General features: G+C 41.4%; 1 protein-coding gene across 5 annotated transcripts; it reads right to left on the bottom strand.

Moving 5' to 3' along the window:
• Positions 1-3,249: 3,249 nt before the first annotated feature.
• CHN1 (chimerin 1) lies at positions 3,250-97,028 on the bottom strand. 5 transcript variants are annotated; one of them, XM_036386769.1, is made up of 14 exons: positions 96,929-96,945; positions 96,213-96,334; positions 74,575-74,613; positions 71,272-71,327; positions 65,572-65,603; positions 64,580-64,693; positions 50,879-51,167; positions 31,445-31,522; positions 18,605-18,689; positions 8,448-8,621; positions 7,659-7,736; positions 6,382-6,519; positions 5,279-5,384; positions 3,250-4,175 (listed from the first exon to the last, which is right to left on the bottom strand). In XM_036386769.1, coding segments are annotated over exons 1-14 (1,485 nt in total). In that variant the 5' UTR covers positions 96,931-96,945; the 3' UTR covers positions 3,250-4,003. The 5 variants fall into 5 exon arrangements, with proteins under 5 accessions (XP_036242662.1, XP_054371436.1, XP_036242663.1 ...); XM_054515461.1 differs by lacking the exon at positions 96,929-96,945 and adding an exon at positions 96,561-96,658; XM_036386770.1 differs by lacking the exon at positions 96,213-96,334 and having other exon boundaries at positions 96,929-97,028.
• Between the last annotated feature and the right edge of the window lie 8,218 nt (positions 97,029-105,246).

The following is a 105,246-nucleotide window of genomic DNA, read 5'->3' as shown; positions in this document are numbered from 1 at the left end:
AAATTAGGTCAGGAACAAAGTGAATACATCATATATGCCTTTTAGAAACCTTTTTTCCTTCCTTTGCCATTGGAGGGGGAAGGACCAGAAAAGTTTGTTATTGTATCGAATCATAAATAATGGGATTCTCCATCCTGTCAGCTAACCTGACATTAGCAGTAGCTCGTGTTCTTCTTTCAGGAGGCAGCTTGCTTCCCCCTCACAGAGCTCTCCTAAAGCCTTGCCAGAGGTTCCCTGCACACAGTGTTTTCCCTGAGCTCTGCAGTCTGAAATGGGGATGCCCACACATCCCTCCAGTGGGGAGCTGTAGTTTAATCCCTTTTCCCCATCTTCTTCTGTGTCCAGCTGCCCTTGACAAGGTGCTGCCAGAGAGCTGGCTGCAGTGTCTGTGCCCAGCTGTCCACACGTACCTGCAGCACCGAGACAGCTCTTACTCCTCATGGAAATCAATTCCTTCAGAGAACAAATCCACTTGGTGATAGCCTTGCTTCTCATAGACCTAGATTATTTATTCTATTGTCACTTAACTAATACAAATATTAAAAATACCTGCTTTCTGTGTTCAATTAAAAAAATCAAATAAATGGAACTCAAATCATGCAATTTGCTTGTATGCCCATGCAAACCAGCCCACCTGCCTGGTTACCTGGTTAGCAAAAAGAAATTTCAAATTCACTGCAGACAATTTTTTTTCTGCACTACCTCTGTAAAAGATTACCACTCAGGAAAGATCAGTTTCATTACAATAGCAAAAAAACCAAGACTAAAATGGAGGCTTTTGCCTACACACTTAATAAAAAATTGCAATTAAAGAGAATAAAGGAAAGTCACTGCATACAGATTCCTGGGATTCCAAGTCAAGAAAACACTTCATTGACTGTTGGGGTCCTGCATCCCACATTCCTGACCATAACACAACACGTGGCCCACATGCTCAGATCCAAGAGACCTGCACTCTGTAGGGGCAGCTCTGTTCCACGTGGGCTGAGCAGGGTGCCTGGCACACAGTGTCAGCCCTCATCAGTTGAATATTGATATTATCTCGTGTTGAACACACTCTGAAGCTGTTTCATCCCCTGGCATGCAGATTCCTTCACAGCCCATCAGAAAGTGAGGCTTGGAGAGAGCAGAGGGTGTTGGTGCCAGCAGGGCCTGGCTGCCTGACCCCGGGTCCTCTGCTGCAGCTGCTGCCACCACTCAGGGGCAGCAGGGAAAAGCTCCATTGCTTGACATGGGTTTTTGGAGGGTGGTTCTATGGGTGTGGGGGGTTGTAGGGCCTTTGCTTGCTCTGGCTTTGGGTTTTTTGTGTATTGTTTGGGTTTTTTGTTTGTTTTTCTCTTTCAGCAGTGGCTCCCCATTTAGGTTTTCCTCCTTTCCTGCAGAAACTTCCATTATAATAATCACTTGTTCAACTGTGCTTGAGAGGGGGCATCTCCTGCAGGAGGCTCCCTAGTAGCTAACAAACCTTGTTTGCCCCCGCGGTGTGCACTGACCATCCCCAGAGCAATCTAGACTTGCTATTTTCGGCAGTCTTTTCTCTCCCTGATCCAGCTGTCGGGGCACCTCTGCTTCCAAAGGCACCTGAAAGCGCCTGCAGGGCAGCAGCTGTGTCAGCAGCACCGACAGGGAGAGAGAGGCTGGCTATTTCACACCAGAAGAAAAGGCGATTATCCCGATCACTGCCATTTACTGTGTGCTTCCTGCCACACGCTCTAGAAAGGGCAACCACAGCCAGCTTACTAGCTGCGAACAAGAGCTGCCTTTTGCTCGGGTGAGCCGAGGGCTCCTCTGGCTCCCAAGGACACGGAGTGCCAGCACCAGGGCTGGAACCGCTGGGGACAGCCCTGCCCCGGGGACAGAGCCCTGCCCCGGGGCGCTTTGGCAAGGGGATGCTGGTGGCACAGCTGGCTGTGACTGCCCCAGCCGTCAGGGCAAGTACAGCACGGGCACTGCAAACTCTGCAGTGCAATCCCCCCCAGCATTTCCTGGGAGAACATCCCTTCTCCTGGTCACAGGGTGAGGACACCTGAGTGCTGCCACAGCCGGGGCTGAGAGCTGAGTGCAGTGACAGGACAGGGCACAGGGCCAGCCAGAGCCACTGCAAGGGATCCCCAAGGGCATGCAGGAGTGATGGATGGCCTGAGGAGCCACCCAAAACACAGGGCACAGTGAGAAAGTGCATCACAAAGTGTCAGGGCAGCAGCAGGAGATACAGCATGTTTAGGAGTTGGTTTGGAGCAAGGCAGTGGTGAACATGTGCGGCTGCTGGAGTGCAAGGCAGATGTGACTGAGCAGCATGTGGGCCACTCCTTTTGGGCTGGGGGGAGGCAAGGCTACGGTCAGAGACATAAAGTTTTCCATCTGTTGCAGTTCATTGCCATAAATAAAGTGATAATGTGCACTAATTAGTACAGGAATGATAACAGCAAGCCACTTTCAATACAACAGATGATTGAAAAAAACCTCAAACTAAACCATACTTTAGATTCCCTCAAAACTTCCCCCATTCTGCCTCCCTAGCAGCCTCCAGCCCAGAGCAGCATTCCTCACACACTTACCTGTGTACATCCCCAGGTTCACCTTTTCCTCCCTGGGATCCTTCAAGCCCCAGTTCAGGAGAGCTGCAGAAGAGCCACCACCTCACCTCTCCTCACCTCTCCTGGCCAGACAGGCAAGGCAGGGTGGGATGCAATGAGGCACCTTATTGCTGTCAGGTGTGCTGTCAGCACAGCTGGTTCTGATCACTAGGGCATTATTCCTCCTTGTTCTCCTCCTGCTCCAGGAGGTGTTTGTAGGGTTGACCAAAGTGTTTGCACCAGAGCTGAACCTTTGAAGTGCAAAGGAAATGTCCTAGGATGTGTCTGTGTGTGAATTTGGTGGTGTATCCAACTACTGTGGTCAGCTACAGTTGTGTAATTGTAAACTGCCATTCCAGTACACATAGGGGCAATTATAACAATAGATAAATTTTATGAAGTAGTAGATGACTTGACAATACTTTTCTTGGTTTATTTAAGAGTTCTGAAGCCTTCTTGGACAAGGAAGAAAGGAGTTTTCAGAGTAGACAGGAATTTGTGAGAACCTTAGCAATGTGTCAGGATCCAAAATATTTAGAATAGTCTTGTCAAAACTGGTGAAACTCTAACTCATTTAAGTCAGAGGTTGTTCAGCATTAAAGTGCCAATGTAAGAAATGAAACAATCAGTATTTTTGAAACAAGTTCAGAAAGTAAAAATAAATAGCATGATGTTAGAGTTCTAAAAGCAAAATTTAATAAATTAATATATGCATGCCAGATAAAAATACAAAATTACAATTGAAATAGCAATAATAATAAAGGAACACTGTTCAGTATTGCAGATTTCACTGCAACCACCATAAACATCATGGAGAATTACTTAAAGTAACATTTAAAGTACAATTTTGTTTCTGTTCAAAACAAATTACTATATGATGAAAAAATGGAAAGAAACCCAAGAAGAAATCAGTCCCAGAAGTGGAAGAGAAGAATATGAAATGTCAATAAATGGCCAGAGGCTCCATTTCACAGAAGTCTGCCTTCTTTTTAGTATTAGAAACCAATTACATAGAACAAAAAGCAAATTCACAACAGGTTTACACGGAGAAACATGCTGAATTACAATCACAAACTATCCAGAACAAAGATGCTGCATCAGTTCAGTTGTTTTCTTCATGGAATGAGTCTCACCAGAACAGGGAGAACAGGGAGCAAATCATGCAATAGCTTTAGGCATTTTGTTTTTTATTTCAACATGATAAACACCCAGGATTACTAGTACTGGAAAGTATGTGTTAACCTTTTTTAACATCAGCTGAATGGCACTACAGAAATGACAAAGAGTTCCTTCATTTTTATCCTGAATACATCGAAAGCTCTAGCAAATATGGAATTCAGTGACAAGAGCCATTAAATTACTTTAAAATATTCCTTCATCCATAGAACACTGTTGCTTCCTTTTTTATTACAAAACCCCCAAAATATTCAAAATAAAATGTCTTCATTTTTTATAAGCATCTCCACCACAAGTCTCTGATAGCGGATGTCGTTCAGCGCAGCCATCGCGTCCAGCTCCGGCGCTCTCATAAGAGTTGGTCCAAAAACTATGCCCAGGTTTTCTGCACTCATCAGGTTTTCCTTTTCATGGAGCGTTACTCTGCAAAAAAACCCCAGTGATTCTCTGGCACATTTCTTCTGTGCCAGACCATGCCTGCATATGCTTGAAAATCAGGGAAACTGGACAGAAATGTGTGCCTTTCCCCAGGGAGAAGCCACTGTTCCCAGCAGGTCGCACATGGGAGTGTCAGGTGAAACTTGGGAGCCAGTGAACGCAAACACTGTGGGGCTTTGTGGTGAGTCAGTGTCTGTCCCCCTCAGAGCACATAGACCATGCTCACTTGCACTGCATGAACAAGTCCTTTGGTATACAAGAACTACAAACTCAAGATTTTTATTCTGTTTCTCCCTTTCTGCCTTAGTTTTTATTTGAAAACAGGTCAGACTGATGTTACTGAGTTGCTGTGTCTCCAGTCTGTAAGTATTCCAAATAAAGGAGCTGTGCCTGATTACCTGAATTCAGCAGCAAGGCAATGGCCTGTTGAGCAGCACAGGTCCTTTTAGCAAAGCATTAAACAGAAGTTTAAAAATAGTGAATTTTGTCACCTTTCTACCTTATCATTCCCCTCTACCAGAAATATGGTGTGCAAAAGCAACTTGCTAGGTAGAGCAGCAACAACTAATCTTGAACAGGGTGAGGAAAAATTAATTTCACACATCACAAGCTGTAAGGTGGAATTTTTGTTCCTATGTCTCTCATCCCTTTGTCCGTTTTAAAACACCCATTAGAAATGTCATTGAAATAAAGGGACAAGTCAGGCAGAAACTCAGTAGCTGAATTTTGCCTGAGGCACTCAGCAGAGTCAACACAGTCCTACTTTTAGAGGAACTACATAATGAAAAAAGGCAGAAGAGACCTTAAAATAAAGTAGTTTTTCTATGGAAAGGGAATGATTCTTATATATTGACAGTAAGTTCATGTTACTTGAGAAACTAAAATGGACACCCTGACATGCCACCTTGGTTTTGCTTTGCAAGGGATAATCCCCTGTGCCTGAGTTTAGCTGTTGTGCACAGTACCACTCCTGCCACAGGCCCTTTCCAGGATTTGGTGGGCCTTGACCAGACTTTTCTGGAGGTGCTAGCATGGATTTTTGCTAAAAATGAGTGTGGCTTAGAGTTCTTTGCAGCTGTTGCACCCACCTCTTCAGATGTGCCATGAGATACCGTAATGTTTCACAGTGTGCAGGCGGCAGCAGCTTCAGCGCCTCGTGCAGAATTTCCAGCTGTTCATCCGGATCCGTGGTTTCTGAAACACACATGTTCAACTGTCACCACACAAACAGCCAGAATTCACACACAGAAAGGCAACAACCTGGCCTGCACAGGAGACAGGGTGTCACAGCTCTGCTGGTTTACTCATGGAGGATTTGTCTGTCCAAAGAGGTGCTCAGAGCACCATAAGGATGTGACTGGTTTTGGACAAAGAAAACTCCCCAAAGCAAACTGCACTCCACTGAAAGATTCCCTGCAGCCTACTAAAAAAAATTGTTCTGGCAATCTTGCTGACTGGACTGGTTTTGCACAAATAATCTACAGGTGCAACTCTGGGAGAGCAGAAGGCACTGGGAACTTTGCCATCAGTGCCTTTGGCTGTCTCCATACGACTTGGAAAAAGCCTTCTCCAAAGGAGCTGTAAGGGCCAGCATGCAGTCCTTGTTTTGTACCCATGGCTACCTCACACCTTTCCAGGTGTGGCTGGTGTGAACACATCACAGAAATGCTTCAGGCAGCCAGGATGTTGGGGAGAGAGATTCCAGTGGGGCTTACTGCTGTGCTTGTAGACCCACTTTCTGCAAGGCCAGCCCCAAAGGTGGCTTTGGGAGAATAAGTGGTTATCAGCTTATGAAAACACTCAAAATGGACAACTCCAGAAACAAACGCCATCTAATTTCTAAACGTTTCCATAAATCACCTTCTTTCTGGCACTATAAAACCAACAGACTTTAAATAATCACTGTCAAGAACCCAGGACTCATGCAAGACACACCAGTGATGTAATCCATAATGTGTGATGAAAAGGAAACATTCCTGGTGACAAAGGCAAAGGAAAATGTAACCATGCCCACACAGCATCACGCGGTCAGGCTGTAATGTGCACTGCGTGTTTAGTCCTGCAATCCTTACTAAATTGGGCATGCAGGGTAAGAGCTGATGGGACAGCTACAAAACAAATAGGACAGTCCTGATCAAAAAGGAGAAAAGGCTAAGAATGAAAAACAGACAAAAAAATGTGTTACACTTACTTGCAGACTCTATGAACTTTGGGTAGGCATCATATGTGATGAGTGGAATTGGCAAATCCCTGAAGTACAGTTTAAGTGCACCAGTGATAATATTGATATCTTCATACATATTCACAGAAATATCAGCTTTTTCCCCATCTGTGTGGAAAAGGCACTGATATTAAAGCCTTGGAAATGTAAACAGATGTAGAGCAGCATTCAAAAGAAAAACAGTAACTTGCTTAAGCAAACATTATTGAAAAGGAAACAATTACAGATTTTGGCTGTTGTACGTAAAACTGTTAGTGGACTGTGATGTTCATGGTTTCAGGGTGAAAACCTCAAGCATTTTATAAAGTAACACAACTTTTCTTTGTTGCAAATAATTACTAAAAAATACAGTTTGGGGTTTTTTTACAACCTGCCTGACTGATCTTGCAGTGTCTGTCTTGTATTAAGGTATGGACATTTAGCTATTTCTGAACCCACTGCATTGCAAAACAACACATTCATCAGCACTGAATGAGAAATCAGGGAGTCCGCGAAAAAAGTAAAAGGCAGAAAACCAGCTTTGTCCACAGCACCCCTACTTTATAGTAAAAACATGTGTTCACCATTTAACTGGAACATACTACCTACTCCAAAGTGCAGCGGACACACATCCAGAACTTGGCTTCTGCAGCACATCCCCACCCTGCTAACACTGCAGATGTGCTCCGAATCGGTCCAGTCCTCCAGACAAACAGGAAAGAGAGTTTCCAGCACGGATTCTGGACTTGATTTCTACTGGGATAGAGGGACTGCAGCTGGAAACCCTTTAATTTTCCCACTGTCTTTTCTCAGAGAGAAGAGTTTGTTCTCAGTGACCTTCTTTTAGTCTGTAATAATTCAAACTTTGTTTGCACTATTGCATTCATCTTATTATTTTGGAGCTTTCATCCAGAAAGATGGATTTGAGTTGCACAGCTCTCTTAAGGCACTTCACCACTCACCCTCTAACCCTCCCCCACCCCTCCAAGCACAGTTTGACTTGCAAACTAGGGCAGTAGTTCACAAAGCTTTGTCCTTCCTACACACATGGTTACTGGAGCACAGATACTGATGGAAGGAGAAAAGTGGATTTTTGTAATAAAGGCCAGAGTGAAGCTGATATGCTTTTGTGATGGGGCGTCTCCCCTCCTGCCAGCACAGCCGTCCGACTCCTTCGGAGCACCGGAGCGTGAGACACAGGCTCTGCAGAAAAACTGTCTATATTTTATACATCAGCACCAAGTTCCAGCATGCAGGGAAGACTGTACCTCTGTCAAATGCCATTTTGACATCTTCAATAAGATCACTAAATCCTGAGACTCGGTACAGTCCTTCAGAATTAAGACCTGCAATGAACATTTTAACAAGATTAAAATTAGTCCTGATTTTTACAGTGGCCTTCAACCTGGTTCTTCCCTTGGCAAGTTTTTAATTTAAGGTAGAAAAAGCAGACATGTTTTAAAAGCCTTATCAGGTTTTTCTTCCAGAATGAAACCTTATCCTGGGTTTTTAACCCTGGCCATTGCAGTAGATGCCTTGTTCTATCAGCACTAAACTGTATTTACGAAAATGACTTCAGAGCTGAAGGAATGTATTAAACCAATTACAGCTCATTTCAAAATAACTCAGATTAACATACTTGATGATCAGTCATTATTTCAGAGTAAAAACAAGTACCCTAATTCTAGAAAAGGATACTCAGTGTGGGCTGGGGAGACTAGCAAGAATGAACACATTAATATGAACCCTCTTTGTTTTGCCACATTCATTTAATTTTTAAAATGAATATATTATTGGAAAGATAGGCACTAATATGTAACTACAAAGCAGTAACTTCCCATTAAGCAATTTCTAGCAGAATCTATAAAAATTATAAATGGTATGAACCATGAAATAATGCACAGTATAATATTAGCTGTGCAGGGTAATTGGCAGTCATAAAATGTCTTCTGCAAATCTGTTTTGAGCAATCATACATTCAGCAGAAACCCAGATGACCCAGATCAATCTAAATGGATTATCAGTAAAGCAACAAAAGTCCATTAAGGATGCCTTACCTCTAGATTCAATTTCCCTAATGCACATATCCACCACCATTGGTCTCTTGGTGAAGTGTGCTTTTACTAGTGTGGTAAGGTCACAGCTGTACACTTTTTTGACATGCTTCAGGTCTGGCTTGCAGTCATTTGGGACCATCTTGGAACATTGCTTGTGCACATTTAAACCACAATCTGAGGGAAAAAATTAAAACATGATTAGGCCGGTGTTTGCTGAAAATGTATTCTGAGATCAGTGCTGTGGAGTACAAATGGCTTCAGCAGGATCTGACAGCTCACAGCAGTTACTTCTCTTCAGGGCCCTTAACCACCAAATACCTGAAGAAGGGACAGCCCTGAAGTCAGAAGGATTTCCTACTCACCACATTTATTCTGTTTCTAAAAGGTCTAACACAGAGTGACAGGCTTTCCATAGGTTTTATCAAATGAAGAGCTAGAGGTCAATTATGTTCCCCAGCACTATTACATACACTGCTGTCACAATGAAGACTTTTCTCCCAAGTTACTGGGGATTTCCTATCACCTCCATCTTCCATGTAGCCCTGGATCTGGCACTTTAGACATCTCCTAGAGGAGATGAAGGTAGGGACTGGGTCACAAACAGGCTACAGCCCCTCTGCAGTGAGCTGGCAAGGCAGTGCCAGTACCTGAGCCACTTCAGGGACAGGTGTGCAGCCCTGCCCTGCCTGGAGAGGAGCTGACCCCAGCACTGACCCTGTGCCTCTGCCCAGTGCCACCTCTCCTGTTCTGCCATGCAGACTGCCAGGTGCTTGCCAGGAAACAGCCGAGCCCAGAGAGAACAGCAGCACATCCCAGCGAGGGCAGCTGCCATGCCCTGATGGCACTTGGGACACACAGGGACCCCTGCTCTGCAAGTGCTCCTGCACCTTGCTGCCCTGCCAGCCCCAGTGCCCTGCTTGTCACAGCATCAAGGGATGGAGGAGCTTGAAGGATCAATGCCTTCACAAAAATCTGTACTTTCTTCTCTCACTGCAGGACTGGGTATCTATCTACTGAGAATCCCTTCCTGTTTTGTTCCTGCTGATTTTGCCAATACTTGTACTTCCATTAAAGCTCCAAGTTATGTGACTTAGTTCTCTCCAAAACAGTAAACCCCAGAATTCATGGCTAGGTTTAATTTCCACTAAGTCAGCTGCAGCCTGCTGCTAAAAGCACTTTGTTTACTTAAAAGGCCTGTAAAACAACCAGATTTGTCACTTAGGATCCTCTGGTTGCAATTAAAGTTTGGCATGTCACCTTCAATCCATCAAAACTTGCTCAGACCCTGATCCAGATGAAATGGCTGATTAGAATTCTCTGGAGGTCTTTCTGTGCAGGAGTGACCTCGGTTCCTCCTGAGGAGCAGGGAATGCCCGGGCAGGGAGCTGCGCTGCTGGATTTCCCTCCTGGCTGCAGCTCCGTGCTCTGAACCCACCGTGGGCAAAGCCTCCCACCCGCACCCCTGCCCACACACACAGTGCCCCAGCTCTCCTGGGCACAGCCCAGACCCCACTGCTGCCCTGCCCCTGGGGAACAGTGCTTTGGGCACCTGGGCTCCTCAGTGCTGGCAAAGAGGGAACAGGGACAGCCTTGCTTCCACCTGAGCGCTTCTTTAAATCCCACGTTTAGTCAAGCACTCTAAGACCCCAAAGTGACCACATGCCCAGCATCTCCCTACCTGTGGTTTTGGGGCACAGAACAAAGAAACTCTGAGCCTGCCAGGCAGCCACCTGCCTTTCCTTTAAATATCTGTGCCCTGTGCCACATTTTGCCTGAACTTTGAAAAACCAGGTCTCTCTGTGCTTTAAATAGGGAACCCACATTCACTGAAACACGTGACCTGAGCCCTCTAGTGAGTCACTGCCCCAGCCGTAACACAGCAAGGAGAAGCTGTTCTGGCCTCCTCCGGCTCTTGTAGAACCAAATCAATAAATGTTTGTGGAAATGCACAGGTAAAATAAGTCTTCTTTGGTGTAAGGTTTGAATGCTGCGTCATTAGTAACACCAGCACTTTTAAAAACAGGACAGAATACTGAATAGGTGCTATTAAAGCAGTCTGCTTTCAAAATAAAGAGAAAATTGAGGAGTAAAATTAAAAAATAGTCAAAAAATTAGAGGCAACATCTTAACACACACACAAGGGAAGCAAATTGAGACCACATAAGAAATCTTAAATCTTGACTTCCTTTATTTAGGAATAAACCTTAACATTACAATAATAGTATTTACAAATGAAAATATAATTATTGTACATACAATTCCTAAAATTGCCTCAAGAAGCACCTCTTCCAACAAGTATGAAATATCTGTCTATCAAAAATGATGTCTACAACACTGGGATGGCTGCACCTCACTCATGAGAACTCATGAAGGATTCTGTGAGTGCAAATTAGCTGCTTCACACAAACAGCAGTATAGCCCAGTTACATTTCTGGGAACCCAAGGATAATTAAGAATAAATGCACACAAAAAAAGAAAAAACACATACTCCCAAGTACCTTACACTTGAGTTAAACCAATTATTGCCTTGACTGAGATCATCTTAATTATATTTATATACAAGAAAGTTTCAATTCATTAAAATCTCAATTTACAGAGATGTTTTCATTGTGAAAACCTTGCTTCTGACAGTAATTGTGTTACTGCTAATCCCAAAGAGTCAGATAGGCTTTGAATCTGACCTCATTAATCCCAGAATAATAATTACAAATGCAGAAGTCAACTTTTCTCCTCTCTCATTTGTTCTTCCTTTGCATTTGATTAGATTTTATGCACCAACCCACTGCTTAAGGGCTTATCAACGCTCCTGAGAAACATTTAGAACCTGGAAATATTTCAGATACCTAATGTTTAGAAAACATGTGAGTCTTATGTTCAGGATTATTGGGCTGTGTGGTGTCCTTGTAATAACTAAGGCTTCTTGCCTCTTGTGTAAGCATAGAAAACCATCTTACTTTAGCAATTTCATATCAGTAAATATATCAAGGTTATTTCAGTGAATTTACATCAGAAGATGGTATTTTTTTCCAATGAAGAACTTGAAACTCACCAGTGCTGTGCTTCCTGATCCAAGTGGGCCACTAGCCCCAGCTGACAATACTTCATAGAAGGCAAACATCCATGTCTCAGTCACTTCACTCACCTCTGGTTCAGCTGATAACTAAAGATCATGTCTTGCTAACTCCACCAAGCTCAAAAGCCCCATGGCAGGAGGTCAGTCCTCCTCTCCACAGAGCACTGGCCATGTCCTAGTTCTGTACTTAACTATACTCAACTTACTTGTCAGTCCTAAACAACAGGAATTGTACTGCAAACTGAATAGTGTTAAATTAAAAAAAAAAAAGTCCTCTGTTCTCACTGCAGATGCTTTGAAAGCTCCAAAAGCCATTATTTTAGAATCAAGTGGGAAAGAAGAGAAAAGCCAAATCCTAAATCTCCTTGCATGCTGCTGTGGGGTAAAGTCTTAGGACTGCTTTCCTTGTTTGCACATGAGCTTCGTAATTTGGCTGGGTTCATTAAGACCAAGAGGATTAATTTAATTTCAAACTGAGGGTCTATTTACTTTTCATTATGTCAAAATAAATCCAGAATAGCAGCTTTACTCTGGATCTAAAGTAACCAGGAGCCTTACTCATTTCTTACAGAACCTGCTGGCTGGTGAGGAGCTTCAGAGAAATCCCCCTAAAGCATTGTATCTGCTGATAAATCCTAGAATAATACAGGACAGATGTAAAAGATGCAGTCATGAGCTCTTGCAGGTCAATAGTAAAACTTCTGCTGACTTCAGTTAATCAGTTTCACCTTATAGAGATGATTTCTCAGAAGTAGAATTGTAAGTCACTCTTACTGTTCCTTTTACAGTGCTATCAAACTGTGGCCACCTTTCAAATATACCACATGGACCAAAACCAATGCAGTCATAAATTCAAGAGTTTATAGGAAGTTTGGAAATTTAAGGAGGGTGCACAGACAGTAATTTTAGATGACAGGTCTGAAAGTCGGTGATAAGCTGCCCTGGCTTTAACAGCATATTGATCTAGGAGTTCAGATGGGCTGTGACATTACTTCTATGAGAAGTAATAAATTTAAAACCAGCCTGACAATAGTTTCCTATGATACCTAGCAAAGGTCTGGAAATGTTATAGAAACAGCTAATACTGATGTTAGTCCACAGGGCTAAGAGAACAAATAACATGTTCACATTAAATGCATGAGCAGAGCCAACAGATAGATGTACATTGCTAGTGCCCCACGAGCACACAGTATAAATATTTGCAGAGACTCAAATATACTTAGCTGTCATGTTTTGTTATACTGTTGATTTGAATTCAGTCAGTTTTATATTTCCTTTGGTTGACAATTTACTGGCTAACATGACTGCTGATCATGCTCCATTGGAATGATACCATGTGCTATATACATCACTCTAATTATATCTCCAAATTATTCCCCCAAAATTGATGCCTTCTATCACTCTGCAGAGCAGCTTTAAGAGCTAAAGGGTAGATATACATTATCTGCAAGAAGTTTTGAAAGACTCTTCTGAGATTTGTGGTAAGTGTAGGAGGGTGGGGAGCATGGAGCCTGCAGTGCTGGTACCGAGTGCTGCCTTGGGCTGGTCCATTGCAGCACCTACCAGACAGGGCAGACCCTCACACCTGAGCTGACACAGCAAGACAGTGGGCTCTACACAAGCACAAAGTACTGGCATTACTCCTTCTTGCAAGGGTGAATAGGTTAGAAAGCCATTTGCTCTCATACATCACTCATGAGCTCGTAGCTTTTCTTTAAAAACTTAACACTTTTTCTGTAGCAGAGGGAGCAGCGTGTTCCAACAGGCAAGGGAAGGTAGCAGCCCCAGTGGCCCCATGTGCTGCACTCTGTGCTTCCAAGCACAATCCAGCAGGGTGCTGTGAAGCTCTGCCCTCTTTCTCCTCCTCAGCTGCGTGGCTGCAACTTGGGTGGCCACACTGGAGCTGCCACAGTGCCTCGAGCATGTGCTATGTGTTCATCTGCAATGCACATCTGGAAGCAACCCTGGTTCCACCAGAGCCTTAAGCCACTTCACTAGGCAGGCCCATGGCAAAAATTGCTTCCATACATTTGAGTATGCTCCCTAAAATCTCCTTACATCCACATCACTGTATCATGCACTACAGGGTACATTATTTTAAGACAGGAGTTTCAAGAGGGCAGCTAGTTACTTGGCAACATAATTTCCTAATGCTACTGAAAAATCAGGGCTGATGAAACAAAAACAAAAAAAGCCCATCAAACCAGCCAATATTCCCTTATCTCAAATCAAAAGAATACTTACATTTGTGCCTCCAAAATGCTTAGTGACAATGGTTTCATTTTATAGAAGTTTTGCAAGATTAGAGTCAGTTTGTTCAAGAAGTCCCCAGGCTTCCTGCCACGACACCTGCCTACCTCCTCGACAGCTCCCTGCCTGGGCCACTGCCTTGTTCAAGGCTTCCAGGTCTGTGTGGGCTTGGAGATAAAGCTGCTTTTAGGACTTACAGTTTCAAGAATATATAGCTGCAGAATAGCTTCCCCTTGGGAACGGCTCCGAAGCAAGGCTCTGCTGTCTGATTAGCATTTCAAAATTCCAGAGCTCATTCCTCACAGGAACACCACCAGATCCCGAGCTGGTGGAACAGCTTGTCAGGCAGCACACACCTCCAACAGCATCAGCACCTGCTGATGGGCAGGGGCTGCTGTCCAGCCCCCTTCCCACAGCCCTGGCTTTGCTCTTTGGGTCTCTACTGGGCTGACTGTCTGTGCCCAGCATTCCACAACCAGCAGAATCCAGTGCTCATCTCAGAAGGAGCTTGGATGTGTTTGCAAGGAACAAGCGTGGGCACAGGGGAAGCTTTTCATGACTGAGCCATGCAAAATACCTTGAGAGTGGGCAACGTGATGAGAACACCTTGCCTTTCCCTTTGCTGACTTTAGTCACAAGAGCATCAGCTGTTTTTCCAGGCACAGAAAGAGTGAGCACTCTGCCTGCACAATCAGTGCCTGAGGATGGGCAGGCTCCTTTGTGCTCACCTCCATCCTTACACACCAATGGAGCAACACAGGGCTGTCCAACACAAAGGATTCATAGCAAGGCAAAACAAATAGCAAAGGAAATGGGGCAGCTGCACATCTTTCAACTGCTGGAGAAGGAAATGGATGAAATGGGGAAATTAAACACTTAAGCAGTAATTCACAAAACAATTCTGCTTTGAGACTGTATTTTAGCTCTTATAGAAATGAACTCCCAGATCTTACTGTAGTCAGGGCTGGCAGCAGTATTTCCTGGGGTCTGTCAGTGGGAGCTGATTATCTGCACACTGATAGTTCAGCTGCACATTAATTTCTATCAGCTCTTCAGAGAGGTTACCTGCTCCAAGGAAACCATAAGATAGGAAATGCTACATGTGTAACAGACTGAGATAGTCTGGAGCAAAACTATGAAGGCTGCAGCAATGGTGCTTTGTGTACAGCCTCAGAGGGTGGTGCTGCCTGGTGTTACTAGGAGCAACCCAAAATACCACCAAAAGCATCCAGGGAAACAGATATATTAAAAAGTTATCTTTAAGATCAGCTAATTAATGCTTTGTAACCAGCCTGTTCAAAAATCTTCTGCTTAAACTGCTTATTCGTGAGGAACAACAAGCAAAAGCGTGCAGGGAAGGACTTGGAGAGCTCTGATGGGCTGGAGACAGGTGCAGCTTGGCAAATCTACTGATCTGCCATTCCACTTGGGCAGCACAGGAACAGCATCAGCAATGCTCCAGTCTCTGAGATCACACTACTCTGGTAATGCTACTGTGACTTACATGTTTGTATCATTCATAAAAAGAACCCACTGGTGCACATCTGCAAATTTTGTTTGAATAGTATTACAGTTTCTCTTCTGAACACATTCTGGGCACTGGGATGAGCCCTATGAACATAGGAGAGCTTTACATAGGAGGAATATTAACTAAGAATACATTTTTCTAAGTTCATGCATTGGATTTTGTTCTGGGGTAAAATCTTATGTCTTCATTAACTTCTACTGACCTTCAGTGTTTACACAAAGTGATGGCATTATAATTTCATATACTTCTGCAGTCATTTCTACTTACATACTGCACCCACCAATTAATTTCCTACAGGATCCAAATCCCAGATATCACCCCAAGATCTAAGTTTGGAAGACAATGAAATTCCTCTCATGTTGGGTAGTTTGTTTATTAATCCCCAAACCTTTGCAGTCCAGATAACACCCAACATCTCATTTCAACTAACAACCATTCAACAGGTGTCCAATGTGGTGCCTACATTTACCTCTCATCTTTAAGGCAGGAAAAGACACAGTCCTCCTTCTTCATCTACCATAAAAGCTGAACAAGGATAAGTTAGGGAGAATCCACCTTCCAGGAACTGATAATACAGGACTGCACCTGACAGGATCCTGACCACACTCAAGTCTGTGTATGGCAGACACACCTTCAGCCATGCTGGACTGAAACAAAGCATGACTCCAGCTGAATTTGCTAAGGCATCCTAGCTGGTTGCTATGGCATGTGTACGCTTATAAATGTTTAGTTCTGGCTGATAATTTTTTTAAGGATTGCTTACTTTGTGTACATAAACTATCAGCCATTAGAAATAAGCTCTGTTTTTTCCACTAGCTCTTCCTCCTTCTGAAATGGGTGACATTTATCTTTGCTGTCCAGTCTTGGACTGTCCTACACTTCTCCTTTTGCATGTTTTTGGGCTTCTGCACAGAACAGGATTTTAAATGGTTGAGAGTAGCCCATGCAGTAATCCATTTCTATTTGTTAAACTCATCACTTCTGTACAGTAAATAGAGTCCTCTTGAGATGTGCAACTGTTTGCTATAAAAAGAAAATGCTTTAAAAAGTATAAAACTACATATGATCCATGCAGTTTTGCTTGTAGGTATTTTCAATAAAATGATTATACAGACCACCAAACAGATTTCATGGATTTCCCTGAAGTGGCATTGAACCCCACTTGAATTCAAGTGGGCTGCATCGTGCTAAAAGCTGTAATTTTTTTTTTGAGTACAAACCTACTCTGAAAAACAATGGCCTCATGTGCCTCACTGTTTCCATATTAAAATGACTCAGTTCAGAAGCAATTTTTTTTTTAAAGCACTGTAAGGCCACATAAACTTGGCCAAACTCCCACCACTTAAGCCTGAGCTCCCCTACATTGGTACATTAGCACTGTTCTGTGTCTGTGCACCTCCAATATCTCCCTGAAATGCCCAGATGTGGGCAGCTTCTGGCTCTGATGGCTGCACAGCCTCAGCTGTGGGAGCAGTCAGACACTGCTGCAGCCTCACTCCACCCCAAATCCCTGCTGATACTTCAGCAAGCATGGTCGTACAACATGGGATTTTAAAACACAAATAAGATCACAGAAACTACTGGAAGCTACCAACACTGATGTGAAACCTCACACAAGACAGAAAGCCCTAATTATAGTTTCTGAACCTATGAAGTCATCTAATACACATATGCTCCTTATGCTGCAAGGAGGAGAATAGATGCATGCAGCACTTATTACCATCTTCATAAGTAGGAAAGAAAACCAGATTTTGGAAGCTTTTGGAAACCCACAGTTTAAAAGAATCTGCATAAATCCAGAAAATCATCTGTACTTCAGTTAAAAGAAAAAAAAAGGCAGTACAAAATAATAAGCACTTTGGATTTAACTGTAAAAGCAACAATATTAATTCCACAGTGCCATGCAGCATTGCAAGCCTTCATACTGTTTATTTTTATTCTTTTTCTGGATCAAAGTTAACATCAATCTGTAAAATATTTGGTATCTCTCCTAAATGCCCGAATGGAGGAATCTAAGGCAAGGAATAAAGATGGCACACTTACTGATTCAAGTGTAATCAAAAACATACTAATCAGAAAACCAAAATCAAGCCTCCTCTTCCTCTCCTAGCACTGTACACCCTGTATCAAAATCAAGAGCAGTAAAACGTACTAACAATCTTCACTCACAAGTGGAGGACATGGCTGTAATCCTGTATTCTTAGTAGAGGGAAAATACTGAGAAAGGAAATGCCATTTTTGCATAATCATGTCTTAAAACAGAGCTGCACTCTCTAATGCATCCTGGACAGTGCAGACTGTAATGGTAACAACAAAGCATTGCATTCAAACAGTTTTGGGTGAAGAATTTAAAAACATTTCAATCCTATGTGGCTAGAAATGATTTTAAATATTACATCATTTTGCAGTTCTGTGATAAAAAGCCTTCTTATTTGCTTGAGACAAGACTTCAGAAAGCTTTAGACAGAGCAGATTTTCTTAAATTAGCTTGAAAATTCAGTTTCCAGGGCAACGTAAGCAGGTCTTCATACATCAACATCTCTTTGCACCATTTTTATAAATACGCTTTGCTAGAATGTCATAAAATACTTTTTAAATACAGCAAACTATTTGGATCACTTTGATCCTTTTCTCTGCCTTTGAGAGAAAGCCGACTGTCCTTTCCTTTCAGAAGAACCTTATCAATAAAACTGTCCAACTGTTTTCCTTTGGAGAGGCTTTATCCAGCAATGCCTGCAGCGATACCCATATGTGTGATACATTTCTACAGGCACCTGAATGTTTATGTAACATTCCAGTAGGCATCCCTTATTCATCATCCCTTTTCTTTTCAGTCTGCAAGTAGGAGATGTGATTTAGGGTCTGTGGCATGCTGGGACTCAGCTGGTTTATATATAAAATTAACCTGAATGTCTGCAACGTGGAATCTGCTGAGGTCCACCTTGCACATCAAGATCCCCTGTGACTTTCTCACACCTACCAATACATGGAATGGTATCAAAGAAATAAAGCTAGCTGTGCCTCTGTCTATTTTCTCCTCCATTCCAAAAGGGTGGGGGGAAAAAAAAAATCTCTTAATGATAATGATTGTCTCCTCTCTGTGAGTGCTGGAGGGGTGCTGTGCATCACTCCAGTGAGTCACTGAAACAGATACCTGAAACAGCAGCAGCAGAGTGGATACATCTCCTCCTTCCACTGAGCAGGGAGCAGACTGAGCCTGGCCCCGTGTCACGGCAGAGCAGGCTGCACATTACAGAGTTACAAGGTGAGGAATGACTCAGGAAAAGAACACTGAATGACTGTTACCTGCACATTTTACTCCCTGAGCAATGAGGCCCCACATGAAGTTGGCACAGTATTCACACCAGTGCGGGCCCCTGAACGTGTGCACCTGGAAGACAGCAGCAGAAAGAGAATTACAGAAAATGAGCCACCATTTTACAGACATCAGCATCAATGCATGTAAACAGTGCAGAACTCCTCTTCTTTGAAGGTACCACATGCAGTTTCTGGAAGCTCCCCTTTATCATTGCAGGAAAGGAAGAAAGGAACTAAGAAAGATTTAACAAGCAAGGCCCTTGCAGACCTGTGGAAAACTGGAGTCTTCCATCCCAAGCCATCCCAAGCAGCAGAACTGGGTCTGTGGGGTCTGCTCCAAGACCAGGTCAGAGAAGCAGACATAGGCCTTCTCCCACCTCTTGGCATCCCTCTGTTTGGCAGGAGTCTGGCCACAAGGCAAGGCTTTTGCAGCAACTGTGCAAGAGTTCACTTTTCAGTCTCAAATGCCTTCTGCCGTGGCCTCCTCTTCATAAGGCACTGTGTGAATGGGTAGAGGGCTGCAAGATTCCACCTCACATGGAAAGAGTCCTGCCAGGCAAAAATACCAGTGCCACACAGAAATACTGTACATTTGCCTAGAGACTTTCCAGTTTAGAATAACTCCAACAGGAAATTAATTTTCTTCAGACTAATGCTACATATTGAAAACCCAAAATGAAAAAAAAGAATCCACTGAACCAGGAAAAAATTCTAAGCTAAAGAAGAAAAAAAACCCCAATGCTTGCTTTCATTCCTGACTCACATGCTTGTTACAAATCCTGCAGCCACCATTAACTGCTTCTGATTTCATTCTGATAAAGCTCCTGCTGTAGGAAACCACAGGATTCTATATGGAGAAAATCATTACTTCCTTAGCCAGTGTAAAACGCTTTGAGCTGCTATTTAGAATAGACAGGCTGAAAATAAAATTAGTAGCTGATGATCATAAAGAAATGAAATTTGCAGTGAAATACAGCAAAACTGCTTTAGGCTGGAGTCACTCAGTTCCTCAGAGTTATTGAGTGGGTGTGGGAGCAGGCAGTAACCTCACGTGTGTGCAATGCCTGGTTGGATCAGTGTGGAGCAGGAGGGAGAAGGAGCTGGGGGAAATGTTTGTTCCTGACATCTGCACACAGCTCTGGCTATGAGCACTGAAAGAATGGCAAGGTGGCTTGACTGAGGTGGCATGTATCCCTGATGTAAGAGGCAGGTGGATCCAGCTGACACCCCCACGAGTGACAATGCAGAGCAGCACCCTGCAATTCAGGCCACAGCTCAGTTCTGGCCAAGGAAGGTCTGCAGCCTCCTGGGCACCCTCAGAGCAGCAGAGACATTGCTGAGACACTCTGGAAAGCTCCTGCTGAATTCAGCAAGCAATTCACATGCACATCTGTGCCAGGTGATTCCTGACTGCCTGGTCCAAAGCAAGCACAGGCTGCCAGTGCCCTGCCCTGCCTGTCCCCACCCACCCCCCCTGCCTCTGGAAGGTGAGATGTGCTCCACGAGGCCTCTTCTCCCTGCAGCTCTGGCTGACTTCCACAAAGCAAACCATGACAAGACTGTCAGCAGCTGTACTCTCCATTTTCTCTTTTCCTCTCACCACAAAGAGATTTTTCACACCATTCATTTCGTTACCCACCTGCACTACCCACATCATTTTGACTTTCTTCCTCAGACTGGTGGTTTTTATCCAGGTTTTTGGCAGTGTTCTCTTCCCAGAATAAGAACATTCTAATATCCTGAAGCAAAGCATTGTGCTTTAATGCCTGCAGGACTAACACAACTTTTTCAGGGAAAAAAGAAGGCATAATTTGGGTCGCCATCTTTTTTTTTTTTGGGTCAAATTCCCCCTGAAACATATTTCTTTAAAATACTTCTCAAAAATCCCATCGAGGAAAATTGAAGCAAAATTGACATTTCAGAAGTCTGGACAATAAAGAATTTTTTTCACAATATTTTTCAGTTTTGTAAGTTGTTTTGCTTTCAGCATCTCTGATTGCACAAAGGAGGGGAATTTTGTTTTGTTCCTTAAAATGCTGACGGATAAATTATTAGTTCTTTCTGAATAAAAAGAATTATACTATCCTACCTTGTGCCTCTGTGGTTGCTGATTTCAACTCATCAAACATCAAATCACTGAATGTTCTATTTGCTGAAGCATTTCGAATGCTGTCCTTAGGTGCTGGAGTCCCAGCTTGGCTTCTCCAGAGCCACCCCCAGTGTTGATACTCATTAAACCTCAGATGTCCTATCTCTAACTGGCTGTTTTAGCAGTGACCATTCTTCCTTCTTGGCATTTTGCTCCCCACTACTGCCTGCATGTTTCCATCTCCCCCTGATTCTCCTTAGAAACTCTTCTGCAGGGTCTATCACATCCCAAATCTGCCACTCCAACATTTTGCCTCCATTTTTAATATGATGAACCTTTCTAATGAGCTCAGCTTCTCTTACATGAAGTAACTATGATTCACCTAGACTGTACCACAGCCAGCTCCCCTGGTATCACCCCGGCTCTCAGCCTGCTCCTCGCAAGAGTTTACATGACTCATCATCAACTTAAAAATGACAAGGACAAGGTGGACTCTCCTCTTCCCTACCAACAAACACTGCCTGTGCTGGTTGGACTGACTTTGCCCTTCAGAACCACTGTCTCAGTAGCTTTAGCACTTCTGTCTCATCCCATGCAGCCAGGCTTCATCCAGATACTGAAATGCTTTTCCATATCATCAGCTGGATTTACCCAGAGCCTGCTCTGCTCTATGCTGCCCCATCCAAATTACTATTTCTTATCCATTATTCTGATTGCAAACTCAAAGCAGATTAAAAGGTGAGGGTAGGTTTTTCTGTGTCCCATGATGCTCTGCCTTGCTTCATCCTTATGAGATGGGAGGTTCTCTGGCAATATTAAACAGGAGGCCCAAAGGTCACAATGTCCTTCCAGCCCTGGAGTAAACAACCCTACAAGATCAGCTCTGAAGCCTCTGTTTCTGAGCAGTGTTTTCTTTTCCCAGAGCATCAATATTCCCACTTCTGTGCAGTGGAACTGGACACCTAACCCTGCCCTGCTCTGAATACACACCCTCCCTGGGAATTAAATCAGACACAGTCAGTGATGCCAGGAAATACTGAAAAATTGGTCTTCTGAGGTAGGTCAGAACTGCCTCCAATCCTAGTTAGAGGATGCATGGGATCTGGCAACTAAAAAGAAACACCTTAGCTTCCCTTTGCTAGTTCAAGAGCCAGCACCTGCAAACAATACTGCATTTATCACATGACACTGTTTAACACAGCATTCTGATTTTATATTTAATTCCCAATTCTAAAAACTAGCCAAGCAGCTTGTCTGTTTTCAAAACTAAAAGATGATTTCCAGAAAAATTTCTAAAAACACACCCAGCAGAGTCCCAGAGATCCTGACTTAAATTACAAGGGGTTTCTTTCCCCTTGTAAAAAAGAGCATTTGCAACATGCAGATTTTACTGTCTTATAAAATGTGAGAGAGCAGGATTGCCAACTGTGGCTTTACATCTCCCAGTCCTTCCATTCTCACTCCCACCCAAAAATCTCCTTTTCTCGCTTTCCAAATGGGAATAATTTTTTAAAAGAATCTGGAAAATGAGTGAGTGGGAGAGCAAATAAAACTGGTTTTAATCTTGATTTTCTTCTCCTGGAATTTTACAAATTAATTTAAAACAAAAGGCTAGATAATTTTAAAGACAAATATCTGCTTCAGAAACTCTATAAAACGCTATTAGTAAGCTGTCCTGCAAGTCTGAGGTAAGAAGAGAGTCTCTTGTAAGGTTTATACCCTAGGCATTTCTATTTAGAACTCTCCTGCACTACCAACAAGGCATAACAAACATGTAAGTACTGTGAACTATGTAGGAGAAGCTTTTTGCTCAGGCTTCAAAAGTATTTTCTTAACACAAGGAAAAATAGCTTAATTCTTGTGATTAGCAACTCTGACTGTTAGAAAATGTTACTTTGTTTTGTATTTAATTAAATTTTTTTTGGAAGGGACCGAATTTTAGGAGAATCAAATAAAAAATGAGGCAGTGGCTCTGACAGCAGATTCTACCACAAGCTGTGAACTCCTCAAGCAGATCTCCCCCCATTATTTCTCAGGCTCTATAAAGGTCACTGCTGAAGTTAGTTACGCATGCATCTTGTTACTCCACTTATTTTTCATGCTTTTGTTTTTTCCAAGGCAGTTATTCAGCTACCCTTGATTGCTACCTGAAGATCAGGAATAAGCCAGCAGATAATTTTTATTCTTAACTGGGAGACTTACATTTTATCACATGTCAAGGCAGGGAGGAAGAGAATGAGAGAGTATCAGTGAAGTGCTGTGCAAATGTGATATGAGGGAAGATGGTGGATCAACAGAGCTCTAGCAAAGCCACTGACAGGAAGAAAACAGGGCTGGATTTGGAAAACTATGGTTATAGAAAACCAACACTGGGCACATATAACAGAAGTGTTTGGGACAGGATACAAATAAGGCTTCCTTTGTTGAGAGGCTGCTGCGACAGTCCTACTGAACGCTTGTTCCATCAGACCCTGCTCCCTAGAGAGCACCCCTTCCACAGCCCTCCACACCAAACTGCTGCTCAGAGTGACGGGGTCTGGAAAATCCAGCCATTGCCATCTGTTGTGGGATGGGATACATCACCTTGGAAAAGGATGGGAAAAAATACTGCTGATCTATACTCCTGGGCAACCAGAGCCTTACACTTCAGGCAGAAGCCTTGTCAGGGCTCAGAGAGGAGACCAAGTGTACCAGGGACTGAACACGTGCCACACCCCAGCATTTGCACCGCATGGTACTCCAAAGGTTCAGGTCTGCTGGCTATACTGTCCTTCAAACGAATTCCCAAGGATGATCAGACACTGCTGATGGAGACTGTCAGCTCAGTGGTCCTAACTGATTTGCAATTCCATCAGCTGAATTCTGCCTACTGGGGCTTTACCAAGCTTTAAACTGAATGTGGGAGACATTGTAAATCCCAATTAGAACGATGAACTCAGCCTGTATTATTAACATCTGTTTTCCCTGTCACAGCTGATTCTATCAGGCACTGAGCACACCCATGCTGGCATCCAATAGGCATTGTCCTTTTCATCCATCCCTGGTCCAGAGATTGCCTGGACGTGAAGGGTAAAGAAGAGATAGGAGTGAGAAACTCAACCATCAGTCTGGGCAATGCTTCAATTTTTCCTTGTATCTTTTATGATGATAGTGACTCTAAAACAAGGGTCTCAAAGCACTTCAAATATTCCAGCACATGGTAATTCTCCTAGGAGGAAAATACTGCTGCTGACAAGTAATCTGAGAAGCCAGAAGACTGCCATGACAATCCACACGGCAGAGCAGTATCTGCAAGATAATTGCTTTCACCTGAAGGTGTAACAGAAATGAATGTAACTGGGAGCATGGAACAGACCTTCTCCAGACCTAGAGCTGACCCTGCTCAGCCAGCTGGGGTGTCAGCCATGGGGAGGCAGCCTGGGAGCTCCCCAGTGCCTCTGTGCAGCAGTTCTGGAGAGGAGAGCTGCTGTCAGAGCTGCTGTCAGAGCTGCCTCCCTCGCCCAGAGCGTGCGGTATAAATAGCCTGGCTATCGCTGCTGGGGGCACTGGGAATGTGGGCCAGGACAAGCTCCCTCTGCATCCTCACCCACTTGGAGCCAGAAGCGCTGTCAGACCTTGTTTACTCTCTGCTTTGCACTGCCTGTGTCAGCAGAGAGGGAACAACTGGAAATTGAGGTTAGCTTGTGCTCTACAAGAGCCGAAGTGAAAAATGAGAATTGCAGGTTGTTGGCTTTTTTGCTTGTAAATTGAGTGAAAGTGGCCACCTTTCTTTCAGGATGGAAAGCTGATTTTCTTTGAATTGATATCTGGAAATGGGAACATTTTGCATTTTACTTGAGGTCCAACTTAGTCGATACATGCCTCCATACAAAAAATTCTGAAACTAGAGGTGAAAATTGAATATAATCCTTAGAACTACACATGTACTTTATGTATAAATAGAACATAAACCCCTGAGAGATTCCTAAATGAATGCTTTTGTCAGGATCCTAAGGCTAATATGGAGGAAAAGCTGAAAAGCTGTTGATGAGAGAGCATAATATGCACTAGAAGCTTCTAGAGACAAAGTTCCAGTCCTCCCCAGAGGAGCACTTCCCAGCCTTACCAGAGAAATGGGCTGGTCTGGCTTTGGGCTGTGCACAAGCCAAACTCACAGGATCCACACATGCAGACTAAAAAAACTGCTGGTGTGGTGGGAAGAAATTACAGCCCAAATAAATTAAGTATTTAGAAGAAAGGCTTTCTCTCTCTCTCTCTTATTTTTTATCAGTGGCAAAGCCTGAATTCAGGGACTAGCACTAGAAAACCAGAAAGGTTTAAATAACATTGTGCTATTTGGAATCTACTTTGGGAAAAAAAAAGTGCAAGGAACATTAAATAAATACTTTAGGAGACTAAAATCCATAAATGCCTAAAAGCTTTTCTGGATTGAACTGTCTTATGAGTTTCAGAAGGAACAATATAGAGCAGATGAGGTCTTCACAGAAGTTTTGTAGAAGTTTTTTTTCCAGTTATGTTCTCCAGGTATTTTCCCTGCCTTTGAACCATGTTCCCCCCTCAAGTCCTAGGAGTCTAATAGAAACATTAAATTTCCTGAGGTGTTCTTATCTGTGGGAACACACACTGGCTCTCCCCAGGGATTATGCTAGAGGCACCCAGCTATCTCTGAATATTCATTTATTAGTGCAGTGGCTCAATTAAAGATATTTCAAAAATATGTCCAGTGCCAGTTCTGTTCCTAATAAAAAATCCAGCATCTTCTTTTCAGTGGAACTAGATCAATTTACCCCAAATCAGCATCTGCCCCAGTTTTCAGAACATCAGAAATAGAAATGAGTTCATGTCAGAAGTCACAGAAAAATGGCTCTGCTTAATATAGTAAGAGTTTGTTATAGTTTCTGGCCTTTTAGAAGCACTTCTGCATTTTCCATCTCCCTGTTTCCCAGTGTTTAGGCATGGCTCTACTGAGAAGCTCTCTAGAATAAGATGTGGCACGGAAGTGATTTGCTATGACTTACACTAGCAAAGCACCCAGCACAGATGCAATTACCCCAGTAAAACCCGGGCCAGGGCCAGATGAGTTATTTGTTTCCAAGATGTGATACAAGTTTCACTGGCAGAGTAACTCTTGTTACTATCAGCAGTCTCTTCCTTGAAGTGACGCTTGAGTCTGTCCATACCAGCAAAGTCTTTCCAGGGACTGGTCCTTACCTGAGCCTTCACTCCTTGTGCATGCCTGAGGCTATATTCTACTTCCAGTTACTTCTGGAAAACCATGCTCTCTCTAGCCTGGAGCTCCCCATTTGGCCTTTCAAATGGGTCATCCTCACAGAGAAAGCTTCAGTCGAGGAGGGGGTGAGGAATCCCAACTAACAAGGCTCATCAGCACCTTGGCTGACTCACTTTAAGCACCCATGGAAAAACATCTCTCTGGAAGAAGTGTTGGCTTGAAAGGGAATTATGCTGTTAATCTTGACTGATTAAGCAAGCAGTCTTGCAATTGTTATTTTTTACAATTAATTGACTGTGCCCTCATCACTAGTAATACAGTGACTAGGAAACAGCATCAGAGTACCCAGCACTTCTGGAGATAGATGTGGTTTGTGAAAGGCAAGAGAGAAACAAGGCAATATCCTGGGGAAAATGGTGAATGGAAGCACCATTCTGGCAGGCACAGACACCTTCTTGCTCCAGTGAAGCACCATGGCACTAACTGAGGCAGAAGAATGGTTTGTGCCTTGGACTAGGGGCAGCAAGGAAACACCTGCAGGCTGTTCTGCTGGCTCAAGGCATCAGGAGCCAGAGATGTCTGAAGGAATACCTGTAACCAGCCAAGGGAGCTAAAACTTCCCCAGGGCCTATGAGTCACAAAAGCTGAAGGGGAGTGAAGACCTTTAAGGTGTTTTGTCCAGGCTTATTTTAAATTTGCCAAGTGATGAGGAGGTTATTGCACTGAGTAACAAATTTCACAACCCAGGAGATTTCTTGCTGTTAAGCTCAGATTTTTACTTTCCTTTTAGGCTATCATCCCATAATCCCAGCTCCTCTTCCACAACTGCCCTCCTTATCAAGAACATTTTTCAAGTACAGTTTTATCTCTTTCTCCCAACCCCATGCAAACACAAACACCAGGCAAAGGAGTGAGGTCAGTGTCCAAAGCACAGCATCAGGTGGTGAGGAGATGCAGAAGATATTCCATGTCAGAGAGGGTGGACCCAGGGCAGAAGGTACCTCATTAGATAGACCTTTTTATCAGCAAAAAACTATGGGATGTTTTGAAACAAACCAAGAGCAGAAATGGAGAGATGAGGAGAGGAAGTGCAGAGCACTGAGCAAGGGGAATCTTGTGTGTTCATTACCCTAATAAACTGCCTCACCAGAGAGAGAAGATGGAGAAAACCTTAAACCCAACTTGGATTACCTGGCTGTCTAAGTCTTTTGGGCTAGAGCCCACTTCACACCTTCCAACCCAGAGCTTCCTCTGCTCCTCCTCTCATTTTCCATCCACATGCCACCTTGCCCCTTTTCTCTTCAGATTTGCAGTTCCTCTATTGCCTTAACCTCCTTCATCTGCCTGCCCAGAAGTGCCCAGCTGCTTCCTATCCTTAGACCAGCTGAATAGATTAAATATCAGCTGAGTAGGAAATTTTATTTTAATTTACAAGCTGTCACAATTATTGCCTTTTGGGGACAATATAAGCAACTATGAGAATTGTAAGGGACAGTAAAAAGCATTCTTTTTGGTAGGATCCAGGGGTAGAATAAATTTATGGAAATGATTAGGTATGAATCTATTCTGTTTGCTTCTATGAAGTTACAGAATTTTGTAAACTCTTCTGTTACAAAACTTTCCCCTATGATTTACTTCTTTTTGTAAGAAAATAACCCCACTGGCTTCAGCTATGCTCCTTGTCAGCACTTCCAAGAGCACAAAAGAGCACAGGTCTCCCAGAGCTTCCAAATAGAAGATGCTTTTGTTCATCTACACTGGGTGGAAGAATGAGCTTGATATCCATCACACACACCCCCCCCCCCTGTCCATATTGATACATTTGTACCACAGACTGTGGGGAGATTTATTGCCCATAATGGTTAGTGAATTGAAAGAAATAAAAAGCCTTTCTCTGAGAAAAGGTGGGGCTGAAATTTTGAGGATGGTGAAGTGACTGTCCTCATTTGGTCTAAGGATTCATTTTACAAGAGATCTCATTCAGTGTGCTGGATTTCAGAAAAAGTGCAGTGAACAGAAGGAAATCAAAAGTAATCCAAATATGCAAAAAGATATTTTTTTGCAATCAAGTTACACTCATGTCAAATTCCATTAGACATTTATTTAGCTCAATTAGAGCTAAATAAAATGCTCTATCAAACAACGTAAGCCTCTTTAATATATTTGAATTATTAGAAAATGGTTAGAAAACTAAAATTATTAGAAAACTAGAAAATCTGATATATTTGAATTATAAGAAAATGTAATCTTTTACATTAGATTTATAAAGAAGAACACAGAAATATAAACTTATATTTTTCTATAAATTAGAAAAGGCAAAATTATGCTTAAAAGGAGAATACTTTTCACATCTAGCTTTCATCCTGAAGGACATGCATTTAAAACTCAGAACTGACATTTATAAATAATCATCCCTTTCTTTACTTATGGAGATTAATTTAAGAGAATTCAGGCACTCTGTATTTGCATTTGAGATGTGTTCATGAGAGACCAGACTTTCCCAGCCAGGAGAATATTACAGAGCTGGAGATCATTACCAACCTGCTCTGCTTGCAGAGCTCCCTGTCACCCTGGCTACCCAGCCTGTTCCCTTCAGGCAGGAGACAACTCACATTCCAGGAGATTTAAGTAAGATTAAATCCTCTCAAAAACCCTGCCATGTCAGCACTCCTAGTAAAACTGTCTTTACATTCTTCTTTCAAACAACCCTTGGAGCAAAACATAGGTTAATGGATTTATTCAGGGGACCTCTTGATGATTTAAAAGCAGCTTTCATGCTCACCCCTCCCCTAGGCACTGCACTCCTGTAATGAGGATTCACTGCACTGCTCCTTTGCCACCGTGTTCCTCTACCTGAGCTCTGTGCAGGCAACAGAGTCTGAGCGTTCCAATCGCACCTGAGTCCCCAAATACCCACCCCACAGAGGCAGGAGGTGCAGGGAGAACTGAGGTCCCTTAGCCCGTGGTCAGCTCTCTGGGATGATTGCTAACCCCAGGCTGCCTCTGGAGTGGCTGCAGCTGTCACCTTCCCTTCCCCAGGAAAACACCGCTGCTGCTTGTGCATGTGTGGTTCTCCATTTCTCCCCTCTCTGCTAGGCTGCCGCAGCATTTTCAGCATAAAAGGATTTTTGAGACCCCTTCATTTCTGTGAGCAGTGATGTGACTGATCAAAGAAGCTGCTGGGAGAGGGTTAGGGGTCCCTATCTGGTGCCTTGTGCCTGCAGCACAAGAAGCAGATCAGCTGCAGAGGTACAAAGCAGCAGACACACTCCTGTTTGCTGTGGAGCCTCTGGGGACAGCAGTCACTGCTGATTAGCTGAACTAGATAAATTTATTTAATTTCTCAGTTGTTTTTTCTTGGTTTGTTTCAAAAGTCTAGATTGAAGACTATGGGCCTGACATTTCCTTCCTCTCCACACGGGTGGCAGATTTGCTGCTTGGCAGGCAACCTCGGAGACTCATGCAGACATGTTAAATGATGACATCTATACATGCAAGGAAAAAAACCTGACAGATGCAAAGAAATTATAAAGGAGAGAAGCACACAAGCTAAGGATAGCCATTCATTTTAGAGCCATAACACAGCACTTGCTAAGAGCTTATCTTTTTGCTTTTTATTCTGATGGGAGAGTGGATACATTTAGAGTTCATGACTGCCAGCAGCATTCCTTCCATGGGAAAGTTGGTTCCAGCACACCCTGTAAGGGGCTTGTCCCCTTCTAGTCTTTTATAGCAAAATTATTTGTGAAAGGCGATTCCATTCTACTGACTTGAGAATAGACTTACTTCTCAAGGTATATTTTTCTGTCAACAGTATGTATAAACGAACTACAGTACAACTATTATAAAGAAAATAATCCATGTGGAAAGTTTATGCCATGGCTATGACCTTGGAGCAGACATACAGTCTGGTTTTGGAAAAGACTAGAAAACTCACAGCTCTGAAACTTTCCATAAACACTTTATGGAAGAAAAAGAAATAAACAAACCCAAATGAATGAAAATGAGGCTATCAGATTATTTTCAAAACAGATATGTTTCAGGCTGTTAAAGAAAAGCAACTAGGGAACACAGATGTGCAAAATTAAATACTTATTATCCTACATACACTGTAGTACATGGAAAATCATGATCTGCTAGCATCTGCAAGAATGATCTTCAAACTCTAAGGAACAAATGAAAATTACAAGATGTTGCAGATATTTAGGACACCTCAGGAGCCTGTGAAAAAATTCTCTGCATTGAACTGTCAGCCAGCACAAATATGTTAAGCCAAGCATTCATATTAAACGCTTCTTACATACCATTCTGTACACAGTTTTCAAATTTGTGCTTAATGGAAGTACTCAAATGAAACAAAACATCCTGATCACATAAAGTTTCCACTTTTGGTGATTATCTGCACTCAAAAGCCAGAAGGTGGTTTAAATAAAATCAGATGGAGAATAGGTAAATTAATATATGTGCATGCATGTGGACATTCCCACATTCCGACATGTGTGCATGATGGAAATCAAAACTGAAAACAGGAGACATTTAATGGATACTTATATCATCAGATGCCTGTATTACATTAACAATATGCCCTTCTCTTAAAAGAAATAAAAATAAGGGGTTTTTTTTTGTTTTTTGGGGTTTTTTTTACATTAAAGACAACATTTGGCCTTCAAATTATATATATGAAATTTGTACTGTCATCTACAGGAATCCAGTAAAACATCAATTTAAGTAGTCTTAAAATTAAGACTGCCTATCATCAAATGTATTTGACCACCAAAAGGTTACATTACTGAGTCCTTACTGGACACCTATTACAGACAGACCCAAAGCACGAATATGTTGCACTGACACGTATCACTCTTACCAAAGAACATTGGTTATTTAAAGTAATTAGAACAATAACTAGAAGCTACGTAGAAGACTAAGTAAATTTTATTAAAACACAAGGTAGTTGCTGATGCCAGCATGTCCAACAGCCTCATGGCATAAGCCTCGTTAGTTTCAACACTCAATGCATTGACACAGGAGAAAAGCCAGAAACTAAGGGAAATGCAGACCATCTGCTCAATCCAGATGCAGCAGAACACACTTCTTACCTCCAAAGCTATTTACGATCGACAAACTGAGATAAGATCAATTCAATCATCTAACTATAGATCTGAGAGGTTTTTTGCATTGAAAGTAAAACTGGACTACATTCGAGTTGAAAGAAAACTTTGCCGTTTTTCTCACCTTTAGCATCTCCTCAGTACAATCCAGTTCTAAATAAAACAGATAACTAGATATGGCAAATATCATTGAAACAAATGCGTGCACACAAGCAGCCAACAGCAAAATCCCGGTTCCTCTGCTCTATGTTCTAAACGTGCCTCCCTGATGTAACCGGCAATAAGCTTTACTTGCAGCTTTTAAGTTCCTAGAAAGTCACAGCGTCCCTACCAGACCCCTTTCAAAACACGAGCTGAAGTCCCCTTGCCCGAAAAAGAAATTAGACAGGAAAACGTCTTACCTTGAAATTATGAACCTTCTCGTATTTTGGAACGTGTTCATTTTCCTTCAGAGTTGCTCTTCGGACGAGCGACGTCAACTGCGAATAAGCAAAGAGTTTAAGAGGTTGCCAGATTGTCACGGACGCCTTGCGAGCGCCCAGTTTCATGCCCAAGGCTGCGAGCAGCAGATCGCGCTGCTGCCGGCCCTCGTGCCCGGCGCGGTGCCCGGCGCTGCCGCGGGCTCGGTGCGCTGCCCAGGGCTCCCTGGCCGGCATGCTGCCCGGAGGCGGCTCGGTCACACTCGGGCTGCCGGGGCGGCGCGGACCATGCCGCAGCCTAGGCTGCTGGGGCGGGCGGCGCGGCCATGCGGGGCACGGGCTCGGCGGGGCGCGGGGCCGGGCGCTGCGGGCGGGCGGCCTGCGGGCCGGGGGCGGGCGGCAGCCGGCGGCGGGGACGCGCAGCCCGCGGCCGCTGCCTCCATCGGCGGCGGCCGGCTCGGGGGGCGCGGGGACGCGCACGCCTCGCGCCCTGCTCCCGCCCGCTGCCCGGCGCGGCCCCGCGCGGAGCGGAGCGGCCCCGCCCCGGGGCGGCCGCAGCCAATGGAGCCCCGGCCAGGCGGGCGGAGCGGCCCCGCCCGGCACGGCCCGGCCCCTCACGGAGCGGCGGGCCCCGGGAGCGGCACCCGCGGTGTGAGCCGCGCACCGCTGGCAAATGGCACCGGTGCACTGCTGGGGTGCGGCGGGAGGCACGGCAGCTCGCAGCAGCCCCGGGGACACGGCGGGAAGCGGCTCTCCCCCACCCCCCCGTCTGACGTGGCCTGTGCACCAGGGGGTACGGCCAGGAGCGGGTAATGCGACCCCTGATGGACACCAGTCTTCCCTTAAAATTAGGTTTTTCAGTACTTTTCATGTGAAAACATTCTCACTAATCTCACATCGTGTAGGGAGGTGAACACAAATGTCACCCCAAGTTCACTGCAGCGCTCCACCCAGCAAAGACCTGAACCCCGCACTGCTGCTGTCGCCTCTCTATAGAAATTTACCGATCCTAACAGAAGGTGAATGGCCACAGTCTCCCACTGAACTGAAACCTGAACCTCGGACGGATGCAAGTGACGATGAAATGTGCCCAGGGCCGTCTGTTTCTGGCCAGCCCTCACACAAACCATTCCACACAACCATTAAAGCCTTGACCTCAACTGCCACGGAGCCGGAGCCACGGGGCTCCCGAAGGAGCAGGGCAGACTGTGCCATAGCCAGCCGGAGCTGCCCACCGGGGCAGCCCAGCTCCCTGCAGCCGAGCGCTGCCAGCCGGGAGGGCTCGCCGCCTTGCCCCGGCGCTCTCCAAGCGTTTGTGAACAGTCTCTGTCAGAGACAGCAAGAACGGACCCTTGATCTGAGCACAGCCAAGCTTTACAGCGTGGGGCTGGATGAGATGCAGGGTCCAGGGACCTTTCCTTCCCCGCCTGTGCAGAGAGCGGCGCGCAGCCCTCCCTCCCCCTGCACAGCCTGCCGCACTGCTACCGCTCTCCCTGCTGCAGCGGAGGTATTTTTATCTCTCCTGAGTCAGAAACCGACGACAAGCACAGTTTGTCACAAGCTTCTGGGTGGAATTGGTATGTGCTTTGCAGCTGGATCACAGTGTTCCAGTTTAGCTCAGTCCTGCCAATACAGCTGAGATTAGTGCTCACTGGGAGCCCCTCTTCTGTTCCCTTGTGTGGCCACCCATAACCTTCCCGACAGGTTTTAAAAGTCTGCTGGGTTTCAGCAGAGGGTCATGGTGCAGAGATTAAGGATCAAGGCTGGTGCTGCACTAAACACTAATCTGCAATGCAGCTAATAATTGAAACACTGATCTCTTGATCATACAGGAGAATGCTGTCAGACATTACTGGCTCATACAAGGGTCTGACTCAGTTCCTGGTTTCAATACAGGCAGGAGGCTGCTTGATCCATCTTATCAAGAAATACTTTTCCAATGACTAACTCAATCTTCTTGTCTTACTTTTAACCACTCCTTTCTAATGCAGGTGAATGCTCCTCTGACATTTTTCTGTCCATCCTTGCAAGTATATTAACAGTCCATGGCAATAGAAGATCAAGAAAACTGAGATGACGAGTAAGAGATGATAAAAACTGACACTTTATCTACACAAAGTGTGAAAATAGCATGGACTCAGGGAAGAAGCCCTTTTTTCCTTTCCTTTCCTTTTTCCTTCTAGCTAAAGTCACTTCATGGTTTAATTCTCAAGAATTACATCAGATTAAGTCCCCATGGAACAAGGTGGACCTACACCTGCCCCAGAGGAGTCATCCTCTCCAAACAACTTTGAGTGAGAACAGGCTCAGGAAGTAAGTAATGATTTCTAAAAACATTTCATTACACTTTTCTCTGCAACCCAAAGTTCCTCTTATTTTTAAGGGGAAAAAATGCTTCATATTGGAAATAAATTCTTTGAAAATTGAATTTGTTGGAAATAAATAACACAGTGAGTTTCAACAATAAATTTACTATCTGAATCAACTCTTACTATTTTATGCAATTCTACTTAAGAAGCAAGGTAAAGCAGGCTGAATTTCCCTTTCAATCACTAGTAGAGCACATATCTGGTTTTTGGCATACTTACTCCTTAATTGTCAGCTTCTCTTTTCCTAATCCTGAAGAACTGAGTTATTTCCAATGGCACTTTAGAGTCATGCTAGTAGAAACAGATCTCTGGATCCTGGAAAATTAAATCTAAGAATGCCAATAAAAAGTAAGTAAAACTACCCCACAGGAAAGGTCCTATCTCATGGTTGTAATTATGAAAACGTGTTATAATCTGAAAAGTAGTTATACAATTATGAATTTTAATTTTAACATTGCTTTGTGTTACAGAACTCTAACAGAGACTGCTTATTGGTTTGGCATAAATCAGCTTCCCATTGTTCAATGCACAGCATTTTCTGCTGTTTACAAACAAAGGAGCCCTGGCCTCACCACCTACCCTCACAGACATTTGCCTGGGTTATTTGCTTTACAGTAGTGTACACCAGAAACAGAGATTGAAACAAAGTTAAAGCCATAAAGCTAGCAACTGAAAAATTAAAATTTATACAACTGCTTGTAGATGACACAATTTTATAATGTGTATGCTCATTCTTCTGCCGTTGCCTAACTTTGGGTGTTTGGCTTTGCAAACAATGCTTTCCTTTACGCACACCAAATCCCTCATTTTGAAAACCAAACTGAAGACTGAAATTTCTGTTGTACACACCTTCTTGACAACAGTTTGGGTCATCAGGCAGGGCCAGATCTTTAACTTTTTAGTATGTGAGATAACAAAGTAAGAGAGAGCGAGCCACTGTCCTCAGGCAGCCCTAGTCACTGCAGAGATGAGTCACCCTGAGAGCAAACCAGTGAAGGCAAGGACCTGGGGCTTAACTCAAATCCTGCAGGAAGCTATCAAGCTATCCACTCCCAAGGCACTGTCCTGCTCCAGGCTCTCTGTGCTGCCTCTAGTGCCTGTAGCCTGCACGTCCTGCTCCTCTTCTTACACCTTGGGCTGGCTTTTGATTCAGTGTCTGCTCTCCACCTGTGGCTCCTGCACTCCCACCTGCCAGCAAAGTCTCTTCTCCAGAGCCTTTCATTTTCCAACAAATTATCTTTGTAACTAGCTCTGCCTGAAGATACTGCTTGAAGATACTGTCTGCTACATACCGGATGAAAAAGAGGTAAAAATCTGAAGAAGAAAGTAATTTCCTACCTCTTAATTTTTTGGGGGTTTTTTAGCAATTGTGAGTGACAAACATTTACAATCATAATTGCAAGTGCAGGGAGGAATATGCTGTGCAGCCTCCATGAGGAAGGAAACTGCAAGGCTGTCATTCTTAAATTTAATTTCAGGACGTGATTTCACAGGACTAAGGTGAACTGAAAAGGGAATGACTGGAAGCAACAGCTGAGCAACTTTTCAGCAGGGCATGCAACCAGAGCAGCCTCAGTCCTGTACATTTTAGTGATTTAAGCACCAAAAAGTCAAACCCAGCAACACAACAGCCTTTAAACTACAACATCTGTTTAGAGGTTCTACAAGTTACATATAGACTGAAGCAGGGGGGGAAGGAATAAAAGACTGTAATGTGCTATTTCAAATGTTCCCATTTGTTGTAAAACCTCAGCTGTAGGAGTGGTTCAGTCTAGGTCCTACTGGGACTCCACTTTCCTTACTTTCCCCTGGAGTAGTTCTTCAGGGTGCAGGAGAAACAGCTGTTCACTGGAGCACTATCTGCTCTCAGTGTTAGATGGATAATGTATGCGTATTTTCTGCTATCTCCCAATCAGTAAGTCTGATTATGAAGCCTTCACAGAATTGATTTAAAAGTCATCTGTGACTTGCAGTAAATTCCAATTAGTCACTCTCTGAAAGACACATTATGTAAGTTTAATCCAGTCACACAGTTCAGTCAACATTGTACAAATTATCTTTCTAAAAAGGGAAATCAATGCATTCCCATTTGTGGAGTAAGAAAGTGAAATTACTTCAGGAAAAAAAACAAACCCAAAACCAAACCCCAACCAAAACAGAAAAATTCAAGTAAGGTTAAGATCACAGGTCCTAGAATAACCAGATTAGAGTTGATCAGTTGATCCTGAAGCCCACATGCATTTCCAATAGAATGGAATGTTTTGTTTTCTGAGCACCTGGCTCCACTCTCAGACACGTAATCATGTTTTCTTCAGAATGCATGCGTAATACACTACAGGCTTCTCATTCTCAAATGGTATTTTCATGTTGTTATGACTAACTAAATATGCCTTTATTGTTTCAGAATGTGTATAAAATATGGTCCGTTCTCTGCATTTTAATAATAACCAGCAGTTATTTTGCAAGCAATTTTTAAAAACATCAAAGATGATTCCCTATTGTACATGTATAAAGAAACAAGACACTTGGTTTACTATGCAGTGAGCCACTGTACATTTTGCAGTATTCTGTTTCACTGTATAGCTAACTTAGCCAAATGCATATGCTCAGAAAATCCTTGCTTGTATGAACACTTTATGAGCATATTTTATGGCCTCAGTACATGATTTTCAAAAGCTAATCAGTCAGATTGTGAAACTGAGCCCAATTTCCTCAGTGCTGCTCTTAGTGGAAGTTTGTTCCGAGCTAAATATAACTTTCCCAGTCATATCTTTCACAGGATTGTTCTGAAGGGGAAAGAGTAGCCCAAAATTTTACTTTTTAAATAAAAGTGGTGATAATCTGCTTTCAGTGAATTTTCTTCACTTGTAGAATGCCAATGCCAGGCACAGCCTCTGCTCACATGCTGTGAGCAGAGGGTAGGAATGCTATTAAAAGAAAGGTTCAGCCTGAAAGAAGACATCTCAGAAGGTGGGTGGGAAGGACCATCACACAGACTCAGCCACCAGCGACTTGTCTTGCTGCTGTTCCAACACAACCACATTTACTTGGCTCATAGACACCTTCAGGCTCTCACAGTGCTCAGGTAGAAAGGAATCCTCAGGCAACAGCAAGCCCTGCTTTCAGTCACCCACAGGGGAGTTGGGTTTAAGTAGTGGTTAAATGATGAAATCTTAGTCCTGAGAAAAGTTCTGGTTTTTATGACAAAATTTTCTAAATGGACTGACTTCTAATTAAATCAGACCTTTCCCACCCCCTCCAGTGAAATACTTATGGTAAAATCTAAAGAAATGGCTATTTATATTTTTGATAAAATCATACATGATTTCTGTAGCCGCTAATGAACATTTTATATCTAGAATTTTAAAAGAAGGCTTAAAAAAATGTTTAATTGAAAATTTAATTAAACAAATTCAGCCAAAATGTTGGCTTGACTTAAAGTAAGGCTGTTAAATAAATAAATAAATCCAAAGTTTAAATAATGGAAAAAATGCTGCCTGATATTGCTGCTAGAAATTACTGCATCAAAAGTGAGTTCCTTCAGTGCTGTATTGTACAATACAATTAAAGTGTATTGGTATTATTTGGGAAGACTGTATGCTCCCAGCGGTGTGCTTACCATGCAGAGCATACTCATAAAAAAGCAGGGAGATCTTAAGGGAATCCAACAGAAAAGTTTTTCTGTAGCTTTACTCCTAAAACCTACTGGTCACTGCAGCTGATTGGGATCTGGGTTTATTTTGTTTCTAGAGGCTGAGAGGTTGTAGATTTGCTCCTGGCAGTTACTGATATGGGCCTTTGGAATGACAATTCCAAACTGTGCACCAGCAAAGAGCACCCACGTGACTACTCCTCTCTTTCAGTTACTGGCAAGGCAAAAACAATGAACATTTACTTTTCTGGGTGGTGGCACAAAAGCAAGGAACTTTTCAGTGGCAAATACAACCCATCCTTTTCCAAGGGGGGGATATATTTTGGTATATAACTATGGATCTAGACATGGCAAAAATAAAATAAAATTTTCTCAGTGCCTTTAGGGAGAAGTTCTGTTTTTGATCTGGTTCTGGAGGACTTTGCTAATACTAAGTGACTTAGCTTTCAGGGAGGTCAGCAACTGGCCTGCCATGTACAGGTAATTCCAGGGCTAACTCCACATCCCATCAGTACAAATCCCACTACAGGGGTGTATGTGGGCATGTGGCAAGGGTGTGCACAGGCAGGGGTGTGATGTTGCACTCAATAATGGTGCTCACTGGGTTTTATAAGCTATAGCTACAAGTTCCTTTATGCAGCTTAAACAGTGATATACGTCCTCACAGAGTTGCACTGAGGATGAAGAAATGCAGTCCTGCCCTCAGCCCAGGACAAGCAGGAGCCACAGGGCTCTTCCCTGCAGACACCAGTGTCCCCAGGGCCCCAGCTGCCTGTGTTAAAATAACCCACTGCTCCAGCCCTCTCCCTCAAGACAGAGACTACCAGCCTGCTTGCAAGAGGCAGGATGTGAGTGCTTGACAAAAGGAGAGCTGCCACCAAGCTGTGTGACACTGAGGCAGGAGATGCCAATCAAACACCATGATCAAAGCTACCCAAAAAGCTAAGAAATGAGCTCCTAACTCTGACTGTGGTGAGGAGAGTTCTCATGCCTATGAGAACTGACAGGATCAGCCTCTGAAACTGTCTCCTTGCTTTGTAGTAGCTCCTTACCACAGTCCCATTCTTCTGCCTGAGAACAAACTGCATTAAAAGGGGGCCAACCCCAATCAAACCTGGAAAAGTACAGAAGGGGACCAAGAACTGGCAGAGGACAGAAAGTACCAACCTCCCTGCCTCAGGGGCCTGGCAGCATCACTGTTCCCAGACAAACCATTCAAGATGATTTGTGAAGAAGGGAAGCATCATTAAACACTGAATTTGTCTCCAGTAAATCCTCCAGACAAAGACTGTCCTTTACAATTTCATTTTCTGCCCTTCCCATCTACCCTCCATCCTTCATAGTTTTGGTTTTGGTCCATCCTCTCCTCCTCCTCTCCTGCCAGGAGCCTGGGCCATGGAGGTGGTATGCTAAACAGTGAGTTAAAGCACATGACCTTGGTCAGGTACTCCTCTTCCTGGGCAAGGCAGGAACAGAGAGACTGGGAGGACTGTTCACATAGCTGAAGTTAATTGTTACACTCTGACACATGGCTAAACTGGAGCCAGAGAGATCTCTCTTGCAGCTACAAGGCCTTCAGGAAGAGGAGCTGAGGAAACAAGGAGCTCTGCCTAGGAGAGCAACCCTGGTCAGCCACACAGAGACTGTTCCTCAGCAGCTTCTCCATCTTGCTCCATTGAGTCAGCATTTCCTATTTCAGCTGAGAGCACTGCATTTTCTCCCCATCCCTTTGTCTGGGATATGTCTCCCTGCTGGTCTGCAGAGAGCTGTGCTGCTGTGACTGAGCCTCCACTGACATTCATTGCAGTGAAGGGTCACTCCAGCAAAAGCCTCTTGATTCATGACATGTCAAGGCAGACTGTACTCCAAAAAGACCTTAAAAATAATTTATAAATGCCATGTGCTCTATAGGAGTGATAGCAGTTAAAATGTAATGCAAAGTGGCAGCTGCATGAATGCTCCTCTTTTGGCAAATGCTCTTTATTACTGATATACGAAATTAAAGTATTGTAAAAACAAACAGGCTATTAAGACTAATTGTTTGAAACCACAAGGGACTGGTGGTTTTATTCCTCATCTGACCCATACTGTTATAAGGATTTCCTCAAATAAAAGGAAAGATAAAAATAAAAGAGAAGTTTAACCATACCCTTTGATAAGGAAGTAAATGTTACATTTCCTTTATAGTATCCATTTAAGAATCTTACAGATAAAATAAATCTATAATCAACCTCTGTTATATTTTTGTAACTGAAAATGTATACACTTAGGGTTAATGAAAATTGTGTAATCCACAAGGTCTTTCTATTCATATATTTATTAGGTGTTTTTTTAATTTTTGCCTTGTGGAATAGGAGTTTTAGCTACTGGTATAGCATGGGCAAATGGTATGGAAATTTCTTTTTATGTCTCATCAATATTTTCTTACCTAATATATTATACTTATTTCACATTAGTCTTGACTGGCAGTCTAATGCATCTAATACTAGCCTTCTTTTGTTCTACATGGTAATTCAATTTAGAGTAATTCAATGTATGTTATAATTGAAAACTGCAGCTCATTAATTTCTAAATACTCTTTGTATTTCAGACTACACCTGCTCCTTTGGCACAGTGTCTATTTTGAATCCATCCACTTCTTCCTGAATAAGCTATGTTGCTATGGTACATGTGCTGTCACAGTTTCTTTCTTAATCATACTTTAAGTCCATAATCATACTCATTTATTTTAAATAAGAGTAAGAATGTAAAGTCTCCTAATCCTTCCTGAATTACCATTTGGTTTGAACCGATGAGTCAAGATGAAAACAATGTTTAACCTGAAGGAATACTAGAGTTGTCAAATGGCTCTATGCAACGTGCTTGCTAAATTTATGATGGTGAAAACCTGCTCATGGGTCACCTCCCTGCAGAAAAACTAAACAATGGGGTAACCCCCAGTGCTCCCCAGCACTCCTCAGGAACCCTGATTACCACTTGGGTAGGTCCATGTGTGTCCATGGGCATAGCTGCACCAGTGGGTCAGAGTCTGTTCATTTTATACAGTGCAATTAGGCACACTTGAAAAATCAGATGGGCTGATCATCCTTCAAATGAGCCTCATGTGGACTCCCACCCCCTTGCATAAATCTCTATTTAAATCAAGACTGCTTTGAAACCTGCAATGAATGAAACCAGAGTGGAATTGGCAGCAGAATTAGTCTGCTTCCAAAGTCACATTATCAATTATTAACAAATTATCAGTTTATTTCCACCCATAAAGTCTTCTAATTCCTGATCATTCTCAGAAAAGGCTCATTTCACTTCTGTTGACCAGTGTTCCAATTTTCTCCTCTCCCCTTTTACATATATGGTTCATCTTTCCTATTTATTCCCTCTAAGTTTCCTAATTAACATTTTAAAATGCTTCTGTCAGGAAAATTTTTCCTATAACAGCAGTAAACATCCCATTTCCCTACAGAAAGCTATAACTGTTAAAAATTCTTGAGACAGGCACTCAAGAAATCATCATCTCAAATGGTCAAAGACAGCATCTTTGAAACAAATTTAAATAACCACTTGATTTGAAAATTGAATGATTTTGAATGATTCAAAATGGGGCTGGCAACTCCCCATCATAAATCTTGGCTATACAGAATATTTACCTTTCAAGGGAGAAGCACTGGCATGTGGACAGATCATACAACCTCTGTTAGAAAGGAGAGACTCTAGGGGTTTTTATTTTTTCCTCCAGCAAGTCTATGGTTTCTTACAACATAATGTTTAACCAATGTCTATTTTCAGTTGAAATACACTAGTCCCAGGTTCCAGTCTACACCTGGGATTTCAGATGTGTGTGGTCTTTCACCAATAGCTTTTATTTTGAGTACAGGTCACATCAAAGCTAAAATACTAAGTTTGGGGTATATTTGCATTACTTAAATTCATTGGAAATAAACAAAATGTTAAACCAGCACAGCTTCTTTCTTAGCATGCTTTTCATCTTACTTTACAGGGCAATTTTTCATTTGTACTGCCACCATCAACTAGCACTTTAAAAAGGACACTGCTTAGAAGATTTCTACCGCTGAGGTTGTGTGAATTATCAACAATAAAAACAGCCCAAGAGAATTAACCCATCAGGTCCATAAAAAACTTCCAGGAAGCTCTCAGCATGATCAGCTTACTGAGCAGGGAGTCTGCTTGAGAAGGAAGGCACACTGCAGTGTGGCAGAGGTGACGGGAAGCTCCCAGGCACCAGCTGTGACCAGCGCTAGCAGGGATTGGGATGGAGCTGGAGGGAATGAGAGCTGTCACTTAAGAGACTGAGCACTTGGAAATTCTGTGGAACATAACCCAGGATACTTTCTGCAATTTTTGTGCATTTGCATTAAACATACTGCTACTCTAATCATCATCCAATTCACAGAAATGCCTGAATGCAAATGTAATTCACTATCATATTAACTTTGGGAAATGGCTTCAAGACTTCTTTAGCAATGTAAAATCATCAGAAATCTTCTACCAATAAACTATTTTACACATGATATAAAGCATAGAGCTTTTAAAATGTTTCACCATTACATGCAAAATGGAAATTGGGAACAGAGTCTTTTCATATTTTCAACTAATTCCTCCAATCCCCTCTCAAAAAGGGTAAAAGCTGCTTTCCTCTAAGTGCTACTAATCTAATTCACAAATTGGAAAATATGAAAAAAAATATTAAATCACATACACGTATGACTAAGGCTTAATAGAAGATATTATACTCTGTGATACTAGCTCTAAAGTTCCTTAGGCAATTTATTTCTAACTGTTTAAGCTCTAAGAAAATGCAATAATAATCTCCACTACACAGCAATATAATCAAAGTGCATTATAATATGACCTCACTATTAGAAACACATTATTCTTTACTTATTCTGGAAATTATATGCAAGTTGAAATTGAGGCATATCAATACTAACATGATGAAGATTAGAGCAACAACTGAGAACCAGAAATTTCAGAGTGGTGATTCTTAACTTACTGAAACATTAGGACTGTAGGAACACTAGATGCCAGAAGCAACACTGTTTCTAACTGCTGATGCCATGCAGAAGAAAGGTTAAATATGGAAAAGTTTAATGTTCTAAAAGTTAATGATCAAAGAAAGTCTTTGCAAAACTGTCAAGAGTTGCTGTCTTTGCTGATGACAAGTGTGACAGGTTTGAAATAATAGGAGCAAGTAGTTTGTTGAGCTTAGTAATAAAACTGCTCTCCTTACTTTGTTCAGTCAGAAAACATTCAGCTAGAGACTAAAATTAAGCATGAGAAGCTTTAGCTGAAAATATATTTTTGAAAGATTAAAAAGAAAGTAACAAGGACCAGAACAGATCAGCTTCTGTGGCATTTACCACAGGAAAAATGTTCTTCTTTTCTTTCACAGTCTAATTCTTGTTTTAGGCATACCTAACTACTTCTTTTTCTGCTACTACCTCTAAAACAAGCATTTCACTCACCATGGGTCTTAAGCATTTGGTGACCACTTATGACTGGGCAATTATTAGTGGAGCAGGTGTGCCTTCTCTAATGGGTGGGGGTGACACATCAGACCACCACAGCTCCCCATCCTCTCCATGTCTGTACAGAAGCCAAAAGACATGGATTTGTACTTGGAATCATGTAAACAGTGACCCATGTAAAATGCTTTCCCTGCTCCCATCTAGACACACACAGAACAAACAGTAAGGAGAGAAAGGAGTTTATCTGAATAAAGAGAGAGATCACTGGAGAAAACCCCTGTTAGTCAGACTCCTAGCACAGATTTGAACTGGCTACACTGAGCTGCAGAAGGCATAAAACGCAAGATATTTCAGAAATTAGTTCACAACCAGAGGTGCTACCAGCTGCACTGCCCCTACTTCTCCTTGAGCCTCACATTCCAAAAATGACCAGACCTGACCCTGCCCAGTTTATGAGATTGGACACAATCATAGCCCAAGGTGATTATCACCAGCTATACAGTGTCACATTATAAAGTTTAAGTGAGCTAAGAAACCTGTAAATAACAAAATTATCCTTTTATAGGGCTCTTAATTCAACAGTCCAGTCTGTTTCCTGTAGAAGTGATTAGTAATAGAAAATAATTAGGAGATGCCAGATGGGAGGAGGAGTTAAAAAAAAAGACCCCAAACTCACACAGCTAAGGAATGAGAACAACAAACGAGGGAGCTGCCAGCTAGCAACCCACTGCAGTCCCTACCATCCAGAAAGCCCTGTGCACAAGCAATAAATCAGAACCACACTCCTGCTTTAAAGGCTGCTCTGAGAGAGACCCACCTTTCCCTTCTGTGGCCACTGCATGGATTAGTTGTGAGAAGGCATAAAAAGTCATGGGTAGCTACAGGGGTTTTTTTAAAATTAGAGGGAAAGAAGATTGTAATTTACTTATTTGTGTCTATGTGGCTTCCCCACTGTACCTCTAGGAGGCCTTTCTGGAAGCCTTGAGTGTAATGCCCATAGGGAAGGTGAGCAGCAGACTCCTACAGCATGCTAGGACTCAAGTCACAACAGCTCTCCATTGCTCATCTCGAGTTGAGCTGGAGCTCAGTGGCCAACTACTAAGGTCCTCTAGGGTGGGAAAACTGGTTCTCACCCTGAAGAGTGCCCAAAGAAAGCTATCCTCTTTGGCTCTTGAAGAGCAAAGGGAGAGTCCTCCCTCTCTCCCTGCGTGTCGTCTTGTACTAGCCTATGCCAGCTACAAAACAAATTTCTGCCAGTACATGTAAGAGAGGCTAGGGCTATACAATACTTTTTGAAGGGCATTAAAAACGTAGCCAGATCCAAACCACCAAGTATAGAAACCCTGAAAAGAACTGAGGTGAGGGCTTCACACTGACTGACCTCACAACACCCAGAAACATAGGAAAGGAGTAATAGTTTATTCACTGCTAATGGTATCATTTTATCAGTAACAACACAAGCATTATACTTCAGAATTAATTGCACAGCAACTGTACTGCTTTACAGCCTTTTTAACAGCTCTGCACACTATTCATCTTACAAAGGCTCAATCAGGCACAGGGCATATGCTGAGGGTAATTACTCACCACACTTCTGCTGAGGGTCTCTCTCATGTGTGAGTCTGAAAGAGTAGCTGCACTCTATTTCACATGGCAGCTGCCTGTCTCGGTATAATTCGACACCAAACTTTCTGAAGACTGTATCTTTGTGTACACATCTCACATGTCAGATCATAAAAGAGCCACACTTTGCTGAAAAAGCAGAAAGTAACTTGAAAGGTCATCTCAGCAAGCAGTGAATAGACTTGTACCCATGACAAAAGGCTGAAGAAGGATGCTGATCCTCAACTGTATTTACCTTCAGACCACAGGGAACACCTCCACAGGAGTAGCATAGCAACAGGAGGTGCAGTCTCTGCTTGAAATGCAGGCTGACCTGAGGCCCAACTCATTTTCTGCAGGCTGTGGAGCCTTATTTGTTCTGACCCTTGTAATACTGGACCAGCAACAGGCAACTGGGCTACCAACAACACAAGCACACAGCTTCTACTTCAGGTTAATCCCCCCCATTATGGGGTAAGCATTACATTAATGTGCTCTGGAGGTGCAGACACACACACACACACACACAGGCAGGCAGGGAAGTCCTGCAGGCTCACTGGAATCAGCCAGGAGGCATTTGTAACCTGCAGGAATTAACTGAGCATGGCTGGGCACGAACCAGAGCTGGCACCAACAGAAGAAGAAAGAATTTGTCTTGCAAGAAACAGGAGAACTATGGGACAGTGCTCAACACTGGAGGTCCAGACCCTTAAAAAACAAGTTTTGTTTCCTAATTTATCTTTTATAAGCATGAGATACTGATAAGAGTAAACTAGATGTTCTGTGTGTGACCTGGGGTTTAAATTAGCTAAGTGCATGCTTCATTTGGAAGCTCTGAATCTTAAAACAAAATCAGTTTATATGAGCTTTTTTAGTAAATCAATTTTACTGCCATAATGAACACAAATAAGGGCTTGGGTTACTCTTGGTGATTATAAGTAGAAAAAGCACTCTGCAGTTTGGAGAAAAGAATTATCTTTGTACTGATATCTGTACACTGGACAACATGTTCACTTAACTCTCCTTTCCTGGGTATTGATAAACACAGGGTTAAGTTAAAACCATATATGTTTGCAAATATGCACCATAACCATTTGCAGTTTTAGTTTGGCCTGTGTGTGCCATACCTAACACCATAGATGACACTGGTTCCCCACCAACAGAAATGCTAATGCACAGAAAGGAAAGATGAGGAAGACTGAGGCTGGGGCAATCGCTTCTGAGCATGATGTTGCATATGCTGGAGCAGCTACCTAAAAAGTAGGCTTGTCTTTCATCCTGCTAAGAACTTTCTTGGAATTGACAAAATTGTCTGTGCTTTGAAGTCTCTGCTGAAAGATGGGCTAAACCCAGAAGAAATAAATAGAAGTTTCTGCCTTCCACAGAGTTATGTTTTATTTATAAATTACATTAAAGTTAGAGAGTGATTGTCATGGACACCCGCGCAGGGACTGGAAAGGAACATTTGTGAGAAAAGAGTTGACAATCTCCTCCAGTTAACCCATGGGATTCTTCAGTGCTCAGTGTCCTGCATCTTTAAATGTACTTTAAGGTAAACATTCATTAGCTGAACTTCTAAAAACATTATTGCCCTTGTTACAGCTATGGCTTGTTTAGATGCTGTGTACATTATACACCCATCTTTGAAGTTAATTCAAGTAAATGGAAATATTTCAAACAACTTCCAGCATCAAGATTGCTTCAGCTCTCAAAGCACACTTTGCTCCCTGATTATGAAGACCAGGTCTTTTTGAGCCCCATCAGTTCCAGAATTGGCATTACTGGGCACCAAACAGTGCCTCTGTGCCTCTATCACAGACCTGGATAAGGGTGCCTGTACTTCCATGCCAGCTACTGCAACTCCCTCAGCTTCAGCCTCTCATGTGGTGTCCCTGAAGATAAAATAAGCCATGGTGAAGGAAAAGTTTAAGCAGATCTTACTAACAGATTTGACTGAAACCAAAAGTAGAAAAATAGTAGTGACATTAATGAAAATAGAAGTGTTAGTTTAAGGCTGGAAAGTAAGACTGGTCCCTCTGCAAACACCTGAAACTATTGCCCTTGATTTTGTATGTGGAGTCTATTACAAATTTATTAGAAATGTATACAGATCACACTTAACTTTGTCATCTGTATGATCTTTGGAGGCAGGTATAAAAGCATATTTCCTACTAAAATTATGCAGATTGACATTTTCAGATCTCCTTGCACAGAGTTGCAGAAAATCAGCCTTCTTCACTATAGAGGGAAAAATGGTATCACCACCTAAGGTAATGGAAAACAGAAAAAGAAGATAGCTTTTGTTGGGTGACTGCTGCCACAAACCTCTCAGTTCTTTCCATCTATAGAAATTGAATGGAATGTAGTACAGTCTAGAAGGGGTCTTTAATCGATTTGCAGCCACTGAGTTTCTTGAAGAAATAGCACATATCACCGAAGCAAACATGAATAGATGTGATTCAGTTGCTATCCTAACATTTACCCCGGGATTTCATTTTGAAAGACAGGATAACTCATAACTAATGATTTCATTTTTTCATAACAAATATTAAATCTTGAATCAATCACTCATATAACTTCTTACACATAATGCATATTATAAGGAAATCAAAAACATGTCAAAATAAAAAAAATGTTTTGCAAGGCTTTAAAGAAGGACTTTGATATATGTCTCTAGATATTTACTAATTTCTGAGAGCTACCATTTTTATAAGGTGTTTAACTGAACCAAGTGATCTGCTCTAAGGCCATAATTGCCTTTGAGAGTACAGAATGTTCAGATACCCATCAGTATTCAAAGCACAGGAGGAATACTAAATCTTATGATACTGACTATTATTTCCACTTCCACACTAGGTCATGCAGATTGAATCCACATGGGAAACCCTCTTTGAAATCATTCTTAGCCCACTCTTAACACAGACCATGATGGCTCCACGACTGAGTTCTGAACAATTTGCAGACTGTTTTGGGAACCAGCATCACCCTTTTAGCACAACAGCTAAAATGTCTACTTGGGACATTCAAGCAGGACAAGCACTCTCCTGTTTTCAGTCTCTCCTCCTCCAGTTATGTCTTGACTAATCAGTAATTCCTTCATAGGTTAGGAAAAGCATTAAATTATTAAACAGGAATTTAAACTTTTAATGTACATGGTATGCAGTTATATTCTTTCTCTTTATCAGTGAAGCTCGTGCTGTGTAGTGGATTATATTTTCCCACCAAAAACTGCATCTTAAATCATGCCACAATATGGTCTCTTGCACAACTCAGGACTACTGCAATTTCTGTCTTACAATCCTTATCTAATGATTGCATAAGTTTTGACTTTTCATCTCTTTCAGTCTTTAAATCTTTCCCCTTTACTAGGGCTCCTTTATAATACATTGCAATTGAAAAGTGTCACCCAACACATACTGAATTCTTCTACCATACATTAATTACAGAAAGAGCAGGGAACAAATAAAGTATTCCAAGTGCCTGCTGGGAGGCATCTAACACAAAATGCAGCATTTCCTGCTACTGCCCACACCAAACTGCCCCTTTAATATTTCATTCTCAAGCTTGGGGTGTATTCTCTAGCTGCCCAGTTTCCATGGCAGAAAGTGAGACTCCATTCCCATCAGCTGTTCCACAGGCTCTGACTGTTTTTGTGTCTCTTCTTTCCTTCTGAAGGACTTATATTCCATACACCACCCACACATGACTGGGCAACAGGCACAGGCACAAATTTAGATTTGTATCTGAACAGCCTCAGAGCCTGCAAATCTGGGAACATATTTTGGCTCAGGATGATCAGATGATCACATTAAAGACCCAGACTTCTTTCTCTCTTTACAGAGGAAGAAGCATACAGTGCAGAAGCTGTGGGACTACATTACAAAACTGATAAAGATGCATTAATTGCCAGATGCTGTACAAACTGAGGAAATTTTCATCCTCACCATGGGGCTAATGGACACACAGATCTTACTGCTTGGGTCATAAAACAATGGGTTTTTTTTTGAGTTGAACTCTGAACAATTTTCTTTGGTTCATTACAATTCAATGATATTCTCCTCATATTGGACAACAGAAATCAACCTGCCAGCCCTGCCACCAAGAAGAAAGAAAAACTACTTGACCTATTTATAAACAGCTGCTTGTTCCAAATGCTGAGGTTGCTGGTGGGATCAGGTGCTGGTCATGGGGCTGAATGCCTTACTCTGATTTGCTGGGTTAAGTGACATGCAGGAAAATCTGTGCCATCTTCCCACCAAAACCCTGAGAGGTGCAAAGACAGCCAAGATGTCACCTCTGTGCCACTCCACAGTGAGAAAGACCACACTGTACTGTCCCCATGCAGCCACAGATAGCAACCCCAACAGGACAATCACTCAAAAAGTAAAATGAAAACTCCACATTTAACTATCCTGTGATGTCTGTGTGCCTCAGTGTGTTCACATCAATAGAGTTCCAAGACAAAATAAAGAAGAGTATTAAAACCTGGGCTTCAAGACTGAAAACACTACTGCTGTTGAACTGTTTTGTGGCTGAAGCCCCCTTAGTCACTTACAAGTTCCAGATGAAGGGTGTGGGATACTGAGATTACTTATCTAATCTGTTTAAAGGTTTTTCACATAAAATTTCAATCTTTGAGAAATATTCAATAGTCCTTGAGCTATTTCATGAAAAATGTTTCAAAACAGATGGTGAGTGACATAACACAATGTAATCCATGGAAACAACAGCATTCTTCAACACTAATCATTGAAATCTCTTTACTATGAACACTGTTTCATCAATCTAAAAAATGTAACAGAACAGAGTTCTGCTGTCACTTGAAAGTTTATAAATGCAGGAAAAGTTAATTTTACCAAAGAAACCCGAAGTGGTAACTTCCAGAAGACTTAGAGAAGATTTTTACCCAGGCTTTGCATTATAATAAACTGTCTATGATAATATGCAAAAAGAATCCTTTTGAAACAGCAGGCTGGAAGCAGTGGCTGTCAGGAACTGTAAGCGATAACTCACCCCTCTACTACTGCTACCTAACAGGCGAGAAATTGGATATTAAATGTGGTCAGCTAGCTTCAATATCCCAGCAGTATTTCTTTTGTCAAAATGATCTGATAACAGTGAAGATTCATACTTTAAGCTAAGTTGGGTGCTTCATCTCTCAGCAAATTCAGCGCAGAATGACAGATTCTGCTGAAGGAGGATTTGAAGGACCAAAGCTATGAGCCTCTCCCTCTGTGGACTCAGTATGGAGCTTAGTTTCACTGTAATAGCTATGTATGCTGGAAATTGTCAGTCAGACCTTTCCTCCACATCCACAAAAACTAAAATCACACATTTCTGATTGGAGAGACAAAAAATCCCAACTAAAGATAGCATTTTTTCTACATACTATGAGCATATTAGATAGGCCTAATGTATATCATCCTGAAGTTTGTGAAATAGGGAAACATATCAGATTACTATACATGCATTAACACCTACAGGTGTGTAAAAATAACTTTTAAGAATACTTTCATTTGTCAGATTTTCAGTAAACAAAGTATTTCATTTAATACAACGGAATTTACATTATGGTTTCCTTTTATGTTTAGTCTCTGAAACAAAATTTCAGGCAGCTGCTTTGTCTGCCCAGTACATTCCCAACCTCCCTTAATATTTTTATGTTCACTGGTTCTAAGATTTCTTCCTTCTTCGTTTTTCTTTTATAATCCAGGATGCAATTACTTCTCAGCTGATACTGCAACTCTCTGAAGAGAGCAATCCCTCTTTGCAAGTCTGGCTGAGGCCAAAAATAGCTCTGTCAGCTTCTGACAGGCTGAACTTAGCCAAGTGAAATGCTTTAACATTTTATCAACTTAATGAACAGTCTTATTTATAATGTGGACAACTTTACTGTCATTATACGCAGACTGCTGAATAGGTTATGGAATGCATTTGTTTGGGGAAATCTGAATATATTAAGAAATCAAATGCAATTGTCTTATATACTGTAAACAATTTCAAGATTAAATATTCTTTGCCCATTTGAAATAAAGGAGTGGCTTAATGGTAACATCCATAACTATAAAAACACCTGAAGAATCACAGTGACAAATAACTAACCTCCAAATCATGAAAATTTGCAATATGCAAAAATTACCATTACAAAATTCTATAACCAGTTTAAATATTACTGTTAATGTAACAGTGGAAATAACTATGTAGACTAAATAGCTGCAGAGACCTTTTAGTACTTATCGTAGAGGGGAAAGGTTAAAAGTACAAAAGAAAAAGTCTAACAGAAAAAAAGCGTGGGTTAACAATTGCTTACCCTCTTTTCTGCTACCTCATCCTCTCCTGTAGACTCTTTGCCATCATGTTCATCTCTCAGGGTTGGCATATGCTTTTTGTGTGCTGGCTCTCTGTTTAAGGTTGTATATCCTATGTGTTCATAAATTGGATTAATTGTCATCTTGGAAATGTATTCAGCTGCCTTCGTTTCAATATAAAGAGTAATCAATCCATCTGTCACCAGGTCATGGATGGACTCAAAACGTTTCTCCCCAACAAAGTGTTTTCCATCGTAGTAGAGTCTGAAGTTTCTGGTTTGACTTCCAAATCTGCCTCAATGAAATGGGAAAGTTGTTTTTTTTAAAGAACAGTAAGCAGAATAAATAAGAGTAAGCAAGCCTTTGCAAACAATCAAAAACACTTTATCACTTAAAGCTGTGACTATGCACTGTGTCTGGTCCAGCCGAGCTGGGGAGCTACTACTTAGCACAGATAGGAAGGAGAGATCAACAACAACTGCAGAGAGATAGCCAAAACAGTACTGTCCCAGAAGGAGCTGCTTGTTCTGGTATTCTTTTAGCCTTTCCATTATCTATGGAAAAACTGAAAAATTACTTCACACTCCTTATGGCTTTTTTTAGTGCTTTGCTACTTTATCACTGCAGTCAATTGGCTTGGCTCTGCTATGAGGAGCTCTCATAACAGAGCCCTCTATTAGAGCCGATCAATCTGCAGCTCTGATGCTGTCTCAGACCTCTGCTCCCCTGCCTGCTGCAGGAAGAGGCCATTCAAGGTTCAGCTGAGCTCCAGTGCCAACAATTACACTGAAGCAGAACTGCTGCCAGAACCCAAGCAGCACAGGACAAAATGGCACAAGGGCAAGCATTCTTTATTCCTGGCCAAAGGCCCAGGACTAACTCTTCAAGCTTTGTACAGAAGTCCTTCTGTGTTCTGCTTGTTAAGTCCCAAGCTTCAAGCAAATCTTTGTAATACACAGGATACATAACATGAAAACTATCCAACACCAGCATTCTGCATCAGGATGGAACAGCATTTTGATACAGGCTCTTAGCAACTGTAAGAATGCTCAATTTACCTGAACAGCAGCATATTTTTAAAAACTGCACTAAGAATCTGCAACCATTTTCTGCCTCAAAGCAGTCTAAACATGTGAAAACACACTAGTGTTTGCACTTGGCAACATTTCCTGTGGGGAAGATGGAGGCAAGAAGCTGCTTTCACAGCTCACTCCAGTGCTGTTCTGTGGTCAGACAGCAGCGAGGGTATTGGCCCCCTTTTGAGGTCAGATGTGCCAAATTAGTTTTAAGAACTAAATTTGAAAGGATGGATGGGTTTCACTTTACAATCAAATGCTTCATTGGAGATGTTAAGGAACACAGTAAATAATGATACTTTGCTGAAGTGGCTCCTCTGCTCAGTGGGACCTCACCAAACAGGGGAAAGCATAATTTTAGACCTCGCCTCAGGTGAAATATTACATTCTTCTTGAAAATATGGGCAAAAAATACACAGTTCTGGAATCTCTATTTTTTTCTCTGTTCTACATCAAAACGGCAAACCTTCCCATCACCCTATCAATAGTTCTGACATGACTGCAACTTCAGATGCTGCTATTTCTGCAAAACACTCAAATGTAAATGGAATCTGTATCCTGCTCAGGAAGGAAAGGGGACACAATGTGTAGGAACTATGTGGGCATTTTCCTGCAGATTAACTGGTACTTCCATGCGTATTTTTATGCCATAGAAACTAAAAGGTCATTGAATCAAACATGAGAAATTACAAAATGACAGAAAGAAATACATTTTTACCCAAGGCTAATTTCATCACAGGATGCAGTTCTGAGTGAATACAAGTCATACAGAGAGCAGAAAGATAATGTCCTGAGTTACAGCAGAAGGGGCAGATGTATTCAAACTTACTCCTCAGGACACCTTTAGTGTATTGCAGACAAGCTTTGACCACGAGTTGTCCTCTTTATACACCCTTGACTGCCAGAGAAGTCCACATGAGCCAAGAGTGCTCAGCACTTTGCAGTGCCAAAGTGAGCAACCTTCACTGTCATCTGCTCAAGTCAGTGGGAAATAATGCACACTGAGCACATACAAGCACCTTGATGGCTCTCACTTCATCTGGAGAACTGAGTAAGTTTGAAGGTGAAGAATGATGGGCCTTAAACGACATATACATTAGAATTACTTATATTAAGAGATGCAGGTGAACTGCTGCTCTCATCAGTAACATCTGCTCTGACTACTTAAAGCAGAATTTCAAGCAAGCTGGAGGTCACTTATTGCTCTTAGTTTTCCAGAAGTATTACACTAATTTTATCAAGAGATGATAACACACAGAAAAGCATCACAAGGCCTAATACTAAGTACACACAATGTTTTGATTTTAGCAACATCCCTCAAAATCTAAAACCAGTCTTGCCTGGTTTTGAAGTCCTGTTCTGAAGAACAAGGTGACCAAATACAGAAAAGAGACAGAACTTGTTAAAAGGTTAGTTGTCTTTCCCACAGGGTCAGAAGGTGCACCCTTCTACCCCAGGTGTGTTTTACTGAGCAGCCCCTATGCTCTAGACCTGTTCAGACTGCTGCACATGGAGTGTGTCATTGAGAGATGCTATAAGGAATGGAGTTGCCAAGAAATGAATGGTTTGCCTTTATCTAATTTCCCATTTGTTCCAAATCGATTTTTTTTCTTTATTCTTTTCTAATTGGATATGTTGTGGAGAAAGGTACTGGTATTCACATAGAATCCTACAAGTAATAAGGCAATAAACCCCCAAAATCTCCACAAATCAATGAAACACTAGCCTTTAACAAGACTGTACTGTCAATAATGTGTCTCAGAATCCCATTTTATTTCTTTCAAATTAATTTCCTTTTTTCCTGACCACATAATGACACTATTTTTATCAAATTACAATATTAAAAAAACATACATGTTCAATTGAAAATTATTAATAAAGACTTAATCTTCAATCTCACTTAAAACTATGGTTTAAATTTTTCCACTAGCAAGACTATTTCCTTATGTTTACTTTCTGTAACATTCCTGCAGCCTAGTTAATTATACATCACCGTGGCAACTAAGTAGAGCCAAGATTTGATATTTCAACTTCCTGATGCTCTCCTAAAGGCAAGTACTAGTACCAGCTGTTTTTTATTTAATAAGTAGAAAGTGGGACACAGATAAAGTATGCTCTCTTTTGGTTTATACAGGGGAACATCAGATGTTTTTCCGAGAAAAAGAATTAGACCTCTGACATGTCAAACAGTCTCATTGTGTCCACTGTGCATTTGTTTGCAAGCAGCAGGACTAGAGATAAAAGACTTTTTTTATTCCAAGTTGTCTGAAAAGCAATCACTGTCCAGTTCCTTTGGTTGCCAGTGGGGCAGAGTAGATAACGTGGGAAAATGTATTAAACAGTAGAGCCAATGTGGCTGGTAATAAAGGATAATAAAGGACTGAGGAGTTGAATTGGGTATCATGCCATGAGAGACAGGCCTCAGAATCAGCCACCTACCTGTATGCAGCATTCAGTAAAGAAACAAAAGGAAAAAGGGAAGGATTGAGAGCACAGATACACTCTCTTACCATCTGAGAGGATGAATTTTACAGTCCACATACAGAATTGTACCGTAGCTATTCACCACTTTCACAGGCTATTTTATGATGAGAAGAATTTCTAGACACAGGCATTGTTTAGAGTGCATAGCTGCAATCAAATGACAAATTAATACCCCTCAGGACTACTCATGTCCTCCTTCATTTCAAGCAACTTCATACACTGAACTGGGAAAATTTAAGACTGAGACTAAAGGTCACTTGGACCTAATCTTCCCTTGGAGAAAGAGTCTTAATGTGCTTTGCAGCCAGAAAGCAGAAGTCTTTCTTTAAATTAGGTGCCAAATTTCACTTCTATTTTTTGAAAACTCTGAACCAACACTTATGACTAGACTCTTGACACTCCATAAAAAGCCACAGGAATATAAGGAATCTTGCCATCATGAATGTCTCTTAATCATGCTGTGTTCTTGGTAGTGAAAACAAATTATTCCATAGATCCTCTTTTGGCCCAAAGACAAGCCTTGCATGCAGCCAAAACCTCTTCTACACAATTATCCCTGAAGACCTCCAGCTCCTGAAAGAAGCTTTTTTTCTTTTAATATTTATTGGCAACAACATTTCTGATAATGGCCAGGGAACTGCAAAACCTGCCAACTTCCCAGAATACCTGCCTGAAAAATAACATAGTTTTCAAAACCTGAGCAGTATTGTACAAGAACACAATATGTATAAATGCAATCAAATACATTAGGGGTTGATACAAACGGAGACAAAAAATCCTTGCTGCTATGGCTGGGAAGGGTGGCAGAGTACAGTCACTATGGATAGTTTTCCAGAGCCATTTGGAAGGGCAGTACTGGCTAGCTGACTGTTGCTTGATGAACATTAATTTAGTGTAAAGATATCTCTAAAACCTGGTAACACCCATGCTGAATGCATGTCACTTGAGTTCAGCATGGAAAAAGTATGGCATCCTTCCAAAGAGAAAAGAGATCTTAGACCTGCTCCTGCAATGTGCCCATCCCCTGCCAATGCAGACACAACCTTGCACTCCCTCTAACCTGGATCAAACAAAAAGGCTCAGAGCCTGTAGAGTATCACTGATGACAGCTCCCCAGCAGTCTCTCTCAACTGAGGCTGAAGACATCAGTGCCCAAACTTCCTTGTCAAAGCTGGAAAACAATTCTGCATAAATGGCATGCCAACAGCAGGCAGGGAGGACCAGAGCAGTGGCACTTTCCTGTGGATCATAAACACTGTCAGGGACAAAACAACTGCCCTAGGGCATCAGCAGTAGGCAACAATTGCTGAAAGCAATGAAGAGAAAGTGTTATCAGCCCTTGGTACCTGTATAGAGCATTTCACAAATAAATCTAACAAAATTAGAAAATAATTTCTTTGCTTCAGTGTATTATTTTACCATCAACAGCTGATTTTCACCATCTTAAAATTTTGAAAATATGTCAGCTGATCAAGTACTATGGTATGCTAGTAATATGCAGTTAGAACACTTAATACTTAAGGTAAATGTTACTGCTCTTGATCAGTGGTAAGCATTTGAAAACAATCTGTTTGGTTTGAACAGATGCATTACCTCTTCTTAGTTCTGTGCCTGTATGCCTTATTCTATTTAACCTTTATATAAATTACTGGGATCCATTTGATGATTGAATCAGAATCAATACCAATGTTTTGGGCACTGGTTTACTGCTCTTTCTACCTGGTGACAGTTCCATGCTTCCTGGAAACAGACTCACTGTGGTTAGTGGTTAAGACACATTTGCATTCTATATGCACACAGGAATGTATTAAAAGCCTGGTGTCTTCTCTTTACATGAGAGCAATATTTGGAGACCTATGCCAGCTTGCCTGGATAAAGATCATCTGGAAATGTTACTTGCAGGAAAGTTACTAACTTTCACAATTGCCTACACATAAATAAGGCTTACAAAAATTTCAAAGAAATGTTCTTCAAGAGTTAATTTTACCATGTGGCTTCATGTTACAGAGAGCTTTCATATTACTTTAAAATAGAACTGTGTTTCAATCCATCTAAATTAAGGTATCAACCCTACCACTGTCTGCTCAGCAAACTTCAAAATGTGCATGCAAACTTTACTCAATGTAAAACGTTTTCATTTTAGGTCATACATGACATTGTTTTTCTGGTATATTTTGAAGTAGAACAACATCAGCAATGCAGCAGGAATTCCACTGCAATTGGGTACTATGGAAAGAAAACTGCCACAGCATAATGCTCAAACATGTTCATTTTTGTTTCACTTAGAGTAGCTTTTCCTACAAGGGTTTAAGTTCATAGAGACCAAGAATGGTTGGAAATGCACCTTGGAAGGTTGTCTAGTCCAATCTCCCTGCAATAAGCAGTGACATCTTAACTTAGACCAGGATGCTCAGAGCCCCATCCAATGGATTTTCCCAGGTATGGAACATCTGCCACTTCTCTGGGCAACCTGTTCCAGTTTTCACCAACCTCATCATAAAAAAATTTCTTTTGTATATACTCAAAATCAACCCCCCTTTAGTTCAAAAATTACTCATGACTGTCATATTTCTCTTTTGCTTCTCTAGACTTGCTCACACTAAAAGCAACTTGCTCCTAATTTATCCTTCTAAAACAATGTGGATATTTTAATTCAGTATATCAAGGAAACCAGAGTGGAAGACATCAAGTGAAAACCCAATGTTCTTATTGTAAATAGCTTTGCAACTCCAGAAAAGGTTTTTGAAGAGCAGAGTGGAGCAACATTATTTTTGCTGTTGTTCCTCTTTGTTTGGGTTTTTTCCTAAGGTACACAGCAGGTTGTTGTTCAGGGTCTCAAGAAAACCCAAATTCACTTAGATTAAAAAGAAAGAAGCTACAGTAAGATTTCTGTTCCACAGAGATTTTGTCAAATCTGATTTGCCTTAAGCCACTGCTAATTCAAAGCTTACAATGCACGTTTACTTAACTTACTTAAAGCTATTACTGAATTTACTATTCACTTAACTTGTTTTCTCAGTGTATTCTACCTCTAATCTTCTGGTACTCACTCATCCCTTCTTGCAAACAGTGAGATTCACCAATATACTCATCATGCTCTCTAAATGGTTTTTCCTCAAAGCTGCCTTCCTTGACAATAAACAAGCATAATAACATAAAATGAAATAGTTCCTGCATATATAACATGCATTGTTAGAATTCTTGGGGCTACTAACAGTTCATGAATGAAGATTAATAGCTTTTTGACTATTATATTCTGTTTTTCTAGAATACAATTTCTTCTTTCATCCAAGTGCAGCAATAAATGGGGCTGATGTCAATTTATTACTGAAACTGTTAGAGTTCATTTATCTCAAGATACAAAGGAAAAAAAATTAGCTTGATTCTCTTTCTAGCACCTATCAAATCAGGAGGAACCATACTCAGCTGAGCTTCACCAAGTATAAAGGAGGGAGAAGGGAAAGGAGAACTGGGCCAGATAATATGTATTGGTGTCAGTTCTTTTGGTGTTTGAATAATTAATAAATGTTTTGATGAAGACAATTATGACATTAAACAACAATGTAAGATTATTGCGTGCTATCTTCAAAACACGTCTATAAAGCACCCACAGTATCTACAGCTGATGAAGTACAGGAATAAAGGTGTTTCTCCAAATACAAAAATTTCTAAATATGAATTTAAAAATATCCAAAATAAGAGGCCAATCAAAAGGACTAACTTGCAGATAGATTTCTACCTAGCATTTTCTAAAAGAAGTAGAGAAAAAGAGGCATTCCAGTAGAACTTGCTGAAGACAGAAAATATATGTATGCTTTGACAGGAGAGGAGAGCATAATGTACTTGCATACACAATTTGATTAGCAACTGATTGCATTACAATTTGATTTTTTCAACTATTATTTCAACTCCAACAGTGCCTAGAAGCTTTAAACCAGACAGACGTTATGCAGCATAAAACCAGCAAAGTGCAACACAGATTCCTGCTCAGGAGCTGTGACTGGGGGTAGACTGAGAGATGGGCTACAACTTCCAGTCTGTCTATCTTTTAAAAAGATATCCTAGACTTTTGTACTGAACAAGCATGTGAGACAACAGAGAAAACATCTTCTCTAATGGAGAAATGAGGCCTGCAGAACTCCATGGCCTAAAGCCAAATCATATATGAAGCCAAAAAGTGAGCCCAGAGCTCCTGAGCTCCAGCACAGTCCTCAGAACAAGCCCAGTGTCTCTGCTGGCCAGCAGATCACAGCAGGAGCTGCAGCCAGGGTGAAGGACACGGCATAAATGCACATGAGCTGTGCACACCAAGCACAGGCATCTCTTGGACAAGCTCTCCCAAAAAAGCTCACAGCACGCTGAAGCAGAGAGTATTCCTCTGAGAAGTGCTGAACTTAACACCAGCAGGAGAAAGACTGCAGTAAACTGAATTGCTAAAGATAAATTAGACACTCTAGCCAAAAGAAAACAGAGCTGACAACAACAACAGATGGGAAGAGGAGGGAAGGAGAACAGGAATACAGCAAGAAGACATGAACCATAAGGAAAAAAGCATTCTAGTCTGTGGGAGGACCTAGGTAGCCAGTTAATTACTCATTAAGGTTAGTAGCTATTTATTATTATTCTAAATACTTAAGTGAAGCCATTTCAGTACTGGCCAGGTGCACTTACACAAGGCAGATGATAAGCAAACACCTCACATGTTTACTGATAGCTGAACCTTACATATTATTGACAAACTAACAGAGTCAATTATTTAGTGTGAAATTTTATGTAGGAAAAGAAACTTTTTACATGGAACATGATTTAGATAGAGGGCCAATTGTTTTACTTGAAGCAGAAAAGCAAGCTCCAGAATTTATTACCACCTTTTTCCCTGTTGGTTTTTTTTTTTTCAGCTAGCAACCAAGGAATATTTTATGAATATTTTAGAAAGGATTCTAGAAACTGAATTCAACCCTTGCTATTGCCAGTCACTTCATTTGCAAATCAGGTAAAAAATACACAGAAAGATATGCAAAGTTTAGTCTTTAAAATGGTCTTTAGAATTTTTCCCTACCAACTAGCATGATCTCAGAATACTGTTACCATGGTAAAGTGAAGAGATGCAGTTAGCTACTGCTTTGCTGGGCTCCTTCTGACTACTTACAGATCAGCTGTAGATGCAGGATAAACTATGATCAGATTTTGATACATTCATAATTAAAAAAAAACATAATTCAGCTCTTATCGTGTAGAAAGTAGTTTCAAACAATTCTTCTTTCCCCAACTGCTCTCCCCTGACCCAGTATGTACAACAAGGCTTTTCAGCAGAATCAACAGTGCTCATGTCTGAATTCATGAAGCCTTTTGCAGATGTTGAATTCTACATGTGTAAGTAATCCCACAGCAGTCAACACGTGTTCTGGAACAGCACTACACACGTGTCCCAAAAGAGCCCACTGAAAATAAACAGCATCCAGCAACCAAAGCAGTCATCCTCTGAAATTTAAAAGGTGCATGTGCAGCATTATGCCCTAATAGCCTACCAATTAGGTCTCCTTTTAAAATGCCTGTGGCTAGTTTCTTAAAAAAAAGTCATAATCCAGGGATTGAGAATGTATGTATGAATTTGCACAATACACGTTGACTAAAATAAAGATCACTAATTTTTGACATTCGTTTCACCTGAAGAATTCTTTCCTGGTGCTACATAATCTTCAATGTGCCCAAACCTCCAAACATAAAGAAAACATGACTCATAATCATGGCTCACATTATTACCTTTTTTTTTTTTTTAAAAAAATCATGCTGCAGAACCTTATTTCAATTCATTCTCAGTATCACAACAATAGAATTTGCAGGAAGGGAAACCATGGTAACCAATTAAATGTGCTACAGCAGCTATCTGCTCAAAAGAACATGCAGTACCATCACACTTCAACGCCTACCACTAGTACACTCTCTACCCATTCCCTCATTATCCTCATTCTAATTATTAAACAAGCTCTCCACCACAGAAGGCTACATTGCAAACCATGTCTATTGTTACTGCCATTTGCTATAGCTCTTAACATTAAGCAATGTACTAATCTTTTGCCAAATGTAAAAGCAGATCTAATGGCTCCAGAAGCGAATTAGGAATTTTCATTATTTTAAATCTGCTTGGAACACTGAATTAGCATTACAATGCATTTTCGTCTTTTTATTCTAACAGAGACTTGATGATATGTATGGACACAGATATATATCTACAATCATTTTCTCATGTCAGTAATTTTTTTTAAACCTCAAGACTGTAAAACATTTTCATTGGCATTCTCTGATCGGTGAATGCATCCATGATTAAGTACAGGCATTAAATATAGGAGGGTGCTGATTTACTGCTCTCAGTTGTGTTTATGCTTCATTCTCCCTTTATATGGTATCTGAGGTGACACAATTTTACAGGCTTTCTTAGGCTCTGAACATCAATTTTATTTGAAGGACAGCTCTGACTATTTAGTCAAACTTCTATACTTCAAACAACATTTAAATTATCTTTTTCTTTAAGAACGTACTTCTATCTCTCTTACAAATTCTGAGAAAACTATTTTCTGAAAAAACCCCACCATCTTTTGTTTCAAATTTATATTTAAAAGGTAGTCTGCCTTTAAAAAAGTCATGATGCAAATTAATTGCACAATAATGGATGAAAGTAGGCAAAAATAGCTCATCATAAGACGATCAAAATGCAGCTTGTTATATAAGTGGAAAGCAGATTTTACAGTAACTCAACAGCAGCTTTAAAAAATGAAAAGTTTTTTTGGGGTAAGAGTCACTTTCCCTACCTTACAAAGAAAAAATATTAAAAATCTTCACTTTGAACTCAATTAACTATTCACAGTATTACACTAAGAACAGCTGACTGCTTTGCTTTAGCTTGCAAAAAGTATTCTTTTTCCTGTCCTATATTTGGTCATTTAAGTGGTGCTAGGCTATGTCTGCAGCTATAGCAGCTCAGGAACAAGATCTTTAGATCTACTAAAGCTAGTTCCATAAAAGCATCACAGCCTAATGCTCCACAGTGGTCAAAACTCATTTAGAAGGCTTTAGAGAACAAAGAACTAAAACACGTGGTGCAGTTCATCTTGAACAAGATGTTGGACACTGAGTGTTGGACATCAGCTACAATAGCTGGTGGAATCAAATGTAACACTGGAAGTGTCCCATGATGATTTGAGGAATTGTCTGGCTTGGGTCCTCAGGACAAACTACAAAAAGCTTGTTCTTCTCCATTTCAGAAAGGATGGCTGGAAACATTCCATGACAGAGACATCATACCTTGCCACAGGAAGGGACATGATCCTGTTTCACTACACTGCTCTTCACGACTGGATGCACTGGGTTTCTCAGGGTTCCCAGGCACGCTGACACAAGCACAGGAAGAAGACATCTGCCAGAGCTGGACGTGCTGGGCCGTCTGTCTCACTGAATTGCCTGCCTCCCCAGCAGAGCCACCGGCAGCTACAAGCCAGGAAACAAACCTGTCTCAGTCTCAACAGCAGCTGCTCCTACCCACAGCTACCACAAGACTTTTATGCCTCCATGAACTGGGATTTCATGATGCAATCACACTTCATAGGCAGTTTCCAATTTGCCCTAACCAGAATTGAGAGACTGTCAATGACTGACATATCAGACAACAAACAGTGAGAGAGATTGAGTAGACAGACAGAAATACAGAGGGAACCAAGTATTTATGCCAAGAGTTGATAGTACCTTTAAGAATCTGAATTTTACTCAACTTTTTTCAATTTTTTAACCAAAATGTGCCTGAAAACCAATCAGAAAACACAGATATTTCACTTTATGTTTTGTCACTATGCTATTGCAGAATTAGAGCACCTCCAGAGAATTGCTGGGTTAACTTAATAAAGTCCTTGGAATCTGTTCTGTTTTCTATGTAACAGCTGACAGAGTTTTCTTTCCTCCCATACCTTCTAAGGGGTAAAACAAAGGTAAAGAAGGAAAAGCAAAAATCATACTGATCTTAAAGCTAACATGACTGCTTCAGAGACAGAGTGGCACTTAAACCTAGTATGAAAATACCAAATTTGTTCATACAACCAGAAGAGAAAGGGTGAAATTAGAGACCCTGAACTCAATCAAAGCTTTCTGTTGAACTTGGAAAAGTTTTGCTCATACATACCATCCTACTGACAAGCTCTGTTTTTGGCCATGGAAATTACATTCTTAAATTCCTGCTGGGATTATCTAAACTGCAGATGGGGCTATCTTTGCCATCTGGCAGAGTAGTGACCCAAACACAAGTGATGCTCTCAGAAAAGGACAGAACTACATAAACTCAACATGGCAACCACAGGAAACTTCTCACAGTCAGGATGCACAGAGAGACTGCAGAAAGGACATAGTCTTTAAGAGAGGCTACAGTGTCAGAAACACAGTCAGTGGGCATTTTGGCTAATGGTTATACTCTGCACTTATAATTCCAGGGAGAGGAAAAATAAAAACTGAGAAAAACTCTTCCTCCAGTCAATGGAAACGCAGACTCCTGCTACACTGCCTAGTAGTGATAAAAAATAAATCCTAGTGGTAAAATCCCAATGTGTGGAAGACAGAGCAGCACAGTTCACAGAGTTCCACCTAAGATACGAGTTAACAGCCTCATTCATACACTTTGAAGGCCAACAGCAAGAGAACAGAGCATTGCCCACTGTGGGAAGCAAGAGAACAGAGCATTGCCCATTGTGGGAAGCAGCCAACCAGACCCACTGCCATAGATACACAAGTCATTTACCATTTAAACATAATGAAATGGCTGCAAGATGCTGCAGTTTCAGTTTCTGATGTGTTTTCTCAAACACCGAATTTCATCAAAATAAATCAATCATAACAACTTTGCCATCATTTGAAACCTTTTCCCAAACTAATCACTGACTGATCATTAACAACTATCCATTCTTTTCTCTATTTGGCATAAAATTGATTTTATTGTTTTCAAAGAGGTTTTCCAGTGTGAGAGATACGATCAAACCTGGGAAAAAAGCCATCTTTTGACTTGCTGGACTGGAGGTGCATTTGAGAAACAACCTGTAGCAATACATCCTACAAGATGCTCAACACCTTCATCTTAGTCTACAGGCCCTGTGTCTTCTGCATCATTGGAAGCAGGGAGTGGGAGCTCTGCCTTCAAGCCAGGTGTTACAACAACTGATTTCTTTGTAGCTTTAAAAGAATATTGCAAGAGCAGAAGATGATGAAATTGAGTACTATTTTAATAAGAAATACCAAATTTACACTGTTAATGAAAGTCAGTGTAAATGTCAATAATGTTTGTCTTTTATTACTACATAAACAAATATCCTATGAAAATATATTCTTTTTTCCCCTAAAAAACTAATTCATCACAACCTATTATTTAAAGACACTATTATTTTAATCATAAACATATTTTACCCATATAAAACTTGCAGTAACTGCATCTTCTCCTTCAGTGTTTTTCTGTCCCACTTAGATTTACAACATTGCTAGTGATTATCACTATCTCCCATCTGAGTACTCAGGTTTACAGCACAGGCCAAAATAACCCCCAATATTTAAAAGTAATTAAGCTATTTAAACCTTACAACTACTTTTTGAGTTTTTTATTTATAGCTGACCCACTTGCCAGAGTTTTGCAGAATGAAGAAGCAGATCTGCAAGCACTGTGAGCTGACAGGTGTTCAGACAAAAAGGGCCTCCCAGTGTGCTGCCATCCCATGGAGAGACCGGGGGGACTGAGTGCTCTGCAGCAGCAGCTGCCTGGCCAGGACATGGCAGGCTGCTCAGGGAACTCACGAGGTGCCTTTTATTTCTTGATCACCTGCTCTCCCCACATCTGCATGGGGTCACATCTGTATCACAGTGGGAGAAGGGCAAAATGAAGCCCCACCAGCAAAAGCACAATTGCTGTTATCCTGATGGTGCAAACAATAAGCAATATTAGCACTTCAAAAAAGGGCATGGAAGGTTAAAGATACCAAATCTGTATCAAGGGTAAAAAAGTATAATGATGAAAAGGAAATTAAAACAACTACAAAGAATTTTATGATCTGAGGTCAGCAACACAGTAAAACCATTTGAATATTTTATAAATTTAAAAATGGAATATTAATTACTGACCTTAATGCCAAAGTGTAGGTTCCAGGTTGCCTTTGGCTTTCACGAATGAGATAGCTTCCCTCTGCAACACTTAATAATTGGTCAGCTTCCTCCCTTGAGATCATCCCATGGAATCTAAGGAACAAAAATTTCTTTGAAACACATGTCTTTTCTCTTTTAAATCACCTTTTGGTCTTCATTTAAAAAGCACCAATGATAGTAATTAAAAAAGGAACAAACATAAAAATCACTGATTTGGTGGAATCTACAGTTTGAATTAATTTCCCTTCCTGCCTATATTTGAATTTACTTCAAATGGTTTAGAAAGGCTTCTAGGAAAGAATATCTATGAAACAAGTATATTGTTTTTAAATCTACATCTATCAATTTAATATGTAGAAATAAATCTGTTTTCTCCTGCTGGTTTCACATGTTTTGTGCTAGTGGCATACAATCAAACATTTTGAAGCATTCGAGGATATTTTATGTGATCCCTGAGATTTTAGCAAGTTGCTGTAATCTCAGTAATTGCTGATGTAATAACCCAGCAACACTACACATCTTTTACCAAAATAAACATAAGTAAGATCTTCTTTGTTTCTTCACATTAAATCTAACCATCTTTGCATTAGCAACCTGAAACAGAAGACACATAGAGACTGATCATATATTGCATTTGGGATCCAAATATCTTTTATTCCTAAGCAGAAACACATTTTGCAAAGCCAACAGGAGAGGGAGATAGAAAAAGACAATCCCTTGAAAGCACAGAAATGTATGTATGTTTTTCTCACTTAAAGTAGTACTCAGTGACATCCATATCCATCAGAAATTGCAGCTGTAATTTTAGGCAGACAAAAGTAATAATGTAATAATGACCCAATGGTGAGACACACTGCTGTAAAAGACACAGAAGAAACAAAGAGAACAGACTAAACACTTGACACCTTTCCTGTAACTATTATTAACCAATATGTCAGGATAAACCACTTCCAGAGATGTTTGTTACTTACTCTCTTCCATAATATTTGGGTCTGTTCTCTACCTAGAAGAAACAACAGAAATTGTAATGTTTCATAACAAGAGCAGCTATACAGTAAGTGGACTGTTTACAATATAGGATTAAAACCAGAAAGGGATATAATGTGAAAGTGCAGGCACAAATAATCTAGAACAGAATTTCTCCTGTGATTAGCACATAGGGAAACCAAAGGGAGACCTTCAGAAAACATTGCACTTGTGAATGGCTTAAAATGGAGTGAGAAAGGATGAGCCACTTGGATCATGTCATCCTCAGGATACACAAACTGATGGCATTAAATATTGCTTTTACAAAGTGCCAGATAGGGGAAATGAGTTAGCACTTCATGCATGTAAGTGCACCATATTGTTGAATACACTAATACAGTGAAACATCTATAAAACTCTTAAATTTACAAGTTACCTTCCATCACAGAGCTGTTGGTGCCCTTGCTGAAATAAAGCCACTACTATGCAGCCCCTCAGAGTGAGGGCAAATGGCTGAGTAAATCATCAAGTGCCTAAGTCTTGTGCTTCACTAAACTGTGTGATCTGCAGTAACACCTGAAAGACTTCAAAAGCAGGTGTGCATGTGTTATGTAGTGTAACTCCACCTCGTCTGTGCTCCAGAGACCTTATGGTGTAAATGCACAATATGCCAGGGTGGCAGGGTACAAGTTGCCTGATAATTATTTTAGATGAAGTAATGCATCTTCATTTGTCCAGGAGGTTTAGAGCCAAGTGAGGAACAGCACATCCCACAGAAATCAGCTCATAATTTAAGCCACCTGGTTATCCCTTCCGTGTTAAATTTCAAGGGGAAAACTCTTTGGGGAATAAAAGTCAACAGTTAAACAACTTGAACTACAGAAATATAAAACAATCCAGCTATGCTGAAACATAGAATGCCACATTAGTTTCTTTTTTCCATCTTTTCAACAAAAAGCCTATTAATATTAGTACTTCTCTCCAGTGTTTTCAGTGGAGTATAAAGATTTCAGATATCCAAAACAACAAAAACATCCTGATGTACAGTCTAATAACAATTCTTCAACATTCCCAGCAAATAAAAAGCTATTGTAATGATTCATCACTTTGGAAAAACATTCCATCACTGGAAAGATTTATCATGTCCTAAAATATTTCCTTTTCCTTTATAACAGCAAACAAGAGTTGTCTGCTGTGATAGCTGTTTTCAAAGGGCCTGAAGAGACTGGATTATTTCAAATAAGAGGAAAGGTCTTAGATATTTTTTGTTAAATGTAGGTTATTTCTTCAATAAGAAGATAGGAACATAAAGAGAGAAAAAATGAAAGCATTTTTTTGTTGTTGTTATAGAAACTTGCAACAATTCTTAACTAAAACCCTTAAGCCAAGACACTAGTTTAGAGCCGTTGTTAAAAGAAGAATCTGTCATGAATAAGATTTTGTTGTCTGTCTAGTGAGATTTTATCTTTATCTCAGTGAATTTATAAGACAGAACTGGAAAATTTATATAAGCAAAAGCATTCCTTTTCAGAAATGGATTAGTAACTTGACAGGGCATCTTCAGAGTACTTGCAAGTCCTAAGAAAATTTATAATATACTCTGTGCAAACATTTGAAAATGTGAACGGGCAGATGACTGGAGCAAAGCATCTGAAAAAAGCCCCACGGGACTTCCAGGCATTAGTAGCAGGCTTGCAGTTCATTTTAGTGGATGATGAGTTAAAAAGGAAAATAACCACTTCTGTTACCACTGTCTCTACTGATCAGTTTTACCAACTTGCAATAACTTCAGTATCAATGTTGATGTGCAACACTTTTTGCTTGCATACAACTCAGTGCAGCTGGAACCTCAATTCACTGAGTTTTGTTGCCTGTGTATTTGTGTTTTGGGGTTTTTCAATCACTTTTTACATTTATGATTAATATTAGGGGATTTTCACATCTATATTGACATACATTGAGACTTGAAGAAAATTCCATCAGAACTCAGCAGGGGCCTTCTAATTCACTCAGAATGACTGGGCTACACACACAGTGCAGTTTGTGTGCACTGAGAAAACCACACAGACTCTCTGAAAGCCAAATTTACCATGTAAGACAGTAAACACTGTTCTCAGGCTTTCTGTAAAGCTTCTGACAGGTGTTACACCAACTGCACCCTTTGCAACTTAGACACAGTGTTCTTATCCTTAACTGCACTGGAACCAGAAGCAACGTGCAGCTTTCTTGGTCTTTTGTGTTTCCTTGGACTTCAAAGAGCTCCTGGCAGACTGTATTCTACAAAATTAATTCTACAAATGACAACTGCAGGCACCCACGTATCCTCCCTTTGCACCTGAGCACTGAAAGCCAAAATAGTTTAGTTCAGAAGCTTCAATAGTCTAACTTTCACAGTTTGTCTTCCATAAGTTCAGGAGACAAAACCAAAACATCTGGACTGGAACTAAACCCATCCAAGAAAGGAAATACATTTTAAAATAAGATGATAGCAAGAAATTGGTCCTATTAGCTAAAGCTGATAGCTGAAAATACAATGTAATTATCCACTGCAGAATTCGTTTCTAATTTGGCAATATTTTTGGACCAAAGAATTGCTGGGTATGAGTAAGAGCAGCCATAGCTGCCTCTTTTTCTTTGTATCCAGCAAAGATCAGCCAAACACTGCCTTTTGACTTCTCAGGATTTTTACTTATGGGAAAAAATTCCTGCTGTTGTTTGCTTGGCAAGGTTTTAAAAATTGCTTCTAACTTGGAAAAAAAATGGGGGGAAAAAGCATTTGTTTTCCATGTGTTTATTTGTATATCACTAATGCAGAGGCCACAGGAAAAAATTAAGTTCTTATGATACATTCAAGAAACACAAATATCAACAAGATATCCACCATTACTTTGTTTGTCTTTTTTTCAAATTGAGGGGTGAAGGCAATGAAACCAAATTTATGAACAGACAAATCAAGCAGACGTGGCAAGCACCTTATAGCAGACATTCCTTTGGAAAAGAGCTTAGCTAAAATGAAATTTGGAAAGCCATCCTGGTCAAATATCATGCAGATAAAGCCACCTTTACAAACAGCTCTAATAAGGATGTGCATTATATATGCTCATATTCTGTCTTTCTTGACCATTTTTACAATACTACACAGAGATGCTATTTAACAGGTTAATTAACTATTAGCACTGAATTAGGATGAAGCCTCCTAAAAGGACAGAAAAAGCCAGTGATTTTAATTTCTCCATACTACGTATTTTTTTCATATAGTTATTTTCAATTGTTCATTGAATGCTTTTATATATCAGTCAAGGCTGCCCTAAATATGCCTATGCATGCACACGTGTATATAAGATTATATGCAGAAAAAATAGTAATTTCATGGAGGAAATACAGTATTAATTGGACAAACAACATTATAATTTGCATGCAAGCCTCATGCAGAAGTCAAATAACCTTAGAATGTTATGGAATTATCAACTTTAACCTCATGGAGTATTAAAAGGCTCGGCTCTGCTGCACCTTCACAATAAAAAAATCCCAAATGAATGCAATCTCTTTTTACTTCAGCGTCTCTCCACTGATCTGTGTGCTGTCTGATATGAAACTGGTGTAGCAGAGCAGAAACTTGAATTCTTTGTATTTGAGAAGCATTTCAAGTTAAGTAGGTCATTCTGTTGAATATACCTCTCAGTATCAGTACTTGTACAATGTGTGTCTTTGCACATGAAATAAAGGGTTGGGTTTTTTTTATGGTGTGATTTCCAATTATTCTTTAACAAATGCTTTTTCCTCCTAATCATCACTCCTGCTTTTGTCAACAAGTGGATTACAATAAGGCAAGAAGAGCAATTTATGTGTTAATACCTCACCAAATTACATATTGTTCATTCCCACTGACCTCTTTGATGTTCTCAGTACCAAATTCTCTTCCAAATGTTTATGAATTTGTTTATACAGCTGAATAATTCAACCACTTAGGAAAAGATTCTGCTCCCCACTGACTCATGTGTGGCTGCTAATAGAAACCCAGCTGAGAAAGAATAGATCACAAAGCTCAACACAAGCAGGAGAGGCTGAGACCAGAGAGAAAGGTTAACAAGTTACTGCTTGCTGAATATATTTTCACTTCAAATCAGCTCAGCTGCATAAATTGTTCAACACTTAAAATGAAAAACTCTTATCTGCTTTATAAGGAATTAATGCAGAAGTAGGAAAATGCACACTGATAATGTACTTCTTCAGTTTTACCTTTATTAGTTAAAAATAAGCTTCCAATTTTTTTTTAATAAACTAATTCTTCAATGATAAAATGTGTATTTAATATGCTCTGTTCTGCAGCTAAATACCCAATTGATTCTGTCATAGTTTTGTGTTATTTACTTCTATTCACACTAGTTTCTACATCTACAGTTTTTATTTCTCAGTTTCTACAACCATGTTCACGGTGCAGACACAGGTTCACTCTGCAGAGTTCAAGAAGCTATTTTAAAACACACAATGTCTTGGGTTTTTTGTTCACTCTGACACAGGGATAGATTTACACTTAAGTTTGTAATATGTCATAATCTTGTTTTGGAATAAATTCATAGAAATATGACATTACAGACACTAATCTGTTGCATTGCATTCTCCACTGATGACAGGACTTTGCAATGTTTGGATTGTTTGCAATACTTTTGCAATCCCCCATTGACTGTAATAGGCCACCACTCACCCATAGCAAATTTTCCTTCGTAAACCAGTCCAGCTTTTTAATTAACTATCTCTATTAGAGCCAGTAACATTTTCCAATTAATAGAATTTAAATTCAGTGAAAACGTGGATGAGAAAGCTGTAGTAGTCAGTGTGATTCATATTTGAAGATTTACACAGGTGCTTTTGTATTTGGCCAGCAAGTTTCTTGTTCTATTCTAAAAAGAAATCTATATCTGATCAATAGCTGAACAATTTCCATCACACCAGAGGCAGTAAAAATTTTTCATTTTCAGATACTGAATACACATTTATGTCTCTGCTTATTTGACTGATTAGCTAATAGTATTCTAAGAAACACTATGAAAAAGAACTTAATATGAAATTTGCTTGTGAGTTCTTACCACCTAGAAGAGACCTCCAAGCCCTTCTCTGCAGCCAAACTAGCCTGGGATTTAATGCTAACATATCTTACTAAATATTCCCAGACTCCTTCATCAGTTTATAATTTCTCCCTGACTACAAAGTATATGTAGTATACAGAGTATACTACATATACTTAGTGCAGTCAAATAATTAAAAAATAATTATCATGTTAAGCATTGTATGATTTCCTTAACTGTGCTGGTACTTTCAATTATGGGTTGGTTTGGGTTTTTCAATTTCTTTGTTGTTTTTATATTTTAAAGAAATCAAAATATACACAGAAAAATGAAGGTTCTAATTCTGTGGGAATTAAAACATTCACAAATTAGATCCTCATGAGAAAATGAGGAGAAAATGTATGTTTCCATGAGTCTAAGAATCAAAAAGTAATAAGTGAGTCTCAGTAAATGATGATACATATCAAAATGCTTTAAATTCCATTTTTAGAACAAATGGATTTAAGAGTACCAGTGTCTCAAGGCTACTCACTCTAATCACAGCACAAAGTGTCCCAAGGAGCCACTCTTTGGGCTGGACACAATAAGTACAGCCATGGAATTACTGGACTGTATAGAACTGAACACTTTGATACCTACCTCACGAGTGCAGGTTATTCTTCTAGGATGGGGAGCTTCCTGTTGCAACTGATACACTGGGAGGAGGCAGAAGTTAAATTCTAATTAATAGAGCATCATTGTGTAAATTAGGCATTTTAACATTAAGCACTTCAGTTTAAATAAAGGAGACTTTCTGCAAAATTTAACACAAGGATATGAAAGATATAAAAACTTACTAACAAGTGGTCAGAAAAAAAGAATGCTGCAAGCCAAAATGGAATATTGATTTTCTCTGCAATGAATTAATCAAGTAATATGGAATAAGGTGAGATCAGACAAACAAACAGATCAGAAAAAGAATCATAATAAACACAAACTGAAGTTCATTATTTGTCAGATCAGGCTGCTGTCAGACTTTCTTTGGTAAGCAGATGGAGCCCAATCCTACTGCTGGGCACACACTGAATCACCTGCGATTCATCAAGACTTCATAAGAATCATTCAGAACTGTGCACTGCCAACCCCTCTGCCTTTGCCACTGCTCAGTGAGGACCTTTCTGAAGAAAGAGAAAGATGGCCTTTGCAGACCTAAAGACATAACGACTTGAGTAGCAGAGCAAAATAGCTATGGCCCAAATTATGACATACACTTACTTACATTGATATCTTCCCTCCTACTTTTTCTCTATTTTTAAATTAAGCTTCATCAAGCCAGAACAGATCTTTACAACCAGATGTAAACGTAATGCTACTAGTACGTGCAGACTTTATAGTACAATACCAAAGGAATGACTTTCAACTTCTATGCCAACTGAATCTGGTTTGGCAAGTCACCTTCAAAATGAGGCTGTCAACACTACGTTAGTATTGCAATAGTACACTAGAAATGGCAAAACGGACATTTGGAATTGTAATATTTTAAAATTAAATTATGCTGCAATCATTAGTACGAATACCAAGGTCTACATTGTGCCATCACCTTCTTCAGGTAATAAGACCATCCATACATTAATTTAACCAATATAATTTGACTTAATTACAATTCTCATTTGATTCCAAATCTTTTCCACTGGCAAATGCTGTATTTGTGTGTCAAGCTACATGGGAATGGAGAAAATGGCAAGATGCCCAATGACCATTGAATCGTAAGATAAACTGGAAAAAAACATTCCCTTTGTTCCAAATAAAAAAACCTAATGGTTTTTCCTGTTGCTACTAAAATCAGTTATTTCCATGCTGGGTAATACAAAAATGATTTTTGCAAGTGATGAAGAACAGCACACTGGTACATGAAAGTGCAATTATCATTTTAGGCATAGCATGACCACTTATATTGCCAGCACATAGATTCCCTAGCTTTCATTGTAAAAGCTGTATTTGATGGCACTGGATCCTGTCCATATCTAATTCTGAGAACTGCAGAGTCAAGTTCAAAGGAAAAAAAAAACCACAAAATGAAAGAGCAAGTTAAGATTTTTCTGAATTTCACAAAAGAGGAGACCCACAATCATCATGCCCAACATGAAACTGGCTGAAAACTGAGAACTATTTCCCACCTTACTTCAAGCCAGGCTGAAAAGATTTTCTGAAAGGAAATTCTTTTTCACCAATGGCAATGTCTTTCTCCTCTTCCAGTAAGAAGCACAGCAGGCTGACTAGCTAAGTTACAAAACAGGATTCCTATCCCTCCTCCTCTAACCAATGGATGCAATTTGAATTGTTCAAACAGCAGCTTTTCCTTGCTGTAATTATTGCCAGGGAAGTCAAACAAGGTATTCCTCTTTGTCTGTCATGAGACAGATCTAATCAAACCTCAGGATCCAGAGCTTTATTCTGAGCCCCATGGGCGGGTTCACAATGGCAGGCAAGCCCCAGTGTGGCAGGAGAGTGGGTGCACACAAACCATTCATGCAAAGCACGTTGGAGAGTGGTGCAAACACACGTGCATGTGCCCAGGCTTCCAGCTTCTGTCAGGCTGGCAGTGAGGATCTGGTATTAGAGAGGTTCAACCTCCTTCTTCTAGATTATGGTGGGGAATAAACTGGAGCAGTGTTCCCTGAGTCCACAGAAGGTACAGAGCTGGGAAAAAATAATTGAATCTGCCCTCTTACACTTGCTCTCCTTCTAACCATGGTTCTCACCTAGCCTTTAATTCTACATCTCTGATTATACAGTTTCCCACAGCAGGATGGAAACTTTTAAAGTAACTACATTTTCTCAAGTGCTTAATCTCCTCAACCTTTAGAGAGCAAACATTTTCACAATGTGAAATGTTGCTTGAGCAAATCCCTTTATCCAGCCTGAAGACACCAAGCTGAACATATAAAAAGTAATGCAAATGTAAGTCTGACATCCCTAAACTGTTAAGTGTTATACACACAAACATTCTGTTTTCAAAATCTGCTTTTCACAGAAGACTCTTCTTTCTTGCTTCCTCAAGTCTCAAAATGTCTCACATCTTGGCTTTTGTATCTACAAAGAACTAGAATTTATAGGTGAGCCACTGTGGGAAGCTACAATGCTCTTTTACATTTTTCTCATGTTCTCTTCCATGTCCCTAAACCTCCATTTGCACAGTCAAATAAGAGGTCATTCCTTTACATGAAATTCTTTTGCATTTAAAAATGGCTGTTTGCTTTTCTGTGGGTTTAGATTTTTTTGAAACAAAACCAGCAAGTTGTGAAGTTCCCAAGAGGGTGGCACTCTGATCTCAGGGCAAGGCACCTGGCCAGCTGCCCTGCACACCTGACTAAGGCAGCCTGCAAGGCCAGCTGCCCCTGGGCACAGGCACAAACACACCAGGAACTGCAGAGCATGGGCAGGCTGTAGGAAACCAGGCCCTTCTAGTCAGGGCTTCCAAAAACCTGCTTGTGATTTGTCACACCAGGCCAAACAAATGCTCTCATTTTACTTCATCAGCAAATTCCTGAAGAAAACAATTCATTTTGAGTTTTCTTAACTAGCTCAAGCTCAGCTCTAGTGATGCAAGGCACTAGATCACAGGAGCCCTAGAAGTTGGCAAGGATACCAACTTAAAGGCATGAGTGGAGTTTTTGTAAATCCTGGTCTAGGCAGACAAACCACTACAAGCAAGACCAGGCAGGAGTGGGACAAGGCACATGAATAAGGGGCAGAGAATCTACTCCTCTAAATAATCTATGTTCACTTGTCCTTGGGGTAGTGAACCTACCTCCTTGTACCTGTCTCTAAACAGAAGTGAACCCCCTTGATACTTCTTAAATTCACATTCTGATGAAAAGAGAAATGAATCTTTTAAAACATCCAACTGAAACTTTTTCAGCTCTAACTTGAGAAAAAGCCCCAAAATGCTGAGATACTTACAATAAGATTTCCAAACAGGTGGTCTGTATTCATCAGTATCTGAAAAGAAACAAAACAATCTTGATGTTGCATAGGAAACATTTTAACACAAAAAAACTGCAGAAGCACTTGCAGAATTATTAAGTTAATATTGCACCTAGGTTCCAAACCTACTTTTTACTATTATAGAACAACCTGTTATAAAATTCCCCCTTTTTACTTAAACTAAAAATGTGAAAAGGTATTTTCTTTATCCAGCTAGGAAAAAAACTATAGAAACAAATCTGAAAAATGGCAAACATGCAGATCAGAAGCCAGCATACTGTGAGGAGGAAGAATGTATATTATTTTACTATGTATATAAGTTCCATTTTCATCTACATCAGAAAGATTTTTTTAATCTCAATTTATATTCCAATAAATGAGTTTCCATGCAACTTATTCCTGCCATTAGCTTTTTCCTCTTCTGGATGGCAATTAACAACTCTTAAAATAAAATCAGAGTATGCAAGGACAGCAAAATACTTTGGAAAAACTGAGTTTTTTTCATACTGAGTACAAGCTCTTTTTGGAAGTAGTGAGTACATATTAAAAGTAACAACATATTTCTACTCCTAGATTTTAATTCTCAAATAACATTTTTAAAAAATAAGATTGCAATGTCTTAAGTTCTATGACCCTTATGGCTTGTGTTACAACTGATCCAACATTTTGAGCTCAGGGCTATGCTGCCAACTTCAACTCTGATCCACTGTTCCACTGCTCTGACCAGCTTCAGTTCTGATGGCACAAGTCAGAGGCTTTCAGCAAGATGCTGTGCTCATCTGCCTGGAGCTGGCAGAATTATTCCATCCTCCCTACACAGGGTCCCAAGCTGAGCCCCCCCCAGAGCCAGTCTTGCTGTCTGAAGCCACTGCTGACTGCAGCCTTCATGCCTGAGCTCTCTTGGCAATTGCCTGCCCACTGGAACTGCCTGCTGCACACAACACAATAGGAACTTCTAGTTTTTATTATAAGGTTACCTAATGATCGAGCAATCTGGGAACCCGTTGCTTGAATTTTGGCCCAAGTGGCATCTCCACTTCAGTCCTTAAGGCCTGCAAAACTGAGCCTGAAACTGAGATTTTGCTTTGTCTCTCCTTCGAGCAAGCAGTCTGTCTTCTTCAGGTACTTGCTATAGTCCATCTCTCACACATAGTCATGTCACATATCTCTAAACTAGAGCTCAGTGGAAGGAGATATTTTCCAGTTTAACTGGCACAGGCTTTGCCAGACCCTCCCAGAAGACGCCCTGCCCTGACTGCACTGTAATTTTGTTCCATTTTTTACCCCATATTTTAGCTCTGTGCATGAAGAGGGTGCAGACCACCTTGGTGGCAGTGGGTTTTACAAACACAATTCATTATGACTTTATTATTAAGGCAGCACTCAGTTAAACTGCCATCCCCCTGATTATGATGGGGCTTGATCTTTGGAAGGTCCTGCAGATGCTCTACCACGTCCTGCAGGAACACCTTGAATCTGCAGAGAGACCTTAAGCAGCTCGTGCTTCACTGAGGTAGTAAAAGCAAATCAGCAGCAACAGATGCAGCCAGGGTTATTCATTCCTGCTTTGATACCTTTAATTAAGGCAGTGCAAGTCGATTCTTTCCAGAAGCATTGTAACATGATCCCTTAGCAATGCAATGTCACGTGGAAAAGGAGCGAAATTTTAAAGTAAATATAATGGCTTTAGTCCCAGAAGACAACTCTTACCCCACCACCTGAATTTACTTTTGATATACTCTGGGTTTTGGCAATATATGCACTAGTTGAATTCATAAATAAATAATTTAACTAAAGGACAACACACACTGTATTTTTAAAATATGAGCTGACTGTTACGAAAATAAAAACATCTTGGCAGTCTAACCTGTACTTGCTCACACTCAAGCCACGCAATTGTTACAGCTAAGGGCATCGTGGTTATAAAACTAAAAAGTGACAATATTTGTGCCAAACAAAAAACCTCAAACCTTGTTAAAGTCAGGCTAGAACAGCAGTTACTTTCATACAAGAAATAGCTAACATTCAGAAATGGGAAGAAATTATTTATGTTATGCAGCTGTGCAGAAGGATTTTGTTAGAAAAAAAAATCTGTTTGTGAGCTCTATTGCATTTACAGTGTGAGAATACCCTCCAGCCATCCCACACAAGGTAATGAAAAAACAAAAGCTGATTTCTATTGTGATTTTTTTTAAAAAGTGTAGTAGCAAACACAAGCACAGAGAAAGAGTGAAGCAGAGGGTTTGTAATGTTTGCTTCTGAGCAAGAATGCTTCTATGACTAAAACTATCCTACTACACAAAGATGAAATAGAATAAGCATGAACACCAGCCCTGTCTATTAGTTACCTGTTTTTAAAGGTTAACTGATGTGGTCCCATTTATAACATCAAAAGTATTTAGAAATTCATTATTAGGAAAAGGGTTTGATTTTCAGATAGTAGAGACTTCCACATACAGCATCTCAAATTAGGCATCTGAAAAGCACTTATAGGCATGATAAAAAACCCACAGAAAATCTGGAACCCAAAATACATTTTCTCACTAATGCTGCAGCACGTTCTAATTAATGCAATAAAGTACACTGTCAGTTCTCAGATTTTTTTCACAGTAATTCAGCTCTGCTAAATGTTTCCAGGATAGCATAATTTTCTACAAGCTGTGCATCAGATTCTGTCTTAACTGTATTTTCTGCCCTAAGTGAGATGCAATTCAACTTAAAGCTACTGTTCTCCAAAGGCCTAGAGCATTAGAGAAAACATAAACAAATAAGCTGATGCTATCAGCTCTGTCCAGATGTGATCCTACCAGCACTGGTCACATTTTCACCAGTATGAAGGCACTCTCATCAGCAAGGACATTTTAGATCAGGGACACTGTCCATGTACATAAATTGCAATTTCAAACTGAGACCAGTTTCAAGCTGACAGATACTTTCCCTTAGAATTAACTGGGCTACAAACACGATGCAGATGATATGTACTTAAAAACCACACAGATTTCCCATAAGCCAAATTTACTATGTAAGACAGTAAACACTTTTCTTCTGCTCTAGAAAGCTTCTGACAAGTGGTGTTACACCAACTTTACTCCGAGCAACTCAGACATAGGGTTTGTTCTTACTGAGGCAGTTTGTGCAAGCAGTATTTAATAACATCAGTCAATATAGGAAGAATCCTGAGGATGATCCAAGTGGCTCATCCTTTCTCACTTTGTTTCATTCAGAAGTGCAAAGGTTCCTGAAGATCTACCTTTGGTTTCTTTATATTCTAATTGCAAGAGAAATTCTGGATACTCAGCACTTGCTTGCCATCATCCTCTTCACTGACAACACACTCCTCTCTTTTCCAGGACTTTGCTTTCCTCCAGCCTTAGCAATCTCCAACTCCATGCAAGACCTCTTCCCTCATCCTTGAGCAGTGCTTTGGTTTGCTTCCCCATGTTGTCCTGTTGGAACTCACCTATCCATCCCACCCTACCTGCTCAGCATCTCATTCTCAAGCCACCTTGTCTCATCTCATCTCTACTCCAAGGTTCCCTGCAATTTGCTTAAATGCAGAGAAAACAGAGATACAAAGCCCAGAACAGCACAACAGGCAGCTTCTGGTAACAGTCAGAAATGTCACAGTGGGCAGGAGCATTGCTCTCTGGGTCCAGAATGCCCTCCTTTGAGCACACCAATTCAACACAAAAAAAAACCAAAAAAACCAAGGCATCTTGAGCATGAACCACCTGCAAGTAAGAATTGAAAAGTACAGACTGACCATCAGAAATACTCACTTCTACAGAAATGGGCTTCTGCCAATAGACAACCATACAGCCACTTAGAGGTACATATATCAGACACAAACACTAGGAGAACATCTCAGATTTTCCATAAACACAAATGTGACTAATTGTGACATTACAATGTAGCATTTCCCTATGTTATTTTGCTTCTTTCTTATCCACTCCTATTTTATCCACTATATAAATTTGGACAACTACAGTACTTTTAGAGTGTACATTTTAACTGCTGATATGAAAACTGTTACTGTTGCCTCAAACTGCTTAGAGTGCTTGTCTTTGTGTATTCCTTTTAAAGAAATAATAAAAATGTTTACCTCTGCTTGAAATGGCTGTTTCTCAGCCAGTTCAAGGGTAGAGGAGCAGCAGCAGCTTAACTCTGCAGGGTAACCCCATAAAGCAATGGAGGACTTAGAGATTTACTCTAGAGAATTCAGTTTTAGTTTTCTATTACTGGATCTCAGTACCTGCACCTTGGTCATCTCTAACAGCAAAGATTAATGTTGTCTGGGAGGAAACAATCATCTATCTGCTGAGACAGCAGCTCTTACCCCAACCTTTGGTTTTATGTGATAATATCTCTATTGAATACAGGTGAGGCCTCAGGTGGGGAACTTTGTGGAAGAGGCCAGTTCCCAGCCATGTGGACCAAATACCAACATGATCACAAAAAAAAAAAAAGTCTGATTTCATGTTCTGAACTTGCTTAGGACCAAAGAATGGTGTAGGTCACAAATATGAAAAGATGCAAGAAAGTATAAACATTCTTCTGTAAGCTCCAGCTAGGCACTAAGCAGAAAGCATGTCTTGTAAGAGGCCAGTCTTGCTTTGTTTGGCAGCAGTATGCATCAAAAATTAACTCCTGGAGAGATTCACAACCAGCCCAGTGGATGTGGCCATTTGCTGATCCATACAACAGACTCCTTTTTGTGCCTGAAAAGCAACTTCTAGAAAATTTGTCTGCAGTCCCTAGATCTTCCTTATTAGCACCTTCTCCATGCTCAATGGATGCACATTAAAAAAATCACTTGACTTGGAGAAACAAAGCCATAATTTATTTGCTGGTGAGATTCTCAAGTCCCAAAAACCAGCACAATTTAACAAAAAATGTCATTTCATCTCTGTTTTTCAAAGTACAAGTGCCAAGAGCATTTCAGAAACTAAGCTCAAGCCATCACAAAATGTTTTCACCAGCAGCCAAGCAGGCCCTAGCAGTGAGGGCTTTTACACACTCCAACCAAAATAAAACTCAAACAGCACTGAGTTAATTGAAGGCTGAATACAGCCACTGCCCTAGGCAGCAGCACCAGAACAGATGGGCTACAGCTCCATGGTTTCAGGGTAAATATGAGAAGCTGATCCTTGGCTGCAGCAGCACTGGAAGTGTTTTGCAGAAGTCCCTGTGCAGCTGGCAGCAGGAGAGAAAGATGATGCCAGGCAGCTTCTGGAGAGGGGCAGCAGGGTGGAGGGTGCAGAGAACACCAAACCATCCCTGTCCATAGCATGTGTAGGGAAGAAGTAAGGGACACACACCAAACATCCTTCATTGCTCCTAGACCAGACCTTGGGATGCCCTTTTCTTTGCACAAAGCCTCTTTGCACCCCTCTGCTACCAGGAGCAGTAAGTTGGATGACAATCTGCCATGGGTGGTGGGCAGGAGCAGGACCTTGATGCAAAGAGCAAATGTCACATGTGTGGCTGCTGCCCATTACAGCACAGAGTCCTGTGGAAACCAACCCTGGCTTCAGGGTGCCACACACAGCTGCCAAAGGCTGCAGAGAACTGCACTTCACTCAGTGTCAATAAACAAGACAGAAAGCTGTGGTCACAGGCTTTCTTACCTGGCAAGAAATGTTTTCTTAGAAACAAATACTTTTTCAGCATTTAAGTCCTTCACATGAATAGAAAAAGAGAAATGATCCTCTGGCTCAATCTTGTCCTGCCTTCATCTTTCCAAAGCAAAGGGGCAACAAACTATTTCTGACCAAAATATCTTGCACAGGCTTACAACACGTTTTTAAAGATATGACATGCAACGTTTTGGAATATTCCTTTTATCTTAAACAAAACCTCCTATAATGTTATTTTACCAAAAAAAGGGGTTTAGAAGTCACTGAATAAATAATGTTTACCCAAATGTAATGTTGCTCCATTAGTGACTTAAATAAGACATTAATGACAAGAACCTGATGGCATATATGGCCTGGGGCCATGTGGAAACCTCTTAGGGTTTCACAACCTGGGCATCACAGAATTTCCTTTGTTCATGGAACATCCCCACAGGGCTGAGAACACCCCAGGCAATAAGCACCACATTTCTATATGTCACCCAGCAACGATGACTGATACTTCTAGAATGTTACTGAGTCTTTGATGCTTCTTTCATGTTATCTTTGGCACACAATTTCCTTTGAATTAAGGAAAAGAAAAATGCTTTGAAAACTTTTAGATGTATCAAGGCTCTTTCTAAGACACCAATGCTGTAAGGAGCTTCAATGCAAAAGTCTCCAAACAAACCACCATCTATTTTCTCCACCTTCTCCAGGTAGGGAAAAGACATCAGACAGGCACCCAGCTGAACAAGCTGGCAGGTGTTAGAGCTCAGCAGGCACCTCAGTGGTGTGCAGACAGCAACCTTCCCAGCAGAGCATCCCCTGCTCTGAGCCCATTGTGCTGCTGACACGACACAACCCACGCCGGTGGGGAGCTGGAGTGAGGCAGCTGCTAAATGCCAACTAAATCCCAGTCTGACCACATAGACAAAGTGCCTCTAGGTCCAAAAAGGAGCTTTTGCCAGCTCACACGGTTTGTCTCCTGCCAGGGGATGGCAATCTGCAGGCAGCCAAGAGCACCCAGCTGCTCCCAGGGCAGCCCAGGGGAGCTGGCACACAGGAAAGGCACTGCCCCACTGCAGCCATCCACCCACAGGGATGTGCCCAAGCTTGTGGGGAGAGCTGACAGTCACCTGGGACAACTCCTCTTATACTAAGTTTAATTCTTTCCCTTACCCTTTGGCACAGGTAGCTACACTTTCCAATGCCCATAAATTCAAATGCACATGGTCAGCTTTAGACCTTTAAAATTAAATGATGTTTGAGTTATCTAAGCAAGAAAACAACTCCGTGTATTTTCTTCTCTTTTTCAGAGGCACTCCCATCTGGGAGGAGAACAAGAATAAAATACAATCGAAGGGAAAGATGCAAATCACTGAAAACAGGCACCAATAATGAAAGCATCCCTTCAGTTGCAAGATGGCACTACATGACACATCCTGTGCCCCAGGAATTTTTAATATTGAAAACTTATTTTTATTTGCTCTTTCATCCTCTTGTGCTTTTTCTTTTACTGCTCCAAAAAAGTACAATTAGGTTTCTTATTATTACTGGAGAAAAATGATTAAGAGACAGTCAGCGTGAACAATGCCCCAGAAAGCTACAAGGGCAAATGGCATTTCTGTGATGTGACCAAGGGGGACACAAGAAAGCACACTCAGCAAAAGTGAAGGGGCCTAAAGAAGGGCATGCTCTGATAATTACATCAGTCCTGAAGGGGAAAGAGAAAAGGGATCACACTGCCATCCTGGTGATGTCTGATCTGGCAACAATAAATTCTGTGGGAATGCTTCTAACGGGGTTGAACGAGAGACCCACTGAAAACAGCCAGAGTTCAATGACTTTTATGAGCAGGCCTATTATTATTGCCTCTTTATGAATGATGGGAAATTTTAAGAAGTAATATTTTGCTTATCACAAGCACTGCTGCAGTGAAATGAACTCATCCTCTAAGTGATTAGACCAGGTTACAAATCATTCATTTCTAGATTTTCATTTAACAAAAGCAAAGGAAGCAAGTATTCATTTTTCCTCCTCTTTGCCAAATAAAATACTGGCACATGACTGCACAAATAATGAGAAATAAAAAAAAAGTCATATCTTTCACAGCAAAAAAATTAATCTTAAATTTTAAAGTGAAACTTTCACATATGCAATGGTAACAAGAAAAATACAGCTGGTTTTGTCTTTCTCTTGACAGTAGTTTAGTGGAGGGGTGGGGAAATACACCATGAAAGCACAGGTAGCTTACTCTTTAAGTTTCAAAACACCTAGTATTATTTCCTAGTGTTGCTGAAAGTATAAAAATTTGGCTCTCAGAGAGGTAAAAAGATGACAAGTGCCACCTTGTGGGCATTTAATAAAGATGAAATTTAATGTTACTAATGATACTTTCTGTATCTCAGTCTCCAGACAACAGGCTGCTGCTGATTTTCAGTATTCCTGGAACACCCCCTTTGCTCTTTAAGAAAAAACAGACACGGTGGAAATTGCTTCCTGACATGGATCTCAGGTCAGCTCCAGGTAAAACAGCAGAGTCAGGTCAAAGGCTGTCTTGTAACCCTCTCATTTACATCACCACAAGTATTCTGAAATGTCTAATTTACACAGTGAACAACTTCCAACTGAAGATGTTGTCAAAATTAAATTTGCCTCTCTAATGTATCTATTCAAAAGAAAAACAGCCTTTTTTTTTTTAATTCACTGTGACAGAACTGACTATGTCTGGCCGCAGCCCTGAAGAGATGGATCAATGAGTTTGGCAGTTTCCCATCCTCCCTGTGGGCTATTTGAAAGATCTTTTGCAGTCTAATTTTGCAAGGTCAGAATTTTCAGAAATAGGCCTTTATTGGATGAATTACCTCTTTTAGATTTAACAGGAAATTTTTCCAAGTTCCTTTTAGATTCAGTAAAGCAAACTCTTGTTCACTGTAAATTCAGAGTAATATCAGGTTGCACAAGCTTGAACACTGCAATCAGACTTCTTTGTTTTGAAACCCAGACTGGTTTTCTCTGTAGACACTGTTTTGGTCATGGCAAGTTAAATTCACGTGGAAGGCTGGAGAAATATCTGTTGAGGCTATTGCTCTCATAATCTCTCATTCCAGCCATAGCAAGGGATAATACAGGAGAAAACATTTGCCCTTTGACATTTTCTTTCCTATTTTTCCTTCTGCAAATCCTTCTTTGTCTCCTATTTTAAAAGTCTGCCTTCACAAAGACAAAGCTCATTTCTCATTGCTTGCTTCATTTCCTCCAACCATTAATAACACTAACAAGGGCACAGCAGTTTTACCATAACTCCAAGCCAGTGACAACTGTTATAGCCATGGTCTCAAGGCATTCACAGAAATACTTTTTTGTCTTCATTTCTCTAACACATCTAACAAGGAATATTGATTGGAGTTTGATTACACAAATATTCTGAACAGTTACCCTACTAGTGAAAAAAAACCAACATGATATGGTGTAAAAGTGTCTTCTAGCTGTAAATTAATCTTCTCCCCTGAATATGTCTGTCCAGTCAAAATTGAGCAGAAAAGACCCTAAAAAAAGGACAAGCACTTGTGAAATACAACCCCTCCATCCATTGCATAATCCCCTAATTTGCTGAATGGGGAAATATGCTATAACACTGTTTGCTTGGTTCCTTTGATTTGTTTTTCCACACACAACACCAACATAATGAACATAAGTTCACTTTCCTATTCTAAAATACACTTTTAAGTAGAATATTGTGGCTTTACCAAAAGCTAAACCTCAACAAAAGAGTGTAAGACTGACTCTGCCCCCCTATCCCTTGGTAAAAACTCGCTGAGAACTTGTCCATCTTTGCATTTCAGACCAAGATAGCTGCTGTGCATTCATTAACCTCCTGGGGTAAAAAAAACCAAAACAAAACCCTAAACCAAACATCCATTACCAGCCCTGGCAAAAATCAGAGCCTTCCAGAGAAAATTAAGAGCAGATCTGATTTCTGACTGCTGTTACAACTGGCATCAAGACAGACTCACATGTTCCAAAGCACATCAGCTGTGTCAGATGGTCAAACCAATGCAGCTTCTCCTTCCTCAAACTTGACCTATTTAAACTCTTAGACCATCAAGTTATAAAAAACCTCTTATGATTCCTATTACAAACAGATTTTTCATTTTCTAAAACAGCTGTCAATAACACACACCATTGCTCAGCAAAAACATGGTTTGTATTTACATCCTTACTTTCAGAACATACACAACTACCAAGTAACCCAGCCCAAGATCATGATTGCTTTTTAGTGTCATGAAGGAAAGTCCTAAAAAAATTATTGGCAGGGTCTGAGACAGGAAATGGATACAATGTGGTGGGATGCCTTTTTTTTTAATTGGAATTTAAGATTTTATTCCAAAAGGCATTCTCTGATTGCTGTGAGCTTCTCCCCAGTCAGAGATGCACCACTCCTTACCTGGTCTGCTTCTCATATAAAACATTCAAGAGGCCTCCAAAGAAATGAATTAGGATGCTCCAGGTAGAAAGGCTGAAAACTTCACATTTCCTTTTGGCAATGTCACGGCTCACTATTATAACTGCAGCCAATGAACTATGGTGAAAGCTTTACACCAATAGCCCCTCCCTGTTTATAGCATTACATCCATCTTTTTCATAATGATTTTCCTCCTTGGCAGGCTCATCTGCTGCACTAGGCAGGAAGCAGACAAAGGAGAGAGAGCAGGGCCAGTCCATGGAGAAGCTGTGCTCTGGGTGCACTCCTGCAGCACCCAGCACATGGTGTGACTGGGGCCACAGCCAAACAGTCTCAGATAGGCTTCAGCAGCTCTGCAAGCACTGAGAGCTTTTCTGCATGGGCTTCCCCTCTGTCCTCAGCTCCTTCTGGGTTTGGGAGGAGAAAAGCAGATCAGGGGAGCTGGGAACAGGCTGCTGGAAGGAGAGCTGAACAGAGGCTTGATACTGCCCTGAAGGAATGGGAGAAATAGCTGGAAAGCTTGATATGATCAACGCTCAGAGATAACCTCCAAGTCCTTTTTCAGTTAACCCCATGTTTCTTTGCCCCTACAGAAGATGGACTCAATTTCAAAACAGAGATAAGAAAACCATCTGTTTTCTTTCTCCTTTTTCTCCACTAATTAGAAGAAAGGCAAATTTTTCCGCAAGTAATGGAAACTTGGGTTACTAGCTCTCATGTTATCATGGCACCACATTAAACGGGCTTCCAACAATTATGAGCTGCATTTCTAGGATATCAAAGCATCCTTACTGGAACTGAGATCCCATGGAACTGTCCACAAGTGAAAAGCAGACTTAGTCCTACATAATAAGCCATCTAAACAGAAAATAACAGTAGCTGGTGAGAGAAGCAGAGGCCCTTGAAGATGAGTTCATCAAAGAGAGATCAGTATCTCTATTCCCAAGTCTTGCTAACCCAGTATTCCCCCAGCCAGAATTGTCTCTCTGGATAACAGCTTTTTTTTGTGTCTTCAGCCCCACTTAGACTTGATAAAGAGAACCCTATCACAGCAATTGACAGCACAGGAAAACACAGACAGACAGACAGAAGGATAGTGATAGGATGTGACAGATGAAAAATCAATTTTATAATTTAAAAATGGTCCTGGTCTGACACAGCTTGGTGAAAACTGCTGTGAGGCAGAATGTTGCAAGCAATTGTCAGAGACTGTGATACACAGGATATCTCTACAGAGAAAGAAGGGCAAATGCTAAGACAGCTCTGAGACATGGCAAGCCCTGCCTGTGCCTTCCACAGCTGCTCTTGCACAGCAGTGGGAGAAGGAAAATGCCAGTTTTTTACATTTAAAAATCACTATTAACAGCAGCATCAACACCACCCTACCAAAAAAAGCAATAAAAAAAGACCTTTCTGCTTCTCACAGACCTTCCTACTAAGTGAGAAAAAAAGTCAACAAGCTGAGTTAGCCAGAGTGAGCTCTCCCTCTGACAGAGCAGTCTGCAACTCTCTCATCTCAGAGGCTGCTTGGGCTCCTGTCCCAGGAGTGCTGCATGCTCTGTCCCACCTGGGGCTCACCCTGCCCCAGGGACAGCTGGCATACCAGGACTGCAGTTCAGCTCCTGCTAATTCTGAGCCTGCAGAAGAGCAAGTCGAGGAACAATTATCATCTTTGGTCTAATGCAGCTGGAGGTGGATTGGGGTGGGGTTATCTACAGATAGTCAACTGTACTATCTTACATAGTACAGTTTCAGTAAAACCTAAGGAACACAAGATGCTCCATTGAGTTCCTGCTGTGCCTGCTGCTCTGCCACTGAGGAGGGGCACACAAGGGTGCAGGGAGGGGACTGTGGCCACAGCTTGCTTTGACATGATGTGGCATTGGGAAATACACAGGTCAGCCAGGAGCTCCCTGAGCACCACAATAAAGCAACAGCACAGCCACAGGCCATGAGCTCATCACTGGAAATGGATGCTGCGACAAGCTTCCTCTCCTTCTGTTTCTATTAAACCACTGAAGATTTTTCTCAACACTTGTTAAGTCCCATTTATAAATATACTGCTTAAAAAAAAAAGCCAAAAAGGAAATCAGTAGATTTAATTGCTGTGTCAAAATTATGCTTCCTTAATTGGAAGGATAAACCCACATGTGCATGTTCTGCCTGTAAGAGAGAAGTAAGGAAGAAGTACATCCTGTTTGGGGATTTTTGTAGGCTGCTTTTTTTAATAAAAAATGATCCCAGATTGCACTGAAACACTGTGTCCAGATTCACATGGAAACCATACAGCACAGCTAAAAAACACTGGCCCTACCAAATAATTATCAGCAATTTTATAGTCTGTAGCCTGGTCTGGACTGCATATGTATCAGATACTAATTCAGCATTGAGGAGAATGACTTGTGAGCAACATGAGCACAAGGAATGGTCAGGTACTGCACTTAGGCACTGAGTCTGTTTTTCAGATCTGTTCTCCTCTTTTCACAGTCACATATTTACACCACACAATAAATAATTTAGGCCCTCCTTTTCCACTGCTGCAGCAGTACCCTAAAACTTTCCTACATGAAATACTGTGAGGGTGCTGAGGCACTGGAACAGGTTGCCCAGAGAAGTTGTGGCTGCCCCATCGCTGAAAGTGTTCAAGGCCAGGCTGGCCAGGGCTCTGCTCTGGTGGAAGGTGTTCCTGCCCATGGCAAGGGGTGCAGGAACTAAATGACCTTTAAGGTCCCTTCCAACTGAAACCCCTCTGTGAGTCGATGATGCTCTATTGTACTTGCTATGTCATTTAAATGGTTGCAGCTGTGGTTCTGTAGCTGTGGTAACACACCACAATGCAGTGGGCAAAACAATTCTAGTATTTAGGAAGCAGAGTTTTACCTTTATGTTTAGATTGAACTTTCACACAAGCAAGCTGCCTTGGGACATGCAGCTTCTGATCAAGATCAGAAAACATATATTTTAATTTCAGCTTCTTAAATGGCAAGACTGCTCTTGCAACAAAGGAAGCAGGAAGGAGATGGAGATGAGGACTGTAGCAGAGAGGAAAACACCACCCTCCCACCAGCAGTACCCAGACCCAACCACCTCCCACCAGCAGTACCCAGACCCAACCATGTTATGTGCTCAGCAGAGCCAGATTCTGCCAGCTGCACCAAAGCTGGATGTGACAGTGGCTCCCTCACAGAACTGACAGCACCAAAAGGAAGTTACCTGCTCACTGTGAGCAGGAAAGTCCAGCCTGCAACCTCTTCAGAGGGCCACAACCAGAGAATGCAGTTTTCCTAAGGCATTCTCCCAAGGGACTAAGCTTTGGTCACATGAAAAACAGACAACTTTATCACATCCCATCAGCATTAACAAAATCTTAACCAAAAGCAAACCAGCCCCAACATGACCGATGTTCCATGATGCTTATCACATAACAGCTAATAAGGTCATGAAAATAAATTCAGGGATGAATGTATCAAAATATATAATGGAAATTAGACTCACAGATGAATAACTAAAATTCTATGAGCCCAATTTCCAGTAACTTTCAAATCACTTCATATATATAATTTTCATTTCATATGTCTTTTTCATTCAGAGTGCTCAAATATCGACCAATTCTTACACATTCACAGAGGCTGCTACACACATAGCAACACTATTGGCTTCCAGCTGGGTGTGACCAACTCCCTCCCTCCAACCAGGACAATGACCCATCACTCACTCCACACACAGCCAAACCCTCAGAACAGCATGGAGAACTGCAGAAACTCTTCCCAGCATCTTTCTGGGCATGGCCAGCAAGGGTGCCTGAGGCCCAGATGCCATGCAATTCCCAAGTCCTGGCTATACTGTTAAATGCTTTAGAAGACCAAATATTTCAGAGACCTTAAACAGCACTTGTTGTCTTACATAACAAGAGTTCTATTACCATTATAGTGCAAGGATTCCATACCACCAGAGTTTTGCGCCTCCTCGATGTTTCTTGTAGGCAGCTCCTCTAAGCACTGACTCTTCCTGATCCTTGCAGCAGCCATCTGACTCCAGTTCCACCAATCCACTCTCTTATACCACTTGTTCTTACTGGCTACAGGTGTGGCCTGTTAAGATCAGGCCTGCTCCTAATCTTTAGTAATTGGTCCAGCTGCAACTCGCTGGGGGATAAGATTACATTCTATACCACCTTCATTTACCCATACTGTATCCCCCTACAGTACTTTTCCTCGTTTCAACACAGACTCAAAAAAGCAACATCTAGAGGGTTTTTAGCTTTCTGCCATCATTTGTGAAGATGCACAAGCCAGATACAATCCACGGCACTGAAAGAATAACTGAGCCAGGTGATGATTTTATGAGGGAGGAGGAAGCATCTCATCATCTGCTAATAACTACAGAAGAGCCCTTGGGCCAGATCTCAGGGCTGCTTTGTTTCCGTGTGAGGACATTTGTGTGCAGAACTGTACAACCTCTGTCCACAGGGTGGAGCAGCTCAGCAGCCTGAGCTGTACATGCTACACCCCACGTTCAGAAAAAACTGAATTGTCCAACAATGCTCATTCAGCTTAGACTGCACAGAGCACTTACCCATGTCTGCACCCTGGGGGATCCTGATTAATCTGCCTTTATTCAACAAAAATGGCACAGTCTTCCAAAAGGCTTATGCTTTGAGTTTACTGATTAGAGCAGTATTTAAGTTATGACTATAGTACTGCCACTGTGAGTACACACAATCTTTTCTGGACACTGAGATGTGCTTTCTGTCCATGGAAAACTTTTTATACAGCTGAAAAAAACCAGGTAAGACCTCTTGAAGAGAATTAGTGACAGAATAAAGTCCCCAAACCTGACAAGGCAAAAAGCATCAAATGAGTCCACAACAAACAGAAGAAACCCCACATTTACACCTGAAACATCAGTCCTTGGCCAGTGTGAAGTGTTTAGCAGGAAACCTTCCCAGATCCTCACATTCAGAGTGTCTTTCACTTAATGAGATTCTGTGTTACACAGACTGTCTCCATTCTTAGTGGATCTGCTGGTGTCAAGGAGGAAAGGGATGCAATTGTTCAATGATCAGCCTAAGCTGATGACAGCATAAGAGAATCTCCTTGGAGAAAATTGAAAAATCTCACCTTAATTCATTACTTGAGCACACAACTGGACATGCCCTTTCCAGTTTCAGCAACAATCCTCAAACTTCTGATTTCTTTAGATTCTTACTCTAATACAACTGAAAGGATAACACAATTTTATACCAGCCACTGTGTGAAGCAAACTTCTAAGCACTAAGCTGAGAAGCCATGACTCAAATTTTTTCATCCTTGTCTATACTGTTAGTGTCACTTCTCTGGTATTTTGATCAGTTTATACCAATTTACTAGTTAATAGATCCTATACAGGTTTTTTTCTTTTGATTGCATTGCTGGCAAAACCTTTTCAAGCCTGCTCTCCTTATTTGTTTCATTAGGTTCTATAAATCATGAAAGGTTAGCACAGCATCTAGGAGAAAATGTTCTTATGACTCTCAGCACCTGGACACTTCTCCTCCCAGACACATGAATGGGAGTTGAAAGATTTAGTTTCTCTCTAAAATAGTTTCAATTTTTAACAAATCACCTTCATTTTTAAATGTTAAAAACCCCCAAACTTAAACATTGTACTAATATCCCTAAATAGTTTCATCTAATTAGACTATTTGTAGTTCCCATTGTGACTAGATGTTGAATTGCTTAAATGTCCTCTAAAATTAGCTTGGTATCAGTCAGTACTGAATGAACCCAAGTATTTTAAGCAAGGGCTAACCACTTCAAGAGTATCTGTTGCAACCAGGTTAAAAACATCACTTTGAATTCACTGCATTTCTGCTGAAAAAGACCTAGCACAGGCAGTGCCACATGGGATATGTATTCACTTTGTTGCTTACCTTATGCTCTTCAAACAGTTTTCAAAGTTTTTTACTTTCTTTTTGGCCTAGAAGCATCCATGATAGATACCATCCCTATCATTCTACATTTATGTTCCCTGTAGTGACAAAAACCCTACTATAAATGTCCCTATAAATGTACTTTTCTGGTACAATTGGACTCTTGAGTTAAGGGGCTCTGTCAATAAACTTCACAATCACAGGTAGCCACAAGTTGTAAGCATAGCTCAGGGCCAAATATAAAGAAGAACTTGAATTGTAGGTGATCTGTTTATTTTCTGCTCTTAGAAGGCTCTGCACATAAGACAAGAAATGAGCAGATTAATTTTTGAGTATTTCCTATTCTACAGAAAATCTGCAGCATTACCCATTGTGAACCATTTATCAGAGGAGCACTTATGGTCTCTGTACCTGTGCCAACCAAGCACTCTAAAAATTAATGCCCTTTCCCTAGCAAGGAAAACATTTATTTAGAGAAAAATTTCTCTCATTAAGACTGACACATTAGAAAATATGTGCTTGAACCAAGATAAGTATATCCTACCTTTTGAAGCAGCCATGAGCCAGTAAGCACAGTCTGCATGGAGAACAGTAATCACAGATGCATAGAACTTGAAACAGTAATTTGTTAATTATTATTTCAAGTATGGAAGAACTTATTTCAAAAGTTCACTTCATACTCATAGTAGAAAATAGTCATAGAAAATTAATTCTGTATAGGACAACATCAGAGCTCACAGCCGTGGAAGCAATTCTGCTAAATGAGCAAATTACTATTTATGAGCTCTTCCAGAAATGCACGGACAGCTGAAACAGAGGGATCATTGGCTTCTCAGTCCCTGCCCTTTCTGCCTGTAGCAGTGTATTGCTTGTTTCTTTTATCTGATATTTTCCCTAAAGATTTCTCTAAAAACTGCTCTTTTTCATCATCTCCTTATAAAACCATATCTGTCATGCTGACTACAGCTCTGTCTCTAATCCCATTCAGCTGTAGCCACTCATCAGAGTGCAAGCACTTTGAAGATTAAAAGAGAATTGCTTTGTTTCTCATTTCTTAACCACCAATACTCAGGGATGAGTTTTTATCCATTGGCAGGCTCCAAGCAAGAAGGCAAGAGCACGGATAACTAGCGACAAATATGTCCACGAAGATCTCTCCTGGCTGTTTTGAAATGTCTTCCTTTGTTCACACAAGAGAGTTGATGAGCAAATAAATGAACAGGAAGGGAATTCATAAAAGACAAGGACAACTCGCAAGCACTAAACATAACAAAACTATTTTTCTTTCAAAGTACAATGTTGACTTTCTTTAAACACTTTTCAGGATATCCAAAGACACGAGCAAACAGTGGGATAACTTAATACTTCCCCTCCTTTTTCCCCTATGTTGTTTGTTACCTTTCCAATAGTTGAGTCATCCAAGTGGAACGACAGCGTGCACCTCAGGTCTGTCACTGTGCAATCTCACATCTTAGGGTATTAACAGATGGCTTTAGGAAGTCTAGCCATAGGAACGTGACTGATTGCTCTTCCTGTCACTAGGAAGCTGCTACCCTGCAGGCATTCAGCACAGCAGGAGTGGTGGGTATCCCTGAGCCACCTCTGCTAAACCAGGCAAGTGGCTTCAGCCCAAAGGTGGGCATGCAGCCACCAGACTGCGCTGAGATGACAGAGAATGGCTTATACACCATTCCAGCTGCTGCACCAGGCAGCAAGAAATAGTCAGAGAGAAAAAGGAGGCTACACCTGTAATCACCACAACCTTCTGTAAGGCAACAGGACTGTGCTGTAGGAGGAAAAACAGCAATAGAACTGGACAGCTGCTCAAGTTCCAGACATTTACACACACTGCACGTGAAAATGCACACTTTGTGTGGAATAAGATGAATTTAAAATCCCCACCAACTCTTCATAAGCAATTCACATGGATATCAAACTTATTGCATCTATTACTTGCAACAAACAAAAGGATCAGACAGCAATTTTTTTCTTTTTCTCAGAGAAATTGACTGTTTTCCAGTCCTTTGCTCATGCAATCCTTGTGCAGGACCTGGTTTCCATTGTTGGATCAAACTTGCATTCCAAGTGCTTGGCCACTGGAACACAAACTGAATGTACTGGTGAAACCCTGCTGTGGCTGGCACCATGAAAAGGCATGGCACATATGGGTGACCACCTATGGTCACAACAGGCTATTTCTGCCATTGTAACTTTATCACACAGTCATTGAATATCCTGAGTTGGATCCCAAAAGGATCTTGGAGCCCAAGTTCTGGCCCTGAACAGACCAAAATCACAGTGTACATCTGTGGGTGTTGACCCTGTGTAACTATGAACCCTGCTGGGATGACACACTGCCTAAAGTAGCCAGCATGGCTGAGGCAACAGAGCTATGTCTCCATCTAACAACTTCCAGGCTCTCCCATTGCTGACTAATTCCAACAGGGACTGCTCTTCCTCTTCCCATCTGTGGGGCAGCTGAACTCCTCTTTCCCATCACCCACATCACAGACTCATCATCTGCACCAGGGGAACATGGGCAGCCCCCTAAACACCTTCCATACAGCCAGCTGGCAGCACAGGGCATCTTGGAAGGGCATGAGTGAGAGACAATGACAGGATGAAGAAAAGAATTTCAAAATAACTAAAACTGATGAAATGAAGGGTCTTAATGTTTTCCTCCCTTGTACTTTATTGCTGCATCATAATCTTGCCAAGAGGCTGTAACTGAAAAGGGTAAGTGAGGGACCCCTTAGGCTTTATGTTAATTGTTGTTCACGTTAATTGATGTTAATTGTTAATACTAGAAACTCTTTTCACAACCAGCTTTCCCAAGAGTCTCAAGCTGCCACCCAAAGGTGTGAACTGCAGACAGCACTCCTGTGGCACTGTGGGCTGCTCTGAGAACAATTGCAAAGGGCAGCCTCCAACAGGACCTGACTTTCAACCTCCTGATAAGCGTGTCCCTGCTAATCCAGGATCTGCAACAATGGCAGCCTGGTCTCCAGACCTGTCCCCCTCTAGCAGAGTCTTTGCACTATGCACTCAAAGAGCCATAAAACACTCCCTAGAGCATGTTATGACATTTCCCAACCCTCTCATCTCCTCTCCTCTTCCTTGCTGTGCACATACAAGTACACACTGATTGAAAGGGACCCACGAAACTTGGGGAATTTTCTCCCCCAACAAAGTTTACATGGCAATTTATGTCAAATTTTACATGCTTTTGGAGCACAACTTATTAGAAGCAGCCTGAGAATGGTGAAATTTGGTTCAGTGTGATATAACATTATGGGCTAGGGAAAATAAAAATGCAATATTGAGCCTAGAGTTTACGTGAGTGAGTAGAACCAAAGAAACCACTCCCCTGAGATCTATTGCTCAGGACAATTTTACCAGTATAAGATAGATGTGAATTTAAAATGGTACAGTTACAGCTGCTTAATGCCTTAAAACAGGTAAATTAATTCAGACATTTAATTTGCCTTTCCTCAAATTTGCTGATATTGCTTTGGTGGGGGGTTACATTGAAATAAACAAACCCCCCCTCTTTTGTGGGTTATATTTTTAATGATTTACTATGGGTAGCTCCAGTGCAGTAACTGAAAATGTAACTACCCATCAGCAGCCAACATTTATAATAAAGGCTGAACACTGTTCCTGAAGCTCAAAGCAAGCATGCTGTAGTCTGTCTTTGTTATGTGCTGAGACAAAGTGTGGCAAGCCACTCCAGCTCAGAGGACTCACAGCAACACAGTAAGCTGTGCTAGCTCAACCATGAATTAATCACAACCACATCTGCAAAGATATTGCACTCACAAACACTTCTGCATTTACACAACTCACACTCTTGCATTCATAGTTTAACACATACTGTAAAGCTTTTACATTTGTGAAAGGCATCACATTCATCTGCTGATGCATATGAGCCATATTTGTTGCACTGTTTTATTGTCAATATTTGTTTTCTTAAAAGGGTGCAATCCTGAGGTTTTACCCTCAGCAAGATAATGTTTAAAAACTAGACAGACACAGCAGAGCACCCCACTCTATCTCCTCTTGAATCATTATCTTTTACATGTATCAATGACATTTACTGTAACAACAGATGTGATAACACACAAAACCACCAAGTTACTTTGTAATGCAAATTTGCATTAATAGAATATGTCATGCAGTCAATCAAACACATACAAATTGGAAAAGAATCACATAAGTTAAAATAAAAGGTACCTGATACAGGAATGCCACTTTCTTTAAAAGTTAAAATTAAAATATTCTTCATTTTTGCAGACAAAGATTATAATGACACTCAGCATGGAGAAAGAATGTGCGTATTTCAGCCTAAACATTTTATTTCTGTCAGGGAAAACAACAATATTTACCTTCAGTGCCAATGTAACAAACTACATATTTTCAAACAATCAAATTCAAAATGATACAATGTAACATCAACAGTGGGTTTTTTTTTTCCCCAAAACAGCCAATCTGCCATTTGATCTCTGTGTTCACTTTCACTTCTAAGTTAAAGAGCTTGATCCTCACCCCACGCCTGACAACCCGCAGGGCCCCCCTACCTGCAGCTCCTGAAGTCCCGTGAACTCAGGGACGAGATTAGACATAAAAAACAGACGGTTTACTTTGACCTATGAACCCTTGGCATCCTGAAAAACTCGAGCAGGAAATATAAATATGGGAGCTATAGCTACAGCACTGTAGCTAAATCCAACACAGCATAGATTTTATTTGCAGGGAGCTATCTTAACACGTGCTAAACTTCTTAGATGGGGTTCAATATGCAGAATAATATAGCAGGTGTCAATTTTTAAGAAAACTCAAAAACCTGGTTTTAGTCTTTTAAGAAATTGTACCAGTCCAAGAATCAGGAAATCAATGAAAGCAAGCCATTTGTTTACATATGAAATGAAATTCACAGTCTAAACACAACGAACAGACTTGACATCCTCTATTCACTAGAAATCACTTGTGGTGCACGAGCTTCTTTCAAGAAAGGGGATCCCGATTATCCTGTTAACTCTCTACTGACCTTAGTTGTACTAATTTCTGTTTTCCTTTCATTGCAGCATTTACCTCATGTTGCCAGACACAATTTGAAGCCTTTTTGTTTGTTTGCCCGCCGTAAAATCGCGCACGTTAAACATAAGCAAGCCTGATTTAATAACGTTACTTGGCAGAACCCACATGTTCAACAGTTTAAAGTAGAGTTTTCTCCAGCCGGCTCCCACCGCGCCGTCCCCGGCTGTGGACACGGCCAGAGCAGCGCTCCCCGAGCCTCCTTTGCCGGGCTGGCCGCGGCAGGGAGGCACCGGCTCGCCGCGGGAGCTGCGCCCCGCGTCCCCGGCGCTCCCGGGGGTCCCCCGGGCCAGCCCGCGGCTCCGGCACAGCCCCTCGGCTGCCGGGGCTCCCGAGGCACCCGAACTTTTCTCTGCCGGTCGCAGGGGAGCCCCCGCGGGCGGGCGGCGGGGCTGCCCCGCCAGGGGTGATTCCCGCAGCCCCGGGCCCGGCCCTGCGGGCGGCGCCCACGCCCAGGCGCTGCCGCGCCGCAGACAATGGGGGCGGCAGCCCCGCGCCCGCCGGGCCGAGGCGGCGGCGCTTCACTCACCGAACAAGGTCAGAGCCATCGCGGCGGCGGCGGGGCGGGCCCGGGGGGCGGCGGGGGCTGGCCGGGCGGCGCGGCGCTGGCATTGGCGCGGCGGCAGCTCTCGCATCAGCGGCGGGGCGCGCCTGCAACACAAGTTGGGCGCGGGGCTGTCAGCGCGCCCGCGGCACCGGCGGCCGCTGCCACTTGCTGCCGCGGGGCGGGGCGGGGCGGGCGCAGCCCGCAGGGGAGGGGAAGGGAGGGGGTGGGCAGGGCCGGGCCGGGCCGGGCCAGGGGGTGTCGGGGGACGGTGGCCGGGGACGCGCCGCACCGGGGGCAGCCCGCTCCCGCCCGCCCCCTGCCCGTGCTCACGCTGCGTCCCGCCGCCTCGGGGAGCCATCTTGCGCCGCGCACGGCCCGCCTCCGCCCGCCGCGGCCGCCGGGACGGTTCCCATGGCAACGCGGCCGCCGCGCCGCCGGGCACAAAGGGAAGCGCGTCCCGCCGGGGACGGCCCGCGCCGAGCCCCGGGCCCAGCCCCGCGCACGGGTCTGGCTCGGCCCTCGGGCACCGCTGGGGCCGTCCCGGGCACCGCTGCTCCTCTGAGGAGATGCCCCGTGGAAAGCACCGCTCCCCCGGCCCGTGCCTCCTCGGGCAGGCTGCGCCTGCCTGCTCCGACAGAAGCGCCCACGGTCCTGTGGAAAACATGACTCCTTAAAGCGAGGTGAAAATTCCCACTTACATGCCAGCAACCACGAAGAGAGCAAACACACAGATTTCCCCTCAAAGTATTTCGTGCGAGAAATTTCAGCCAGCCCAGCTGTCATGGTTTTTCGCTGTCCAGGACTGTAAATTTCAGCGCTAAAAGCGCTCAGTTGAAAAGGAAACGCCGTACCTGGCGCGACTCGCTTGTGCAGGTGGCATTTTCCGCCTGAAAGCAGCGCCCAGCAGTAGAGGCTGGCACCCCAGCTGCAGCAGGCTGGCCAGCCCGTGTGCCCGGGACCAGCACCGCCACACCCGCAGCCATCCCTCCCTTCCCCTCACAGGTGCGCGCTGACAATTCAAACCCAGCCGCAGCTCAATCCACGCAAACGGAACCCGCCACAGCTGCGCGCATCCGCCACCTTCAGCAGCGGCTCCGCAGAGCTCGGCCGGGGCTTTGCAGGTGTTGGCTTGGAGGTCGTGGAGCGGGTCCCACCTTCTCCTGGGGCATTGTGGCGGCGGATGTGCAGAGGGAAGCCTGCCTGCAAGAGAAGGCTCTTGGTAGAGAAGAGCCCGAAGGAAGAGAAACGTGTGCTTAGGCTGCAATTAGTGGTTTCGGTTCTGTGAGCGCAGCTCAGGGTCAGCAAGTGAATAAAACACCTTTCCTTCCACCAGGCAGCTAAAGCACAAAGGCCTGCCTAAAGAACAGGTGGTTTATGTAGTTAGCTGCACTCAGGTGTCCATGTTCAAAATTCTGCCTAATCTTTGTTGTAGAGAACCAAAGGAAAACATTGTGGGGAGTTTTCAATATGTTCAAATATCCTTTAAGACAAAAACATGACATTTGTTACGTCTGTCATATATTTCAAAACATGGGTTTTTATGTTTATATACTTCACTTAGTGTGCAAAGTTAAAAAAATAAATGTGAGAGTGATTGTTTCCTTCTTCTTATTCCTTCCCAAATAAATTCTAGCATGATGGACCTGATTTTACAAAACATTTTCATTTTGCATGTATAAAGTGCAAATGTTTACTGAGCAGATGGACTACCAAGAAATAATATTTCAATTGCAGGGCTAAAAGAAGGTTAAACACAGATGAAAACTGGTTTGAAAAAAAGCAATGCAAAAAATCTTTGCAATTCTGCCTACATGATTTGACCTTTGTGTGCACAGTGTTTTCCTTGGCTTTTTGGAAGTAAGTTGGATCTTCAGATTATTTTCCCCTTACATTTCCTGGAATTAAATCCCAAGTTTCATTCCAACTTCCTTCAATTAAATAGCCAGCTTTTACGCTTCCACTACTCCCAAATGTTTTTTTTTTGCTAACTATTCAACTGCATGTTTATATTAAAAATGCTTTCCTGTTCAGAGTATAAAACTATTTTTCATGATAGGCAGTATGAATACTACAGTTCAGATCAGCCTGAGTGCTTTGATTAGTAATTTCAATTGTCTGATAATGCCTTTGCTATTAGTGCAGTTATTGCTAAAACCTAGGGAAGCGTGTTGTCATTTCACAGTTAGTTACTGTACTTTACTGTGCCTGGAGCAGTGGCTGATCAGAGTTTTCAAAACAGAGCTCAATCGTTATTTCTGATTAGATTCTTTGCTTAGGAGGATGCTTTGGCCCTGGCTCCAGCAGCCTTCAGGGAACAGCAGCAGCTTTTGGAAGGAGTTCACCACCAGGCTCACCCCCACGGGTGGTGGCTAGCACAGGGTGTGCCTGTACACATCTGGACCACTGGCACCTCTGGCTTTACAAGGGCCAACAGCCTAAGCACAGCGAGAACAAATCAAAGGTGCAAAGCAGAAAAAAACATTAGCCTGAAATTCACCAGGCGAAGGTCCCTGCCACCACATCCTGCTTTTGAATGGACTGCAATCCTCTCGGAGATATCTCTTTAATAACAACATTATCTTAAAATTACGTAATGCCTTATCAAGCCAGCACATCTTATGCACAAGCGACAGCAATGATTTAACTCCAGCTCTGGGAATCTCGTTAGAAAAGAGCCGGAGCTCCCCCAGCGCCAGCCCCGTGGCCGTGCGCAGGGAGCGCGGGAGGCAATGCGGATGCTCGGCAGCAGCCGGCACAGCTCCCACCCGGCGCTGCTGGGGCTCTGCCTTCCCGAGAGCCCAGCTCACAGGTCTGCTCTCTCGCAGGGGAGAGAACAAAAGAGAACCTTGGTCTAAATGGCAGCAAGGATGAGCTTGGGGTTTTGTTCCCCTGGATCTTCAGCCTTTGAAATGCCCTCCCTTGCAAAACAGGCTTGCTATCATCATGTTGTGTAGCAAAGGTGCCATTGTATTTGCCACCTGGTAGGAATATTTGCGGGTGTATCACAAAGTGTGCCTCAAGGATAAAGGCTCCAGAAAAGAAATAAATGTGTAACATGCTATTTTCTGGTCTTCTCATTGTCCTTCAGATGTTTCTTGCCTCATCTTTCAAACCTCAAAGTTGTTTAGAAACTGTAGTCAGTTACTACAGCTTCATTATTCATGTAAAATATCATCACTGGGGTTTGGGATTGGTTTCTAGTGTTTAGGTTTTTTTTTATTTTGGCTCCTCTCCTTTTGCTGTCTTGCTCTGGGTGCTGAGCACCATGAGCTCAGTGGCCTATTTCCCAGTGACTTTTCTGTGATCCATCACCTTGTCTGAGAGTCTAGTACAGAATTGCTTCTAATTACTTGACATTTATTCTTCAAACCTTAACTAATGCACTAATCATATAGTGATAAATGAGATTTTAAAATTAATCACTGACATTTTTAAAGATTTATACACAACTGTAAAAACAGGTTCCCAGCTAGTAAATATAATGTTGTGTGAAGGAAAAAAACCCCAACTCACCATAAATTAAAGCTGTCCTGTATTAATGGGAAGTAGTAAAAGTGAAGACGTGGTGAGATATTACCTGATGAATAGGGGTAGCATCTTATCACAGTTAGTGTCTTCCTGCTACAGATCCCCTTGACAGGAGGAAAACAGCATTTGTAGAAGCCTTGTTATGTGCAGAATTTAATTTAGCTTTTAATGTGTAATTGCTGGAAGTTTGTGGGGCAGGCAGGGAAGTGGCCAAGGGCTGCCTTACCAAGCAGATTTGGTGTTCACAGTATTTGCAAAGGAACAATTGCTCCTTGGAAAATAGCAAGGCAGATTTCTACCTCTTGTTCAGTAAGATAAATTCAAGTATTTTAGCTAATTTAAAAGTCATCAATAAGAAGTTTGAAGGCTGACCAGCCAGCTTGCTAGTTATAATTAATATTTAAATAGATGACAGTGATTTGAATATAACATCAGGCCTATTACCAAACCCAGAACAGCCATTGCATGTTGCCAGAATTTTGGATAACCTTTCTCCCTTTGAAGAGAAAACTGCCACTTGAGCCTCTCTTTTGGATGCTGCTGTTGTTCATTATTAATGGCAAAATCATTTAAGACCAATATTACCCAACACTGTACAGGCACAGAGGAAAAGAATCTTGCATCAACTGCAGCAACTATGAACAACCTTTGCAAATCAGACATAATCAGTGTTTTACTAGGATCTATACTAGTCTGTAGATTTTTGAGGTAATTTTTTTTCTTTTATTGTCAGTGTGCAGACTAGCAAAATAACAATTATTAGGAGGAACTTGCATCTTGAATTTTCTGATCATTGCTGAAGAAAGGGAGATTTGTGTAACATCCACCACAGCTCTTGTTTTAAATCACAAAATCACAACTACCACATCAGACACTCACATTTGGCATCCTATCCTGATCCACAGGACTTGCACTATGTCCACACAACAACTTAGAGCATCTTGGTACACAGTGCATGGTGTACATCAGTGAAATGAAAAATGGGCTTAACACACCTGCTTTTGGCTCTCTGGGTCATGAAAAAATGTTTGACAGAAATAGGTGATAATGACAACCTTTAGATTTAGATTTTTTTTCTGGCTACAGTAGAAGTGAATGCCTTAAGATCTAAGGAGAAGAGCAGATGAGATCAGTCTTAATTTTCAAATGAAACTAATTCTGTTTATTTGAAATCTAAAGAATGCGCTGTGTTTAGACTGATGTTGGGAGAAATTATGCCATTTTTGAATGGAAGTGCATCAAAGGAAAAAAGCTCCCTCTTGCCTGTGTTTGCTGAACAAAGTCCTTCATGAAAGAATTGTTAAGGAATTTTACATCATGACTGCACTTAATTGGATTTCTGAGATGTGCACAAATGTGTGAGAATTACATCATAAACAGGCACTGTGCATAGGATATAGTTGATGCTACTTGTGTAGCAGGTAGCAAAATCATATGATCTTAAACTTTGATGCTGACATGCACAGCATTTCTCTTGAAGCAGGTTCCAGGTGATGTTTAGAGCTAACAGTATCAAAGCTATTTATAATTGCAAAAGGCTTGTTTGGTTTTCTTTCCCATTTGCAGCTGCTCTGAATGCACTTTAACACCTGACTTTTTATGAGCTTTCGTACTGCTCATGTGCACACTTACTGGTATATCCCATAAGCATAGACTTCTAATGTGAAATCAGTAACAAAATTATTAAAATACTAGGAAATCTCAAAATTGCTTACACTTTTGCTCAGATTAAGAACTACATACTTTGCATTATATTTTCTAAGAATGCTGTGTAAGAAACACAATATGGTTTTGATTTCTTGTTTTATTAAGTGAAATGAACAGGCTAATTAAAGAAATTCCAGGAAGTTTCTGCTTTCTGTCTCCTAGGGAAAAGCCTCAAGTGTCAAAGGAGATAATACTGATGGCTATAAAACATCCAAGTGTGTTTATACTGGCTATAAAATGCAGCTTATTCGTTCTATTTAACTTGCACAATTTTTTGGTTTTATACCATGTTTAGAAATTCATATTAAGCATCAGTTGAAGTAGTGCTTCTGTATATTTGGAAAAAAACCCATGGTAATTGCAAGTTAAAAAACAAAAGGGAAGCCACAGGCAAAACAGTCTTAGGAATAAACTGTTAAGACTATAATTTCATCCATAAACACTAAAAACTAAGAGCAAACTAGCCATCAAAAACCATAAACCCCTGCAAGATACTTCTGGTCCCATCTTTCCAAATGTCTTTAACCCTGAGTGATGGATGATCTCCTACTTGATGCCATAAGCTGTGCCATAGAACTGGCAGTGGCTCTGCATGCAATCAGTTGAACCTTCTAGAACTACTAGACCCACTTCTAGAACTCCTGGATGAATTTGAGGAATTTTTAAAGAAATTGAACCTTCTCATAACAATTCAGCAATCTGAAGTGCTGTATAGAACCAAGACACTCTTGGTGCAGTTATTCAATTTTCTAGTATCAGTCCCTCAAAAAATTTCTACATTCCTAGAGAAGCCAATGTATGTGTTACTGAAGCCAGTCAAAAATACTGTTTTTAATGAGGGTATTATCTATCCCATGCAACTTGCTTCTCAGACAGAGTTGCATCTTCTAGAATATTTAGTGTTCTTTGAGAAAATGTCCATGATTCAGATCACATGAAATATTTCAAGGTATTTTACCCTTCACATGAACAAGGGTGTGTGGGCCCTGGTAAGGCAAACAATATCAGATTTGAAGTTGAATTTTATGTAATAGTTTAGAAAAATACATAAGAAATTAAGTCTAGAAACTGTGAGAATTCCCTGCTGTATAGACAGATGCAACCACATTATCAAAGGCCTTTGTAGAACGAGATTTAATGACTTGAAGATACTTCTAAGTTCTGCTATCTCAAAATGTTGAGATAGCAGAAGCATAGGATAACTAATCAGAAGTTAAAAAAAATCTCTGATACATGTGTTTACTTCCACCAGGAAGACTTTTGAAGTTGAATATAAAACCTTCCAAAGTGAGCAGGCAAGCCCATGCACTACTGGTACCTTCCTGCTTTACTGCACAGCTAACCCTGTGAGCAGCCAGGTAATGGCAGCAGGACACAAAAGACAGGAGAGAATAATGTTGGAAATGTCTTGCAAGAACATCATTAGCTTTTCAGCATCACAGAGAGATGACATTAACCAAAGCAACTTCAAAGAGCTAAAGGAGATTAAAGTTTTTCCTCTTAATGATTCTAAAGTGTTATTGAAGGGATCAATAGCTCTTCCTGTTAAACAAGCTGTTCAAATCAAGTATTCCTGAAGAGGAGATAGACCATTCCTGGAAGTAATAGTGGGATTTCATTAAGATTTGAGGTTTTTCACTATTCATTAATTTATCTGCAAGTATCACAATAGTTTTAGTGAACTGTAAGTTTACAACAGTAAGATTCCTTATAAGAGAAATACCTGATGCCTTCTGAGCCCTTAATTGTGCCAAAATACATTATTTACTATGTCACCCACATAGAGAGAAATCTCTCTTTCCTGTACCTGATGTCACTGTTTTTTACTGGGGGAGGAGGAAAGAAGACAGAAAAAAACCCCACATTATTTTCCCTTTCTTTAACAATAAAATAATTACATCCCATGGTGGTGCACGTTTACTTATTGTAAACCAAGACACGTGGAAAACCCCTTAGCAAATCAAAACTAAATTAGACTGTTATAAGACTTGGCAACTTTTCAGCTGTGCAAGCAGAAGTTTTATTTTAAACAAAATCAGAGATAACTGATCTTGCAACCTGACTTGCACATCACCACACCAAACTTAAGATCTGGAATTCAACCTCATGTATTTAATTGTAAAATCATGCAATCCTCAACCAAGGACATATACAGGAAACTAATTCCTGGTTGAGTCCTTCCCACGCTCAGTCTCTAGTGGTTTTTGACACAGAGATATGATAGCAGTGCTTTCAGTGCAAACACAATGAGTTCAGAATTCAGAGTTTATCTGCACCAATGAGTCACTGATAAGGGAAGCACTTTCCAAAGAGGTTTGGGTTTGTTTTTTCCTTTTTTCTTAGAGGCCAGTAAGTCAAGAAAATACATTTTGAAAAGCCACAACCAAGCAAAGCTTTCTGGCAAACCCTGTGCAATATTGCAGGAGCAGAGGGACCCAGGCCCTCACCATTTCTGTGGGCATTGCAGCAATGTTTCAGCTGCCACTTTGCTGCTTGTTGTCAGACAACAGCTTCTTGGGCCCCCATGGGAAAACTGCTCTCCTTTCTGCTCCCACATGGATGCATTTTCAAGACAAACGTGTCTTAAACTCTTCAAGGATAAGAAGGGCCAAAAAAAATCCAAGTAGTTTATTGTCTGAGTGCTCAAATCAAAAGCAATAATCCAGACTATAATGTTATACAATATTAAAATAATTTCCTTCTTGCAGCATATAACCATTAGCCATACAAAGACAAAAACCCTCACTAAAACACTGGAAGTAACATTGACTGCATTCTGCCCAGTTCTTTGAAGGAATGAAAAACATTGTGTAGGCACTATATTTTATTTCACTTGTTTTTGTATGGAGATAAACAGCTTCAAAAGTTCAGGTGGATCATTACTGAACAGTTGTTTTCCCTATTCTTTCTCCTTTGTTTCAAGGTTTGATCACAGGGCTGCTTGCTCTTAAGATTTCTTTACTGTGTGCACAACAGAATGCCTTCCTTCTGATTGTGGAGAATTCATAACCTCCTTAAAGCATCCTGCTGCTCTGAAAACTTGAGAGTGAAGGGCAGATGCAGCTGCAACAGCTGCAAGACTGCAGTTGTTTCTCAGAGAAAGCCACTATTCTAGCTTTAAGAAATTGTCCCAGATCTAGGGATTTCCTAATCTATTTTTAGCAAGCACAAACAAGACAGATTTGTTGCTGCTTTTCAGACTGCATTTGCCAATCTCCCCAAACTCTTCTTGTTCTGCCTGCTTAAATGTGCTGCCATGACAATTTACTCCCACTAAAACAGGGTTGCTCTGGTCCTGTTTCTACTCCCTCCTCTTTCTCTGCAGCTGCACTGGCTGTTGGCCAATGTCAGTGTCTAGGAAAATAACCAGCAGCACTCCAGAGGGACAGAGGAGTGCTGCATCACAGCAACAGCAGTGAGCACAGAGCAGCCCAAACGCTCAGATGACCCCTTGACAGACCTGTGCTCTCAGTGCCCTTGTTAACCAGATGCTTTAGTCTGCTGCAGTTTACTCAATACCATACAAAACGAGAGTCAAGGTTAAGGATTTCTTTACCCATCCACAAACTCCTTCCCAGCCCATCAAACTGATGTCATGCCATCTTCAGAGACTTCTGCAGTGACGTCAGTGGGACAGATTAGATTTCTGCACCAGCCTGCAGAACACATCTCAGAGCCCCTCAGTCTGACTACAGCCCTGGCAGCTGCTGCTGCCAGCACTGTGCAATGGAGTAGGGCAGCATGGACCAGCAAATGCAGGAATTCAAACAAAGTATGGAGA

The sequence above is a fragment of the Molothrus ater genome, chromosome 7 (genome assembly GCF_012460135.2).
Source record: "Molothrus ater isolate BHLD 08-10-18 breed brown headed cowbird chromosome 7, BPBGC_Mater_1.1, whole genome shotgun sequence".
Lineage (NCBI taxonomy): Eukaryota > Metazoa > Chordata > Aves > Passeriformes > Icteridae > Molothrus > Molothrus ater.
This window is presented reverse-complemented; position numbering and strand designations above follow the sequence as displayed.

Excerpts from the sequence above, each read along its gene's own strand:
- CHN1 (XM_054515461.1), bottom strand. The coding sequence starts at position 96,643 with ATGGGAACCGTCCCGGCGGCCGCGGCGGGCGGAGGCGGGCCGTGCGCG. Across the intron at positions 65,604-71,271 it reads GAATAACCTGCACTCGTGAG|GTAGAGAACAGACCCAAATA; the intron begins GTAGGTATCAAA and ends TGTTTCTTCTAG. Across the intron at positions 51,168-64,579 it reads ACCTACACTTTGGCATTAAG|ATTTGGAAGTCAAACCAGAA; the intron begins GTCAGTAATTAA and ends TCATTGAGGCAG.